Source organism: Triturus cristatus, chromosome 7, assembly GCF_964204655.1.
Source record: "Triturus cristatus chromosome 7, aTriCri1.1, whole genome shotgun sequence".
NCBI lineage: Eukaryota > Metazoa > Chordata > Amphibia > Caudata > Salamandridae > Triturus > Triturus cristatus.
In genome coordinates, this window is record NC_140590.1 from 62,386,849 (window position 1) to 62,531,027 (window position 144,179).

Sequence of the window (144,179 nt, forward strand, 5' to 3'; positions counted from 1 at the left end):
AAGAAAGTCCCTTTGAAGTCAAGGCAGGTGCCTCACCCTTTGAAAGTCAAGGCCTACAGATGAGGTACTTGTTTCCAAACCCAGCAGCAACACTATTCACAAGGACTGTCAAACTGCCCTTGACTCACAGAGGCTCCAGAGCAGAGACACAGGTTCCAGTTCCTTGGGTACATGAACAACAGTCAAGGCATTCCAGACACATGGCTTCATCTCTCTCTGCCTGGAATTCTAAAGGTGAGTTGTAAATCCGTGAAGGTGTGTTAAGCTAACACTCCTCGTCACCACCACAGGGTGTTTAATGTGGTCTCCACCAGGGCACTTCTCTTACCCACATCACCTCATGCTGCTCTGCTGAGTCTTGTTGAGCAGACAATAACAAAGGTCCCTTGTGTGCACACAGGAGAACCCACACTACTGGAAGCCGGAAGTATGCATGAACTTCCTGGACGCGTTCCTATCGTTTGTGAAGGAGGTGGTGACCGAGGACAACGCCGAGTAAGTATAGGGGCGGATCTGGCGCAGACAGCGTACTATCAAGTTTCAAAATTGGGGTGTACCCGATCTAAACTCCCTAGTAAAAGCATGTCAAGTTGACAATTGTGTGTGAGACTTGTGTGAAAATTGTTCAGCTTTTTAAAAGGTCACCTGCACGTGAAAAGATTTGTAAAAAAATCTTTGCCAAACGAAGGGATTTTTTTTCCAGTGAAATCAACACTTGCTGGCAGTACTCTTTCAACGATCAACATTCTTAAATTTAAACTTCAGTTTGCGGAAGTAAATCTTCACAAAGTCACATCCATTCGTTTCTACAGACCACATTCTGTGGGGTGATAATGAGCCAGAAGAATGACCCTTCCAGACTGAGACAGCATCTCTGGCACCAAGAGGTCATCTTTCATCAGACCGTGGTCAGAATTTAACAGGAATAGTTAGTGAGAGCCTCAATGGTAAAAGTACATTTGCATTAATCGATGCTGCATCACACAAATGCCTTACTGGTGTCCCCTAACCTGTTGTTTGAGCCTCAAACAAAGGAGTTACGCCATCATTCATCCAGTTCTCCAGTGATATCTTTTGTAAATAGCCTGAATCCAGAATAAGTTTAAAACCGCAATAAAGTCAAGAGCCCAAAAACAGTCTTAGTTTAGTAGCACATCCACATCATTTGAAACAAACAACTCTTCAGCCAATGAGATGGGTGCACTGAGCTCTCTCCTCCCCCTAGCTGCTACTGTAGGTCAGATTTAATAGCAGTACCATGGAGGATACATGGGACAGGTGGTGAGCTTATACAATATATAGGAAGGAACGAAGATCGCATGTAAGTTTATGAAAGACACCAACCCTGGGGAACTGGGCAAATAGTAACAAGGGTCATTAATGAGCAGGATTGAGTCTGAATACCACTCCCTGGCCAACTGTAGAATCTGCTGCTGTGTCCAAGTCCCATAGTGCCGGGGGGGTGTGGGTCTGCGTTCCAAGCCTCTGCTCCGCATACGTCTAGGAGCAGGACTCTCCACAATATGCTTTGGTGGGATGTGTAGTTACCCTACCTTCCGGGCGGTAGCGTACCTCTCTTTTGACAGTAAGTTATGAAGGCTGAGAGCCAATAAGCAATACCCTGTTTAGACAGGAGTCAGCCTCTGCCCTGGCACTCAAACGAGATAAGGAGGTGGTCAGACAATGTTATATCCTTTGTTTATTGAAGTAAAATTTAAAGCACCCACTGACATCCAGCAAGTGTACTGCAGTCCACAATGACATAAGAGGAACGAGAAGAAAGTACCGCGTTCCTTCTTCCCACATTCTGAAACGAGTCTAACTGAACCAGTGAGTTCAAATGGAAACCCGAGGTTACCTTGAACATGAACCGCAGCCTGCTGAGAAAAGCGACAGTCCTCAGTGAAATGCATGAACTGTTCTTATATTGATGAAGGGAATGCAAGGGAATGGGCTGTTTCATGAAAGAGACATTTGAGATCCCCCTAATGACAGGCGTGAAGGTTGGAAGCATCAGTTAACATCCAATGGCGCCGTCAGACCGGGGAACAGGTCCTGAAGGATCCTTTCATGAACTATTTAATGATCCTTTAAGAAAAGGACGAGGGGGCATTGCTCGACCTTCGAAACTTTGAACGTTGCTGCGAATCGCTCTGACGCTGGTGCATGCTTCAGATCATTCATGGTAAGGTGGAGCAGCCAAGTGGGATCCGGTGAGGCGGCATGAAGAATGGATTTAGACCCTAAGACTTGCACCACACACAATAATGCTTTCACTTTGTATAGGTTTACGTCTTGGCAGGGCTCAAGCTTGCACCACTAGCCACCTTTAATCTGTGGAGATATCCATATTTTAGTTGTGCAGGTACCAAGCTGCCATGCTGAGTGACTTCATGTCATGGTGGAGAACTCCACCGGTGTGTCTGGAAAGAAACTTCGGGTGGATTTTCAGCGAACTTTTGGGATTTCAGAAAGCCCAGCAGGTCAGTGTAACAGAATTAGCACGGCCAACAGATTCTTTTCCCTCTTGTTCCCCAACTATGGTCTAGGAAAGGCCATTTGTGAGACTAGACGCAATGCTGGGATACTGGAGGAAGTAATCAATGCCCCAGCCTTGGGTTCGATATCCGATCAATAAGAAGCCCAGAAGACTATGATCCTAGAGCTTAGAATGACTTTAGATTACGGGCGTGCTTCCAAAGGGGGGGTGGGGGTTGTACTATAGTAGGGTCCGAATGTTGCACTCACTTCTAACACCTCACTAGGCCTCCACACACAGAGAGGACACATTAGATATAGCATGCAGACATTACATGAGATTCAGTGGATTAGACTTCATCTGGTTTTGGCTGTTACAGATGTTTGGATTTGGGGAATGAACAGGTCGATTTACAGTTGTATACATATTCCAGCTCCCGATGCGCTCATTTCCCCGCCTTTTATGACGGCGAGCCCGCAGGGGGTGGTAGCGAACCCCTAACTCTACACCACTACAATCCACTGTTCCGATATCCTCAGCTCAATGCTTGTTTATTTCATTGAAGGCAGCACGTGAGCCCGTCACGTTTCAGAGCTTGTAGCTCCTTGGCCAATGATCACATTACGTTTGCTCCCCTGTGCTTACATCAACAATAGAAGTAGGACTTTCAATATGCTTTGAGTCACCTCCATATTAAATATGGGTTTAAAATGATTTTCACAATGAGGTTTAACGCAAATGTTCCACAGGTTAATTATGCATGATTAATGTTATAAGATGGCCGCCGCGATATCACTCATTAGGTGTGAGCCCCACGCCTTGGTTCACGTCTCACTCTTGTCTTGGCCCTTGATAGTCATTTCTCAATTGAAACATTAACTTTTGGTACAATATTCTAACATCTGACCACGTTGGACTCCTTGTCTTGAGCTTTTTGTAGATTTTCTGTTTGATGCATGCCTATTATGGCTACATTAAAATGAAATAGGCTTGTCGATCAATCACCCACAAAAGTAATCAACTGCTGAACACGTTTGAAGTCTACTCAAAGACACAGCTGTATGAGGGTAGAAAAGGGAATACCTGGTGGGTTGGATAATCCAGGTCCTTTTGCATGCATTCTTTCCTGCTCTTTTTGTCCTTAATTTGTCAAAAATGAATATCCATGATCTATACAAAACTTATATTTTGGGACGTGATCCCACATCTCCTGGCAAACCTCGTTTCCAGACCTGAGCTTTGTAAAACTCAGTGCAACCTAGTGCACAAGGCCAATGGATATGACAAGACTACAACTCCCAGCATGCATTCTTCTGAGACTAGATTTTGGGTGTCTCAAGTGACATGGAATAATCAAGTAGCTGGAAACAAGCATCCTAGGACCGGTTTCGGGGTTTCACCCCTCTTCAGCCAGGATAGCTTGATTCCAGTGGCATGGAGAGCACGGCACTCACGTCTGAGCATACCCGTCCCACTCGGGGTGACAAATGCAAAAACAACAGTTGATGGACAGAATGCAGAACAATGTCATACATTCACCCCAGTACAGAGATCTGGGCCTAAATCCATCGTTTTTTTGCTTACCAAGTCATTCCAGTTTGAACCCAGCCATATGCAAATCAGTCTTGACCCTGTGCCTCATGGGAACAGTCCAGCCCGAACTGCCAAGCCAGGTCCTCCCTGGACTGGAAACAAGCATCCTAGGACCGGTTACGGGGTTTCACCCCTCTTCAGCCAGGATAGCTTGATTCCAGTGGCATGGAGAGCACGCGACTCACGTCTGAGCATACCCGTCCCACTCGGGGTGACAAATGCAAAAACAACAATTGATGGACAGAATGCAGAACAATGTCATACATTCACCCCAGTACAGAGATCTGGGCCTAAATCCATCGTTTTTTGCTCACCATGCCATTCCAGTTTGAACCCAGCCATATGCAAATCAGTCTTGACCCTGTGCCTCATGGGAACAGTCCAGCCCGAACTGCCAAGCCAGGTCCTCCCTGGACTGGAAACAAGCATCCTAGAACCGGTTTCGGGGTTTCACCCCTCTTCAGCCAGGATAGCTTGATTCCAGTGGCATGGAGAGCACGGGACTCACGTCTGAGCATACCCGTCCCACTCGGGGTGACAAATGCAAAAACAACAATTGATGGACAGAATGCAGAACAATGTCATACATTCACCCCTGTACAGAGATCTGGGCCTAAATCCATCGTTTTTTTGCTCACCATGCCATTCCAGTTTGAACCCAGCCATATGCAAATCAGTCTTGACCCTGTGCCTCATGGGAACAGTCCAGCCCGAACTGCCAAGCCAGGTCCTCCCTGGACTGGAAACAAGCATCCTAGGACCGGTTTCAGGGTTTCACCCCTCTTCAGCCAGGATAGCTTGATTCCAGTGGCATGGAGAGCACTGGACTCACGTCTGAGCATACCCGTCCCGCTCGGGGTGACAAATGCAAAAACAACAATTGATGGACAGAATGCAGAACAATGTCATACATTCACCCCAGTACAGAGGTCTGGGCCTAAATCCATCGTTTTTTTGCTCACCATGCCATTCCAGTTTGAACCCAGCCATATGCAAATCAGTCTTGACCCTGTGCCTCATGGGAACAGTTCAGCCCGCACTGCCAAGCCAGGTCCTCCCTGGACTGGAAACAAGCATCCTAGGACCGGTTTCGGGGTTTCACCCCTCTTCAGCCAGGATAGCTTGATTCCAGTGGCATGGAGAGCACGGGACTCACGTCTGAGCATACCCGTCCCACTCGGGGTGACAAATGCAAAAACAACAATTGATGGGCAGAATGCAGAACAATGTCATACATTCACCCCAGTACAGAGATCTGGGCCTAAATCCATCGTTTTTTTGCTCACCATGCCATTCCAGTTTGAACCCAGCCATATGCAAATCAGTCTTGACCCTGTGCCTCATGGGAACAGTTCAGCCCGAACTGCCAAGGCAGGTCCTCCCTGGACTGGAAACAAGCATCCTAGGACCGGTTTCGGGATTTCACCCCTCTTCAGCCAGGATAGCTTGATTCCAGTGGCATGGAGAGCACGGTCCAGGGAAGGCATGGCTTGGCAGTTCGGGCTGGACTGTTCCCATGAAGCACAGGGTCAGACTGATTTGCATATGGCCATGTCTGAACTGGGGTGGCAGAGTGGGCTAAAGAACGGTGATGGATCAAACCCGGATCTGTTGACTGGGTGTGAGTGTTTGATTGGTTCTGATGCTCCGTCAATCACCACCCCCCTTTTGTACCTCAGAACTATACAGGCTGTTGTTAAACATATTAGTTGTTTTGTTTCTTTTCATTAAACAGGTAAGCATATTTCTATTTTTACAAGTATGTAAGTGAAATGCTTGTTGCACCTCATGTTGAGTGACATGGCATCTCATCACTGCGGCTCCATTCACGGGAGTAAGCAGGGTGAGTACCACTTTCTCGATTCTTGCCATCCAAGGGTTCCACCACGAGGGGGCGCCTCATAGCTGACAGGAGTGAGACAGTGCAGAACGCGGTCTGACTTCAGAACGATCCGACCAGCTCACGATGAATGAAGCAGAGCGCGTGCCCATCGATTTTCATTCAATCCAAGTCACCCATAGGTCTGAGGGCAGAGGCGTGGCCTGCCAGGATACACGATGCTGCCTGCTTAAAAGAGGCAGAGTGGAGGGCACGCACTTGAATGGATTCGTGCTTATGATGGAAATTGTGTATTTAAGTGTCATTGAATAGTGTTTCTATTTTTACTGGTTTTCCAAGAACGTCTGCGTGGGAACGCTTTGTTCCAGAGGCTGCTCGGGAAGGCTCGCACTCCTGAGGTGTAAAGATAAATGAGGGGGGCCCCCTGCAAGGTACGTGGAGGGGCCCCCTCTGGACTCTAGGAGCTCCCCGGCCGAAGTGCAGTGCTCAGGGAGCCCCCCACACTGCAGGGGATGAGGGGGCCTGTGTTACGCCCCTGCCCGCATTCCTGAGGTGTAACGATAATTGAGGGGGGCCCCTGCAAGGTACGTGGAGGGGCCCCCTCTGGACTCTAGGAGCTCCCCGGCCTTAGTGCAATGTTCAGGGGGCCTCCTGGAGCTTGGGGCCCCCCGCACTGCGGGGGGATGCGGGGCCTGTGTTACGCCCCTGCTCGCATTCCTGAGGTGTATGTAGCATCAGACACAGGAGGTTTGCAGGATTGTAAAAACAATGCTGTGCACTGTGCCCCCTTGCCACCGGAGGGCACTCCACTCCTGTGCTTTGAAGATGTACAGTGATGCACCATGACACTGATCTACGCCATGCTGTCAGCAAGGCACTTGAAACAAGTTTACCTTTTTTTCCAAAAATTATTTTCCCAGTGTCACAAAACTGTTAAAATATGCTGCTTGAAGCAGTTCAGTTCCTCATGCGGTCTGTTTACTCACTACTGGTTTATTAGGTCTCGCCTGAGACAGCGCTTTAGCGCTGCTCTGGCGAGACTTATAGGTAGCGAGTTTTGGAAGTGGAAACGAGTGCATTTCAGGCCGCCAACTACAGTGCATGTGCTCCGGGCGCGCGCACCATTTGGCAGCCTGAAAGCACTCGTTTTCTTTCACTTTCGCGATCGCTATCACTTTCACATTCGGGGCCGCACGGCCGCCTCCCTTCCTCCCTCCATGAATGCCAGCGAAAAAAACACAGGACCTGATAAGCTTTGATTTGCGTATCTACAAGAGGAAACAGAAGACAGTGAAAAGATGCCCATAATCACATGTATTCCGAACTGGAACTCAAATAGAAAACATTCATATCGTGCAAACCTACGTTGAATGAAACCAGTCAGATTAATACTCCTTCCCCCGATGCCTCGATCATTCACAGGGACATGCTAATGGGCTCAGAGGAAGGAGACTGGTCCCACATTAAAACCAGCTGTGCTGAGTGAAGGAGACAAGGCTGCTCTAGAAACTATTGAACTTCAGGACACAGTGCGGTGAAAGGGCCAGTAGAAGCGTAATCACTCACAACACTGTAAAGGAAGCACCAAAAACCGGGACGTGCATTTATTTCTGCATCTATAGGGGCACCAGGATTGCACATGCTTACCTTCAGAATTATTCATGTGATGCGGAGCTGCTTTGTCTAATTTGTAACCATCATTTTGTAATTCTGGCTCCATGAATAACGAACGTCTCCCCGTTATAGAAGTGAAACTTACTTCCCGATGCTGTGATGCGTCGAAGCTTCCCATTGGTCATTGAGCGTAGCTGTTCAATTGGCTGTTAACTTCTTGCTCCTAAAGCTTCTGCATGATCGTTTGTATTGGAGCAAGCCTGCATTTTAGTAGCTGCCCGTAAATTCGTAAAATCGCAATCTCTTGATAATACACCTACGAATGTATTTTCCCTGTTATTTTAACGCTTAGTGTATTTGAATGGTGAAAATTGTGAAAACCAAGCCCTAAACTTTTACGCTTTGATTGTTACATATTTTGCTGCTGCCAAACCCTTAGTTCAGATTGTGTGATTTGGTCTCATGCGTTTTTAGGTCTCTTGACGATCGTTACTATGTCCTGCTTATCTTGTCTGAAAACCACAGACTGCGACATGTGATGCTTCCGGGGTACGGTGGTTGCCAAGGGACAACAAGCATTTGCAATGCAATAGGTCTCGCATTTATACGAGTTTGAGCTATTGGCATTGTAAATGACAGTGCCTTTTATTTATGTTTTAAAAAAACCAAACTTAAATAAAAAGCATTGTCATTTACAATGCCAATAGCTCAAACTCGTATAAATGCGATACCTATTGCATTGCAAATACTTGTTTGTTGAGTGTTTGATAAAGCACTTAAAAGGCAACACAGGCGCTTTGGACAGAACAACGATAGAGCACAGCAGAGCACAACACACAATAACTTAAAAGATAAGCTGAGTTCTAATTACAAAGCAAGGATAACAAATCGAGATGAACGTCACAAGGATGGTTTAGATGACATCAAGCAGAGAGGGACCACCGAGTGCAAACAACATGCATAGGGGCAGATTTACAAGCCCCTTGCGTCACTTTCCCATGTTAAAAGTGACGCAAAAGTGGCGTAAGGGGCTTGTAAATCTGCCCCATAGAACGCTAAAGACAAGCAGTGGTGCAAGTATGTAAGCTTCCAAAGTGAAAGAAAAGCAAATCAAAACGATTGACACGTTTGATGAAAATACGACCAGAAGCAGTACCGCAAAAAACATAAAGAAGACGCTGAGATCCAGTGTCTTTACATGAGCCAATCAAAAGTAAGATTCGGGGTTTCAGCAAGCACAACGTCCACCTACAGGCTTCAGAGTGGAAACAAGTAATAAAAGGCAGCGGAGGAGGAAGTGATAGCAGCAGGGGAGGGGTTTAACCTCTTTTGAACGGAGAGTAGGAGGTATGGTGCTGATGGGATTACAGACTGGCTTGGAGAGGCCAGAAAATGACTACTACTGGTATGAATTGTTGGAAAAAGAGATTTCCAGTATGAGAATTTTGGAACTATCCATTTAGCGAGACCCCCTGAGATCATCAGCTTCCTGCCTCGGAGACTGATCAGACTAAGCATGCCTGTGTGTGCACATCTGGCCTGAGGAGGCAGTACCCAGCATGTGTGTGATGTGCTTGAAGCGTATGATCCCTGTCATAAGACACATTGCTGTGTGCAAAGTAGCCTTAGTGGGGGCCTGGTGAATTTTTTGAATGTATGAGAGGGTTTTGCTCCCATAGTCTAATCCGAAAAGTCCTAGTGATTGGACAACTTTTTTAAGGTCTTGGTGAAGTAGGGAACGTTTGATGTTCCGCTGATAAACCGAGATTCATGCTTGACATTTCTGGCTAAGTTATTAATATGTTTTTGAAGATTAGCCCGTTGGCACGCATAAAGCACATTGATTTAGAGCTTTTGATGACGTTGGGACAAAATTCTAAGTTATTGCAGAACATTGCAATTTGGTTTATGGTATAAGTGATATGACCACCAAAGGCCTTGATTTTAAATCAAAAACAGAGCTTTGGACTATACAATTTCCAGCTGAAAGGCAATATTTCTCTTCATGTGTTGCCACACCTGGCGTGTCACGCGGTTTCATGCCTACTTTCCCTCCATGTTAAAGAACAGTAGACGTTTCAGCACCCAGACTAATGTGCTGCATAAAAGGTACCAAAGACGAGACCGAATGCATTGTAAATGTATTTGTACTTATATAGCGCACTTCTACCCAGAGGTCTCGTAGCGCTGTATTCATACCGCTGTGGAACCCTTCCTGGTTTTCCTGTGAGATGTCCACTCCTGGGCACCCCCCCCCCAAGGTGAAGCCAGGCATCCTAGCGCTGTGGGGGCCGTTGTGGAGATTAAGCAAGCTATTGCCCAGAGTTGCACAGTGGGACCCATGATTAGAATAGGCACCGAGGCGAGAATTATCAGGTCCCGGGAAATTGAATCCAAGAGCCGCCGAGGCGGGAATTGAACCCTGGTCCCGAGCCAGACCTCTGCATGAGGGTCTGGCACTCTAACCATTGAGCCACACTTCTCAACAAATGCTTGTTTGTATTTGCCAGGCATCAGACTGGATCCGTAAACTTTTCAGCAGTACCTCTCTGCACCGCTAGGTGGCATGGTTCGAGCCTGAAAATTATGTGCAGAGCCTATAAAGGTGCCACACATCCGTTCGTGCATGTAGTGCCTCTACAGGCTCGGCACACCATTTCGAAAGCAGGGCAACGCCACCTACAGGCACACAGTGGTACTGCTGAAAAGGTTCAGGATCCTGTCTGATGCCTGGAGAATATTCAAAAGGTGAGGAACCTATGGCTAGAAGTCTCTATCAGAAACACCATTCAGCTTGTAGTCCACAGGGCTTTCAGAGTCCGCGCTCCAAATCTCTGCCCATCACATGGAAATGCTAGCTGGTAGTAGTTAACACATTTATAACTTCTAATCCCAACAACTTAGAATTTGGAATTTGAAAAATTGGTAGGAATGAGCCCGTTCACAGGTCAGTGTATGTGATGAGAAGTTGCAATGCGGTATAAGAGTGTCCATTCCATTTGATGCTATTAGAAATGGTGCACTCCTGCCACTACTAAGACCTAGTAGTGTTTTGTTATCATAGAAAGAATGGAGTTAAAATCTGTTGACTTGTGCGACTCTTAGCCGCAAACTGAGAGTTTGGAGATCTGAAGTCTCACCACGTGAATGTTTTAATGGTGTCGTTTTTTATCCCAGTGAGTTTCCAGGTTCATGTAGCAGGAGATATCAGTGATACGTGTAATCGTGTAAAATATGTAGTCTTGCTTTGGACTCAATAAGGTTGTGCAACAGGATAAGGTCCTCTCATGCTGGCAGTGGTGTAAATGTAACAAAGGAAGCCCCCAGAGCAATAAGACCCTATGAATGATATACATGTGGTAATTAATGAAGATAATGAAACACACGAAGAATGATTTCACACTAATGATAGTTCATTTGTAAATGATGCTGTTGTCCTCTAATAAAACTGTTTCTCACAACTCACAACTGATAAATTATCAAATCATTTGTTTCCTCAGGGTGGTGTACACCTTCAGATGGAACCCTCACAAGGATGTGCACTATTCAGTCAAGAGAGGCCCGGAGCACTGCTTTCTGTTACCAGAGTACCTGCAGTCTGCGACGTCGCGAGGACACTGGTAGACGGAGCCCTCTCATCTTGATAGCCACAGACAAAGCCACACTCATGAAAGCCAATATTGCTATTTTTTTTACAGATGTTACTAGCCTTAAAGCAAATGTGTGCCTGTATTCTAGATGTATACGACTCCACAGCGCAAAGCTCAATAACTGGAAAGATAAACTTAGATACTGCATACAACAAGAAGCTATACCTTCTTCAAAGAATCAGTACCACTATACCTTCTTCAAAGAATCAGTACCCCTATACCTTCTTAAAAGAATCAGTACCACTATACCTTCTTCAAAGAATCAGAATCAGTACCCCTATACCTTCTTCAAAGAATCAGTACCACTATACCTTCTTCAAAGAATCAGTACCCCTATATCTTTCCACTATACCTTCTTCAAAGAATCAGTACCCCTATACCTTCTTCAAAGAATCAGAATCAGTACCACTATACCTTCTTCAAAGAATCAGTACCACTATACCTTCTTCAAAGAATCAGTACCACTATACCTTCTTCAAAGAATCAGTACCCCTATACCTTCTTCAAAGAATCAGTACCACTATACCTTCTTCAAAGAATCAGTACCCCTATATCTTTCCACTATACCTTCTTCAAAGAATCAGTACCCCTATACCTTCTTCAAAGAATCAGAATCAGTACCACTATACCTTCTTCAAAGAATCAGTACCACTATACCTTCTTCAAAGAATCAGTAGCCCTATACCTTCTTCAAAGAATCAGTATCCCTATAACTTCTTCAAAGAATCAGTGCCACTATACCTTCTTCAAAGAATCAGTACCACTATACCTTCTTCAAAGAATCAGTACCATGATTTCATCAATGGGGCAACATAACATGGACCTTTGGTGCTTTACCAAAACAAAGGTGGTAAAGACTTTAGGCGTCCAGTCCATAGCTGGCCGGTCTTGTTTTTAGCATCACACTTTACAACAAAGTATTGCCTCTTCCTCTGCACAACAGGCATCATCCAGTGACTCCTTGAATAATGTACAGCAACAAGGCTTTGTATTGTGTACTGTTCAAACGCTGTCCATGAGGAGGGTATGCAGCTAGAATGTAGCGGCATACCCCCCGCATGGCGCTCACAAGCTTGGTTCGGTTTCTTTCATTTACATCAATTGCACTGGCAGCGCAGTGCTTGCATGCTTCAAAGGGCTTGCTACGGATCACCTTTCAATCAAGAGCACATCACCCCTTCTTTAAAATAACACAAAACAAACCTTTACTCCACTCATCCAGGCACCTTTGTGAAATGCATCAGTGCAAAGTCCCTTGCATCCATAAAGAAGGGAAAGGCAGATGCTTTATACAAGTATGTTATGGGACCCATCTACTCTTGGCTCTTGATTTCAAACACAATTTTCTTTTTCTCTCCCTATGGATCAAGTCGCAGGTTAATACAGAGGCAGAGCCCCTTGCTCACTACCAAACGCGGTGAGAAAGATTTTGGCTAAATATTGTAATTATATTGTGCAGCGCTTACTATCCCTGACGAGGCGTCGATGCGCTTTTTCGGCGAGTAGCACGCTACTCCAGAACCCATAAGGATTAGTGGTGAATTAGTATAGTGAAATATGAAAGTAATTTGTGTGGCGGCTATTAGTCAGTTATTAGGATTGACATGGATAGCAGAGGGATAGAACATGGGGGAAAAGGTTAGCATTTAAAATATGCATTTCATGTGTCCGTTTTCTACAGTTGTGTGTGCAACCTGCCTTATGAAGTGCAGACTCAGAAAGAGTGACTTATGTATGCCCACCATGGCTGGTTTGGATCATGGCTCTCCATCACTGATGTCTCATTGAACATTCTAGAGAGAAGGCGGTCCCTTAATGATCACAACAGCCCAGGAAACATGCTCCTGCAATAAGCATTTCTTTCACACAACTCCGGGTCCCCTTATTGCCCACTGTGAAACATTTGGCACAAGAAGTGGCAAGTAAAAAAAGCACACAACTAGACGCCAAGCGTTCAGGCAGTTTCAGGTCATTAGGACAGCACTTCATGTTTGTGGGTCCACTTACATAGTGTGAACCTAGCTGGGACTCAATAGAACATTGAGCAGAAGGGCAGGAACCCTTTATAATGATCGACAGTGAGATGGAGGAGTGGGCTTCAAGGTTAATGTTCTGTGAACAAATGGTTCCATTCCTCTCTGAAATGCAGTAGGTTATGAGCTGCTACGTTGGGGTTGAACCGGAGAACCTTGTAGGTGAAGCCGATGGTCTTTAAGATGAAGGAAGCTTGGACTGATACAGAGAGAGGAGCACCGCAGACTCTAAAAGGTCCATCGCTTCAACATGGGATGACTTTGTAGTATCATTCAAATCCCAGACCGCAGACAACTAGAGACCCATCTATGCGATATATAGTCCTCCCCGGTTGTAAACTCAGAGTCCCTCCTCAGCATTCCAAATAACAAACCTTCAACAACCATGGCTGATGACACGCTCCAGTTAGAGACACACCTGCTGATGGTCGTAACCATAAGTTGCACGCCATACCCAACCTCCTCCTCCCAAAACATGATCGGGTCATTGCTTCCTGCTCAATTACACAAGACAGACAACAAGTTGGGCTTAGGGTGGGCATCGGGATGTTTATGTGTGCTAATTTCATAACTTAATTTCTTTTGGGCACAAGATTAGACTTACTTTGATACATTATTCTAGACGTTTTGTCAACTGCAACTATATGCAAAATATACTGATTGGTATGTATTCTCTTTAGCTTATACACTTTGATGTGTACACAACATATGCAGAATGACATCGATTGGATGAGCCATGTCCTTGTTATTTGTATGCCGTAAGAAACAAAACCTAATAAAGTTTGGTTAAAAAAAAAAATAAGCTTGAGTTGAATCAAGGGGTGTTTGGTACTACTGAAGAACAGAAAGTGAACGATTAAGATAGGATAATTGGGACCTGGATACCAAACACTTAAGGTAAGCTTTACCTCACTGATCGTCATTCAATGTAGGGAATCTGAGGGACAGTTGTGCATCAGCCTACTCACGGTGCTCGATGTGGTCTGTGAGTAGAGACGCCACAATCTCTCAATAGAGGCTGAAGATGAGAGGGTAGAGAATGGCAGTGCAGCCCCCAGTGTGAGCAACCGATTCACCTAGTACAACAAGATCTCTTCCCTCTGGCAGCCAAAGTCGTCTTTGTCTACAGCAAGCATGGGGGGTCTTTAGGGACATGGGGAGCCTTAAAGTTCCTTTAAGCCAACATTTAAAGCCCCACAGAAGCATTAGAAACATTTTGAAACTCTTGATTTGCTAGCAGGATGATGGCCTCTCCTTTTCTTCTTTTATTTTGTTTCGCCTGTCTTTTCATGATGCAGTTTACTTTAGCAAAACGTTTGTGGTATAAAAGCCCTTACAGAAATCAGTCAAATGGGAGAATTATGGCTGGCTCATGGTGCCGTAAACTCATAAGACCCCAGCAGGGGTTTCCTGTAAGCCGTTCAGGTTGAGAGGTGTCTCACTGACCAATTCCATGGTTTCTCAAACTGGGCTCAGAACGAGGATTTTAAAGGACAGTATTTAGTGTACCTTGGAAAAGGAGTGGGTGTCCTAGAGGGGAACAACTGAAACTACAACTGGTTAGTCACAAATAAGCCGGCCCTGCAGGTCAGGGCAATGTAACTCATAGTATGCGCACAACGCGAAATTGCCTCCTCCCAAATTCCGTCATCTTACCACCCGCTATGCCCAAGAACTCTCAGAATCAGGGTATGTTGTCCACGGTGTAGCCTTTTATTTACATCAAACCAAGTAATTTACCACAGACCATGACCAAAGCAAAGTATCCTTCTTGGATATATAAGAATTATTCACAGCATCACACTTCAGCTGCATCAACATGTCAATGGCAGTAAGGGAACTAAGCACGACATTACACTTTAATTTTAACTCGCCCATACACTAGAACAACTTGGCCGTACATTTGAAATGTATACTTTAACTTTTTTAACTCGGCTGTACACTAGAACTTGGCCGTACTTTTGAACTTGGCCGTCTCGACCACCAATGTTCCACTCCGCTGCGCACATTGTGCCGGCAGGCCCCAACACGCTACAGCCAACAGTTGCACTACTTGACATCCATGGCACCGCATACCGCACCGGCCCACTGAGGTACCTGAACACAGGCAGACACTCCTGTGGCCAGGCTGGGGTCGGAGGGGACAAAGAGAATGAAACCCCCCAGGGCACGGCCTTAAATACCCGCTAAGTTTCGTTTCTGCTAAGTTTCATTTCTCCGTGCCACACGATGACATCACCTCAGACAGCCAACCCCTTCCTTGCCCAGGGGCCCCGGAGGAGGCTCAGCCCCGTGGTGCTACTAAGGGTGCCCCTCCCCTAGGTGTGGGGTGCACCTGTTGAGTCATGCCGCAGTTTGGTGCATAAGTTAGACTGTGACATTACAGTGCCAAGTGTGGCTCTGGTACCAAAGAAGAATCCAAAGTAATGGATCACGGCACTAGTGTCACCTACTCACCTGAAGAAAGCATGCACCCAAGCTCCTACCAACAAAGGTTACTGGCCATCATAGTTCCCTCTAAGCTGCGCCCATGAGCGGGCGTGCACAATAGTATTTTCCTCTACGCTTTGTGCCTGAAGCAGCACGCACTTTGACTCCTCCTTTCTCTCAGCTTAGAAGAGAGGAGGGCATGCAGAGTCGAATAGAAGTGCGGTTTTTACTGATAGTCTTGGTGTCACTTTGTTTGCAGTTTTGCATAGCCACCAGTTGTGCTCCGTTCTATTTATTAGCAGTCACAGCCGGGGGTCAGGGGGGTATAGGGAGGACAAGGGGTGATGGTTTAATGGCAACATTTTGATTGGCTGAGACGCCAACCGCACAGGTGTCTATGGGGAGGCCGTTTTCTCCATGAAGGTTGCATGCAGCCTACATGGAGAAAATAAAAAGACACACAATTGATGGATGCAGAACAAATGAAAACATTCACCCCCAGTCAAGAGATCTGGGTTCAATCAATCATTCTTTTGCTCACCATGCCATGGACCCGTTTTGGCAGTTCTGACTGGACAGTTCCCATGAGGTACAGGGTCAAAACTGATTTGCATATGGCCAGGTCTAAACTGAGGTGGCATAGTGAGCAAAAGAATGATGGATTTAACCCAGATCTCCTGACTGGGGGTGAATGTTTTGATTTGTTCTGCATTCTGTCTATCAATTGTGTGCGTTTTACATGGAAAAATGGCAGTGGGCACATGACTGGTTTGGTCGGCCCCAAAGGGCCAACCAGTCAGGGTCCGCAACATTGGGCTAGCCACTCCTCCCCTGCCCTTTTGCAGGACCGCCCATCCGCCCCGCCCCCAAACAAACCCTTCTGCTTTCTCGCAGTGTGAGAAGCAGTACCATAAAATGGTGTACCATTTTATGGTACTGTTTCGCACACTGTAAAAGAGAATGCCTTTTATTTATGTTTTGGTTTTAAAACATAAATAAAAGGCATTGTCATTTACAATGCCAATAGTTTAAATTCGCACAAGTGCAATACCTATTGCATTGCAGATGCTTGTTTGCTTGCAGTGACCTGGCAGCAGCACCTCCAGGCCTAATCTCCTTACACGCACAAATTGATGACTAGTGGGTGGAATAGATAAAGATTAGCTGAGTCCCCAGGCAGGGGAGGAAATGTGGTGTTACGGGCAAAACTGTACTGAGTTTCAGTCTCGACGTCTGCGCAACATCTTGTGATTGTCTTCAAATCGCTTATTCCGCCTGTGCCTAATAAACAGGGGCGGCTCCTCCATGTGGGCGGAGGAGCGTCGCCCCACTTGCTTTCTCGCAGTGTGGGAAACAGTACCATAAAATGGTACACCATTTTATGGTACTGCTTCTCGCACTGCGAGAAAGCAGAAGGGTTTGTTTGGGGGCGGGCGGATGGGCGGTCCTGCAAAAGGGCAGGGGAGGAGTTGCCCCCTTCTGTCTCCCATGGCCACTGAAGAGCTCCCCGTCTGCTACGAGTTAAATAAACAAGCAGGTGGTCACAACTGCGCATGAGGGACTCTACTGCAGTAAGAGAAACTCATTCAAGAAAATAATGCTTACAGACAAAAGTTGACGTACCGTGTAACAACCGAAGTAAAAGGACCAGTCCTCATGGGAGGTTACAAATGAAGACAAGGCGGTACTAAGGAGGGGCTAATAACAAATCAGAAGCCAGCATTTACGAAGGACAATGACACAAGCCAATGACAAGTATGGGTGGAGGGTGGGACAGACTTCAAGCACATACTCCAACACAGCAGTCTCGCTGTGCAGCACATGCACTGCCCAGGCTCCACCTAAAAAGGTTTCTGCGAGTAGCCTGAGCTGGTAAGGGGATATTGGCCATGACAAGCTGCAACACAGATAATGTGCTGTTAAAACACAGATTTTTAAACATTTTTATTTCGAGACCTTTAGAATTAATGGGAACACCAGCATTAGAGCGCGGCCCTAAAAATCCAGGGGAGGGCAAACAGCCCCAAAGTCGGAAGGGCAGGTTTGCCGTTCATTTCTTGAAGAGTCCACATTTAACCCATTGCCATCACGAAAATGTGCTTTAAAATGCTCGATTTAGAAAACTTGGGTTGATGGGAAAGGGAGGGTTTGAAGGGGGGCTCCCTCCTTCTATAGAGACTCTTAAGCGGCAGCTGGTTCCTCTGCATAGCTGCACATCCCTCGGTTGCGCACTCCGCTACCAAAAGTGAGCATGCCAACATTCCGCGGCTGCACATGGGAAGGAATAATGAGAGGGAACATTGCTGCCAATGCTTGGTTTTAAACAGATGCCCGCCTACAGGCTACCATTAAAGCTCACCATGGTTTATAAGAGCGTAGCTCTCACTAATAGAAAACAAACAAGCTTTGGCAAAGCCAACATCGTTAGCCTTTGGGATCTATTGGCTTTGTTAATGGCTTTTAGCGATACTGTATAGCATACCAGACCCAAAAAATAAAAAATAGGAGCCATGACATGTCTGCCGCTCTTGTTTTCTAGGTGCACACAACAAGCATCTGTAAAATTGCCAGTGCTTTTCCCCCCTTTTTATTAACCAAACATAGTTGGATTGGAAAAAAATTGTTTTTTTAGAGCAGCAGGAAACTTTTTTTCTTTCTTTTGTTGTTGTAGTAGAAGCACCGTTCTTAGAACCGTCAACCAATCAAATTAGCATTCTGAACAGTTAAACATGGGATTCCAAGGAAAAGTTAAAGCACTGGAAACATATTTACAAGCAAAAGATTTGCACCGCTTACTTAATTCAAAGACTTCAATATTAATCACCATTTACCAACGGCTACACACTTTCGACATTTATAAATTCTGAAATCTGCTCCCAAAGATGCTACTGTTATGCTGAACGACAAGCACGCATAGTACAGTATTCAGCAGACTTTTGCTGTAGAAAATATTGGAACTGTGAGTCAAACTTACTTGCCCATCAGGTGCACACCACTGTGTGCACAATCTGGAGATGACACTGTCCAAAGCACCTTACTGCGGAGGAGCCGATGGCATGGCAGGTGCCACCTCGTGATGCTTATTACCATCTGTGCACAAATGTAGGTTGTTCATATTTAGCGCAAATCTGGCCGAAAAATGTTTGAGTGGTGTACAGGGTGAACTTTAAAAACCGTCAGCGTTGGTTAGGAAGATAAGCTGGTCTCGTGAAGAGCAGCTGGGGTAGGGACTTCAGGGGTTCAAGGTGTACAACAAGGGAACACATGCGAGTAATCAAGCGGCCGCCTTACACCTTAGTGGTAATGATGCTTTTGGCCGACTCAGCAATTAATTGTTTCTAGACAAGGACAACATGGCAAGTTGCTCTACTACACTCTGGAGTCTCGAGATACTGTGTGTGTTTTTTTGAATAACTGATGCAAACCAAAGAAGTGAGAGCATTTACTGAGTTGTTCTACTGAAGGGATTTGTGCAATAATAAACAGTCCCCCCAGAACATGATTCGCAAAGAGATTTTTGGCTGACACCCTCAATTTAGGTAAAAAGTTCCCACCAGCCTAGGCAGACCTCATAAGTGCTTGAGAATGCGCAGGCTCAGAACATAATGTCATAAGGATCTGAAACATGGACAGACTAATCTCCTCCCTCGCTTTGGCTCCTGATAAGCAACCAATTTATGCGCTTAGATTGTTTCAGCTAAAAGGTAGGAGGGGCATTCTTGGACATCGATAAGAAAAAGCCAAAAAATTAATTATGAAAACTAATCTGGTGCACTGCAATGTCGTGGTTCAATTTCGTGCTATTTAGAAAAGAGCAACTTGGGAAGATGTATGGTCCGATGAGGGAGACAAGACATAAGCCACACACGTGTGCGGATGTTGTGATGGTTGGAGTTAAGATGGTATTCACTTCTAGAACCTTTCCACCCTTTCCCTCCCAGGCTCCTGCACCCTCCTCGCGCACTCACCTCTATTGTCATGTAATCAGCTGGCGTTCTACAGGGCCAGCTGAACGCGGTCATTTAGAAGAATGTCGTTGGGGAGTTGCCACATGTTTTACTGCGGTGCCCTTCCATCTGGTGTGCTACCTTTCCTGCAATGAATATGATTCAGTATACTGGTGTCCTCGTCTTTACAGTTTTGGTGACAAGGATGGGGTACAACTGGAACCTTTACACAACGCAGGGGTCATCAACCTACGGAGTGGGTTGCACCCTTGGTCGTAGCTAGAAAATATAATGGTAAGTTGCGTCTGTGCATTGACATATGTGACTTAAATCAGCGCATCCTGGTTGACCAGTATCCGTTGCCCAAGTTTGACGAAATGCTGGCTCACACTAAAAACTTGAGGTGGTTTTCAGCCATTGACCTCGCTGCAGCCTACCACCAGGTATTCCTGCATCCAGACAGTAGAAAGTTTACAATGTTTATTTCAGCGTTTGGATGCCTCTGATTAAAAGAGTCCCTTTCCGATTAGCATCTGCTGTAGCGATCTTTCAAAGACTAATGCATGTGATATTCAAAGGATTTGATAACTTGCTCATCTTTCAAGATGATCTCTTGGTGACAGGGAGAAATAAAGATGTATACGACTGGAATTAGTTTAAAGTGTGGAGCACATTACACGATAAAGGTACGACTGCCTAATACAAAAAATGCAAATTTGCTATGAAACAGGTGACTTATTTGGGTCACCAAATAACACAGGAAGTCACTACGTCCAAAAAAATGGTTGATGACCATAAGGGATGCGCCTGTGCCCAAAAACAAAGATGAAGTGCGAGCATTCTTGGAGTTGGTGGAATTCTATTCTAAATTTGTGAAGGATTTCTCATCCAAAACCTACAACATCAGACAACTGTTAAAACTTAAAAATAAGTTTGAATGGACTCCTTTCCAAAAGCTTGTGTTTCTTTTAAAGAGAACATTTGTAATGCCCCATCTTTACAAGGTTGTGAGCCCAATTTAGCAAGTGTTGTCATGACTGATGCCAGTGGGAGGGGCATTGGTGCTGTTCTCAAAAGAACAAATTTGGTACACAGGATACCATTGATATTGCCTCGCACTCCTTAACGCCTATGGAGGAGAAATATTTTGTAATAGAGCGCAAAGCATTAGCGCGCGTGTGTGTGGGGACTGGAGCATTTCCAACAGTTTGTGCAGGGTAAGAAAGTGTTGCTACGTAGTGATCATAAACCACTCGGAAGATTGTTAACCACTAAAGGAGAGTACACGAGTCACCCAGGTCAGCTTGCATGTCAATGAGACGGTTAGATTTTGACTACCTAGTGCAGTACTTAACAGGTGTTAAGAATGTTGTGGCTGACTTCCTAAGTCGGTTTACTCTTCCTATGAGTGATATTGTTGAGGACATGGGAGAGGAGTTTTCAGTCGCTAATATCATTGAGGAATCCCCCGGCATTACAAAGGAGCAGTGGAAAAGGGGACTTGACAGTCTGCAAGAGGTGAACAAAATGATACTGGAAAGAAGGACATACGTAAGGAACTAAGAATTGGGAATTGAGACACAAATTGTCCTTTGAAGGTAGTCTAGTGTTGAGACAGGGGAAAGTGGTACCCCTGGAAGTATTGAGCAGAAAATCTTAGAGATTTGTCATGAGGGGCACTTACCTATCAATAAAACGTAGGCCAGAGTTAAGTATTGGTGGCCTGGTTGCGATTAGCCATTAAAAAGAAAGTAAGAAATTGTGTACAGTGCGAAAATTCAGACAAATCAAAAGTTACGTTCAGGCCAATGTTACACCCCTTGCCTAGTCCAGGTATATCCAGGGAGAGAGTAGGGTTTGATTTGATAGAACCTATTTGGGGAAGAGTGAACAGGTGTACATAGTTGTACTTATTGATCATTTCTCTAATTGGCCTGAAATAGACCTACTCCACAAGACAGATTCAGGGAATATTATCAAGTTCCTTGACAAGGTCTTTACTAGAGAAGGTTTACCAAAGTACATTTTCAGTGACAACGGTCCACAGCTTACCTCAGATAATTTCAAAATTACCTTGAAAGGAATGATATTGTACATGAAAGGAATGATATTGTACATAAAACGACTTCTGTGTAACATCCTGCTGGTAATGGGGCAGTGGAACGTTTTAACTGGGTGATTAAAGGTATTGTTCAGTTAACTAACAATAATGGATTGGCTTGGAGAATCGAATTGGATAAAATGGTACGGGCTTATAGAGTAACTCCAGTGACAGCACATCTTCAATCAATCGGGGATTTATAGAGCACACTACCCACCTGTGGGGGTCTCAAGGTTCTGGTGGGTATTCGTGCAGCTCGGGTCATCCGAAAAGCCAGGTCCTGAGGCTCTTCCTGAATGCTTGCAGTGTGGGGCTTTATCTGATGCTGCAGGGAGGGTGGGGGGGTTTTGTGGACGGCTTTGTAGGCGTGTGTGAGCGGCTTGAAGGACACTCTTTCCGACGGGGAGCCAGTGGAGGTCTCGAAGGTGCTGGGTGATGTGATGTCGCGGGATGCGGAAGACGAGTCTGGCTGCGGGATTCTGACAGTGTGGTCTTTATGGAGTAGAGAGTTGTTGATTCCGGCCTAGAGGGCATTCCCGTAGTCCAGCCTGCCGGTGATGAGTGTGTGGGTGACAGTCATCAGGGGGATCCATTGGAAGGTCTTGCAGAGTATGCAGAGGGTGTTGAAGCATGTGGAGGATACAGCATTGATCTGTCGGTTCATGGTGAGGGAGGTTAGATTATGTCATCGAGGTAACTGGTATGGTCTGTGGGAGTGGGAGGGTTGCAGAGGGCGGGGTACCACCAGGTGTCATCACACACGGAGGGGATGGATCAGATTTCTCTGAGTTGTACTTCAGGCAGCTGCTGCTCATCCAGGTTGTGAAGTCCTTCATTCCTTCCTGGAAGTTGTGCCTGGTGATGTCAGGTTCCTTGGTGAGGTAGAGGATGAGCTGGGTGTCATCGGCATAAGATACCATGCTGAGTCTGTGTTCTGACGATGGTTGTGAGGGGGGGGGGGGGGGGCATATAGATGTTGAAGAGCATGGTGCAGAGGGAGAATGCTTGGGGTACTCCATATCTGATCTTTGTGGGATCGGAGAGGAAGGGCAGGCGTTTGATTCTTTGAGGTCGGCCAGCGAGGACGGAGAAGATCCTGTCTAGGGCAGTTCCCTGCATGTTAGGGTCATGGAGTCTGGCAGCTAGTGTGCAGTGGGAGACTGTGTCGAAGGCTGCTGAAATGTCTAGTAGAATGAGGACTGCAGTGTGGCCTTTGTTCGAGGAGTGTGCGGATGTCGTCTATGGCAGCTAGGAGGGCGGTCTCGGTGCTGTGGTTGCTGTGGAAGCCAGATTGAGATGTGTTGAGGATGTTGTTGGATTCTATGAAGTTCGTTAGCTGGATGTTAACAAACTTGGTGACTATGGTGGCGAAGGGGAGGAGGGAGATGGGCCTGTAATTCTTGAGGTCCGTTGGGTCTGCCGAGGGCTTCTTGAGGAGGGGTTTAACTTCTGCGCGTTTCCCGTCATCGAGGAACATGCCTATTTCTAGGGTGCAGTTGATAGTCTGTTGTCGTTCTGGCGCGATGGCGAAGGCAGCCCTGTGGCAAATGTGTTGCAGAATAAGGGTCAGTGGGTGCTCTGGAGTGTATGCTCCTCATGGCCTTTACAGTGGCTTCTGTGGTGACCGGGGTCCAGGCGAGTATGGTCGGCTGGGTGGAGTTGCTGGTGGGAGGTGTTGGGTCAGTGACTTTGGTTTGTTTGTCGAAGTGGTCATAGAGAGTCCTGATCTTGTGATTGAAAAAAGAGCTGAGTTTGTTGCAGAGGTCCTGGGACGGAGGGACGGCAGATTTCGCAGGGGGGCGGGGAAGGGGGGGGGTCGTCTGGTGAATTCTCGTATGATGTTGAAGATTTCCATGGAGTTGGAGAGGATCCTGTCCTGGATGGAGTTCCTCTTTGTAGATCTGATGAGTTGGTGGTGTGCTGTAGTGGCAGTCCTGTATGTGGTGCATGCTTCCGGGGTTTTGCTGTTCCTCCACGCTCTTGAGTCGTTGGCTTTCGGTCCACTTGAATTAATGAGAGAAAGAACTCAGATGTCGAAAGACCATATTGGATGGATGGAATCAGCTAAGAATTGAGTGGTTTCCTGAAAGGGTGAAGGAGAAATTATTGCATGCCTAGAGTATGATCAAGGAACCTCAGGATCTGAAATAAGAGTGTAAACCAATCACCCTCACTGTTGGTGATTTGTTAAAAGTTAAGCGTAGCGGGTTCATTGAGAAAGGGCAGAGACGTTATACCCAACCTTTGGTTGTGAAGAAAATTCTGTACAATTCAGCTTTTGCTGTGTAGGAAAAAGGATTGTGAAGCAAATGACAAAGATGAGTTATGCACCTCTCATGGACAAGATCAGTGTGTACCAGATGAAGGAGTAAACAGTGTAGTGAATGGATGTATGAAGAAGAGTGTGACAGACAAGGTGGGTGAAGACATACAGTCACATGACTGTGATATATCATTACCCAAACTCTAGAGGTTGAGCAACAAGATAGTTCAGCAACCGAGCCAGAAGTTGTACAGGTTGATGGTTCCTCAAATCAACCTGTAAGATGGGAAGAGTCCGTCTACGGGTAATGTCACAGAATAAAACAGTATGAGCAGACTAGGTCGCATTGTAGTTAAACCAACATGGTTTAAGGATTTTGAGTGCTACTAAATGTGTTTCATGGAGTCATTTGTTCTTCCGATTATTCATATTGTGGTGGCCAAGGTAGCTTGTAAGCATTTTCACTCATTTGTTGTAATCTCTTCTCCTTCTTCCCTTTCCCCTCCTGCCCTCACCTTCCTCCTTCTATTCCTTCCTCCCTTTTTCTTTCCTTGAGGGAGGAGATGGGTTAAGATGGCATTCACTTCTAGAACCTTCCCACCTTTTCTAGAACGCCAGCTGAACGCTGTCAGTGGGAAGAATGTCGTTGGGGAGCTTACATGTGTTTTACTGTGGTGTCCTCCCATCTGGTGTGCTGCTTTTCCTGCAATACACCTTCTTCTATATACTGATGTCCTCGTCTTTACAGCTGGCAGGGAAGGGCCCATGGAAGAGAGACTCCGGATCGAGGCTCTAAGTGTGCAAACTGACTAGATTTACTACAGACTCTGGGATGATATTAAATGAAGCAGTATTTATGAAGTTAGTACCTTATTGATACACTATGTATTTAGGGCAGCTCTCTCCCCACTTTGGGGCATTGAAATGGAGTGAACCGCTATCCACATCGCCAGCGCCCACCTCCTAACAGTACACTTCTGTGTAATCAAGGGAACTCCATTTTAATTCATTCACGGCGGTGCTCAAGGAAACAAAAGAGAGCAAGGAGTTAAGGGTGGGTGCATGGTGGGAGGGTAACTGTGAGGAAAACAGATAACCCCCCCGAAAAAATTGGAGAGGTTGTGGTATAACATCCAGAGCTGCAGACTTTGGAACTGGGAAACCGGGTTCCAGTCTCAGCGTCGGCTCTCCCCGTGCCTCGATGAAGTCATGCCGATCTGAAAAATGACAATAAAATGTTGCCATTTATCGGTGCCTTTGTGCGATTTCAAAGGGGATGGCAGGCAGATGCAGTGCAGAGCAAGAATGCTGTTGCCAAAATAATATTACATTTTATATATATATTCACTGAACAAACCATAGGTTTCAAGGTTGTTATAGTTAGCTGGACATTTCACTCGCACAAAACCATTGAAATTCCTCCGTTATAGTTAGTTGTACTCACTATAACTCGCGCACCCGCAATCCACTGCTGATGTCACATATTACATCATTCATGACATGGCCAGTGACATCACTGATGACATCTGAAATGACATCACTGATGACATCATCCACGTGACAATCAGATACACCTCATCATAAACTAGTATAACCTTTCATCACACACTGTAAAATACAGAGTACCATATTTGAATCCATTGACACACCAATACAAGTTTCTAAAAGCACACTCAGTGATTCCTAGATCTACACACACATCTGATCACTTACCTATAGTTTCACTCATACATGCTGTCAATGATCAATAGAACACTATCAAATATACTTAAACACCTATACAGACATTACACACCAGCACACATCCTATGCACTTATGCAGTCATCCTACTCATTTATGCTAACAACGAATCCTACTTACATTTACTCAGCTACACATTCTACAAACACCACTTCATTTATTCATATAGATAGTAACTCATACTTAGTGTGTTATATAATCACCTTTACAAGTATACAGTCACTCATACAATCACTGAGTCTTATGTATACTTATTTAAATACAACTGTCATATACACTGCCTTTTATTGTTCTAGTTTGTTGGACATGTAACATTAAGAGATATATTTGCTCAACAGCACTCCCATAAAGAAATTCACTCACCCAAACAACTGTTATAACATGTAGTCTTAACCTCATATACCTACTGAATCAACTATTCACTCATCTTTCGGCAGTCACACACCCCCCCACCGAACCACACACACATTCACTCTCCCATACAAATACTCAGTTAACTAATCAACAACTAATATAGACTTTCACATAGCTAGTAACCAACTGGCACAGCAGTTCACACAACAACTGACAAAGCGATACAGATATTCACACAGTTTAGTCACTATCCACTATATTTAGTGGGACACTATAAAATAGTCAGGTAAACAGTCAATCACACTACTACTAAATCCTCCATCCAGATATTTATATATCCACTCATTCTTCAATGCAGATTACTATATACATCATACATTTTTAAGTAACGAACCAAACCACATTCACTTGATGATGTCATCAGTGAGGTCACTGACAATGTCATGAATGATGTAATATGTGACATCATCAGCAGTGGACTGCGGGCGCGCGAGTTATAGTGAGTACAACTAACTATAACGGAGGAATTTTAATGGTTTTTTACGAGTGAGTGAAATGTCCAGCTAACTATAACAGCCCAGAAACCTATGATTTCTTCAGTGTGTATATATATATATATATATATATATATACACATACATAAACATACACACATACATATATATATAACCTATTTGCAGTTATACAAAGATTTTAACCCAAGTTATCAATGTAAAATCCATTGGAAATGCAAGCACTTAGAAATAAGTAACATATTGAAAACTGAGTGGGGGACTCACCCAAAGGTAAAACCCTATAGAATGTAGCAAACTGCTTCGAACCTGATTGTATGTATTTATACAGGGTGAAACACTGATTATGTTACTATTTTAAAAACAATGACAATGTTTGAAAGTTCATATATTGTGTTTAAATCTCAGATCGACCGCACGATACGCAAACAAGTAGTCTTCTGTTTATCTTTATGACTGCCAAATTTATGCACTTTAAGAAAAATGGTAGAAAAGGGGTAGTGAAGATGTGGAGCGCATCATGTGATCAAGGCCCTCTGGGGCTGAAACAGGTAATGGCTGACTGCTGCTAAAGGAAAATAAATAAGAACTTTCAGCACTCATCTCATGTCCGTGCTCCAATCTTAGCGACCAACTTGCAGAAACGTGGTGGAGAAATCCAGGATATATATATGTATATAAAAATAAAAAAATTGCAGGAAATGCACAGATAAAGATTACAGTGGAACAGTACTAGTAGTTAGTTAGTTCCTGCTCCATGGGAGAACACAAATGAGCACAAGGAGGGACAAAGAAGAACGATTACCCACTAGCAAGCAAGGCTTATTTAAGGACAGTCAAAGTAACAAATAAAATGGCAATGTGCTGCCTAGGCTCGACCTAAAAATGACTGCAACAGGCAAGAAAGATTTCATTCACATTTATAGTATGGAAAAACAATTGCATTTACAGGATGGAGGGAGGGATTGCATTCTCTCAGCTCCTCAGTTCAACATGAACTCTGCAATGGGATTATGGATTCATTAGACATCTGCTGTTCACTTGCATACACTCCAGAAGTCCATGCTTGAATGGAATACCTAGTCCTCCAACAGTCTCCCTGCTACTTCCCAGGATTCCTTAGGATTCCAATCACTGCTTTTCCTTCAGAAAGAGGTTTTGCAAGTGATTTCCCCTATAACGGATTAATGACCTAATGTAAATAAGCTTGCAGTAAATTGAATATAAATGTTATTTTCATACTCCAACAGTAACTATTAATAAATAACCTAAAGAGAGTCATGTTTAATGTGCTATTGCACTTCATTGTTGTTACACAACCACAAGGGCAGATTTGCAGAATGAGGCTTCATATCAAAAGCTACAAGATAAATAAATAAATAAATAATTACCAATTTCAAATGCCCAAAGAGGAACTACATCACCAACACTATTGCCAAACAGGAAATCACTCATCTCTCCAATGGATGTCAGCCATCAATATTTGATGTTCTGACCTTGACAAGGTGATCGCTCTTGTTTCCTCTTTCTTTTTGAAAATCAATAAAGTATTTGAAATAAAAATTTCCCATGGCAATCAAGTCATTACTTTCATCCCACCCCATTCCTACCCTAGGGACTCGTACGCTGTGCAGTTTGGAAACCACATCAACATGTGAAAAATAAGATGACGAGTTCAAATTTCCAATAAGAAGAGAGTAGAATGATTTCACAACACAGTAACATGTACACCTTGTTTTATATAATTTCAATGGCTGAAGGAAAATTAAAATCTTGTTTATTTTAAAAAGGTAGAACCTCTGAGCTCAGCAAAAAGTATATACACACAAGTCCGCTCATTTGAGTAGAAATTAAAATGTTTTATTGTTGAACAATAAAAAAAAAATTAGGGAATCCTTTTTCTTTCTGCTTAAAGCACAAAATAAGGAACACGATTAAACTATAACAAAGACGTTGGCTTCAAATAGTGGTCCAAAGCCTCAGCTAAATAAACAGGAATTAACATAAGCCTTGAAATACAAGGAAGAGGAGATTCAAGGACAGCAATAGTAAAACAAAGACTTCCCAAAATCTAAGAGCATTTATTGTCAAGACTTCCAGAAAAAGCATAACTCTGTATAGGAGCATTCTTTCTGCACTGGTCGAGATAACCTAGTAATAGGCTAGGGGTCAGCTCTAGGTACTGGCAAGGTTATTCCATCAATCAGAGGTGGCTATAAAAGTTTAAAAACATACCAAAGCCTCAGTTAGAAATCCTCCGCCCAGAACTCATGCCACCGTCTCTCACTACTCCAAAGAAACTACTGTCTTTCACAGAACAGTGCTGAAGAAGCATGAAGTGTCCCTTTCAGACAAGGTCTGGGAGGTCGCCACACTAACTCAGACTTTGTGATCAGAACAATCACACATTGGAGACACAATGCTCTATAAACTTTGTTTCAAAAGCTGCGAGGACTTCCAAAAATGCCTAAAGCAGTTCTGCTCAAAACGGAAGGAAATGGGCTCCTGAATACATAAATTGTAAAGAGAGAAAAAAAAAAAAACATTATGCAGAGAAAGGACCAAACTCCTGCTGCACACAGATACCCCTATTGCTCAGCAACAAATTACAGAATCCTGTATTCCTTAACAGGGCCCAACACTCTTTGATGCCAACTCAGTGACTGAGTCACACACAGACAGACACACACACACTCCAAAACCTATTTTTATAATCGCCATCTTAAACACATTTACTACGGATACCTGTACAAACAAAAATAAACAAGGGGAGCATTTTCCTGCTTTTGAATGACAAACTAATTGGAAAAAAAGCCCTTTTCTGGGCGATTCTGTAGTTTGATAGCTTTGCATTGTTTTGCCAGTTCACCACACTTTCTTCAACAACCGATCCACTCTTCCCCTTCCACTCTTCAAGTACAGTCCATGTTGCAGTTTTCACTGCTTCTGCTGCATGGCCTCCTTGCGGGCTGCGTCTTGCAGGAGCTGCGTATCCACCTCATCGGCCGGGAGCTGCACATATCGGACGACAGAGCCACGTATGAAGCAGTTCTTCACAGACAGCTGAAGGGAAAGGGTGCAGGGAAAGATGAATTAAGATCGGAAGAAGGGCTCTTTCACATGCATAAGTTCACTGCCTTCCCTTCACTTTGTTCTTTGGGTGTCCAATAATACATAATCTTTAGAAAACACGTACGACAACAATGAGCAAAGTAATGGAGCAGAGTGCTTAAGAAATAGGTTATCCATGATGCTGTTACAAAGATGCCTACACTTAATCTCTTTTGAAAAGGTCAACATACCACAGGTGTTATTCTACACAGGGTGTGCAATTTTTAGATTTCTCTGAGGAGTTATGGGAAAAGGGGTAGGGTGGCTGTCCTGCACACGAAGGAATGACATGAGGGAGATACTCCGAGACAAGGCAATAAGAAATGAACTTCAATCTAGTGCTCATGGAAGCACTAGATTGAAGTAACTAAACGCAACATAGGCAAAGGGGGACGACGATTGTTGTGCCACAGCAAAGGGCACAACAATCGGTGTAGTACCTTCAGGTGGAAAGTGAACAGACTCTATGGGGTCAGCAGCCATGCACCAACATCTATGCAGTGATGCTCAGACTGGCTAGTTAATGGATCACCCTTTCATACAAAATACAACGTGAGCCAGGGAGAGTCATGCAAGCTACCATGTGTGGGTACTTCTCTGGATCTGTGACACTGATGTCAGTCAGCTTGATGTTGAGGTACTGCAAAGAGAAACAAAAAGGCAATTACCCACTTGATGGGGAAAACGTTGAAAAGACTTGGACAATGCTGGTTGGGTCGAATTTGACAGCACACAAGACAGTTGATACATTTCACTCATGTTCGGGGATCCTTATGTGCACACCCAATGCAATCCTGCAGATGTCCCTGACCAATGAGAAAGAAGGCAAGTGAGGAAAAAAGGAAAACACGAAAGAGGAAATATACACAAGTGAAAAGAACGGAAAAGTCAGTGAGGTCTTTCCATTGCAAGCTCCATGAAACAAACATCTTTAGAATGACTCACTTTATGCCTAGTCAATGCTGCCTGCTGTTGCCAACCTTTGAGTATCCAGCCACTTGGTGGGGGCACAACAAAAAACAATTTTTCAAAGCTGATAATTCAACATCTAGCAGTAATACAAATGTAACTTGCATTCAGTATGTTGCACGACTACATTCCATAAGAAAGAAAATCATCCTTAGATTTTCTCATTGAATTAAAGTATGGGTAAAGTCAGTCAAGAGACATGGCTTTAAAGTACTAATTCATGCACACAAAGGAAGGCACAAATGTGAAGCCTACCCTGCAGCGCCTTCGTGAAATCAAATTGGTCCTTTCTGAGTCATAATATTTATTCCCCAAACGTGCATTGCTGTGTGGCACCAGCACTGCATACTTACGGACTAAATACAGAAGTAACATGATCCGTAAACAAAAAACGAATGCTGACCAAACGTCTTGCTATGGTTTGATCTATACAGCTACTGTCTAACAGACTGCTTACGGTGTGGACAAGAGGCTATTAGTACAAGCCTCTGCCACCTCAAAATCAGTACAGACAAATTATATCACATTTAGGTCTCAATTACCAGACAGCACAAGCGAAAAACCTTCTGTGAGTGTACCAAAAACTTACAGCCTGACCACTGTTCAACATTGGTTGGCTTTATAGTCACTCATTTGCTTGTTTCTTATTCATTGGCTTGCCTTTCACCTCCTCCCCTTAGAGCATAGCTTCCCTAACATTTTTTGATTGGATGGCTTGCATCCTTCCACAGTTCACAATTTGAAAGCCTATTTTCTTTTCTTGTCAGCACTTCTTAAAAGTGCATGCTTTTTTTTTTTTTAAAACTCTCTCCCTTGGGTCCTGCTTTTCTGCCCCAAACACCTGCCGCCCGAGTGTGTGGCATATATTGCTCTCTCCCCGTTGTGCTTTTCCACCTGGGCTTGTGGCAACCATATCCCTCATGTGCTGCTTTGTCCCACTCGACTACTAGCAGGCTTTATTTTTATTTCCACCCCACCTCCATGTTTTCTCGTTGCTTCCTCCCACCTCTCGGGAATTTCACATTGTATGCTTTTTTTTAAAATAAACTTTAGTTTGGAGGGCAGGCCATCTGCCATTTGCAAACTGCTGCTCCGCTACATTAAAAGCGCTTTAATTTACTGATTTAAGTGGCAACCACTATGTTAGAGAACTGATTTATTTGATATGTTTTCAAGATATGCCCCAGACTTTTAATCCTACTGTATTAGTTTGTTCATGAGTATTTAGTTTTTAAGTGTTTACCCTGTTAAGGGACAAGTCAAGAACAACATTTTATTGGTTCTGTGTAGATTTTTTACTTGGTTATTCAGATCCTATTACTGAACATTGTTACTTATTTTAGGTTGGTTTACGTTCAATAAAAGGTCTTTAAAAATTCTGCAGCATCAAAACAATCTTCTCAAAATGCTGTAAAAACCTTTCTAGCAATTATTCAAATAGTAGATAGTACATATCTATCTTTATTATAGTGCTAGTCGGGGTATTAATTGAAATGATTAAGAACTTAAAAGATTAAAGTATCGAAAAAATGTAAATAAGATATTTGGGAGTAAAGGGTGAGGCGCATAGACTTTTTCCCAACAGGTCAGTCAGGCAAACCAATTGAGATCTCAGTCCTCAAATTGGAACATCGGATGCCTTCTGAGCTAAGATGGGTCACAGATCTTTGTGTCAAGTCAACCTCAGTCCTCAAAGACTGTCTACAGTTGTCTGGCAGAGGTGTTATTTTTAGACTAAGTTTGAACATCAGCTCAGTGTGGCCACTCTCAGGAAAAGCAACCCAGCAATGTGGGAAACCAGAAGGAATGTGTCCAGGTAAACAGAACTGAATAAGAAGTTTCCGTGTTGGGCATGAGGAGAAAGAAAGACTACCCTAGGCCGAGTGCTTGTTTTCAGACACTTGAAGGAATGTAGACACCATACATTGGTCTGTGCAGGAAATGATCCAGAGACTAATAACTGTCTCGCAGAACTTGATCAAAGTACTTTGGATTGGGGGGGCAGTTAATTTATCATACACTCAGTCTGGGGTGGAGACTGCCCCCCTTTCTGAGAAAAGTAGCAGCTGGAGCTTTTAGCCTAGTTCATTAAAATACCCATAAAAATGAGAACACACTGAACCGTCACTTTAGCAAATCTGCTTTTTCTGCCTGGCCACCCCAGATTTTTTGCCTTTATCTGGATCCTATTTGTTGCAGATTTGTTTTTTAACTCTGTGCACTTTACACTTACTAAACAGGAGTAATGTGTGTAAATGTGTAAATGTGCAGATATTTATATAGCGCAAATCACCAACCGGTCTCTAAGCGCTTGCTTAGGGAACCCGTCCTGGTATTCCCCTGTGAGATAACCCAGCAGGGCATCCACAAGGTGAAAGCCAGGCATCCCGCCGCGAGGGGCCATTGTGGAGATTAAGCAAGCTATTGCCCAGAGTCGCAGAGTGTGAACCCATGAATCGAGTATGCACTGGAACGAGAATTATCGAGTCCATGGACAATTTATGGACTCAAGACACAGCCGAGCCGGGAATTGAACCCTGGTCCCGGGCTGACCTCTGCTTCCAGGTCTGCCTACTCTAACCAGTGAGCCACACTTCTCCACAGAAGAGTAGAGTGCGATGTGTCCCTTCAAACAAGGTTACATCGGCGTGTTCCTAATTGACCTATTTCACTTTCTCTAAGCCCCTGATGTATGGTATTGAAAACGTACCCAGGGCCTTTACTTAAATGCCACCTGTGGGCTGCAGCACCTATTGTGCCCATTCACAGACTGGGCCTTGAAAGGAATATGCTACTTACCAGTATGCATCTGTTCTTGGCATGTAGAGCTGCAGATCTACACACTTGTGCATAGATCGCCATCTGGTGTTGGGCCCGGATGTTTGCAGTTGTTTTTCCTTTTGGAAAGTCTTTGGAAGTCACGAGGTCGGTGACTCCTCCGTTGGATCGTATTGCGCATGGGCTTCGGCTCCATCCTCAGATTGTTTTTCGCCAGCAGGGAAAGATGGAGCATAGTAATAACAGTGGCCCATGTGTGTAGTATCTAAATAAGATATACAGGAACAGATAAAGGTAGCCGGGGAGGCGGGTGGGCGTGTGTAGATCTGCAGCGCTACATGCCAAGAACAGATGCATACTGGTAAGTAGCATATTCCGTTCGAGGCATATGAGCTACAGATTACACACTTGTGCATAGATTATATAGCAGTACCCATCCTTAGCGACGACCACCCGTATCTGTTGCAGAGGTTTGAAATAATGTTTTGAGTACAGCCTGGCCCACACTAGCCTGTTGCTTAGTTTGCACATCTACACAATAGTGTTTAGTGAAAGTGTGCGGTGTTGACCATGTAGCTGCTTTGCAGATATCATCTAATGGGATGTGTCCCAGAAAAGAAATTGAAGCCCCTATTTTACGTGTAGAATGGGCTTTAGGGGGAACGGATAGCGTTCGTTTTGCTTTGTGGTAGCAAATCTGAATGCATTTGATAATCCACCTAGCTATCCCCAACTTGGAGATGGGGTTGCCCTTGTATGGTGGAGAGAACGAGACAAACAGTTGTGTGGTCTTTCGGAAAGGTTGTGTTCTCTCGATGTAGTAGAGTAAGGCTCGTTTGACATCTAGTGTGTGGAGAGCTCTTTCTGCAACGGTCTGTGGTTGCGAGAAGAATACTGGTAGTTCTACAGATTAGTTTAGGTGAAAGAGAGAAATGATTTTAGGGAGGAATTTTGGGTTGGTACGGAGAACAACCTTGTTATGGTGCATTTGTAGAAAAGGTTCTTGAATGGTAAGTGCTTGTATCTCACTGACCCTTCTGAGGGAAGTGAAGGCTACAAGAAAGGCGGTTTTCCATGTAAAGAATTGAAGTTCACATTTGTGTAGTGGTTCGAAGGGAGGCCACATTAGTCTGGTGAGAACGATATCTAGGTTCCACACAGGTGAGGGTGGCACTCTGGGGGGAATTATTCTTTTAAGGCCTTCCATGAAAGCTTTAATGGCAGGTACTCTAAAGAGTGATAGATGTTGCCTGTTTTGTAGGTAAGCTGCTATGGCTGCGAGGTGCAGTCGAATGGTCGTATAGGCTAGATTGCACCTTTGTAGGTGGAGTAAGTAGCCTATGATGTGTTGAATGGACGCATCTAGGGGATTGATGGTGGTGTTGTGATAATAGACAACAAAACGTTTCCACTTGGTGGCGTAGCACGCCCTAGTGGTGGGTCACCTAGCTTCTTTGATGACGTTTATACAGTCAGGGGGAAGATTTAGGTAGCCGAATTCTAGGATTTCAGGAGCCAGATCGCAAGGTAGAGCTGAGCTGGGTCCGAGTGTCTGATCTCTCCATGGTTCTGGGTTAAGCGGTGTGGAGAGAGGTATAATTTTCGGTGCGGTACTTCAGATAGTTCCAGCAGTGTGGTGTACCACGGTTGTCTGGCCCAAGTTGGAGCTACTGGGATTAGTGTGAGGGAGTGTTGTTGCGCACTACTAGGGGAATGAGTGGGAGAGGCGGAAAAGCGTACGCAAATCTGCCTGACCAGTTCATCCATATCACATTTCCTTTGGACAATGGGTGTGGATATCTGGCGGCGAAGCTTGGGCATTTGGTGTTTTCGTGGGTGGCGAAGAGGTCTATCTGTGGATACCCCACATTTGAAAGTACGGGTGAAGAACTTGCGGGTGGAGTTCCCACTCGTGGATTTGTTGCGTTTGTCTGCTGAGCAGATCTGCCATAGTGTTTTGGACTCCTGGGACATGCTGAGCTAGGATAAAGATTTTCTGGGGTATGGCCCATCTCCATATGCTCTGTGCTAGCTGAGAGAGCTGTGGAGAGTGTGTGCCGCCTTGTTTTTGAATATAGTACATGGCTGTATGTTGTCTGTTCGGATTAGGACTGCCTTGCCTGAAATCTGTGTTTGAAAAGATTTTAGGGCTAAGAAGATTGCTAGTAACTCCAGATGGTTGATATGGACTAACTTCTGTTGAGGTGTCCATGTGCCCTGCATGGTGAGATATAATAGATGAGCTCCCCAGCCAGAGAGTGATGCGTCTGTTAGTACTATTTGGGGAACCGGGTCCAGGAACGGTCTACCTTTGGAAAAGTTTGTGGTGGTCCACCACTGCAGAGAGCGATGGGTACGACCGTCTACCAACACCAGATCTGTTAATTCACCTTGGGCCTGGTTCCATTGGCGCGCTAAGCACTCTTGGAGAGTACGCATCTGGAGTCTTGCGTGAGGTACAATGAAGATGCAAGAGGCCATCATCGCTATTAGTTGCATAAACACTCGAGCTGGAAGGGAGTGCTGTGCCATGAATTTTGCACACAGAGCCTGAATGCTTGTAATCCTGGCAGGATTGGGGTAGGCTAGCGCTTTTGAGGGGGTCTATGGTGGCACCGAGTTATTGTTTTAAGATGGGATGGTTGTAGATGGGACTTTTCGTGGTTTACCGTGAAGCCTAGTTGGTGAAGTAGCTGGATAGTGGTTTGCGTGTGTTGTACACACTGGTTGTGTGAACTGGCTTTCATCAACCAGTCGTCTAGGTATGGGAAGACATGAATGTGTTGTCTCCGCAGATGTGCTGCCACCACTGCTAGGCACTTGGTGAATACTCGTGGTGCTGTTGTGACTCCGAACGGGAGTACTTTGAATTGGTAGTGTTGGCCGTCCACTACAAATCTGCGGAACTTCCTGTGAGCGTTGGGCACTGGAATGTGGAAATAAGCGTCTTTTAGGTCTAAAGTGGTCAGGAAGTAGTTTTGGGAAAGCCGTGGAAGTACCTGCGGAAGCGTTACCATGTGAAAATGGTCTGAGTATATGTATCTGTTTAGGGGCCGGAGGTCTAGGAAGGGCCGTAGAGTCTCGTTCCTTTTTGGTATGAGAAAATATAGGGAATAGACCCCCATATTTTGTTAGTTGGTAGGAACGTGTTCTATCGCCCTTTTCTGTAGGAGGGAGATTACCTCCCGCTTTAGTAGTGTTAGATGTTCTTGTGACATTGGGCGTTGTCTGGGTGGAATGTTTGGGGGGTTAGATATTAGTTCTAGGCAGTAGCCTGACCGAATTATTTGTGTTACCCATTTGTCTGAGGTGATGGTAGCCCAGACAGGAAGGACATTTTGGAGTCTGCCCCCGACCGGAGTGGGATGGTCTGGGGGGAGTGGAGGGAAGTCATTGGGTAGGTGCGGTGGCAGAGCGGGCGGTGTTTGTTTTTCCTCTGCCTTTGCTATTGTTGCCCCTGTAGCCGCCTCTTTGGTAACCCCTTGTAAAGGTGGACTGGGTAGGAGCCTTATATGAAGTGGAAGCGGTGTCTGAGGCGTAGCCTCTGGATGTGCTCCAAAAGGAAGAGCGGCAAAAGGAGCGTCTGGGAGGGAGTGATTGTAAGGCTCCCATAGATTTTGCCGTGTCTGTGTCCTTTTTCATCTTTTCTAGGGCCTCATCCACTTTTGGCCCAAACAGATGTTCCTGGTCAAAGGGATGGTTGAGGATGGAGGCTTGTACCTCCGGTTTAAAACCGGAGATCCTTCGACAGGCATGGCGACGGAGGAGGACACTAGTATTGATGGCCCTGGAGGCTGTGTCTGCTGCATCTAGGGCACAACGTATGGAGGTATTAGTAATGGTTTTGCCCTCCTGGATTAGCTCGTTGGCCCTAGGTTTGTATTCATCAGGGAGATGTTGCATTATGGCTTCTAATTCGTCATAATGGGCCCTGTCATACCTGGCTAGTAGCGCTTGTGTATTAGCGATACGCCATATGTTGGCAGCTTGGGATGCAGTACGTTTGCCTGATGCGTCCAAGAGTTTAGACTCTTTGTCAGGTGGTGGTGCTTCGCCTGAGAGTTGGTCCTTTTACGTGCTGTGGACACTACCAGAGAATCTAGCGGTGCTGGCCCTCTGATGTAGGAGGGATCTGTAGGGGCGGATTTATATTTCTTTTCAATGCGCAGGTTGATGACCCTGGCTCTGACTGGGTTTTTAAAGACCTCCGGGACATGTTTCATAACTCCTTTCAGCATAGACAATATGGAGGTGGTCCTAAGTGTGGTGTCAAACGTATGGAGGAGGGAATCCTCCTCCACGGGGTCGGTATGGAGATCTACCCCGTGATAGTGTGCCGCCTTTTGTAGTAGATGGTTGAACCCCAATGAGTCTTCTGGTGGGGAAGGTCTGGAAGGCTAAAGATCATCCTGTGGGACGTTAGGGATATTATAATCGTCCCATGGGTCTGGGGTCCCCTGTAGGTAAGTCTTGGGGCACGTCTCCTATGTCATATGGATCCCCCTGATCATCATCATCCGGAGTGGGTGTTGGGGAATGATGAGGTGGGGTGGAGAAGGTGGGGGTGGAGAAGGTGGGGGTGGAGAAGGTGGAGGAGGGGAAGGTGGAGGGGGCGGTGGAGGTGGGGGAAGGTATTCTGAAAGGGGAGGTGGCAGAGTCCTTCCTCTTTGGAGGTGGAGGCGGAGCAGGTTTTTCCAGTTGTCTGCTTTTGATGCAGAGCATCAAACGTCCGGTTTTGGGATCCTTGGTTAGTGTTTTTTGTAATGGATCCGGTGTAAAGAGTTCTGGTGAGGTTGGTTGGTCCGTCGGCTTTATCTGTGCTGGTTCGTTGTTTGGAACTATGCTTGGAAAGGTCTGATTGTTTAGTAGGCGCCGAGATGGATTTCGGCTTCGAAGTGTCGGTGGCCTAGTGTGCTTTTGTCGGTCCCGAAGATGGTGTCGGTACTGAGGAGCTGGAGCTGGGTTTCGACACAGAGTGTTTCGGTGCAGGGCTCGGTGTCGAAGTGGAGGCCATTTTCTTTCTTCGGTGCCGAAGAGTGTTTATCGGGACCGACGGTGGGCGAAGGTGTGACCAAAGCCTTTTTCGGTGCCAGCGAGGGTGTGTGTGTGTGGGGGGGGGGGGGGGGGGGGGGGAGGGGGGGGTGGTGGTAGATTAGTACTCACAACCCTCTGTGCCAGAGTGATGTCCTCCACATCTGAATCGTCGGCTTCGGCGGCGCTGACGAGTCCGTCGGTGTGGTGTTGTTCCGGAGCGTCGACGCCTTCCCCAAAGATGTCGTCCGAAATTGCCGTTGACGAGTGCCATGGTTCTTCTGGCTCTTTGGTCTCGAATAGTTTTCTTGGACCGGAAGGACTTGCACGCCGGACAGTCTCGAGCCTCGTGTTCAGGGGAAGAGGCAGAGATTACATACTTCGTGGAGATCGGTGTGGGGGAATTTGGACCCCATCGAGGGCACTTCTTAGGGAGTTCTTTCCATTAGCCAGGACCAGAGCTTGGGTAGGCCCGAAGGCCGTCGTCGACGACTGGAATCGAAGGTCTTACCGATGAGAGCGGCGCCGAGTGGGGAGATCGCAATCGAATACAATACCGCGAATTGGGGTGAGGATTGCGAGTCAATAGTCGAACTGGAAGCTGTTCGGAACCGGAGCGCGAAGATTACATCCGAGCCCGATGGCGAAAAAAAACAATCTGAGGATGGAGCCGAAGCCCATGCACAATACGATCCAAAGGAGGAGTCACCGACCTCGTGACTTCCAAAGACTTTCCAAAAGGAAAAACAACTGCAAACATCCGGGCCCAACACCAGATGGCGATCTATGCACAAGTGTGTAATCTGCAGCTCATATGCCTCGAACACATGGCTTCAGGTCTGGTCCATGCGTAGCCTCACTACAGCAGTCTCAAAACCTGCTGTTACACCTGTTAAAATTAACCTTTTTCATAGGAGGGAATTAATAAAAGTCATCCCAAAGAACACCTTGTTGGCTGCAACGTAGGATACCTGATATTTTTTATAAGTGAAACATGTGCAAGATGTAAAACTTAGATCAAACGTTTGACATGAAGCAGCTAACACTCATTCAAATACTAATTTTTATATTTATTGAAAGTCCAATTGGCTAGTTAAGTATTTAATAAATATTTAGGAAACTTTTATGAAGTTACCTTTTCCCTTCCTGAAGCTCATGGGGGCTAATTTGCATTAGCCTGCCAGCAACTACCCATGCAGCGGTTGACCTTAATAAGGTCTGGAAATTGCTCCCAGAGGTGAACAATGGCATAGGCATGGTAAAAGGATAGACTGGGTGCGGGACATTCGATCCCTATCAGTTCAGTAAAGACAGTGGAGTGGGAACTTTAACTTGAAGGGAGGCCCTTTGTCCCCAAAGCCCACAGTAAATAGGTTGGCTATGAACCCATTGAGAGGGAAGATACCCCAGGACTGTCTGAAGTAGACACAGAAGGAGACTGCTCATTTCCCAAGTCATAAACCTGGGTGAACACAAGTGCTCTGCACAAGGGAGAAAGCGTTTCTCCATCTTGTAGGGTTTTAGGAGTTAGGGGCTCGGTAGGACTGTTTGCAGTAGGCCAAATAGGAACTGCTGAAAATTGAGTAGGGTTGATCATGGGAACTTCTACCCCATTGGGTAGGGAGGAGCAAGTGCCAACCATAAATGTGGCATCTCAAGTAACCTTCCTCAGAACACTTTCTGGACCTGTGAAAGATCAGAAGAGGACTGGACCTGATGTCTTTGGCCTCAACGGAGCCCTAAAAGTCTGGACCTGCCCTCTTGGACTCCAAGAGTCGGATGGCGGACCGCCAGTGTGGCTACATGGATACAACAAGTTGAAAGAGGCCTTTCCCTGGAAGAGACCAGTACCAACTGGACCTGAAATAGACCTTGCTGGGGAGCAATGTTCCATCTAATTATGTGTTTCTGTGTGCAGCATTGAAGGGTCTCTGGGCACTGCAGCCAAGACTTGCAACACCTCGCTGTGCAAGCAAATGCATAGCGTGACCTTACAAGATCAAAGATATGTTTAAAAAGCACTGGCTGACTAATATGGTAAAACAGCGCTACTCCAGCTCTTAAAATATGGAAGAACACCAGCCAGCCAAAACTGTGGAAGAGAATTTAGCATTCACAGTTAGAGGTGGGTGAGCCACTGAAGCCATCACTGGTTTCAGCTCAAGGTCCTCTTGGACATTTGGGCACAAATTAAATCAAGACTTCTTGTGGCCACTAACTGCCTTCCATACTATTACCTCATGCTCCCAGACCACCTCCATCTCTACTCCAGCAGCAGAGGTTTAGCCCTTTGCTATGCTTTACAGAGGCGCAGTAGTGAACACCTATGGAAGTGCTATGAAAGTACTTGGAGAGGGATGTTATCTTAATGATTTTGCAAACAATTCCTCTCTGAGCACGTTCATAGTACTCTACAGAATCTTGGCATTCAGCCCACCTGTACTGATGTCCCCAGTCTCCAGAGGGTAATAAACATGCAAAAAGCCTGTGATGGGATCTCTTTATCAAAGGCTGTTGCATCCCCAGCTCTGCAATTCGCTTGTGTGGATGAGAAAACGACTAACCATTAAATGATTGGAACCTACAGATCTTTGCTTTGCTAATACATGTAATTGTTCTTACTCTGGTGACAAGTCTCTTAAAATCAGTGACTTGGGTTTCCATCTTCTGGCATGTGGGCACATTCTTGAGGCCATGTCTGATCTCAATCACGTCCTCACAACAAGTGTGATAAGTTCACATGAAGTTGGGTTGTAGGTGCATTTGTGTACCACCTGGTATGTGCACAGTTCGTGTGGAAAATGTATTCAGAGATAACTTCAGAGAGCAAGCACTGGATGAAGGTACGTGCCTGTAACGTTCTGGTTTTTGCGGTCTTAAAGTAACCCTAACAGATAACGCCACAAGGGCTGCTAGTGACACATGCCTTCCTGAATGGTGATGCAACAAAAAGGCACTGCAGGTTTCCTTCAGTCTTCGCTTGTCCTGTGCTGCTGCTTTCACCGACATAGGTTCTGTGCATGAGGAATGTAGTATGTGTTCTGGTGTTTGAGTGTGTGCTCATAGCCAGTGTGTTTCATCTTAAAACAAAAATAAATGAAGTAAAATGAGAGAGAGAAATAATTGCTATCTAGTGCTTGAATTGGGTAATATGAAACCAAGAAACCTTTGATTTTCCCAGCTTCCCCTCTGGACCAAGCTATGCAATTACTTTTGAATTGTGCCTCACTTTTCGTCATCACATTTAAGATCAACTTAAAATGCAAAATTTCAGGATGTGTCCCGTATAAAATGTCAGTCTTATATTGACATTTTAAATTGTACCCATGGTGACAGCAAGATATGATGGAGGGCCTGGTTGTCACTGTCAAGGTCAGAGTTCATGTTTTCAAACCTGCTTCATAAGATTAAGAACAGTCTTCACAGACCTGCTCTGCAAAGGAAAGAGACCAAACTACTGTCTTTCGTTCAGAGGCTGCACAAAGAACATAAAGCACTCTGCTGCAAAGCAGTGTCTTTTTAAACAAGCTGGTTTTAAAAAAATGCTGTTCAGTAAAGTGAGGCGGTGATCCCTCATTTTGTGGAAGTCTGTACACTTCTATAGGGAGCCTGGGTGCTGGGGAAAAGCACTGGCTTTTGATGGGCAAGATGGGCGGTGTATTAGCAGATTACTGGAAAAAGAGCTCTTCGAAGGCGTTTGAGGTCAGCTATGGAAGGAAAATGGGATGGAAGCTTATTCCAAAGCTTGGGGGCCAAATAAGAAAACGATCGGCCTCCATTTCGGGCTGTCCGGATGCGTGGTAGAACAAGGTGGAATTTGGTGCTGGATCTTAGGGGTCTGCCAGGTTTGTACCAACGGAGTTTCTTGGCTAGGTATCTAGAGCCAGTATCATACAGAATCTTGTGTGTAAGGCACAGGATTTTGAAGTGGCCTCTCTATCACACCGGAAGCCAATGGAGAATGTTAAGGTTGGGAGCTGAAGGCGATCTGGGTGGGAGACCAGAATGAGTCTGGCAGCAGTGTTCTGAAGAATCTGGAGCTTGGAGAGCAGATCTTCATTTAGTGCAACCAGAAGTGCGTTCCCATAATCCAGGCGGCTGATAAGACCTTGCATCAGAGGTTTCCTGGCTTCTATTGGTAACCATTTCAAAATTCTGCAGAGATTCCTCATGATCCCAATGAGCTGAGTACCGTGTTAATGTGGGTTTTCATGGACAGTGTGTTATCAATAGTTACTCCGAGGTTGCGCACTGCTTGCTTGGGAGATGGACATAGACCCAGTTCTGAGGGCCACCAGTCATATGACCAGTGTTCCTCCCCTCTACCAAACAAAATAATCTCTGTCTTGCTGCCATCAAGTTGTAGTTTGTGCCTGCCCATCCACTCATTAACATGGACTATACAGTTTTTAAAACGGGATTTTGTATCCACATAATCTGGACCAAAGGTGATAAGTATCTGAGTGTCATCAGCGTATGACACTGTTTCAAAACCATATGATCTGATGATACCTGCCAGTGGTGTTAAGTAGAGATTAAACAGCATTGGGCTAAGGATGGAACCCTGTGGGACACCCACGCTTACTAGTTGGCTGCAAGAAGATAGAGAGTCTATATGGACGCTTGTTGTACGGTCCATTAGATAGTTCTCAAGCCATTCCAGACCCTTCCCCCTGATTCCCACCTCCCAGAGTCGATGTTTCAAGATGCTATGGGAGATGGTATCAAAGGCCGCGGCTAGGTCCAAGAGGACCACATTGCTGATTCTCTTTTATCCAGTGCAAGCCTGATGTTATCAGTAATCCCTACAACCGCAGTTTCCGTGCTATGAGCTGCACGGAACCCGGATTGAGAAGGGTCCAAGAGACCATGACTCTCAAGGTGGACAGTAAGACGTTTATTGACTAAATATTCTAGTACCTTCCCAAAATAAGGTAACAATGAGATGGGATGATAGTTAGCTGGAAGCTATACAGTTATACAGTACAAGCTGATAAATGACAATATATTATATCACAAGTCGGTTCTCAGTGTGTCCCCCGCCCACATCCCTCCCCCAGTGTGCTTCAAAAGAGTGGTCGTTAAGCAATTAAGGTGCATCAGAATCCAATACAATAGCAATCATGAACAACAGTAATACAGTACAGGGCTTACATATATCTTAAAGATCACCATTTGTCCCATTGATCGCACCCTGGGTCATTCTCCTTGTGCTAACATGCCAGCTGAATCCTGTCGATCCTCCAAGTCCCAACTCTCCTCCGAACCTGGCTCTGGATCCTGTAATATTGCAAGGCCTCCCACGCCCTTGCCGCCTCCTGTGCCTGGTCATTATTAGTACGTAGGGCCTGCTGTAGCTGAAGCACACCTTCGCTCCACGCCCACTTTAGTAGTTCCGCCCGCCATCTCCCCACACCTGGCCCCCTCGCTGACTTCCAATGCACGGTGATTTCCCTCTTGGCTAATACGAAGCCCAGATTAATAAATGTACTTGTCACTTTCGTTTTTGCTGTATGCGGGAACCAATGCAACAAACAAACGCCCAGGTCCAGTTCTATTATACAGTAGTTCCAGCACCTCTTTTCAGTATGTTCACAAACTCGTACATCCCCACATCATATGCAGGAAGTCGGCTCCCTCCAAACTACATCTCGAACATTGAGCAGATGCCGCACTAAAATATTGATTAAGCTTGGCTGGTGTCAAATACGCCCTGTGCAGGATATACAACTGTACCAATTGAAATCTAGCATTCCTCGTGCTCTTCCAAGTTCTGGCCAACTGGGCCCACATTTTTTCTGGGATTTCCCCGCCAAGGACCGCTTTCCACTTCTCCTGCAACGCCCTCAATGGCTCCAGAGCCTCCGTCATCATGCGCCTGTAAAGGCACGTAATAGCCTTGACAGTTCCCACCTCTATTACCACATATTAGCACACCGTTGAGGCCCGCGGTTCCGACAGACCCGTCCCCCAATAGAGCTGTATTTCCAAAATAAGCGCTGAATGCAGTAGATAATGTCAACAGGGTTTCATTCTCATAGAGGTCTCCTAGCATTTGTTTTCCCATGTCTTCCCAGTTAGCCAATGCCGTCCAATCCCCACCATGTGGAAAGGCCGTGCACATACCCAGTGGTATTTCCGGAGCATACGGGTAAGTGAATCCGGCCGGATGTTGGCTCCGATTCCAGCACAGACGCAGCCTCCTCTCTTCCGCAGTGAGCGGTTCGAGATGCATCTTCTGCTGAAGCACTTTAAAGGACAATATGTAGCGTGGGATCCATCGCCCCTCAGGACCATCCTGGCCCCAGAACTGGTAAGCCACTGCAATTACGCTGCTAAATAGTACCATTCGAAGTCTGGCACTGCCAGCCCCCCCATCAGCTCTCGGGCGTTATCATTGTAGCCAATGCAACCCACTGTCTGCCCAACCCCCAGATAAATCCTACAGCCAAGATGGAGCCCGGCACCCAGAGCGGTAACGTACGAAAATAATACAATAAGCGGGGGTGCGCCACCATCTTCAGGAGCGCCACCCGACCCGCTACCGATAGTGGCAACGTGCTACAAAACCACCCCTAAGTCCGCGCATGGCCAGGCCAAATTACCCTCCAACAAATCCTCAGAGGTATGATAAACGTTGGTGCCTAAATAAGGTAAACAGTGGGGCTCCCACCGGATGCCCGCCACCTGCGACGGATTCAGCACTGCCGGCGCCACTGGGAACAAGCAGGTCTTTGCCCAGTTGACCCTCAGTCCGAATACCACCCAAACACCTGTAGCAAGTGTCGCGCGCCCTCCAAAGCCGTAGCCGTGTCTGCGAGAAAAATCAATAAGTCATCCGCATAAAGGGAGATAAACTGCATGTCCCCACGGAGGCACAAACCTGGATAATGCATCCCCAATCGGGCATGTGAAACCAGAGACTCAATGGCTAGGGCAAATAACAATGGAGAGAGTGGACATCCCGGTCGCGTGCCCCGTCCCACTTGGCAGGCTGATGAGATCGTCCCACCCGTCCGCACCCAACCCATAGAGAAGGTCCGTCCACCCTACAAAGGTTCCTATACAATATGGCCACTCTAGGCTGTCGAACGCCTTCTCGATGTCAACTGAGAGAACCGTCGCAGCAGGGGTCACACTACGGTCCTCGCCCCAAAATCTGCAAAAGGTGTCGCACATTAGTCGCAGTATTGCGCTTTGAAATAAAACCCACCTGGGGATCGAGGGGCAAGATGCTTAGAGGCCGATCGCAGCACTAGCGAAGCCGCTCTGGGTCATGTTATGAAGTGAAGTCCCCTACATGCTCACAGAATACGGTCAACCCCCATACCTTACATACTACTGTATGGGGCCTCGGAACTCCCGCAAAAGACTCTGGGCACTTGTTACAAAATTCGGGCTTCGGATAGTCAGGCGCTCCATCTCTAAGTTTCTGCCTCACCTGGCGAGTCTGTATGTGGAGCGGCAGAGGTATGGCTCCGAAAATGGCCCCGAAAGTGGTGGTGAACGCCGCGGGCTCCAAAGCAACTACGGCGACGCGAAAGCTGCGTGGTGAGCCTGCCACGGGTGCAGCAGTGCTGGAGCGGAGTGTCCTGGAGAACGCGCTGAGCGACCGGCAGCGGACACGCACGCCGGATCAACCGAGGAGGGGGGAGAGGTGGGGCCTCTGGGAAGAACCATCCAGAGGGCTCCCCAGTAGTCTATATGCTGATGCGTGGCAGGGAACAACAAGCGGAGGCGGCAGGGGGTCTGAATATGGAGAAGAATATAAGAAGGAAGCGGAATGATGAGGTGAGCCTGGGCAGTGAAGTTTCTCAAGGTACCCAAGGCATTAAATCCAACTCCACTAGGGAATTCTAGGGAGGCAGCTAGTGAGGCTGCTACACCCACTACAGAAGCCGCCCCCAGTGACAATGGCATCGGTCATGAGGGGGTCTCCCCACCAGTAGAGAATGCGGGAGAGGACGGCATAGTAGCTCTTTCTATGGTATCTTTGGCCCCTTTGGGGGCGTTACAATACTTTGATACCAATAGTAATAATGTAGATACGACCTCTATTTTTGAAGGAGCGACAGTTGAGAGGGCGTTACAGCAATCTGCCTCAATGCAGGGGGCTGGTGATGTGATGTGGAGGACGGATCCTCCAGGAGGGGATAAGGACAGATTAGATCCGGATAAAGATAAGGAGCCCAGTGATTTTTTTTTCTGTCTCCGAAGGGGCTGAGTGGTCTGATGATGATGATTGAAGCTCATCATTAGGGGGGAGTAACTTTGATTCAGACCATGAGGACACTGATCTAGACCTCCCTACAATAACTAAGAAACTTAAGGCGCAGTGAGATGTACAAGACCGAGGAGGGAAAGACTTAAGATGGGACTATTCATCCGCTACCCCACTTTCCGGCAAACTCCCCCCGGTAACTGATACCAAAAATAGTCGCGACTGAGGCAGAAGCAGCCAGTGCTCAACCCAAGTGGAGGCTCAAAGCTTGAAGATTAAGGACATCCAGTGGAAGCTCGAGGAATTTGAGGACAGGCAGAGGAAAAATAACCTTAGGGTATTGGGGGTGCCAGAGGGAGTGGAAGGGTCGGACGTTAGGGTATACATAATTGAACTGTTTAAGTCCGTCTTTCCTGAGCTGCTGGAATGGAACTGGACTGCCGAAAACCAAAGAGCACACCGTACCCCGTATAAACGACGAGTCACAGCGAGAGAGGGGGATAAACCACAAGCAATTTTGGTGTTCCTAGGGAATTTTCTACTGCGACAGGCTATTTCAGAGAAGGCCAGACCAGAAGCTAAGAGATCTAGTGAGGGGGGGGGGGGGTGTCTCATTTTTCGTCCGTCCTGACTTCTGCCATTCAACGGTAGATAGACGTTGGAGGCGGAGACAGTTAATAAAACTGTTCCAGGAGAAGAATATCCAGATATATCTTATTAACCCGGCACAACTTAAGGTGATCCATGAGAGACGTACATGCTACTTTACCTCCGAGATAAAAGCTAGAGAGTATCTGGATGCAGTCGACAAATAAAAAGTCTGGTTAAAGGGAGGCTGTAAGGAGAATAAAAGAGCCTGGTCCTGGTGATTCCACGGTTTAGCGGGAGGATGGGTGGAGGGGGGTGTTTGTTTGCGGTGTTTGATAGAATTCTGTGTGTAAGATTTATCTCTTGGTAGGATTAAGGGGGTAAGAGGAAGCTATGGTGACTAGCCTAGGAAGACCCAGGCGGCTAATGCTGCAGACATCACATGCACAGACCTAGGTCTGAGCGCTTCTTGAGGGTGGAGAGAGTGGTGGGAAGCACGGGGGAGGGTATGATGGGGGCTGGAGGGGGTGAGAAGCAGGGGGGAAAAGTGGAAAAAAGAAAAAATGCTTGGTTCTATTTTTTTGATGGGTTAGGGCTTCCTGTTTTTATTCAGCTGTATGGGCTGGTCCAAAAGAAATGTGGTATCTCAATAGGGTTAAATGGGGAAACTTAATATTGGGGGCCTAAATAACTGGAGGAAGAGGCAAATGATGGGGTGTTTTGTAAGGTCGAATCATGTTGATGTGCTATGTGTACAGGAGACCATCTACCATGGGCAAAAAAACACCTGTTAAGAATAAGGGGTTTTGAGTTATTGGTCTGCTCCTCACAGACATCTACAGTTAGAGGGATGGCAATACTGGCCAGATCTACTTTGGGAGGGGATAAGCACCATTTGGCAGATTCCCGTGGGAGGTGGGCACTGGTGGAACATGATCTAGGATTTACAATATGTACGATATATGGTTCTAATCAGGATGACCCGGAGATATTTGAATATCTTGAAGTTGAATTACTGAATTGGCCGAGACCCATTATAGAATGTGGAGACCTGAATATCTCTGCTGACTTTACAGATAATGTTTATGTAGGCCGCAAGCCCAGGGTATTTCGAGCATTGACTTCATTACTGGAATCGCACGGTTTAGTAGACATCTGGGGATACAAGGAACCTACCGATCCGGGTTTCACATATTATTCGTGCCCTTTCAGGAAATATACTAAGCTGGATTTTCTGATTTCATCATCAGAAATGGAGAAAGTTAGTATTAAAAAATTGCCTAAAGTACTGTCCGACCATAGCTCAGTTATTTTGCAGTATGATTTAGATACTTTAAATAAAAATTACTCAAAGTGGACTTTCGAGAGGAAGCTATTAGCTGATCCCAGATTTGTAGAGCATCTGAGAAAATGGGCACAGGATTATTTTGATTTGAATCGCTATAGCTCATCCAGAAATAATGTTTGGGACGCATTTAAGGCAGCCTTGAGAGGCGAGACGATCAGCTTCTCGGCTATATTAAAACAAGAGGCTCGGTTAGAGAAAGAGATTGGTCTGCCAGCTAGCAGCGGCAGAAGAACAGCATATAAAGGATATCGGGCAAGGGTGCGAGTCCGTTGGGAGTCAGCAGAAGATACTTACTATTAAAGCAGAGCTACATAAGTGGCTAGCCCAGAAAGCTGCAGATGAGTATCAGACATATAGGGGCAAGATGTACGAGACAGGTGAGCAGGCGGGCAGGCTATCAGCACTCCGGATCAGGCAAGAAAGTAACAGAAATATAATTTTAAAAATACAACAGGGGGATCGGGACTATATGGAGCCAGACGATATATTGAAAGTTTTTAAAAACTTCTATCAAACATTGTATAAAGAAGAGGGTGGTTCCGAGGCTGCTAGCCTGGGGTTTGAAGACATAGGCCCCCAGTTGGGTAATATGGATAAAGAAATGTTGGAGAATGACCTGGCAATAGGTGAAGTGGTGGAATCACTAAAGGAGTTAGCAGCAGGAAAGGCTGCGGGCTGGATGGTATACCGCTCGAAGTATATAAAAGCATCCAGAATGAGATCGCCCCTATGCTATTGGATTTATTTAACGGCATAATATGCTCCGGTTTAATTCCAGAATCCTGGAAAGAAACAAATATCATTGTGTTCCATAAGAAAGGGAAGCCCAAGGAGAATCCCGGATCATATCCTCCAATATCCCTTATCAATACGGATACTAAGATCTACGCCAAGGTTCTATCTAGACGGCTGGGAAGGGTCGTCGGCAGTCTGGTCTCCCCGTGGCAGCATGGGTTTACCAGGGCGAGGAACAACGGACCACATCATGCGGGCCATTACACCGTTTGATGTGTAAGCTGTCACGGGGGGGCGGATGGCCAGGATCCTCCTGGACGCGGAAAAGGCCTTTGATCGCGTAACGTGAAAGTATTTATGGGGGATACTGGAACAAAGGGGCTTCGGACCAAAAATATTGGGGGCTATTAAAAGCTAAGTATTCCGATCCTAGGGCTAGAATTCAGATAATGGGAGCCAGCTCAGAAAAAATTATATTTCTAGAGGGACACGTCAGGGATGTCCCTGTTCACCAATTCTTTTTGCCCTGTACATAGATCCGCTGATACGGAGATTATTAGACTGTAATAGTATCTAGCCGGTAGTCTTTAATCGGATTGAGACTAAACTGCTGGCATATGCGGACGATCTGGCCATAATCACACCGGAACCAGATATGGCATTGACAGCTATTACAGGGATCACTAGGGAATTTGGACATTGTACGGGGTATCTGCTGAACGAAAGTAAGTCTCAGATAATTTGCACTAATAATATCAGAAGGTGTGACGCAAGGTATTCTGATTCAGCGGTCTACTTGGGAGTTAGAATAGGCTCTGCAACAGATACAACAAAAGATAATTTTACCCCGCTCCTTAAATCAATGACAACAGACCTTAAAAGAATAGATGCCCTGCATCTATCTGTAACAGAGAGCGAATGTACTTAAAATGACCATGCTCCCCCAAGGTATTATATCTCTTTCAGTCTATCCAGTTTATGATCGAGGAAGGCCTAATAAAATCAATAGAGGCAATTTTTATGAATTTTATCTGGCAATATTGTAAAATCAGGCGCTCTTTGAGATATTTGTCTCTTCCACAAGAAAAGGGAGGGCTGGCAATCCCTAATATTAGATTTTATCATTGGGCTTGTCTGTTAAGCCAGATGGCGATTTTATTTGACCCGGCCTCAAATTTAGAGGATACTCCATTTGGCAATAATAATCCACCCTCCCTTTTTGAATTATTGCTGGGCAGAGAAGCTCTGGGGCTTCTTCTCCGGAAAACTGATAGGCGTTATTATAAGAATATGCGGTATAAGGTTCTAGATGGTGTTTGGGAGATTTGGAAACTAGTGCAAAAATCTATAACAATCCCCAAAATTAGCTACTATACACCGCTATGGAATTCCAGTATGTTCCCTCAATTTAGTTTCGACAGAAAGGGGAGGCTCTGGGTGCAGCATGGAATTAAAAGAATAGGTGATATCTTTGAGGGGGGCAGCCTGATGAGATTTGAAGATATTCAGCAGAGATTTGGCATCCCGGATAGCCAAAGCTTTAAGTTTTTTCAGATTCGTGCGACTCTGGTCGGTATCAGACCACGGATCATCCCTGGGGGCAGAATTAATATATTGGATTATTTATTAGGTGGCGGAACTAGGATCAAATTGATATATGGTGCCCTGTTATCGGGGACTCAGGATGATTTGGAAAAATTTGAAAGCGCCTGGGCAGAGAAACTTGGGGACCCGGATGTGGATATAGATAAAGCACTGCAACTAGCAGGGAAACTCTTTCGCCCCACGAATCTAAGAGCTCAATATTCTAAGACTTTTTTTAGCCTATACTTTACACCAGCTAAATTATTTGTGTGGGGCAAAAAGGAGGACGACAGATGCCCGCGGTGTATGTTAGGGCCTGCTGATTTACTACATATGTTCCATCACTGTGATAAATTAAATGCAATTCGTGGAGAAATTGAGAAATTTTGGGAGGGGCTGCCATCAACCTATCCCCTACCCTAATGATAATAGGAACAGATAGTAATCTAGGGCTCAACAAGGAGGAGGAAGCCTTTGTATTTATATCTGTGGCGGTCCGAAGGATATTACTCGCGGCAGGATGGAAGGATACTTTAGTACCATCCTTTCAGATGTGGTTGGCTAGACTCCTCGGAATACAGAATATTGCATAGGGGCAGGAAAATGAGGGAATTTGAATTAAATATCTGGGCTCCTATTAAGGGATGGATGGATTCCCGTTTGTAAGAAGCTTTTGGGATAGCTTATGAAGGGTGTCGGATATGTATCTCTATTTCCAATATGGAGATACCAGCCCAGGTCTATTTTGTAATAATGAAATATTCTCCAATTTGTAAATTGTTTAAGAAAGCCATGCCCTAGCCTATTTATTGTATAATGTATTGTATGATTGTATATGTAATGGAAATTGCATGCATTATCGAATATACCAGGTATTTTTTCATAATAAATTTTAAAAAAAAGAAACGCCTGGTCAGAATGGACAAGCTGCGTCATAAGGAAGAAGCCGGGTCGCCAGAATCCTACTCAAAATCTTGCAGTCGGTTGTTAACATCGATAGTGGACGGTAGACTGACCTAGATAACGAGTCCTTACCCGGTTTCAGCAAGAGGATAATGATGGCCTCGCGAGTGGAATCTGGCAATCTCCCCAAGTCCCAGGCTTCCATATAGACCGCCAGCATTTTGGGGGCAAGGATATCGGCATATGTCGAATAAAATTCAATCGGTAGACCATCTGCTCCCGGGGTTTTCTTACGCGCCATATGTTTTATTGCACTACGTATTTCACCCACTGAAATTTCCGGTCCCAACGTATCTCTCTGATCGTCTGAGACGTGGCAGTCGTAGCTCAGCTAAGAACTCATCTAATCCATCACATACACCCCGCAACCTACTCTCGAAGAGGTTAGCATAGAACCTCAAGAACATCTCGTTAATCCCTTGTTGGGTATATTCCAGTACGCCTGCTGGAGTGGGTAAAGCCAGAATGGGCGTGCCCCTCGGGCCAAGCACGACAAGAGGGAACCCACCTGGTCTCTCTCTCTCTCTCTGCGTGTGCCCGCACTAAATACTCCTTGTGGTCAAAGCAGCGCAACCTTTCTACCTGCGTCGCCACTCCCTCTCTTGCAGTTAGGACTTTGGCCTGTGCCCCCGGGTCCTCAGAGCGGGCCCTCTCTGCTCGACGCAGCCGCTGTTCCTCCCTCTCTATGTCCTGCAAAAGCGCCCTCCGCACTCCTGCCGTTTTAGCAATACATAAGCACCGCACCACCACCTTAAAGGCATCTCACTCTAGGGCTGACGCGGTCCCTTCATTCTCGAGGAAATAATGCTCAATTCCCTCTTGTACCTCAGTGCGAAACACTGGGTCTTCCAAAGCCTCTGGGCGCAATCGCCAGGAAGGGATTGCAGGCCGTTCCCGAGACCACCTCAGCGCCAAAAGTAGTGGATTATGAACAGATTGTCCTTGCCGGGTACTCACTATGGCGGACCAGCGCGTGGACGTCCGGGAAGCACAACACCGCATCCAGCCGCACATGCAAGGCATGTAGAGCAGAATAATAAGAATAATCCCGCTCGCCCATATGGGGTAGCGGTGGATGTGACCTATCCATCTCAGTATCTATGACTGAGTTGAAGTTGCCCCCCAGGATCACAGAACCGGTCAGGAATGAAGCCAGTCTCCCTGATAGTCGAGCAAAAAAAGCCATCTGTTCCACATTAGGGGCATACACACTGCACAATACCACATCTCTCCCATCCAACCTGCCCTGAACAGCCACAAACCTACCTTCAGGATCCACCATCTGCTGGGTCGGCTGGAAGGGAACCCCCGATCTCACCCAAATCAGTGCTTCCCTAGCAAAAGCAGAATACGCTGTGTAAAATAGCTGCACCCTCCACCGGCGCAGCAAAGACTGGCCTTCAATCGATCCATATGGGTTTCCTGGAGGAAAGCTATCTGTACCCCTCACGCACCAAAGAAGCATGAACCCTGTGGCGTTTCAACATCGTATGCATTCCACGTAATACATTTGAATTCAGGTGATGTCCCCATAATGCGGAGTATATCTGTTCCTCAACTGCACTTCCTGCATTAACACACTGGTGGCTCTAACAATCCCAAAAACAACCCCAAAATGTCCCCCCCTCCCCACCCCAGAACAGGCTCTAAACAGCTAGTACCCATCCAAACTAACCACAAACAGGCCCTCTGGTAACTATCAGGGATTCACTCTAAGAATGAAACCGGGGGGAGGGGGGGGGGACGGCTTTAACGCCAAGAAGATCTGGCCCGCTGCTTCACTGCATCCCAACGCCAACCCCACTATAACAATAAAGACAGACGGCCAACTGCACAGGGCGTATATCACCTCACCCAAGCCCACCGAACCTCTGAACCGCACCCAATCACCCCTTCCCAAAAGCAACAGTGCCTGGACCATTGAACCTCTCTTACTAGCCACTTGAGACAGTGCATAAAGTCAGGCATCAGTGATCTAGTCCGACGTCCCTGGAGTGACATGCGGTAGAGTGACACTCCCTGCGTCTGTCCCATCAGAATCGGTCACCGCCGACCCCTTTTCCGAGTCGGTCACTCTAAGCAGCGTTGTGCCGCTCGCCTGCGAGATCTGTCACGGCTTGCCGGGCCGACGACCTTTCTTTCTCAGTTTGTGTTGTGAAAGGTTTCTGTGTCCCAGGATGTCGTCATCTGCTACACCTTGTGCGGCGCGGTCGCGGTGCCTCCGCTGTCTGAGCCCCTGCCCCTTCTGCTCCATTCGTCCCTGCCCGGTAGGTTTCCAACCAGCTCCATGCTTCATCGGGGTCATTATGGAAGAACATTTTGCCATCCAAAGTCACTCGCAGGCACGCCGGTACCATCAGGGAGTATTGAATGCCTTCGACTCGGAGGGTATACTTGACCGCCAGAAACGAGGCTCAAGGTCACTGTACATCAAAAGTATAATCCAGGAACAGTGACACATTATTATTGTCCACTCTGTACGGGCCTACGGTGCGTGCTTTATGAAGCAGTAGATCCCTGTCCTTATAATGAAGCAAGCGGGCCACCACAGGTCTAGGCGGTCTCCCAGGCGCCAATGGACGAGCAGGCACCCTGTGCGCCTTCTCCAAGGTGTAAAATGGTGTCAGGCCCTCAGGGGGCAACCTCAGTGTGCAGCCACTGTTCCAGGTAGTCTATCGTGCTGTCCCCTTCCACTCCTTCTGGAAGGCCCACTACCCTGATGTTGTTCCGTCTATTACGCCCTTCAACATCTTTGGCCACTTTTCTAGCACTTGGTGCCTGCGAGTGACTTCTCCCATTTTAGCATCCATTGCCTTCTGAGCCGGTTCTAAGACCTCCAAGGTAGCCTCAGCTTGCTTCACTCGGTCAACTTCACATGATCTGCCCGTAGGAGTCCCAGTGATACTTGAGCAATGTCTTGTTAGAGTGCCTCCTTTGTATCTGTAATTGCTCGGAGGATCTGATCCACCTACTGTTGCATCAGCCCTTCCGGGGGCGGCTCAACCACATCTCGCTTCCGCTGCTCCACTGCCCCCTCTTCCGACTCCGGGGGAGCCCCCAGTCGGCCCTGTGGCTTGCCCATGGGTGTTAGAGGACTTGGCTCCCAGTCCTGGCCTCACCATCCAGTGCCTCCTATAATCTGGTGACATGGGTCCCCCCTGTTAGTCGTGAGCATGGGGTCTCCGATTCGTCAGCCCCCTCTGTCCACAACGCTCCCGGTGTCCCCACCAGTCTCCACTTCTTGCAAGCATCCCGACTGGACAATCCACTCTCAGGGGAAACCCCTAGCCGCCAGGCAAGGGTGCATCAGATCCAGCAGGACCACCGCGGGCTCATAAGGATCCCCCCGCGCTTGAGATAATCCAGCGGGGTTCCCTGGCCTACAGAGCCAGCCTCCACAGGAGGGAGATCCAACAGTCCGCCACCAAACAAGTTACCCAATCCAGGGGCCCATGCCGCTGCAAGCTGCAGGGGACAATCACTTCTGCCCACTAGCGTCGTTACTCCCGCTATCACCACGCAATAACCACGGAGCACCCTGCCAGTCACTCCTCCAGTCCGGGGTGCCACAGCTCTCTTCAATCCACTCATACACCACCAGCGAGTGTCCCACCACATCCAGCCCCCGCCGCTGGCTCCGGAGTTCCACCCGCAGCCTCCAAACAGCTCTATCGCAACGATCCGGAAACACTGGAATGACCAGCAAGCTCACTCCTCTGCCCGCCCGCCAAATTATGGGCAGCTCCACTTCGCCCTAATGTCACAGGGTTAGGGCCCCCCCAGTGTCACGTTACAGCTTCCTCTGCTTGCCCCAGTTCGCGAAGTAGAGCGGGCCCCCCCACAGCAGGCAGGGCTGAACCCCCACTCGCGGTCCAGTAAGTAGACCGCAGCCAACTCCGCCCGCGACAGTCAAGCGCGGGAGCCCATCTCGCCCCCACCGCTAGTGCAGGAGTTGCTCGCGTGCCACTGGAGCCACGGTCTCCACACGTCCTCTCTGGTAACTCCCCTGGCACTGTATAGTCCTCCCCGTCTCTCTGCCGCCGGCACTGCTCTCTGCTTTGTCCGCTAGGTGTCTCCAATATTCCCCTCCGGGGCCGCACCGTCAGCCACCGCTCCCTCCTCGTAACACTCAGGGGGCCAGGATCCCACTACAGGCACCCGCAGCAGATCGCGGGGTAGAACAGGGCCTCGCCGCAGGCAGGGCCGGGTTCCCTCTCACGGCCCAACAAACAGACAGCGGCTGAGTCCGCCCGCTACTGCCGAGCACAGAGGCCAGTCTCACCCCCGACTCGAGCGCAGCCACCGCTCACAGGCCAACAGTGTCGGGACCCCCGCCCGTCTTTTCCGATACACCAGGCAAGGCGCAGTCCTCCCCGCTCCTCTTCTGCCAGTAACTTACTGCGACATTGCAGGCAGACACTCCGACGACCCCCCATGGGCCGTGCTGCCAGTAATCACCTCACTCTCCTCACGGTGCACGGGGGGTGGGAGTGTGCCCCAGATTCCGCTGCAGGTTTCCGGAACTCGCCACTCATAAGGGTGGGGGAGAGCCCTCATCCCTCTAGTGCTCCAAACTACGCCTCCCCTCCAGCGCTCCCTGGTATTCGAGCCCTTGAGTCGGGCGCTATTTTCTTTCTATGCCGGATGTGTATTCCTCCTCTTCGTTTCGCCCCTCGGCTCGCTCTCCGGCAGAATTAAAGCACCCAAGTCCATGCTGTGCAGGCTCCCGCAGCTGGAGGAGCCCTTACAGGGTCACAGAAGAGCCATCTCGGCTCTTCGTGCAGGATAAGCGGTGAGGTCGGCGCGGAGCTCTCGGCTCACGCGACCAACCTCATCGGCATCCAAGCCACGTCCCCCTGGTAGACTGAGGTCTGATGTGGGTCTTTTGAGACTAGGCTGGACTTGGGCAGTTTTCCATCGAGTGGGGACCCTGGCTTGTTCCAATGACATGTTAAAAATCTCGGTGAGTGTAGTTACAATTTGGGGCCTGATTTTCATGCCGGGGCGAGCCTGATTTTATCTTGATTATGCCGCCTAACACTTCGACAGTTACTGGTTCAAATTCCAACAGCAGGGGCACACTGTTTAATTCCAGCTGTGAAGGTGGCTTGAACAGGCTTGTATTATGTTGATGAAAGTCTGTCATCTTGGGGAAAAGATGAATAAATGTTTCTAACTTTACCGTCAAAAAAGGAGGATATAGAATCTACCCATTCTTGCATAGGGATGATTGGAGACTGCTCTACATGGGGAGAGGTAAACTCTTTCAATATTATGTAGAGCTCTTTACTGGAGTGGGCTGCATGGTTTATCTACTCGGTCAGATACAACTTTTTTGCTAGTTTAATATTCTTTTTAAGTATGATGAAACTGTTTATATTTTATTCGATCTGCGTCAGTTTTAATTTTCCTCCACTGGCGTTCGGCTGTTCTGCAAGATTGTTTGTCAGTTTTTAATGTTGCCGTAAACCATGGCAAAGCTGTCCCTTTAATTTTAACCCTAGCTAAAGGGACGACCACATGCAATGTGGATGAAATGGCTTCTTCAAAGGCAGTTGCTGCCTAACCTAGTAACCTAGAAGAGCCGTTCCAGAAACTCTGCAAGGTTGGGACTTGGAAAACGCTTGCATTTCCAAGACCTCTAGAGGTGTCAGGGTAACTTCGTGGCAAAGGTATCGGATTTTGATTTACCTTACTCGGATGCGTCAGGATTGTTCCGCTGAAGGATTTGGAGAGAAATAAAAAATAAAAAAAATTGTCAGACGGTAAAAATCTTTAACCGGGACAAACACGCTTGGTGCATCTCCCCCACGATCCATCAAGGTTGGCCTGAAATTGCAACTACATCAAAGTTTATATCTTCCAAAGACCTTTGGCACTTGGTGCTTTTTGGCACCATTTTTACTTATGTTAAAAATGCCATCTCCCTGGGTTCCCCCTTTTGGATTTTTGTTGTTTGGGTGTCATTTTATTTATTGCGTTTTACTTTAATTTTCGGTCTGGTGATAGCCAAGACCTTTTGATTTTATTATAATTATATGTGTAATAAATGCACTTACTTAAAGAGGCTTTCAGCCCGCTTCCTTCAATCATCGGTTTGTTGTGTCATTCATGTGGTGCTTCTGTCCATTGCAGCATACAGCATGGGTAATGGGTCAGTCTACTTTGCCCACTGGCTAACGTAACTGAGTGACTGCATTTTGTCCTTTCACAAGGAGCAAGTCTGCACACACAGCTTCAGTGGCCAAATAATCATTTGCATACTTCACTGGTGCCTCTGCCGCTCACACTCACCACCTCCGCCTCATCCTCATCCTCAGCTCCTGCGCGCTATTAAAGGTGTCAGCTGATTGTGTTAATGTTTGGCTGGTATTAAGCAGTTTCCTACTGATACTTACAGTTCACACAAGTGTAATGCTCTGCAGGTCTGTGGCTTTCCTCCTGCAGTCACAGACAGTACAATATGAAGAAATATATTGGAATTATTTTCAGTACTTGTATAGGTTTCCCTCTAGCAGTGCACTTACGGAAGTTTATCTTCCTGCCTAGTTGCTTGTGGTATTTTATAGGTATGCACTTTTTAGAGCTTTGTACCCCAATGAGCAGCTGCTAAAGTTCTTTGTTAGTTGTAGGGAAAGCGATCGACAAGGTACAAAAACAGAAGAAAGACATGAATGTGTAGCCGGTTGTTTGACCTTTCTTTTCTCTATCCAGCCTGCAAACAACGCTGTGGGCCAACTCTTTTCTGTATTTTGCTCATTCGTGGTAACTTTGTACCATGTGGGTAGTGTGACTACCGGCACAGTGTTAAAGCTGCAGCATGACTCGGACCTCTGAGGAACAGTGTTAAAGCTGCAGCCGGACTCGGTTCTCTGAAGCACAGTGTTAAAGCTGCAGTCCACTCTATGGCCTTGCTTCGAATACCAGAATTTTTTCCGAAACCAGAAATGTTTTTAAGAACAAACACAAAGTAGAGGAGTGTTGTAACTCATGCATGGGGAACTCACACCAGTAGGTGGAAGCTGCCAAGTGTGTTTTCATTTTTAAATACGAGGTCCTCAAAGTACCGTTCATGAAACTGACTCCTAGACGGTTCGATCCTGAAAATGGACCTGAACATTAGGGCTGAAAAACACTATTATTCAGGATTAAAAGGCTCCCACACACAAAGGCTACAGATATGGGTAAATGCATCATGAATTTTAGCAGAGCTTTACTTTCCAAAAATACATTGTAATTTTTCCAGCATATTTTGTGTATCTTGAATGTTAAATGTAAAGTTGGGCTCTTCATCCATTGAAAGTATTGGATTGCTCAATAACTCTGAGCTTGTATTTAATGGCAAGTGTTTTAAAATTGTTTAAGTGATGGCATATGTTTGACTTTCAATTTCTCAGCTGTTGTGATACAGTACATAAATTAAGAGACTGCCACCAATATGAGTTATGAAACATTTCAAATGTGTAATCTGTGACAGTATACCAAGCGACACAATCTACATGTTACATGTCACTATGATGTGTAGATCTCAGTGTAGCATGGCAATGTTTGTTTTGTCACTCACAGACCTTGTGTCACCTCCAGGAAGACTTTTAAGAGATTCTGGGCATTTTACTAGAAATTGCATTAAAAATTAGCTTTAATAAGGACGGAGGATCATTTGCCTAGTGCTGAAGGTGGTTGTGCTGAGCATCGACTGTTGGCACCTTAAAAGTTTCTTGCAGTGCTCCCACCACTGTACAGAAAATATTGTCTCTTTGGACAAAGTACACAACATTTGAGGCATCATCACACAAAACAATGAACCTTTTTCTGTCATTCGAGACAGGTTTAGCAGTGTTACTTGACTATTGTTTTTTTCAAAAAAAATATATAACACCACATGTGGTGCTTTAAATCAGCAAGATTCACCCATTGGTTGGGTGAAGGTCATGCACATTTTGCTTCAACCCACCACAGCATACGTCATGGGGCAGCCCAGTTTACCCATTGACACACTTCAGAGTGACTGCACAAAGCTATTCACAAGGTGCTTTTCATTTATTTTTAGATTTTATAAAATGCCGGCTATTCATTTCAACTGCTCAGATCAGGATTTATTTTATATCTGCTTTTTAGGTCAAGCCTAGCGCAGCGCTCGTGCACTGCCCTAGAAAACTACCTCTTGGAATCGCTTTAGCATTTCAGCAAACTTGTGCATGTGGCTAAAAAAAGCCACACGCATGGGTTAGCTGAAAAGCTGAAGTGATTGGCCATTGCGTGTGGCTTTCAAAAATGGAAAGCCCGCAATTGGCCAAAGGCAGGTGCATGTATCCGCCCACGGCCTACAGCTTGTGGTAACAAGCAGCGGCGCCATCTGTTTCCAATTAGTGCTGTTGTCGCGCTGCCCTGCTTGTTTTTTTTAGGCAGGCTGAATGTATGTCCCACTTGGGCCCTGTTTAATACTCTCCTTTGTGCCACAAAGATTTATCTAGGAATATTAGCCGCTGCAGAGACTTGGCTTATAGCAAAATATTATACAGTCTAACTCGGTCATTGGCAAATGTCCAAGTAATATAGAAAAGCAGTTACAAATTTGACGTCACATCCTCCGTCCAACGCAATAGTCATCTTTTGTCGAGTAAATTTAAGTGTTTATGGTGAACTATGCAGATGAATATGAGCCTGTTGGCCAGCTTTGGCGAAGTGAATCAAGGCATTATGGGGCATTTCAACGCAAAGGGTCAGTTAAGCGACCGGCATGCCCTTCCTTGCCACAGAGACAGATAATGTAAAGATTGTGCTGAGTCCTGCAATTATTAAGATGCACAGGGCAGCACGCACTTGCACTGCTGCTGCCTGGGAAGTCAGCGAAATATGGGCCCATCCCTTGAAAACGCACAGGTTTTCCTCTCCTATTTTTCACACAACTGCACTTAAGGTTTCATTCACAATAATTTCAACTTTTTTTTTATATATAAAGAGCAGAAGGGTTTAAATTACACGTAGGTCTAACAGGGCTTTCCGTGTCTGGTGCCAGTTTTGGAGAACTGTGCGAACAGCGAGTTTCTGCGTCAGTCGGAGATGCTCTTTGAAACTCTGGTGACACGACTGGCTGCGGTATTTCAGCAGCAGCGGCTGCCCTCGTCTCTTAAATAAAATAAGATGGCGTCTGCCTCCTATTGTCGGGCTGCAGGCCCCTGTGCTTCGGCTGACTAAGGCTAAATTCGATCCCTCTCATTCCAAATAGGTCAATAACAGAGGAAAAGTCTGTAATTGGGGTATAGGACATTGTTTCCTCTCGGAAGCGTGCTGGAAATTCCATCATTTTCAGGCGCTGAAGCAGCAATACCACACACCTAACATAAATCAAATCCTACAACCTTCTACTGCCAGGGCAACTCTACTAGGCCTAACGGCCCGAGCTTCATAATTTGGGAACCAGGTTAGAGTCTTGGTGTAGGCTCAACATCCTAGGATTCTGGGCAAATCACTTAACCTCCCTGTGCCTACCAAAACAAGCATTTGCAATGCAATAGGTCTCGCATTTACACGAATTTGAGCTATTGACATTGCAAATAACAATGCCTTTTATCTTAGCTTTCATTTCAAAAACAAATAAAAAGAGTCATTACAATGTCAATAGCTTTAACTCGTGTAACTGCGAGACCTATTGTATTGCAAATGCTTGTTTAACTTGCTGCTATAAAGTGTTTCAGTGACATTATAAGACCGTAGCTGCCTGCAATTTGAGTGCTTGGATAGGTTGTGATATATTCTTGTGTGCGTCACAAACATCATAATTTAAAAAAAAAAAAAAATGCTCTGTACACACAGCAGGCTTGTTATTTAAAAATCACTAGCCGAACAGCCACAAGATTGAATGTTTTCTAAATTTATTATTGAAAGCATGTGGCGGCCATGTTTAGATGTCAGTATATTTTCTCACTCCCCCTTTTATTTTTTTAGTGCATGCTTGAAATACAAAAATTAAATGTACCGTCCACCTCAGCCGGACCTGTTGCCTTTGCCAATGCTTGTTCTAAATTGGATTTTTTTTTTTTTACCAGATTGCCTGTATGTTCTGTGCCATATTTACCGCAGTGTTGAGTACAGGTTAATTCAGTGAGTTTGGGGCTCGCTCTGACAAGTTAGTGGAGACTGCCCACCCCAAATAATTCTCTCTTACAGTCATGAGACGTTTCAAAAGGTCATATAATGTTTTTATGCTAGTGGCTGTCAAGAGCACCCAGGTCTGTGAGATCCGAATTCTATCATGGTATAGTGAGAGCCTTTCCGCACTAGAGTAGCATGCATCTACTAACGTGGAACACTAAAGGCTGACTAGACTGCAAAAATACATTGGTTTTTTTCTCTATCTACTTGAAGATGCCCTTGTGACTTGCTTGTTCTTTCGCCGAATATTTTTGGATTATAGGAGGCACAGCTACTTACATGTCAACATTTTAGAGCAGGCAAGTGGGAGATTTAGAAAACAGACTGGAGGATGTATTTTCCCCACTGACTTAGATTAAGTAGAGGCCTGAATGGTATCTAATGGCATGTATGGTGACAGACAATCAGCATTTCATTTCTGGCAGTTTAATAACATAGCACAAAACAAAAACTAAGTTCTAAACTCTGATTTTGTATGCCCATGTATAAGAAAAAACAACATGCAGCAGCGTGTCACGCACTCTAATTAATTACAAAGCGCTAACCTTTAATGTCGGGGGCAATTCTTAGAGAGGGAGATGGGAGCATGCACGACTTGCATTAACATTTCTCTTTTGCTTTGTTTCCAGCAGATCATGATTCAGCAATCTGAATAGGGTTTCGGAATGCAGGAATCGGGAAACTAGCTTTGAAAGTTGGTAGTGTCCCGCTTGAACCAGGAGGGTTGGCATGAATACAGCTATGGCCACCACTACAGAGAAACACTATCAAGTATCTGCAATGCAACAGGTCTCGCATTACTGAAAGTTTGAGCTATTGGCATTGCATTATTATTTACAACACCATTAGGTTAAACTTTCAGCAATGCAAGACCTATTGCATTGCAAATGCCGGTTTTCTTTTTGCTGAGAGTCTGAGATTCCAGAACATTCTGAATAGCTTATGTATCAACCTCCCAGCTAGTGCAGATGAATACATCACTCCAGCATGAAGAAAATGCTATTCGTCCAGGCACTACAATCAGGAAATACCTCTAGGCCTCGTGGAAGAAGCTTCGATTTCAGGGACTGCCGGTCACCTGGATTAACCTCATAACTCAACGAGCTGTAACACTCTGCACACCGTACAAATTTGTCACATCTTCCATTGACAACAGATTTGTTTTAAAACATATTTTTAGCATGATAGGATTCTTGTGTAAGACCCACAGGTCTTACGAAAGATTTGTGAGCAATCAGAAAATAAAACAGAGACACTCCTATGCATGCAAACGTGACGTTACAAAGGAACAGAGCAAGTGAAGGCACGTGCGCTGGGGTTACGCCCGGAAACCAATGCAAAGAAAATAGTGCCTGAACGTAAATGTCCAGACGCAAAATTAGCTATGTAAGTGGGCCAGTAGCATGGGACAGAACAATTGAGCAGGAGGGGGGACAAATGGTAAGGATTGATCTCTGAAAAACAAGGCATTTTGAAAGGCACAGGAAGGAACCAATGAGAAGTAAGGGGCATGCTGCAAGACGCCCCCTCCCCCCGAGCAGATACTTCATGCCTACGCTCGGCCTAACAATTGAGTGGTGGCATTGATGGGGCCTTTGTAAATCTGTGTTTATCAGATGTCAGGATGATCTTGTGGCTAGACATAGACAAACAGCCTCTGTGGCTTAAATGTCCAGATCGACTGTGGCTGGCAGCGGGGTTTAAAGACAGCACCTACAAGAGGACCACAAACAGCACAAAGCATATCTATGCCACAGAGCATGCAGCAGGAGTTTCCTGGAACCCACAATGCCACAGCTGATTAGAATATATGTTTTTAGATTGTAGAATCACTCCATTACGGAACAGCATCTCCAGATTAGATGAAAGATGGCTTGAGCGCCAGGACACCTATTTGGTAATCGTGCCCTTTAAAAATCGCCTTAATAATAATAAAATGCGACTACTTACCCGTAAGGGCGTCAAGGCGCTGGTCTTCATCGGAGGAAGCACTGAATACTTTTTGAATGGATCTTTGTAGTGCTTAATTTGTAAAGTAATAAGTGCCAGGACACTCGTCATGAGGCCCCCGTAGCTCGCACCACGCGCTGTCATTCCAGCGCTGCTAATGACAATATCAACACGAATGCTAACCATCACTCTTCCAACAGGTGACACAATTCGGTCTGGCTCAGGCGCCCAACAATAAAAGAATGGCCTAGGCGGCAGGTACGAGTCCCTTTTAATGAATATTCAATTTCGGGTGGGAGGTGCTCCGAGACAGTTGCCCTTCTCGATAGACTCTTGGATAGCAGGAGAGAAGGTTGGAACATGATCATAGCAGGCGACTTTAACGGTTCTTTTGAACCCCTTGACCAAGAGGATGGTAATCTAACCTCTGATGAGGACTTACAATGAATATTCCCCCCTTAGACCTTAGCCTACTTAATAAATGGAGAGAAGCAGCATTACAGCTCAAGGGGCTGTGCTTGGAGAAGGGAGTGAGGGCTGCAAATGGGAGGACAGAGTCGGACCGGAAGGGTGCGTATACTTTTAATAATGGTGTGAGAAGCAGCAGGATAGATTATATCCTTCTCAATGTGGAATTCTGGGCTCAATTACATGATATGAAGTGATCATGACCCATTGTTATGATCACTCAAGGCTATGAGCTCACTAGACAAAAAGGATGTTGCACACACCCAATTGGAAGCAGTAGTTTCAAATGATGATAGGAGAGTCAGATGGGCAAGGCTCGTTAAAAGAGAAGGGGACTTGGAGCAGATTAAATCTATGGTTGCCCATTCATTTGCTATTCTCAACAACAGCTCCACCCAAGAGGATATTAACCGCACTGTCCCAAATGTCCATAGTGATCTATTCTCTAGTTTAAACCCTTTATCAAGCCTATTTCAAGGAGGAAAAAGCCAGGTGTAAAAATGGCGTTCCTGGTACAATAAGTCATGTAGAATGGCATACCGGGTACTAATAAACGCCCTTAGATCCAAAAAATATAGGTGCGGTTAGAACGGCCTGGGCCAGGTATAAAGCAACTAAATCGACAGAAGAGAAGGAATGGGACGACAAACACTGGCTTGACTTGCATGAAGCTAGTAATGAGGGATATGGTCAAATTCTGGCAGGTAGTTAAGTGGGGTAGCAATGGAACACCACACATACCAGTCAATCATGTAGCACCAGAATCGTGGGTTGCGTACTTTGAAGCACAATTTTCTAATTCAAATAATATCTCGACTCACCCCCAACTTGGTTTCACCCCTACCACTTTACCGTTTGACAGCTATGAGGTAGAGAAGGTTCTCTCATTGATACCGAAAGGAAGGGCACCAGATCCGGATTGCATACCGGCGGACTTGCTTCAGCATGATAAAGAGAACTGGGTCACCTACTTCCCTTTTTTAGCCAACGCCATAGCTAGTGGTGCACCCATCCCTGATACTGCTGGAGCAGGTATAATATTATAAAATGAAACACCTGTTCCATTTTCGTATGTTTATATTAAAATTACTAGTGACAAATTATAATAATTAATTATTGTGAGGTATTAAGACTAATCAACACTTTTAACTGAAAGAATATACGTGGGGATGCATTTGCATGGCTGAAATAATAAGTAAACTAAGTTTGTACGCATATTGATGAAATATATGTTGCTTATGTGAAGTTATTGTGTTTTGCGCTTAAAATAACATGCATTAATGGCTTTAGATGTTGCATATGGCTAGATAAATGCACACACATATGGGTATTAGCAGGGGAATAACACTGTTTTAATTATTTCCATGTATTAATTACGATTTTATGTTTCTTTGCTTAAGTTGACCATTGTGGCCTGTCGCAAGATGGCCGCGGACTGAAGCCTAGCAGTCCCGAATAAATCTCCAGAATTAAATAAAGGAGAAAGGCTTGGTAATGACAGCGACCCTGTCCTTTGGCCGACCCAAGATGACATGTCCAGGACGACTTTCTGGGAAAGGAGCAAGATGCCCCTGAACGTGAAAAAGATTGATCCCTTATCAAGCTTTGTAATGCTGAACAGGACGATCTCGCAACATTTTACCAGGGTCATGTCCTGTTTGCAACAAATTTTGCTACTATGAACTTTGCTGAAAGAGAACTTTGCAAATTTGGAATGTATGGGAGAATACGTGAATGTTGCCGCAAAATCCGGACTTCCATTTTAATTTGACCAATCAGAGGCACGAGAATAAAGAAATGCAACAATGTAAATGTACCAATTGGTATAAATATTGGTAGACTAGAGAGGTTTAGCGCCACTTCTTGAATCAATGATCAGAGGTCCCAACGCTGACGGAGAGGACGGTGACTCTACATGACAGCACAGAAAACTCTGACAGATTTTCCCGAGGACCAGTTCTGACTTAGAAAACGATTATTAGCCAGAATAGGTAAATATGACAAAGATGAAATTGAATTTACTAAGCTTTTAACATGCATTTATTTAGATAAAAGAAAATACTGCTTGAATTACTGTATCGGGTGATTATTTTATTGAAATGTTTATGCATATTTAGAGTGTTAAGGTTTTCATTAAATCATATAGACAACTAGATGATCCGATTGACCTATTTGATGGAAGGACTGTTAGGGTGATTCTAGGGACAGTGGTTCTTCTATCAAAGTAATGCAGATTGGTCAGTAACAGATGGTTTCCCCTTTCAAGGCACGGATAGAGAGGTAGAATGAATGTTGGTGTTATGGGCCCCACCAGCGTATGATGTGTGTGTGTGCGTGTGACTGTGAAATCACTCCGTCTGTGGAAGTAGACTTGGACCCTCCTGAGGCTCAGCCGGGAGTAGGATAACTGTCTCTTTGCTCTGATTTTAACCTGCTGTGTATTACTTTTTAAAAAGCACCTACCCTGCTCTCTGACGCTGTTCATCGCATGCAGGCATCCCCTCTCAGCGGAGTTCAGCGCTGGAGAGGGTGAACCCTTGGAGTCTCGTCGGCCGCCATTCCCCGCGACGAGCAGAGGGACACGCCCCCTTTTAGGCCACGCCCCTTTTTACTCGTACAAAGCGCGCTGATCTGACAAGCGCCCCAGTTAAACTTGGACCCTCCTGAGGCTCAGCCGGGAGTAGGATAACTGTCTCTTTGCTCTGATTTTAACCTGCTGTGTATTACTTTTTAAAAAGCACCTACCCTGCTCTCTGACGCTGTTCATCGCATGCAGGCATCCCCTCTCAGCGGAGTTCAGCGCTGGAGAGGGTGAACCCTTGAGTCTCGTCGGCCGCCATTCCCCGCGACAAGCAGAGGGACACGCCCCCTTTTAGGCCACGCCCCTTTTTACTCGTACAAAGCGCGCTGATCTGACAAGCGCCCCAGTTAAACTTGGACCCTCCTGAGGCTCAGCCGGGAGTAGGATAACTGTCTCTTTGCTCTGATTTTAACCTGCTGTGTATTACTTTTTAAAAAGCACCTACCCTGCTCTCTGACGCTGTTCATCGCATGTAGGCATCCCCTCTCAGCGGAGTTCAGCGCTGGAGAGGGTGAACCCTTGGAGTCTCGTCGGCCGCCATTCCCCGTGACGAGCAGAGGGCCACGCCCCCTTTTAGGCCACGCCCCTTTTTACTCGTACAAAGCGCGCTGATCTGACAAGCGCCCCAGTTAAACTTGGACCCTCCTGAGGCTCAGCCGGGAGTAGGATAACTGTCTCTTTGCTCTGATTTTAACCTGCTGTGTATTACTTTTTAAAAAGCACCTACCCTGCTCTCTGACGCTGTTCATCGCATGCAGGCATCCCCTCTCAGCGGAGTTCAGCGCTGGAGAGGGTGAACCCTTGGAGTCTCGTCGGCCGCCATTCCCCGCGACGAGCAGAGGGACACGCCCCCTTTTAGGCCACGCCCCTTAAACATGTGTATGTGCCGGAAGCGCAGCGGGCGCGCCGATTGCGCGCCGAAGGCGCGCTTAAGGCAAGCTCGTCTGCGCTCGTCCGCGATCACGACGCGGCCGGGGCCGGTCCCCCTGCCCGATCCACCAGTGATATCACCATAACATACACTCGGACTGAGTTGATGTCCCTGAGACCTCCCACTTGTCTGACCTGCCGCTGGCCCATCCCTGACGCTCGGAGCCCTGCCTTTGTTTGTAAAGTCTGCCACTTTTCCCTTCCTCCCCTCGATGAGACATACAGTACAGCTCGCGCTCTGATTTCCACCCCTACTCGTGGAGCCTGCCCTTCTTTCACTCTCAGAGCTGCGCTGATTAACTGCAGATCATTGAGTAAATATGCCATCGACATCTGGCAGTCCCTTCGAGACAACAATTGGGATCTGCTTTTTTTAACAGAAACTTGGCTGAATGACACTACGAACCCCACCATCACCCTCGCCCTTCCGGAGGGTTACTGCATTGTCTGTGCCAATAGACCTAATGGTAAACAGGGAGGTGGCGTCGCATTAATCCATAAATCCAAATGGACGGCTACCTTCCCTCTATATGACCCTCTCGATTGCATAGAAGGCCTTCCTTTCAGTGTCCAAATCTCTCCGTCCATTTCCAGCTCGGGAATACTTGTCTACCGCCCTCCCCATTCTAATATCTTCCATCTGCCGGCCTTGGCAGACTATATCATTCAGCTTAGCACTCGCTATGCCAATTTCACTGCTCTAGGGGACTTCAATCTCCACGCAAATGAGGATTCCTGCCTGCACAGCCAAAATTTTATCTCTACGCTGGCGGCCTGTAATCTAGTGCAAATATTAGCCTTACCCACGCACAAAGCGGGACATACACTAGATATGATCTGTTCCAACCTTCCAAGTATTCGGGCAGCCTCCCCAATCCCGGTCGTTTGGTCGGATCATTTCCTCATCCCTTTTGAGATAGATATTTTTTGTTCCACTAGACCCATTATCCCCCCTAAAGCATCAGGTAGAAACTGGAGTCGTATCACCTCTGAAACGCTCCAGGAATACTTAAAAAATTCCCAACCTATCCCGTCGTCTGATCCAGACTTTGGTATTGACCATCTAGATGCCTGGATTAGTCAAGCCCTAGAGGCTCTGGCTCCACTTAAATCTATTAAAACCTACAGGGCTACACCTTCTGCTGCACCATGGTACTCCAACGAGCTTCGTCAGAAAAAGGCCGCGTGCAAATCTTTCGAACGCTTATGGAGGCAGAACTATTCCCTGGATAGTAAAACCATCTATAAGACAGCCCTCAAAGAATACCGCAGAATGATCGAGGAGCACAAAAGGGACTACCTGGCTTCCAGAATTAAACACGCAAATAACGGTGCCAGGGAGATCTTCAGCATAGTTAGGTCCTTTACGGACCCCAACGCGCTGACTCGGATTCAGCCTGCCTCCCAGTCTTTGTGCGATAAACTTTCACTATTCTTTGAGGAAAAAATAGAGACCATCTATTCCACTGTCCCAATTTCCACCAGTGAAGAACCGAAAGAGGAATCCACTTCTCACATGCCCCAGTCCCCCTCGCCGATTGACTTTTCAGTCATCTCCGAAGCCGACTCTATGGCAGAACTACTCAAATGTAAATCTGGCTCGCCCAATGACCCTTGGCCAGCCAAACAATACAAGAAATTGGCTCCCCTGCTCAATCCCTACTTGAACCTTATCTGGAACGAATCCCTAAGAATGGGCTGCTTTCCCGCCAAATGGAAACATGCCTCCCTGATTCCCATTTTGAAAAAAACAAATTTGGACCCTGACAACCCCAGTAACTACAGGCCGATCTCTCTTCTGCCTGCCCCAGCTAAGATCCTAGAAAAACTGGTACATTCCCAGCTGGCGAATTACATCGAAACCAATGGGCTCCTACATGACTCTCAGCACGGCTTTCGGTCGGGCCACAGCACGGAGTCAGCCCTTGTTGAAATGGCTGACTCGGTGAGATGGTCGCTGGACCGGGGGTCGAGGGCGGTGTTAGTGCTGCTAGATCTTTCAGCGGCATTTGACACCGTCTCTCATAAGATCCTGCTGAGAAGACTGGGAGACCTAGGCATTGGCGGCACGGTTCTTAAGTGGCTCGCTTCTTACCTATGTGACCGCACACAGCAGGTATATACCTCTCCTTACACCTCCTCAGCTAGACCACTCAAATGGAGAGTTCCCCAGGGCTCATCCCTGAGCCCGCTTTTGTTTAATGTCTATTTTACCCCCTAGCTAAATTGATTGCGCGAACTGGGATTAAATCCACCTCCTATGCTGATGATATTCAGTTACTTTTTACCTCTGAGACTCCCTCCGCTTTTGCCTTTGATCTGCTGAAATCCTGTCTCAGAGACATCTCTAGTTGGATGGACTCTAATTCCCTCCGACTCAATGCTGGAAAGACAGAGATCCTGTTTTTTAACTCACCATCCCCTTTGGATTCCAATCTGTGGTGGCCAGCTGACCTGAGCCAAGCCCCCACGCCCAAAGACTCGGTGAGAAACTTGGGAGTGCGCTGGGACAATCAGCTTAGTTTTAACGCTCAGGTCCAAACAGTAGCAGCATCCTGTTTCGCAAAGATCAAGACGATTAACCGGCTTATCAACTATCTGCCGGCAGGCTGCCGTAAGACTGTGGTACATGCACTTATAACATCTCACCTTGATTACGCCAACGCACTATATCTTGGTATCACAGCAGGCCTTTGCCACAAATTACAGACTGTCCAAAATGCTGCCGCCCGGCTGGTCGAGAGAATCCCAGCCAGACAACACATCTCTCCCCTCCTCCGCAAACTACATTGGCTACCGATAGCCAAGAGAGGTGTATTCAAGGCCATGACGCTGGCCTTTCGTGCTTCCAAGGGCAATGGCTCAGCCCACTTGAAAAGCACTCTGAAGCCGTACGTCAAGGCCAGGACATTACGTTCTAACTCTCTTCTTCTCCTGGAAACCCCAAGATTCAAACGTTCTCGTACTGGAGGGAAAACCTTCGAGGTCTGTGCCACTCAGTGCTGGAACAAGCTTCCGATTACTTTACGCGCTTGTCAAACTGAAGTGGCATTCCGAAGGTCACTAAAGACCCACCTTTTTTCCTCATAAGGTTATCCTCTTTTTTCCTACTCTCACTGTCTCCAAGTTTTACCAGCGCCGGGACGCCCCGTTGGGGCAGCTGTGCGCTTTATAAAACACACAAATAATAAATAAATAAGTAGAGGGAATTTGGAAGTTCCGATCTGCACCAATACATGGCCTGGAGCAGTCATAATTCCGATATTTAAAAAGGGCGATCGCTCGCTACCTGGCAATTACAGGCCTATCAGCCTTATTGATTCAATGCAGAAACTAACTGCCAGGTTGTTCCTCAGTAGAATCCAAGTGTGGATTGAGGAGTATGAGATTTTATCACCTCTGCAGGCCGGCTTTCGCCCATTTACTAGCACCATCGACCAAGTTTTTACATTTGTTATGATTTACTGGAAAGTAGTTAATATAGGGGGAAGATCCCTTTATGCAGGTTTTATCGACCTTAAGTCTGCATTCAACTTGGTCCCACGCAATAAAATGTGGAGCGCCCTCTTGGACGCGGGGATGCCACAGGAGCTACTAGCCATATTAATCAAATTGTACACATCGAACTATGCACATGTTAGGTGGGGCTCAAAGGGGGAGGTCACCGATGAAAGGGAGCCTTCCAGAGGTGGACACTGATGTGAAGAGCCCTCTGCTCGCCTCTGTCGGTAGGCTGCCCACCGTTAACAGACTGGCAGGGAGGAAACAAGGCGGACTCCACCACCTGCTCCATCACATCCACTCTCCGCTCCTGGGAGGTACAGGAGAGAGTGGGGTAAATTAGATCTCTGCTGTTTAAGCATACTCTTGTCTTGCCGCCCATGTCCCCAAATCAAGTTGGTGCCCTCTCAGTACAGTGCAGGCCTGATGTGGGCGGGACGTGTATTAATAGCAAACAAAGTAGAGCACCAAGCTCTCCGATAGGGTATTTATTATATTGCGATGGCTTCTGCTGGCAGATATCAGGGTGTCAATTCTATACTCTTCGGATGGTATATAGTAAACAGGCACTTTTAGCTAAAGTAGGGTAACAGAGCAACATGAGCTGAAGAAATCCTTGTGGGACAAAGAGCGCATTCCTCTACTTAAGCACGGAAGCAACCACTGCTGTGCTGCTGTGAGAGCAGACATCAGCGTACAAAACATGAGCCAACTGAGAGAAACCTTCGCCTCACTTGTGCCTGGACATGGACAGGCGCCGGCTCGTCTTCAAACTGTGCTTCCTACAAGCGACCACCTAGCATGATGGACCAGCACAGTGAATCTCAAGGGGAATGAACAACCACCGAAACCACCACAATGCCCTACAGATCTCGAATGCGACCGTTGTAGGTGCAGTTGTACACAAACCCGTAAATCAGTTCCTTGTTAGCATTAATTGAACTTCTGAGTCCAACAGGAGCATAAAACTGTTGCCATATTAGCCCCTAAAGATTAGTACCCCTGTAGGAGGGCTTTAAGCGGGATGAAAAAACTGGGGGTCTCTCAAAGGGGCGTGGCCAATGTAATTAAGGGCGTAGCTTAAAGTACATAAGCTAAAAATCTGTGCTTAGCATAGTGTGCCGCTGGACTTTGCTGCTTCTTTCATTGCATCCAGATGTATGCTATAACAAGTAACAGCATACCTACAACAAGTCAGGACTGTTGGCTTTGTCAATGGTTGTTAGTTGCGCAAGATAAATACGCAGTAACTATGGCTTGTATATAATATTGTAAAAGGTTTCAAAAAGAAAAGGGAAATCCAGAGAGAAAATGACTCTCTAAAGGATTTCCCTACCCCTACAACGCTCACCTGGCATGACATCATGCCGTAACTTCTCCACTTATGAGAAGTGAGCACGTGGACATCGAGGTGCCTGCTCTCACTGCAGTCTGAAACAAACAGACCACCTGTACCAGGGCACAAAACAGAGCTCGATAGAGACCAGTTTCGAGGCCCCTTTAAAAAAAACTGCCGGTTACAAGCACCAGTGTGACCCAGCCCACTTAAAGCCCTGGCTGTAGGCAACTACAGCTGCTATTCTCCACTGAAAGATGCAGAGCCCAAAAGGGCTTCGATCACACCCCGAGCAGTGCACTGGAACCCCAACTCCTAGAAAGCACCAACAGTTCAGTTAACTGGACATTCTACATGGCCTGGGCAATCTGTATTGACACCGCTCACCCCTGTATCCTCTTACAGCGAGGCTGGACTGCTTAACTTCTGCATCACTGTAGACACAGTATACGATCAAATCATCAGTAATGTGGCCAGGATACCGGAAGTAAACAGTATTGCTTCTGATCAGTCCTAGAAGCCTCTGAGTGCCATGAGCCAAGAAAAGACATCACAAAAAGAAATCACATTTTCAGGCCACTTTTAAAATAGCAGGAAATGATAGGCAGATATTGTCTTTAATTGCAAGGAGCAGAGCAAGGGAAGCAAAACACGAAAAACAGGGATATTATGAACAAAGGTTGATCTCTTTGAAAGGGATTCTGAATGCGAGTTTGTAAAGCAATGCAAGTGAGTGTGAGTGTGTGTTCTAACTCTCCCCCTCCCCAAGTTTGGGTGAAGCTGTTCTACATCACCTTTTTTGCATAATTTATGCAGCACTCAAAGCTGGAAAGGGTATTGTGTACACATACGATTGAACCCCAGCAGAACAAGGACATCTCTGGACTTTAAGTCCTCCATGCAAAGCTTCCATCAGCTGTGCAAAAACATTAGTACATACAAAAATAAAAATGAAACTATTCGAAACTCTTTGCAGGCGTGCAGTTTGCAGATAAAAGGGAAGTTACCTGATCAACTGAGTGCAGGGTGCCGCAGATACTGAAAGACAGTAAGGAAGGGTTAATATTCATCCTTCTTTCACAAGGAAGTATAAGCAGTTTACAATGTAAAGATAACTTCAGATTCTCGGATAACACTACATTGTCCAACCAAAATATGCTAAAAAGTTTCCCAGATAAGATTAATTACACGCCACAAACTTTGGCTGGAAATGGAAAGTGAGAAAGAGCCACTGCCAACAGAACACAAAGTACTGGAGGATGGATGGGCCTTCCAAATGTAACTCCCTTCAACAATTAGCACTCATGTAATTCAGATGAGGACCAGGTGCAGTCCTGGTAACCTCCAGTGTTGCGTTCGTCTTAGGTTCTTGGTGGCATCACTTGTTTTCAACAATGGACAACTCAACCCCTACTCAGGGGAGGTCGCCTGATCAGCATTTTGTGGTTTCTTACCCAAATACAACATCCAATCTTTCCCGCTTGCTGAACCTACATGGACCCACCAGCGAGTCTCTCTCTCTGGGTCAAAGCCTCAACTGTGTCCTATTACCACAACCCTTCCTCAGCAATAGATGGTTTAAACTATACGAGCTGATGAAAAGAATATTTATTACCAATGATGACTGAGGGACACATGAGCCACTCGCGGCTTCAACGCGCCCAAGTCACAGCCCAAATCCACACTAAACACTAGTATTGAATTCCATATTACATTCTGCACATCAAGGTGATAGAGCTTCACTAGTGGCGACAGCACAAAGCCTAAAGATATGAACTTCACAAATTAAGATACAACTGTGACCGTATCTTCCAATCCCGTTGTACCACCTTAAATTCCACTGGCATTATCCTTGTGAAAGGAGAAATTACAGGATACTGCACTCACATGTTGACTGTGTGTAGATAAGTGGTGAAAGTAAGAATTTTACAACACTGGAAAAATACAGCACTGTTATGGGACCTGGTTAGAGGTCATGCAAAATAAGGCCCTGTAATTCATTTACAAGCTTAAAAAAAGAAGACCCAATTTGCAAAAATACATTTCTCAGACCAGATAAAAAGGGGGCGGCATGGTCATACCATGGGATTGTTCTTACATGAAAGTAAACGTATCTTCCCCCTACTTTGTTACCCTGCAGGCAAGGCTTACTTAATTACATGGACAAACGGACCTTGGGCGATGTAGAGAACTAATAATTAAATTGCAGAAGCCTGCAAATGACATCGGTACCCAATGAGAATGTGGGAGGAATTGCAAGAAGCAAAAACCAGGACAGAGATAAGAGTGGAATCTAAACAGAGAGGAACTGAGAGACAAAAAGCACATCTCGGCCGTAAACCACAGTAAAATCCCTTATAGTCATTGGTGGAGGGGGACAGGCGTGTGAATGGCATGAAGGTAACAGTCAAGTTAAGGTGAACTGGTCAGGCTGGGATGGAACAAAACAAAAAAGGCATTAGGTTGACGCCTTCAACGCTTGGAAGTGCTAGGGCAGTCAACCATCTGTCCCAACACTGATCACTGGACGCGATTCAAGTTGAGGTGGGGTTATTCCCCTATGAACGCTACATGTGGAGCAGAAAGGCGAGCGTTGGGGGGAGGGGGGGGGGAAATTGTACAGTTATCCACGTTTGGCAAACGTCTGGCTAACCACAAGGTTAGAGTACAGTTAGATGTAAGTTTAAGTTAGCAAGCCTGGTAAAAAGATGGGGCTTGGGAGTAAACAGTCTCACGCCATATTGATTCCTCTGTTCTACGAGATGAGGCCACCCACGTCAAACTCACAGTGCCTGCTGTAATGATCATGCACTGTATTAAACACAAGTATTCACAAGTTCTTCTACCGTTCCATCTCGCACTGACCTCTGAATACTGCAATCTTTTCATATCGGAATTTGTTGCTAGGTTCCCAAAAATGTTCGCACATGGCGCTTTCCTGGTCTGGTTTGTTGGGGCTCCATGACTGGCAAGTTTGTACAACGTAAGAGTTCCTACCAGAGCACCACACAAGATTAGATACCTAACCACGTAAAAAGCGTGAACCATGCTCTCATTGGAAGTCACGCCCCTCTGCGGGACCCTCTGTGTACCCAAAGGGTGGATGTGCTGGCACCAAATAAACCTCATTGCTGCTTGGAGTAGTCATAGTGCCAGTCACGAAGAGAGTACATTGATTCATGCTGCAGTCCCTACCACTTCTGAAGCATTCTTTACCAGCATCACACCAGGCAGACCAATTGATGGCTCTTAACCTCTGTATTAAGATATTCCGGCTATCCCAAAGCGCTTAGAACACCCTTGGGCCCAAGGTAGAGGTCTGTCAATAAGACCTCTTTTTAACCACACCAGCACTGCTCGCAAGACCAAGAGGCCAGTTATCCTGAAATCCCCAAGCTCTCCCATCTAACTAAACGCCAGCTCTCGCTCCTCTGGCCATACATGCAATACCTTTAAAAAGGGCACAGAATACCCCACTATAAACTACGTAAGACAGTAACAGCCCAGACAACTATCCAGGAACTTGAGGTGCACTACTATAAAGTCACTTTATCCAAAGTGTACATTTAAATAATAAAGCAAACTTCAGAATGAAACTTATTAGAACAAGTAATCCACGAATCAGAACTTGCAACAAGCGTTCTCAGAAACACTTCACAATGATACAAGATGTGCTCTGAAATCTGCTTTTAATTCAATCCATGGCAGAATTTCTTCAATGTAAAACGTGTGATGCTTTCCGCCGCATGACAATTCAGTTGTACAAATGAATATTCACTTCTCCCAATGCATTTCGGGCGTGAATCTGCCCTTCGTCAGGGGAATCTAGAATATTAATAATCACAATCAGTGTTTCAAGAAAACCGTGCTCACGGCTATATACAGTTGCTTATAAGTTTTTAGAACTCATACAGACAAATAACATAGGGCTCTGACAGGGAAACGTGTGAAGAAAATGATTGAGAATGGTGTTAGACGGTTAACGAAAAGTGCAAAATAACCTGGATTAAGAAGGGAAACGTGAAATAAAAGACGTGAAAAAAGCATCATGTGAAAAGACGATGAAAGTAGAAAGCGTTATACCCAAATCGTGATTATATGCACTCAATGTGCAATGCTGAACATGCTGGAGAGCAGATGAATCTAAAAGAAATACCTTAAAAGTGTGCCAAGAACACAACGTCATTGCGTATTAATGTGGAACTGAATCGGCCTGAAAAAAGGTGGAAATAATACGGTGAAATATCTGAAGTTAGGATACCATAATATTATGTGGTTACCGAGGAAGAAGAAAACAAGCTACTTACCTGTAACTTTGGTTCTCCAGTATTGGTAACTTTAATAGATTCCCATAGCTTGCATCATTCCCCGTCGTCGGAATGGGAGTCTCTGTAAAATCAAAACAACATAGCAGTAGGTACAAAAAAGAAGAAAAGGCCTAGGTCTCATCTCATTTTGTAGCATATCCACATCTTTTTGTAAAAGAGACCGAAGTAATGCAACAACCAATCAGAATAGCCTCACCCCACAGAACCTTCCTGAGAGAACCTCAGAGCCTCATATTTTCATAGCCGTTGTGTAACAGTATAACATGCTGAAGACTGAGCTTTCCCAGGGGAGGAGGGTGGGCGCATGGGAATCTATGAAAGTTACCAATACTGGAGAACCAAAGTTACACGTAAGTAACTTGTTTTCTTACTCCAGTATTGGAACTTTCATAGATTCCCATAGCTTGCATCAGAGTAGCTAGCAGTCAGAAGCACATTTTGCTCTTTCCTCGTGTTTCCCTCTTCTCTCTCGCTTTTTTTTTTTTAAATGCTTCATGCAAAAGAACGTTAAAAACAGTGCAATAACATTTAAGAATAAAGGTAAATATACATACAATTCCAAAACCAAAATGCGCCAATAACAAGAAACAAAGTAAGGAGGGAAGAAAGGAAAGCTCACCACTCAATGGAAGAGGTTCCTCAGGACTGCCTGGCCTACAGCTGTGTCTTTCTGTGTCGAGGCCTCCAGGCAGTAATGTCTTGTGAAGGTGTGAGAGCTGTTCCAAGTTGCAGCCCTGCAGATATCTTTGATCTGCACCCCAGCAAAGAGGGCCATAGAGGAAGCAATGGACCTTGTAGAATGTGCTCGGACTCTACCCTCTAGGGGTTTGCCTGCTGCTGAATGACAAAAACTTATGGCACTGGCCACCCACCGAGCAATCCCCTGCTTGGACAGGGGCAAGCCCTTGCAGGGAGCGCTAAACGAAAAACAGTTGAGAAGATTTTCGGAATTCTTTAGTACGGTCCAGATAGAATTTCAAACATCTCTGCACATCCAGAGAGTGGAGTGCTCTTTCTGCCGGCGTAGAGGGCTGAGGAAAGAAAGCCTTAAGGATCACCAGCTCATTTAAATGAAAGTACGAAGGCACCTTCGGTATGAACCTTGGGTTAGTCCTTAGGATCACTGTATTTTTCTTGAATTGTAGGAAGGGTTCCTGGATTGTCAGAGCCTGTAATTCACCCATTCTTGCAGAAGTGAGAGCTAGGAGAAGCGCCACCTTCCAAGAAAGGAATTTCAAATCTGCTTGATTAATCGGCTCAAAGGGGTGCTTCATCAGCTGGGTGAGAACCAAATTCAAATGCCACATAGGAGGCGGAGGCCTCACTGGAGGAAAGACTCTAAAGTGGCCCTTGAGGAACTACTGGACAATCCTGGCGGCTTACCAAATAGAAGGTCCAGATGCAGTGAGTCTATGGCGAGAAACTGCCACTAAATGAACCTTTATGGATGAATGAGTCAGCCCCGCTTTAGCCAGAGACATGAAATGTGGAAGAACTTGGTGAGGTTGAAATGAAAAAAAGGGTCGAAACCCTCCTGCTGACACCAGATGCAGAATCTCTTCCATTTTAAATGGTATGTCTTATTAGTAGAAGGAGCTCTGGCCTGAGAGAGCACGTCCTTAATCTCCTCAGAGATCTAGCCCAAGAAACTCTCGCTGCTCAGGAGCCATGCTGTTAGGTGTAAGGAGGGAGGGTCTGGATGCCAGATCTGGCCCTGGGACATCGTGAGAAGGTCTGGGACCATCCGTAGCAGCCGTGGAGGGACCAGGGAGAGGAGATGAAGTTCCGTGAGCCGGAACTGCCTCGGTCAAGCTGGAGCTATTAATACCATCTTGCACGGTTCCGTTTTGATCTTCCCCGAGTACTCTGGATATCAACGGAATGAGGCGGGGGGGAAGCAAACAAATGCGCCTGACCAGGCTATCGAAAGCGCATTCCACAGCAATCCGTGATGGTGTAGCTTGCTGGCATAATACTGGAATTGTTTGTTCTCTGGGTTGGCAAAGAGGTCTATTGAAGGTCTGCCCCACCGGTGAAAAGTTTCCCACAAAACAGTCCGGTTCAGTTCCCATTCGTGGCTGACTGACGACAGCCTGCTGAGCATGTGCGCCTTTTCTTTTAGTATTCCTGGAAGATATTTTGCATTCAGAGATATCCTGTGAAGGATAGCCCACTTCCAAATCTTTTGGGCTTCCTGTGACAACAGAAGAGATCTGGTAGCCCCTTCTTGGTTTATGTAGTGCATGGCTGTGGTGTTGTCCGTGCAGACGAGAACCGTCGATCCTTGCAGCCGTGGAAGAAAAGCCCGTAGAGCCAGACAAATTGCCCTGAGTTCCAGGAGATGGATATGAAGAAGGCGGTGCTGAGGCAACCAATGTCCACTTGCATGTAAATCGTGTTGCACCGCACCCCATCCTTCCAGCGAGGCATCTGTAGTCACAACCTGAGGAGCTGGATTGATTACGAAGGATAGACCTTCGTCCACCACAAGGCGGCCTTTTTCATAGCTGGAGTGATTAGCACCTTGTCATCGAAGGATCCGTCCACTTGTCGCCATTGTAGGTCGAGCTGTTCCTGAAGTGAACGCATCCATAACCTGCAGTGAGGTATTAAAGAAATGCAAGAGGAAATTGTTCATAGCAGGGATTTGTAATGGCGAACTAAAAGATACTGTCTTCTTCACAACAGCTGAGCCATAGACATCAGTTTCTCTTGCCTTTCAAGGGATGGAGAAGCCTTGTTGAGAGACGTGTCCAGAATGGCTCCTAGGAATCGTGCTTCCTTGGACGGACAGAGAGATGACTTCTTCCTGTTGAGAATCAGGCCCAGATTGCTGAACAGACGCGTACATGCATCAACTGTTTCTTCCGCTGTCTTTCTGGACGGGGCCGTCAGCAACCAATCGTCAAGGTAGGGAAAGATTTGAAAATGCTGCTTCCGGAGGAAGGCTGCCACCGGCGCTAGCACCTTGGTAAAGATCCTCGGAGCAGACCGAAGTCCAAAACGTAGAACCTTGAACTGAAAGTGGATCTTGCCTACTGTAAACTGTAGAAACCTCCTGTGGGCTGGATGAATGGGTATGTGAAAATAGGCATCCTCGAGATCGAGAGTGGCCATAAAATCCCCACGTTTGAGTAGACGTAAAATGTCCTGGAGAGACACCGTCCGAAAGGATTGTTTTATAAGACAGGTGTTTAGCTCCCTGAGATCTAAAATGGGGCGCCACTTCTCCGGCGTCTTGATCAGAAAAAATCTGGAGTGGAAACCCTCTCCCTTCTGAGACAAATGGACCGGCTCTACAGCCCCTTTGAGGAGCACCTGATGAACTTAGAGCCGTAGAAGACACAGATGTTTTGAAGGCATGGCGGCTTGGAAGGTGGAAGATGTACAAATTCCAGCGTAAGGCCACATTGAATGATGTTGAGTACCCAACGGTCTGATGTTATCCGTCGCCAGTTGTGGAGGTTTTGAAATACCCTGCCCCCCACAGATGTGGTCGTGGAGGGGGGACAGCAGGAAGAGCCAGTACTCCGCTATTGTCGCTTAGAGGTGTCACGCCCCTGGCGATTCGGTTTCCCTCTAGAGTTAGACCTAGAGAAAGAAGAGGTCTGGCCTTGCCTTTGATAGTAAGATGGCCGATAAGACTGAGGCGCTGAATTATAAGAAGGATACCGTTGCTGTTGGTATGAACACCTGTAGGTCGCAGTGCTCCTTCCTCTGGCTCCACGGAAAGGAACCTTCGGATATTGTAGGGTTCCTAAGGATCTTGCTGTCTCCATATCCTTTTTGAAGTTTTGGAGGGCATCATCAATGTTTACCAAATAATGCCTCCCCATCAAACGGAAGGTCCAGGATCTTGTTCTGGACCACCGGCCGGAACCATGTCGCCGTCAGCCAGCCTTGGAGACGAAGAACAGCTGCGCCTGCAAGCGAACAGAAAGCCGCCGTGGCAATGTACATTGCGCAATCAATAATCTCAGCTGATGTGACCTCTCCCTCCTGCAAGATTTTCTTTGCTTCCACTTCGTTTTCCTGAGGCAGCTGGTTTAGATATGGTGAGAGGTCACACCAAATCTGACGATCATATCTGCCAAGTATTGCCAACGCATTCGCCGCTCTAATCAAAAGACTTGCCATCGAGGAAAATCTTTTCCCAGCATTATCTAGGCGTCTGCCTTCCTTATCCGGAGGAGTAGTAAGAGGCGCAGAAGGATTACGTGATTTTTTCTGAGCCGCCCGAGATATCACTGGATCCGGCTTCGGTAGACCTGTTAAGGATGCTGGACTGTCTTCAGGGGTCTTGTATTTGTTCTCCAGATGCGGCAAGACTGGAATGACAGTAGCTGGATTCTTCATTGCCTTAACACCTTCATCCCAGACATGGCTGACAATAGGAATGGAACGGACTTCCTATAAGGTTCTTTGAAATCATAAAGAAAACATTCAGTTTGAACTGAAGGCATGGGAAGTTTAAATCTGCTTGGAGCGCTTTCCATCAATTCATGAAACTCTGCAATGTCTGCCGGGGGAGAATCAGCTGTATCCGGTGTTGGAGAAGCTGGGTCCGGTTTATCAATCATCCAACTCAGTACCCTGGTCTGGCGATATCGCACTGATCCTCGTCCGAGGAATCAATCTGCAACTCTGGAACCACCGGAGGTATGACTGGACTGGATAATTGAGGCTGTGAAACCATCTTAGACCATGGTGTTGGCGAAGACACAGAACGAGCTGGCGGAGCAGAAACAGTCTGCGTCAAAGGAAGTGAAGGAGAAGTTGGCTGGGAGAATCTCCTCCTATAGTCCTGCAACAGGTCTTGAAGATCCGTCAAGAGGGAAGAAGGTACAGAAACCATCTCCTGCCTAGTGTCTTCCGGACGTTGAAAAGGGTGATATGAGTGCCCATGAAGGTATTCACCTTCAGAACCAGTGTCCTGGCACTTGACTAGAAGAAGTGAGGGGCTATTGGCATAGCCAAAATAATCATCCTCACCCTCAATAGTCTTCCTCCTCCAGCAACTGCGCGGGAGGCAGAGGGGCAACTCTTCTTGGAGAAGTCATTTCCGGCGTGATTCTCGTCAAAGAAATGGTGATTTTCCCCTTCGGCGAAGAAGTCGTCGGCGGTACAGTCGAGGGTGGAGAAGAGAAGAAATAGTCGATTAGGTAGTCGACGGAAGACCCACCGACGACGAGCAGTTAGTCGACGAGGAGATGGGCGTCGTCGACACTGTCGTCGACTAGACCGTTGACACTCCAGCTATCGTCTTAGTCACCGTCGTCGTTGCAGCTATCGTCGTTGACCCCTTCGTCGACGTTGAATGGTCATAGTCGTCGACGAGCCCGTCGACACCAGCGTCGACGGATGGAGACTTGAAGAGCCCGTCGACGGTGGCACTGTTATAACTTGTACCTTTGAAACCTTCGTCGACGGAGTCTTTCGCAGCGTCGTCGACTGACTATTCTTGTCAGACTGCTCAGATAAAAGAGAAGGAGGATTTTTAAAAAGGTTTAATCAGACTTTGCCACTGCTCCTGCTGAAGGTAGTCCTTCCCTCACCTTTGCACCATGGTGAGGAGATTTGCTAGGAATCCGGGTCTCAGACTCACGGGGGATCTTTTTTTTAGGCCTTTGCGTGACGGTCTGTAGATGGTGAAGGGGAAGCCCTACCCCTCTTCACTGACCTTCTGGACGAAGTGGCAGATGACGAATCTTCGTTGTCGCTTGACAGGGTTTCCTTTCTCGACTTCAGCTTGTGGAGCCAGGTACGAAGGAGACCCTCACTGTCCCCGAGAGTCTTTGAGGAAAAGGTGCGGCAGATCTTGCAGTCCGGTGCCTTGTGGTCCGGATACAGGCAGTAGATGCAGCCTTTATGCCTGTCCTCCACATACAACCTTTCCTTGCCACAGGTGGAACAAGCCTTAACAAGCATTTGCAATGCAATAGGTCTCGCATTTGCAAAAGTTTGAGCTATTGGCACTGTAAGTGACAAACCTTTTATCTGTGTTGGTTTTGAAAACAGATAAATAAAGAGCATTGTCATGGTCATTGGGATTAGCCCTTTCACTAGTACTGAGCAGCAAATGAAGCTGGTAACAATTACGTGGACACTGAAAGGGGGTTGGGTGATCATGTGCCCTCACACTTGTACCAATCCCCAGTGACAATGGAACCAGAAATTCTTTTAACACGTGGTAGTAAATCAGGGAGGGCAAGGAGTAGCGGCTGCTACCTCTGCTTGCCTCTCGGCACCCCTGACCCTACAGTGGCTGGTTCCAATTTCGAATGTCATTAAGGCATTGCATCAAAGCCTGTTGTGCCTTCTTCATGTTCCACTTCTTGCCCAACAATTAGCAACAAAGAGGAGGATGCTGAAAGTCATAGCATTAATTCTGGGATTTCATGTGGATCTTGTGAAGTTCACAAATCTTGACATTTGATGGCCTTGCACGGGTACTCTTGTTACACACAATGAAGGAGCTCGCTCTGCTGTACCATAAGGGAGAAGAACATGACTGATTCCGCTGGTACGGCCCAGAAAACCGGGGGGAAAAAAGATGCTGAAGGACACCACTAGCAATGAAGCCTATTTTATGACAGAATTCCATGCAATAGCCCATGTGTAGACCCGCTGGGCACTTCAGGCAAACAGGAGCCCAAGACCGAACCTTCGCACCACAACAAAGTGGCTTTCCGAAGATTGAAGCTGCAAGGATATAGAGTCGGAAAAAGAGCTCAGACTCAGGTCTTGAGTGTAGACAAAGAAATGCTGCAGCGGCCTGTAAAACTTCTCTGACCACTCACACAACAGTGCATGGAAAGTCCTGCTATGTGCTAAGCAGACATTACATTTCCATGTCTAGTAAGAGCACTCTGCATTTAAATTAACAAGCGCTCGCCAGGCAGCCGCAGCACCCGCGTTTTAATTCTAAAATTAAAAGTAAAGCGCGGGTACCGCGATTATACCAAAAGTAAAGAAATAGACGGTTTTTCTATTTTTTTACTATTGGTATAATCGCGGCACCCGCGCTTTACTTTTAATGTTAAAAGTAAAGCGTGGGTGCCGTGATTATACCCAAAGTTAAGGAAAAACGAGCATTGGCCTCGCGCGCAGCGTGAGTTGTGTGCGCCCACGGCCATGTGAAAGCGATGACGCGCTAAAGGCGTTCCTGAGTGCTGCTGGCTGGACTAGCGCAAGGCGGAAGCGCGCGTGCACACTCACGTGCACGCAAGCGCTAGGCCAGCCAGCAGCACTTAAAAAACTCATACAAAATGTCTCCGAGCCAGCGCATGCGCTGGGCTCAGCGAGACTTAAGGGCTTTTTCTCCTCGTCAGACATTCCAAAAGAAATATCAAACAATTTTGAAGAAAACACTGCTGAAAAAACAGTAGAATAGAGTTGAAATGAGCACAGCTCAAAGGAGACTCCCTAAGCACAACGTGCAGTAGAAAATCTGAGGTTCTCTCAGGAAGGTTCTGTGGGGTGAGGCTATTCTGATAGGTTGTTGCATTATTTGTCTCTTTTACAAAAAGAGGTGGATATGCTACAAAATGAGATGAGGCCTAGGCCTTTTTTTCTTTTTTGTACCTACTACTATGTTATTTTTTTTTTACCGATACTCCCATTCCGATGACGGGGAATGATACAAACTATGGGAATCTATGAAAGTTCCAATACTGGAGTAGAAAGAAATTACCTCTAATGGCAGCACTTATTCGCAGTGAAGCTGTGTAAGGAATCTAAAGAGGGGGTTAAAAACTAAACATTTGATGACAAATGATGTGAGTACTATTGCAGTTAGCGTTTAAATTTAACTTAATGTTCCTACAGGATCTGGGGTGAGTGATCGAGTGACCGATTAGTACATTGTTACAATGAGAACAATGTTGACATTTCATCATACCTTTATGTGCATTAGTAGTAGTCGATAAAGAAGATGCCAATATCTCCTTTAAATTGCGTGACCGTTTGTATGCAAACAATGGAGGATTTTCAAATAGCCCATGAAAATCAGATTCAGTTGGAACAATTCCCATCATTTTAATATGGTCTTTTTTTAATCAGATGAGACGGATGAAAAGGTGGACACAAACACTTCGAGTAGCAGGTTGCTTAGGCTTTTTGTTTGTAAGTAGAACATTTCTGGCCACTTGTGTGGACTTCTTTTCAGCCTGGTCTACTATGTCACGAGGGTAACTTCTAGCCATAGTTTCTTGTATTGTTTGAAGACTTAAAGCAGGGTCAGAGGAGATACGTATAATCCTGGTAAATTGAGTGTAAGAGAGAGGACGTTTAATGGACCAAGGGTGAAAGCTCTGACACAGAAGAGGAACAATTGTTACTTACCTGTAAACAGGTGGTTCTCCAGTATTGGTGTCTTTCATAGATTCACATGCTTGAATATTCCCCGTCGTCGGAGTGGGAGTCCCACGGTAAATAATATAGCAATATATACAGTCATAATATACAAGTAATCATATAAAACAGATCTAAATAAGTGATAAGCATCAAGAATTTCCCTATATGAAATCTCCATAGAGATACATAGAGAGAGGAAAAAAAAAAAAGACATTCGCAGTCTATCTCTGTCATTATGTTGGTCCAAACTACGGCCAATCAGGCGCCAGCTCCTCTCTAGAACCTTCTCCTCAGAGCTTCTCACCTCAGATTTTCGTAGCACCAGAGTGACTTTAGAGTTTATGAGGAGAAGAGAGCCTCTGAAGGGAGGAGGGAGGGTCGCATGTGAATCTATGAAAGACACCAATACTGGAGAACCACCTGTTTACAGGTAAGTAACAATTGTTCTTCTCCAGTATTGGGGTGTCTTTCATAGATTCACATGCTTGAATATAGAATAGATAGAAGTAACAATTAGCATTGTTTCCATAATCATATAAAACTGAAATCGTAATGACAATCAACATCCTTGTATACATGATATCATTCAATATCTATATAAGTGCAAATGAGCCACTATTCAACGGTAAATGGAAACAATATGGAGGAGGGAAGGAAGAGGCTCACCTTATTTAAAAAGATTGCGAAGCACTGCCTGCCCAACTGCAGCATCCTCTTCGTTTAAAGCCGCCAAACAGTAGTGTCTTTTAAAAGTATGTCTGCTCGACAATGTAGCTGCTCTGAAGATTTGATGTAAAGGCACTCCAGCAAATAAGGCGGTTGAGGATGACATTGCTCTAGTGGAGTGAGCCCTCACTGGTGACTGCAAAGGCTTGTTTGCCTTTTGATGGCAGAAGACGATGGCTGCTGAAACCCAACGTGCAATTGTTGGTTTTGTAACTGGACGTCCTTGTGAAAACGCCCATAAGCTATGAAGAGCTGATTCGATCTTCGAAAAGAAGCTGTTTTGCTGATGTAGAACTTTAAACATCGTTTCACATCCAGGGAATGTAATTGTTGCTCCGCAGGAGTTTGAGGTTTAGCAAAGAAAGTCTTTAAGATCACTGGTTCGTTAATATGGAAGTCTGAAGGCACTTTAGGCAAGAATGTTGGATTAGTGCGCAGTACTACAGAATCTGGTTTGAACTGTAGGAAAGGAGGATTTATTGTAAAAGCGTGAATGTCACTGACGCGACGTGAAGACGTTAGTGCTAGAAGAAGAGCCACCTTCCATGTCAGATACTTCAAATCGACCTTGTGTATTGGTTCGAACGGTGGTCTCATTAATTGTGCCAACACGATGTTAAGGTGCCACAATGGAGGAGGGCGTCTAACAGGTGGGAATTTACGAAACAACCCTTTGAAGAATTGATGCATTCTCCTCGAAGAGCAAAGGGAAGTTGAACCATCCTGACGGAAACGAGAAATTGCCGCCAGAAAAACTCAAGGTTGCAAGAGAAAGTCCGGATTTAGCCAATTGTAAGAAGAACGGTAGCAGTTGTTCTGGTGTAGAGTGAATTGGATGAACCCCAGTAGATGCACACCAATGGCAGAATCTCCTCCACTTTAATTTGTACGTTTTTACCGTAGAAGGAGCCCTCGCCTGGACCAAGATGTCTCTTCAGTCCTGTGGAATATCTAGATGGGCAAATTCACAGTGCTCAGGTTCCAAGCTGATAAGCTCAGTGATGAGGGATTCGGATGACAAACTTGCCCCTTGCTCATTGTAAGTAGATCTGCACGAGGATGTAGAAGGATGGGTTCGCATTGGGAAAGTAGGAGTAATTCCGAGAACCATGCCTGTCGAGGCCATCTTGGGGCTATGAGAAGTAGATGGCAGGGCTGCCTCCGCATCTTCCATAGGACACGAGGTACGGGAGGGATTGGGGGAAAAGCGTAGGCAAACAGATTGTACCAGTTCATCAAAAGGGCATTGCCCCGTGACCCTTGATGGGGATGCCAGCTTGCATAATCTTGGCATTTCCGGTTCTCTGGTGTGGCAAAGAGATCCAGCTGTGGACGACCCCATCGTCGAAATATCATCTCTAGAGTTGGTTGATGTAGCTCCCATTCGTGGGTCGATGAGGAGGACCTGCTCAGGGAATCCGCCAGAATATTGGATACCCCCGGTAGATGAACTGCTGCAATCGTGATGCGATGGTCGAGAGACCAGTCCCAGATCGACTGAGCTAGTCGAGACAGTTTCGGAGATTTTGTTCCGCCCTGCTTGTTTATGTAGTGAATGCAGGTTGTATTGTCCGTCTGTATTAGGACTGTTTCTCCTTGGATTAAAGGAAGGAACGACTTGAGAGCTAGAAATATAGCCATGAGCTCCAACCTGTTGATGTGCCAGGTTTTCTGACATATCGTCCACTTCCCCTTTATTGACAAATCCTCCAGATGAGCACCCCATCCTTCCAGAGAGGCGTCTGTTATTGTCATGTCTGGTACTACCGACAGAAATGAAATTCCTTTTGTTAGATTTGATGGCTGTGTCCACCATTTGAGTGCCAAATTCACACGGTCTGTGACGTTTACAACGTCGTTGAACGAGCCAGTAACTTGACGCCATTGGATGTCTAGTTCTTCTTGGATGGGCGTGTCTTTAATCTGCAATGAGGGATCAAAGCAATACACGATGACGCCATCCCTATAAATGACTAATAGTCTTACAGAAACTGACCTTTTTGATCGTATGAGGGACACCAAATCGAAGAATCCTTTGTAGACGGTCTTGGGAGAGAAACGCCTTTGTTGACACTGTATCCAATGTTGCTCCTAGAAATTCTTTGCGATGAGATGGGAGTAGTTGGGACTTTATGGATAGTCCTAAGGAGCGAAACACCTCCTGACAAAGACGTGTGTCCCGTAGAAGTTGAGTTTCCGATTGCGATTTTAGGAGACATTCGTCCAGGTATGGGAAGATTTGAACACCCTGGAGATGTAAGAAAGCTACCACAGGAGCGAGCACTTTCGTAAACACTCGAGGGGCTGATCGTAGACCGAAAGGTAATACCTTGAACTGGAAATCCTTTTGACCGACTCGAAAGCGTAGAAATTTCCGATGTCGATGTAGTATGGGGATATGAAAATATGCGTCTTGGAGGTCGATCGTTGCCATGAAATCTCCCTTTGAGAGTAATCGCAAGATCTCTACAAGCGTTAACATACGAAAGGATTGTGTCTTTAAATATTTGTTGAGAGCCCTTAAATCTAGTATTGGCCTCCATTCCCCGTTCTTCTTGATGATAAGGAAGAATCGGGAATAAAATCCTTTCCCTCGTTGAGATCTTGGTACTACCTCTTTGGCTCCTTTGCGTATTAAAAGTTGAACTTGATGAAAAAGTTCTTTGATATGAGCCGGCGGTGGTCCGGTAGGTGGCGTGGGTGGGGGAAATTCGATGAACTCTAACGTGTGACCTTTTTCTACAATGTCCAGAACCCAACGGTCCTTTGTTATGGAGGACCATTGAGAACAGCACAGTGAGATTCGACCTCCAATTTTCTGGGACTGATGTAAGTCATTGTCTTTTAGAAGTGGAACCTCTGTACGAGGATTTCCCTCTGAAAGTCTTGGAAGACTGCTGCCGAGAGGATTGCTGTTGATTGTAGGTATAACGATTGGAACCCTGGTTGTATGGTCGATATTGATTGCTTCCTCTCCGAAAATTAGAGGAGGTGCAGCGTCCGCGTGCACCCCGAAAGGGCTGTTTCCTAAATTGCAACGTACCTAGAGAGCGAGCAGTTTCTGTATCTTTTTTGATCGATTGGAGAGCTTCATCCACATGATCTCCGAATAAAGATTCTCCGTCGTATGCCATATCCAATATTTTCGCCTGTACCTCCTGGCGAAAAGATGTCGAGCGCAACCAAACTTGCCTGCGCAATACCGCTGCTCCAGCGAGTTGACGGAAACCTGTACAAGCGATGTCAACTGCACAGTCAATTATTTATTCAGATGTTCTCTCTCCCTCTTGAAGTAGCTTCACAGCTTCAGTCTTGGATGCATCAGGTAGCATTTCAACTAAAGCCGATATATCCGCCCATAGTTGACGGTCGTAACGACCTAAAATGGCTAAGGCATTGGCCGCTCTTACAGTGGTGGAAGCAATCGATGACAATTTTCGCCCTATGGCATCCAAGCGACGTCCCATCACGATCAGGTGGTGCAGTGATTGTAGATACAGGGTTTCTAGCCCGACGTTGCGCTGCTTGTGTGATTACCGAATCTGGTTTTGACTGACCAGTGAGCTGGAGCTCCTACCGGCGGCTTGTAATTCTTCTCCAACCTAGGTAACTGTGCCGGAAGGCTATTTGGTGTTTTCATTATCTTTTTACCTTCATCCCAAATAAACTCAATAATAGGGATTGTATGAGTCTGCTTGAAAGGTTGATTTTTAAAATCATACAGAAAACAATCCTCTTCTTTATGTTCCGTAGTTAATTTAAACCGTTGGGCCGCTCTATCCATCAACTGGTGAAAACTTGCAATGTCAACTGGTGGAGAGTCTCCTGCTACCCCTGGAGAGGGAGATGGTGTTTGGGCATGGTAGTCATCCCACTCCGCCATATCATCATCATCATCATCGCCACCATCATCCAGGATCTCACCATCTTCCTTGTCTTGAGGAACATGGTCTTCATTGTCAAGTAGAGTCAATGTCCGAGCTGATGATTGTATCAGCGGAACTGAAGGCGTTATAACTGGCACTGGCGCCGACACAGGTGTTGGAACCACTGGAACAGCAGGAACTACAGACTCTTGTGGTGATAAAGGAAAACGCCGATTATAATCATCCAACATGTGTAGAAGATTTGTAATCAGCGACAAGGGTAACGCCGCAGTCTGTTCTTCCATAGGAATATCTTCCTGATAAAACTGTTCATCCTCATCATCATCACTTTCCTCCTGGCATTTTATTATCAAATCCGATGGACTGTGTGCTGTACCGAAAGATTCAGGTAGACCTTCCCCTAAATTTTGATCGGAATCAGTTGCGAACAAAGGTGAAGGAAGTTGAGAATCATCCAAGGGTATGACCTCATTTAACATATCCTGTTGGCTACTTGGTGGCAATGGCAACAGAAGGTACAGAGGCAAAGGACGAAGTAGTCGAAGGCGCGGAAGAACTTTGTGTATCTATTGACCTCTGCGCAGAAATTGTCGTTGCTGGTGTCAAAGACGATTTTGAAACCTTCTTAATCTTTATCTCCATCGACGAGACTGCCGTCGACGGGATCGAAGTACAGGAGCCACTGTCGACATCTTCGCAGACGGAATCGTCGACGGAACCAACGTCGACGGAACCAGCGTCAATGGGGACATCGTCGTCGACGTCTTCTTTTTCTTCGTCGACGGAGCACTCGTCGACGAATCAATCGACGACGTAAGCGTCGACGAGGCAGATTTTGCAGTTTGACGACGATGATGTTAGCGTCGACGAGATCTTTTCCTTCTTCGTCAACGACGATGTAATAGGCAACACTGATGACACAGTCTTTATTGTACTGATAATCATCGTCGACGACGATAACGTCGATGACTTTGATGCTGACGTCGTCGTCAGAGTCACCGTCGACGAGGAGGAAACGGCGGATTTCGTCAGAGGTCTCGTCGACGATGAAGCCAATTTCTTGCCAGAAATCAGGGAAGTCGATGCCTCAGCAGCCTGAGAACTAGGTCTCGTGGGCGATAACGCAGTAGCCATGGATGAAGACATGGCAGATGTCATAGAAAGAGACATTTTCTTCTTCTTAATGAAAGGAGAAGGTAGATCTTGAACACTACTGCATTTGGAGGCTGTGAGGGAACGGCCAAAAGTAAGGCTTTCTACTTCAGAAACCACCTCATCCTTATCTTTCAGTCTCTGGAGCCACAACAAGAGACGACCTTCCCTGTCTTTAAGAGTCTTCGTAGAAAAAGTTCTACAGAATATACATTTACCCACTTCGTGGTCAGGGTAAAGACAGTAAATACACTTACTGTGTGGATCTTCTGAATATAAGCGCAGCTTTCCACAAGAAAACAAGCTCTAAACAGAGACTTCTTACTTGAAGACATGCTGAAGAGAAAACTGAGCAGAGCTCAGGGAGACTCCCTTTCACACGACGTGCGGTAGAAAATCTGAGGTGAGAAGCTCTGAGGAGAAGGTTCTAGAGAGGAGCTGGCACCCGATTGACCGTAGTTTGGACCAACATAATGACAGAGATAGACTGCGAATGTCTTTTTTTCTCTCTCCATGTATCTCTATGGAGATTTCATATAGGGACATTCTTGATGCTTATCACCTATTTATATCTCTGTTTTATATGATTACTTATATATTATGACTGTATATATTGCTATATTATTTACCTTGGGACGACGGGGAATATTCAGGCATGTGAATCTATGAAAGACACCCCAATACTGGAGAACATTATTCCGGTCTGTGCTTTTTTTCAACACCTTAGTGTTGGTCTGAGACCCATTCAGTTCTATAGAAACGTCCAAGTAGGAAATCATCGGAGAGTCAATGAGGGAAGTGAATTGAATTCTAGGATTCTTGACATTGAAATGACTGATCATATCTTCCAGGTCGGCACGTTTACCATGCTATATGAGTATATCATCGATGTAACGACGGTATAAAATTAAGTTACTCTTCCAGTTCGTATTGGACAAAATATGTTCAGATTCATATTTGGACATGAAAATATTGGCATAGCTGGGAGCTCCTGAAAAAAACCCATGGAGGTACCATTGGATTGGAGATAAAAAAAATAAAAAAAACTTTCCACCTGAAGTAACTGCGGAATAAACAAAAATGTAAAAGTTCGAACAGAAAGATTTGGTTAGCGCCAGGTACCTCATGGCACAATAGGGCCCACTCTATGGCTTCTATACCTTCTGTGTGCGGGATAGAGGTGTAGAACGCCACCACATCTACTGTGCATAGCCAAATTACCCTGGATTCTGGGATATGGACCTCATTTAAAATTTGAAGTAAATGCTTAGTATCTTCTAGATAGGTACTTTCTTTCCAGCTTGAATAAATCGGCTGCAAAAATGTGTCCAAGTATTGACCAAGTGGTCCGTGTTGGGAGACCCACATCCAGACACAATGGGTCTGAGAGGTGGGTTCCTAAGATTCTTGCGAATCTTGGGTAGCATGTATAACCCTGGCCTACGTGGGAACCTGGTGGTCAAAAAAATCTTTGGTTTTTCCCATGATCCATCTCATCTCCTCAGCGTGAGACAATATGTTAACAAGTAGAGTGAAAAAGAATCTGTAGGGTCATTCAACAAAGGAATGTATGTGGAATCATCCGACATAATCAACTCAATTTTTTCTGCGTAAAATTGTTTGTCTATGACTACTAGTGCACACCTTTATCTGCTCTAGTAAACTACATCATTCCATTTGAATTGGAATGAAAAATTTCCTAGCTAACGTAACGGAAAGTTTCAATTCTATTAAGGACTCGGAGGCGAGGATTATACCTTCTTTATTCACTTTAATCAATAGCAGCGAATATATAACAGAAGACAACATTTCCCATGAACCAAAGGGAAAGGGTAGTCAAAAAACAAACACATGGTAACAATTAATCATTGTACAGGAGCAGTGTCCAATCAGGGGTCAGGCAGCCCAACATAGCCCATCAACAGTGTCCTCTCTTCCTCTTTCTGAACGCGTAGCCAGCAACCATCGGCCCTTCAGGGATCTGGTTTGTGTGAATCCGAGCCTGAGGACAAGAATATATTACCGCAGGAAGAAATTGCAAACATACATACATTGCAGGTTACCTTTTCGTAACATGTCTAAGAAAAAAGTCCACATCAACTATTTACAACAGTGACTTATATCATAAAATGCCCAAAACCAATTACTTACAGTAGTACGTAGAGGGGTCTCCTCTAGGAAGACAGGGCGGGATAATCCTCACCTTCCAGTCCTTAATGGAATTGAAACTTTCCGTTAGCTAAGAAATTTTTCATTCTATGTCAGGACTGGAGGCGAGGATTATGCTTGTTTAAAGCTTGCCCACAACCAAATGAGCCATATTCAAAAATCGGTTTGAAATAGAACCGTTTGAAAATAGAGTCCGAAGACCAATCCGCTGCGTTGAGGATATCCTCCAAACGCGCCCCTAAGCTAAAGGGTTTTGAAGCCATCGCACCTCTTTTGGAATGCGCTCCAAATTTGCTAAGGCTAATGCCTGCTTCCTGTATCACCCAGCGGACCCACCTGGCGATGGTGGGTGAGGAAACCACTTTAAAAGATTTCCGAAGCGAAATGAGGAGTTGCCTCTCTCCTGGAGGACGAAACTCTGTCATTTCCTTGTACACTTTGAGGTAGCGAACCACACAGTTTCGGGGAATCAGGAAACTGAGGATAGGAAATCATCCTAGAATGGCACTTCATGCATCTCAGTGTGAACGTGATCCCATCCGGAGTAAAGACTCTGCACGAAAGGTCTAAAGCCCGTACATCCGACACCCGTCTGCAAGAAAATCAGACACAGAAGCATGGCTAATTTTCCCGAGAGTTCTTTTCGTGAAAGAAACCTATTTGGTTGCCAGGATAAAAAGAGGTTTAGAACCTGATTCACATCCCAGAGCTCGGAATAACAAGGCTCCGGAGGCAGTGAAAGGCAGATGCCCCGCATCAGTCGACAAATCAGGGGGTGTTAACCCACAGTCGCTCCATCCACCGGGACATGGCCAGAGGAAACGGCCGATCTAAAGGTATTCACCGACCGATAAGCCAGACCCTCAGAAGCCAGCTGAGCCAAAAAAATTCACCACATGGATGACATCCGTGACCAAGGGATCGAAACCCTGTTGCAGACACCAACGGGTCCATCTGCCCCATGCTGACCTGTACTTTTTGACAGTACTGTCCGCCCATGCTATAGAGATGAAAGCCTCAGCTTCTCGCGAAAGGCCAGGGGCTTCCCATCTACTCCGGAAATCCGCCACGCCATGAGCCACAGCGAGTTCGTGGACACCAGAGGGTGCGGATTCCCGTCCGGACTCAGGAGAAGAGTGGGAAACTGGGGGAGTAGGATTGGAAAATCCTAGGAAAGTTCCAGAAGAACCGGAAACCACACTTGAGACTTCCACAGCGGAGTGATCATGACCAGATCTGCCGCTTGCCGGCCAACTTGTGCCGTTGACCTCGTGATCATTGCAAAGGGAGGGAATGCGGCTGCCAGAGGATCCGGCCACCAACTGAAAAATCGCGGAATCTGGTGATCCAGCCGGGATGCATAAAGATCCACCGAGAAGGGGTCCCAAAGGTCCTTCAGCGTCGCGAAAACGGACTGATCCAAGCACCAAAGGCTGGAATTCCGGAAGTGGCGCGACTGAAAGTCTGCTTCCAAATTGTCTCGGCCGGGAAGGTATTTCGCCGTGACGGAGACCTGACTGTCTAGGCAATACTGCCAGAAACTCGCCGCCAGATCCGAGAGAGCTTTCGATCTGGTGCCCCCTCAGATGATTCACATAACGGACCGCCGACACATTGTCCATTTTCAGGAGGACACAAGACTGCACTGTATCCTTCGTCCTCCAACGTACTGCGAAGGATCCCGCCAGAAGTTCCAAGCAATTGATGTGTAACTTCTGTTCTTGGGGTGACCACAACCCTCCTGTAGAGAGGTCCCTGCACCGTGCACCCCAACCGAGCCTGCTGGCGTCCAATTCTATAACCAAGTCTGGGGTGGAACCGAAGATTGCTCTCCCGTTCCACGCCTCCATATGATCTAACCACCACAGAATCTCGGCTCTTGCCTCGATGGACAACGCGACCTTGTGAGAATATGGGTACCCTTTGTGTAGGAAGAATCCCTTAAGACGCTGAAGCGCTCTGTAATGGAGAGGGCCGGGAAGATTGCTTGGATCGACGCCGACAGAAGACCCACCACCCGAGCCAACTGGTGGAGGGAAATCCGTTGTTTGGTTAGCACGCGGCGTAGCTCGTGACGGATCTTGGAGACCTTCCTGGTCGGAAGAATGTGGAAGACGTGGAGTCTGTGACGGACCCCAAGAATGTAAGGCTCTGTGTAGGTTGAAGGAGGAACTTTGTCTCGTTTATGACAAACCCGAGATCCTGAAGAAGCGAAACTGCCATCTGAAGCGGTCGTGTCAGTCGATGGGGACAGGATGCCATCAAAAACAGATCGTCATGGTAAACAATCATTCTGACCCCCCTGGACTGCAGGTACTCCACCACCGGTCTGCGAATCTTGATGAAACACCAAGGGGCGACGAGCGGCCGAAAGGGAGGGACGTGAACTCGCACGTGCGATGACCCCAGAAAAATTGGGAGGAACCGAAGGTGTGGTCGGAATATCGGGACTACCAAATAGGCATCCTTGAGGTCCAAACAGACCATCCAGTCGAGGGGCCACAGAACGTCGAGAAAGAAGATGGATTCCCTCCATCTTGAAATGTCGGTAAACCAAACCATTGATTGAACTCGCTCAAGTTTATCACAGGTCTCTTGCCGCCATCGGTCTGGTCTACCAGAAAAATGTTGCTCAAAAACCCTTGAGGGCGAGGAGTAGAAAGGGTGATAGCGCCTTTCGCGAGGAGAGAAGCGACCTCTGCGTCTACCAGAAGCGCGTCCTGTGCAGTAAACGGAATAGGACGGGGAAGGGCTGACTGTACTGGGGTCCCTTGGAACTCTACGTGGAAACCCCTCAGTCTGCAAAACCCAGGCATCATGCGTTTGTCAACCAAACGTGAAAGCAGCCTGCCAACTGCCCCCCTATGCCTTGTGGGGAAGAAGGGAGAACTCTCACCTGGGCTAGAGGCTGCTCCTCTCCCTGGAATCCTTTGCCTTTACCCTGCCGTCCACGTGTGGGGTACACATTTCAGAACCTAGATTGGTCCTTGTACTGTCCGGAGCCTCTTTGAGCGGTTTGGCGTTGCTGACGACCGGCCGAGCAGCCCCTGCCTCGGCCGGCCCCACGAAAAACACGGGGGGGAGGGGAAACACCTTCTTGATGGTGGACTGTGCTCGATCTAAAGAGGTGAAGGTATTCAAACATTACAGAGCTCCTTGACGAAGGGCTTGCTAAATAAGCCACCCTGGGCAACAGCGCCCGCCTCAGAGTCCGCCAGGTCCCCTAGCTTCAGGTCAATCTTTATAAGGAGGGACTGGCGGCGCTCGGTGGAAAGGGCAGTTAGCGTTTCCCATGAAGATCACCACTCGTTGTGCCCATCCGGATAAGGTCTCTGGAGAAATTATGGAGCCTGATGCCTTTGCCTCCTCTGCTATATCTAGAATTTGTGTGATGGGACCGAGAGCGTCCAGGAGCTTATCTTGGCAGGCTCTCCAGGATCTGTCAATCCCCTTTATGGGATCTCTAATGAATTTTTGAAGAAAAGTACCCATTCGAGGGTCAATTTTAGGTGTGAGGGACACTTTACCCTCCAGAGTGGGGCGAGGACACTCCGCCCGGAGGCAGTTGCGTGCCTCCTTCTCAAGGGGGCGCCCGATGTGGGCGGCAACGTATGCCGCTACCTTGTCCGCTGGTGCTCAGTCCGAGGACCGTGGGTGGACTATATCGTTAGGGTTCAGCATATCCGAGGTACTCGGAGGGTTTTGAGAGGTGCTAGGGAGAGATGGAGGGACTGGGTCAATAGGAGGCAGCACCGGGGCTGCAGGAAAGGGAGCGCTGGCAGAACTGACCGGTGGCTATCAAGGAAAGCCTGCCTAAGGCGATCAAAAGCACCCCCGTCCACACCTGCGTCACGGGAGCGCTTAGGCGGTGGGGACCCAAGGGGATCAAGGGTAATAGTGCTTGGGGTGCCATCTGCTTGGAAAGCTGGGCAAAAGCTTGCTGAATTTGAAGGGAAAGCCTGGTCTCCAGGGGAGAAATGGCTTGGTCCACTGCCCGATAAATTGAAGTGTCCATTGCCTCATAAAGGGCATATCAGCGAGGGGATCCTCCTCCTCCTCCTCCGCGGGGAAATCATCGTAATACTCCATGGGGCAATACAACACTCACGTGAAGTGAGACAAGAAATAACCTGGCCTGGAAAGGTTTTATCAGGGATGAGTGTCAGCCTGCAGGTCGTTTCTATGTGGCAAAACCACGCAATGTACCGGGTTCTAGCCCTAGGGACTGACTGCTGGCTAAGAAATTTTAAACACACCTGGGTGAACTGATCTGGGCAAAGTCCCTTAAACACAATTTGCCACAATACAGGACCTCCAAGAGGCGTTCTCAGTAAAAATTGTAAAGTACAGAGACTTTGCCCTTGAAGAACTGGGCCTGGGCACAAAGCGTTTTGCCAACTGGAGCAGCGTGACCTTCAGAACAGCCACTGCCGCCTACAACCGTTCACCGGCGTTTGCCTCAGATCAGGGGCTTCAGTGCACCTCGCGCGTGACGTTTGAAAAACTCTCTGAAGAAAGATCAAACGACGCGGCACACAGCCTCCCACGCCCTCTGGCGGCAGGAGGACCCTGGAGCGGAGCCAGCCAAAGCCACGTATGGACGGAAGAGCACAGCCCACACGTTGAGGGGAAAAGAAACAGGAAACAAACGTGCCCTGCAAATAAAACCTGGGAACAAAGAAATTTAACGCACAGCGCGATCGAGGCAAAACCGCATAACAGCACAATAAAAGAGAGCGGAAACCCGCAATCGCGTAACAGAATAAAGCGCTGCAGCGCCATCAATCATTACAACCAATTCAAAGCACAAACAATAATATCCAAGCACTAAACAGTCACAACAACACTGACGAGTACTTAACTTGCTGCGTAGCAGCGAAGAAAGAGGGAGAGAGGACACTGTTGGACTATATTGGGCTGCCTGACCCCTGATTGGACACTGCTCATGTATAATGATTGGTTGTTACCATGTGTTTGTTTTTTGACTACCCTTTCCCTTTGGTTCATGGGAAATGTAGTCTTCTATTGTATATTCGATGCTATTGATTAAAGTGAAGAAAGAAGGCATAATCCTCGCCTCCAGTCCGGACATAGAATTCACAATTCCATAAATGTTTAGTTCACCAAAGCATAGTCAGAATGTTACTCCGCCAGTAAACAGACATGAAGTTTCCTAGCTGTATAGTAACAATAGCCAAGTCCTGGAATCCGGTAAGAAGAATTTAATATGCATCTCACAGGACACATGCACTTATTGTGAAATGTTCTTTGTAGTGGTAATGAGCAGAAGATCACCAGAGGAGTGTGGTGCTTCTTGGCCCTGAAAATCTTTAGTTCCAAACTAATCAACACTGTCAACAATACTGTTTGAGTAAGCATGGGAAGATCATTCAGACTGCGGCTATAAAGTCACTGGATACACAGCACCTCTGCACTCACTTACCTGAGGTCGTTCTTCAGCTCCACCACCACATCTTTACCCACCAGGGACTTGAAGAAGGAATAGAACAACTGCAGACAGGAATGAAATGGGGAGAGCCATGAAGTTACACTCCAGACGACAAACAACCTCCAAACTACACTGCAATTCATGGCATCTGGGGTTGCTATTCAGTGTACAGAAATAAAAGCCTCACACAAAGCATTCCACTCACCTTTCTAAGACCCTCACTAGATTATTCTGCTAATCGAAGGCACAACATGTCTACGCCTCTAGGTGGGTCTCCCTTAATCTTAGCAACACATTATTTTAAGATGTACAAGCGAAGCCACTAATGGCCAGCTCCATACTCTCAGGCCAAGGCATATCAAGATGACTTTGAAGGAACATTTGTTTACCCCATCTCCTTCCAAACTTTTGTCCATTATCATCGCTCATCTCAATAAAAACTACATTAAATTACTTCATGTATCATTCCAACTCACTGGAAGCTAACAACATTTATCTCATTCCACAGCAGGTTAGGTCAATCCAAAATATAACAATTTACATCTTTACTCAGTCACACTACAGAAGCAGAATACTCTTCATAAGAGTACAAATGTCCTGAGGCCGATGACCACTTTCTCTTCATCAAGTGTCAGTAGATTAATGTGTGCTTTAGGGTTCGAATTCCTGCTACGTGGGGATTCGTTGGCAGAGAGTACATTATTTAAGGGTAAAACCTGCTGACGTGAAAGGGGCATTCTTTGCCCGCTATGGATAAACAAGTGACCATGGTTGGCCAATGAGCAGAAAGACAGGGCCATAGAGCAGTAAGGAAGAGATGCATAAGCAACGCAGGCAGGGATGTGGTGTGCATCACCACAGTGGTAAACATTGAATAATAGACAAATGCTATCGAGGCACTGGTTTCTTGGCTCCTATATACTGGATGAGAGCAAATCTGATCCTTTCCTGCATCGTAATAGCTGTAGGAACTGAAGATGGGCTCTACAGAAGGCCTTCCACATTTATAGAAACTTCCTCTTCAACCTGTACTGAATTAAGAGGACACTCCATCTGAGTAGAAACTAAAGGAACTTCATTCTGTACTAGATTTTCTTCCTGCAGTGAATTGGACAATGTGCCAGATTCCACACTGCTATAATCAAGACAATGAAAACTTCTTGACCCTTGTCCGACTTCTTGGATATCCATGCACTTATCAGACTTTTCATTGAATTTCACAATACTGCTCATATGCCAAACTTTTCCATCAGACAATTTAACTGAATTTTTGAATATTTCAGTTACACTAAAAGGTTTCGAAAATTTACTTTGCCCCTTCCTTACTCCGAAAGGTAACTTAACTCGTACCAAATCCCCAGCTGATAGGTGGACTTCTTTAGTGTTATACTTGGAGTCATGGTACAATTTATATTTCCCTTGGTGAGATTTAATGTTGTACTTGACATGTTCTGGAGACCACTCAAGTGCCCTAGTGTTTCAACCAACATTGGTTGTCTTTAGTAAATGGTACACGCCCTTTCATGATAGTAAATGGACTATACCCAGTAACAGTAGGCGTAATCCGATACATCCAAACCATTTTCTTAATTCCAACTACCCAATCTTGATTTTTGAGATTGGCTAGTTGGATAGAGTCTTTGATAACCCTATTAAACCTTTCTACTTCGCCATTTCCGCTGGGATGATAAAGTGAGGTGACTTTATGTAGTATACCATTACATTCAAGGAAGTCCTCAATAAGTCGACACTTGAATTGTACACCATTATCTGTTATGATTACTTTTGGAAGCCCCTCTCTTTGAAACAAATCATCCATAAATTCTAGCACACTAGCGGAATCCGCTTTTTCCACAACTTTGATCTCAGGCCATTTCGAAAAATAGTCTAATGCAGCTAAAATATACAGATTACCATCATCTTTTATAATTTGCCCAGTAATATCTAACCCAAGGATTTTCCCAAGGCATCTCAGGACATGCTATTGGACACAAAGGAGGAATGGTAATTCTCTGAGATTTATTTGAGTTCATACATGGACACTCTCTCACAACTCTCTCCACTTCAGTGTCCACTCCTGGTCACCAGTATAGTTCCCTAATAAATTTTTTTGTTTTAACAATACCAAGATGGCCTTCATGACACAACTTAATAACCTTCATCCTTAATACTTAACGTGGAATTATCTTTTCACTGCGCAGTATGTTGTAATCCTTAATTGATAGCTCATCACGAACCTCCCAGTATGGTTTCAACTCATCACCCAGCAATCTTTTAATAGGCCAACCACTAACAATGTATTCCCTTACTTTAGAAAGCGTTTCATCCTTCACCATAGATTCTTCCCTTTCTTTGGGACTTAATGTAACATTGTCCTTATCCATATTTATTCCAGCAACTTTGAAATCGTCCATATTCTCTGTGGAAGACTCCAAGGGTAATGGTAATCTACTCAGACAATCAGCAACTTGGTTCTTGACCCCTGGAATATAATTTACAGAGCATCTGTAATCCAACAGTCGTACAGACATTCTTGCTATTCTGGGCGTAGCATTCAGTAACCCTTCTGGGGAAAGTACCTTCACTAGGGGTTTGACCTCCACAGGATAACCCCAAACAAACTTCCGAAAATGCTCAATGCCCAAACAACTGCTAACGCTTCTCTTTCGATAAAAGAGTATCGTTCCTCCGCTGGAGACAGTGCCCTGGATGCATAAGCAACAGCCTTTTCCTCACCATTAGTTTCTTTTGGGGATAGAACGGCACCCAATCCTCTTTGACTAGCATCAGTAGTAATGATGCAAGGCAAAGAAGGATCAAATCCCACTAATTTCTTTGCATCACACAGTTCATTTTTGAGTTTAATAAAATCTTGAAGTAAATCAGACCATATAAAACTAGATTTGCTCTTCAGCAACCGACGCATGTTAAATGTTCTCTCAAACATTTCTCACAAATTTACTATAAAACTCCATGAGCCCTAAGAAGGACCTTAGTTCATCTTTACTCTCAGGAGGTGGAGCATTCTTGATGGCATTCATCAGTTTAGACTTTGGTTTTATACCCTGAGCAGAAATGTCATGACCCAAATAGTCTAAAGAATCTACTCCAAATTTGCACTAGCTCTGCAGTAGGGCCTTTTTTCTTTCAACACATTCATAACTGAATTAATTCTCTCATCATGTATGCACTTATTTTCACCCATGATAAGGATATCATCCTAAAAAAATAAGATGCGAGGTAAATCATGAAATAACTTACCATGAGCTTTTGAAACACCCTTGAGGGGTCATAAATGTGGTCAAGCTCTAACTATCATCATGTAGTTGAATTTGATGGTATGCTGACGTCAAGTCAATAACTGAGAACCATTGCATGCCTTTGGTAAGAGAAATCAATTTGTTAATTTTTGTCAAGGGGAATCTCTCAACTACAATATTCTTATCAAGGGACCTCAAATCAATGCATAGGCGGACCTTGCCATTAGCCTTTCGGGCCACGACTAAGGGTGCAACCCAATCTGAAGCTTCTACCTCTTCGATGATGCCATCATCTAAAAGGCGTATTCATTCTTTTGTGACCTCACCTCTAGCAGACCATGAAATATGTCTAGATTTTTAAACTGTAGGTACAGCGTCGTTTTTCAGTATAATTTTGTTAACATAACCCTTTAACTGTCCTACTTTGTTAGAAAAAACCTGAGGAAATTTCTTTTTAAGTTCACTGTGGTAATCATTGTTCGTATCTAGGATCATTACTTGTTCAGGACTATTGGGATTAAGGATGATGTTCAAGCTTCTTTGATCTATCCATCCTAACACAGGGGGGCCATCTAAAGCCACATATAATTTGCCACTACAAGATCTTCCCTTGAATTCAAAAATAAGTTCCCTGTAACCCACTAAATCTATTTTTTCTCCTGTAAAGCTCTCAGGTGAAATATCAGGAGGTAATAAGGTAGACCCTAATACATCAACAAAATCTTTCTCCCATAATGCTTTGTCAATGATAGTGTACGGAGAATCCGAATCCGTCACGATAAGTATTCCTACACCACACCAATGGACATGGCACATACAGGTTTGGATTTGCAATTAACATTCAAAGAGTTTACAGTATAGTATCGGATAGACTTAAAACACAATCTATATTCTTAGATGAAACATAATCACACGATGATGTAGATGAAGAGTCAATACAATCATCCTTAAGTAAATTAACTTTTTTTCTTATTTATGTTCCGTCGACACGCCTTCTTGAAATGGCCCATAACTCCACATTGAAGGCATTTGTTTCCTCGCTGGACAGTTTTTAAAGTTGGCTAAATGGCTTTTACTGCCACATCTGTAACACCTTAATGTTGATGAACCAGATTTATTGTTGGTGTTGTCTGTTAGGTGTTGGAAAATTTACAGACTTAGTTTTTTGCTTTGAATTAATTTTGTTGACGATAAGTTTGTTAACCTCTTTGGGTGACTCAGAAATGGCTTTAGCACATTTGTTAGTGATTTCCGCCTTTCTTGACTAAAGCAACGACAAACAATGAAGCTTCACCATGTAGCCAAAGACGCTCTTGAACATGCTCATTATTTACATACATTATGATTTGATCTCTAATTAATTCTTCCTCTAATGGACCAAATCTACATGTCAAAGCTAATTTGTTTAGATCTGAAACAAAATCTTCTACAGATTTTTGCTTCTCTTGTTTTATGCCACAAAAATGTATGTCTGTCAATGGCTATGCAAACTGACGTTGAATAATAAGTGTCAAGATCTTCTATTGCATGATGAAAAACAATTGAATCATCAGGATGACTTTTCTTATTCATTGAATTATACGCTTTTAAACCTTGAGGGCCAAGGGAATTAAAATCTTCTTCTTCCTTACTTGTGTCAAATCATCACCATCTTCTAATGCATCAATATAATTTTAAAAATATTCACTCCATTCAAGCCATTTAATCAGAGGATCTCCTTTCTTGGTGAGAAAGGATTGAGGAGGAGTTAGAGAAAAAGTTTGAGCTGCACACATTTTGTATTACTTATGTTATAATGGTAAAATTGTGTAGTATAACAATGGAGGTGAACCAGTGATGATCACTTGTGAGACGTGAGGGTTTGATAATTGACAGGCAGAGGCAAGTACTTGTAATGGTGTGCCTGTCACCGTAATTAATATGAAGGCAGACTCCTTGTACGAACGTTGTAAATATTAAAATTAAGATAACACTTGGTTGTGGTAGCAGTCATTATAAATGAGTCTGTAAATATAGTCCTGAAGAATAAAACAATAACTTCACAATACCTTGTGTATTTGATATACTCTGCTTAAATTCGTTGCATTCAGAATTCGTGAAAGTGGTTATAAATTGAAGACTGTGTGCGCGTCACCGGAGCGCACACGCAATGTTTCCGATTTGAAGTTATTTGCGTTTCCAAAATGGCCGCACGCACTACGTGGAGCGTAGTGCGTAATGCGCACGCTTAGCACGTAAGATCGATGACACTATTTGTGGATGACGAGTGCATAATGCAGAGTGTTTGCTGGTAAGAGTGTTCTAAATCAAACACAAATCTACTGCATTGAAACGAATGTCAGGCAATTTTTTAAATATAACAGCTAATTCGATCCAACGTCTTCTGTAGATGTGCTGGCTTCTTATTAATGAATAAATTGACTCACCGAATTCACGGACTCACTAATTCACACTGGACTCTCCTCTTCCCGATCGAGCATTCTTATCAATACAATGCTTCATCAGATCGATTTTTTTTAAATGTAGTAGGAGTTTCTTCTGTGATCCGAGTTCCTTTCTTTTCCAAGTCGTCGCCAAATTTCTTGAGATTAATACTCCGTGAATCGTGTAGGTCAAGATATTTTATTTAGCTCTGAATAACTAAGCCAGCACAGCAACGCAGCTCCGCACAGCGCTTTTCGACGAGTAGAAGAACGCCATTTCGGAAACCAAAAAGGATTAGTGATGGGTTAGTATAAAGGAACTAAGTGTTAGTTGTAAATTTACAACAAATATTTGTAAAGTTCAAAAGTAGCGTAAAATGCTGAAATAAAGAATTCGGCTACAAGACATCGCCTCTCGCCCCCTCTGCCTGGAATTGAACCCTGGAATCGAGGTTTCTGTGAGTCAGGCGCCTCTCTGGTTGCCCTTCCAATGAAAGCATCTGCTGAGCCCGGCCACAGCAGCAATAAGCCATTTTTGCCGCCTGCCGTTCAACTGAGAGCAGATTACCAGCTCTTACCGGCTGAGAGGTGACCTGGCAGGAACAGGATGGGGCGACAACAGATGGCGCCTGGATCAAAGATGTTATAGAGCCGTATCCAAAATAAAGTCAATGTGGGGACTGCGTGAAGGGGCCTCCAGAGGGCTGACTAATGGAGGATTCTTTACATGACATCATGTACCCCAGCCAGACCCATCATCACATTTATGCTTCTGGTGCACGTGTGAGCCACGAAAATCCAACCACAACTCATTGACTCGGCACCCGAATGACACAGGGCATATTTGTTTAGGTGACTGTTCTAAGTAGACTGAGGCAAAGAGCGGGATGGGTCGTCTGTACCTCCCCCATGTCACGATGTGACCCCTGGCGCTGCTGTAAAGGCTGCAGCTGTGGGTGTTCTGGCGCAGCGCGCTTCACTCCTGCTCTGCTGGGTGGCTGCCTGGGTCCTGGTAAACACCTTCCTCTTTGTGCAAAGCAGCATCTGTATAGCGGCTGCTGGACGCATGCGTAAAATAGCCGTCTGGAGAGGTCAGGCAAAATAAAGTGCGAGACTCAGCTAGCCAATCCCAGGAGAAAACAAGAATTTATAAATGCAATAGGACTCGTATTACGAGTGACCTATTGCATTGTAAACAAACGTGTGGGCGTCCAAAAAGGCATGATCTGGAGTGGGGGTGGAGGGGCGGGAAGAGAAGTTATGGACTGCGGGAGGGAAGTATGGGGGGGGGCAGAGGAACAAAAGAGTTTGTTAAGTAAAGGGGCCGATAGCAATGGAAGGAGAAAAATGACATGGCCGTGAGGAGGCGGGACAAACAAGCTGAAAACAATTCAGAATGCAGCATTTCCGATTTAAGCCAATGAAAAATATGGGCGGAGCTTCCCCCCACTATACTGTATACTGCATGCCTCACAAAGTGAACAGTGTGTTGCGCTGCAACGCTATGCGAGACCTAAAAAGGGAGGGGGCATGGTATGGACACTGTAAGCAAGAATGTGGGAGGAGCAGGTACAAGTAAAAGAAAATAAGGACCCTCCAAAAATGCTACAAGTGGAAGGAAGCAGTACATCAGCCCTGCTCCAAGGGAGGGACAAACTCACGAAGAAGAAATGAAGTCTGCACGCGCTAACCAAAGAGAAGTAAAGTAATGATGACAACCAATGGTAACAATAGGCGCACTTGAAGCTTTCTTTACGTAATCAAAATGTCTTGCAAACAGTGCATGCGCGGTCTCAAGTGAGGCCTAAAAAAAGGGTGGAAAATATAATGCCTGCAACACCAAAGGCAGATTCCAGCTTAGAAAAGGAGATGAGGAAAAAAAGCACCCAAAAATTATAATGACCATTTCGGATTTCTGAAGGCCCTAATTGCTGTCCTGTGCGCCCATAAGGTCTAACCCAAAATCAAAATCCTTGATCACATCAATGAGCAAATCTGATTACCCAATTTCCATGCACCATTTCTGAAATGACTGTCAATAAGGAGAACAAATTCTCAGGACGCCTGAACCGCTGAATGAAAAAATAAATTTCAGATAGTGATTTTGGCAACTCGAATGACATTGCGTTCATCAATCAAACTTTGGGGGAGGGTATAATTGGCAGAATTTGGGTAATAAAGCATTTTTACCAATGCAAAGAGGTCTAGCTGAGTAGACCATACTTCCTCACTAGCTCCCATGATGAATTAACCTCGCAGACAAATTCAGCTATGCCCACTGACAAATTTCCCACACTAACGTATTGATGATTCAAATAAAAGACTGAATAGTGATAATAATAATTTAAAAACCCTGTTGTCCAACCTCACCTACACCTCCTACTAAACCACATGGTTCGCAAAAAGGTTCAAGGGTAAACACCCTGGGAGGCTAAGAAAGACCAAAAGGTAACAACTGGAATCGGTAATGTTATCTCTGTATACAAAAACACACATCTTTGAGTGGCTAGATGAATTGGTACATCTAGTTAAGCACACTTAAATCCAATAATAAAAAAACAAAAACTTCGACAGGAAGGGAAAAAAAGATCCTCTAAAAAGATCCTCTAAGAAGTTATCATCTAGAATTTCTTATACGGTATAGAAGAGTTTACCACGTTCAGGTCTGATCTCTCCGGTCACTTTGTCCTGCCATCAATCAACTATTTTTAAGCTCCACAAACCCTTAAAGAGAATACATTTTGGTGAACAAGGCAGGAATCAATGTTTATGAATATCTTTCCAATCCCCCTCTCTGGCATTCCAGATAGCTTTATGTAATGGCAACGATTCAGGTTGATTTTTTTTTTTTTTTTTTAGAATTAGCTAAATAATCCTCCCTTTATCAACAGTTTAGGTAGCAGGAAAAGCCATATAACTTATGATGTGTTGTCATTTAACTCTGCCCCTTGACTAAATCTCCCCTTGATTTCCTCCTCATCATCATCAGGGTCTGGGGGATCCATCTTTGCTTTTTTGGACGAGAGAAATGACTTCTATTGCTTTAAAAGCAGCAGCCTGAATCATTTGCTCTAGACCAGCCATTGTGGGACTCACTAAAGAAGAACCCCCTCTTCCAGCCCACCAATCCCACTTCTGGTTTAATCTTTTACCATTTTGCTAAGCACTTGCCATCCTCTATAGTTTAACAACACAGAGTACGAGCTGCACGTATTTCTCTAAACACTAAGGGCCAGATTTATGTTTGGCAGGTGGCCAGTTTTTTCATCACAGTATTGGAGTAAATTACTCCATCATCCTGATGGAGGGGACACCTGCCAAATTTAGAAAGGACTGCCAAGCTAGTGGTCATTTTTGAAGCATTTGCAGAAACCACCGTCACACCAGTTCCTGTCAATGCAGATTAGTTTGGTGCACGGCTCAGGCAACATAACTGAGCCTCGCACCATTATTTTTATTTTAATTCTAATGCAAGATTTTCTTTTTGAAAATGAATATATACAAAAGAATCATCTCCTTTGGTGAAGGCAGCATTTAGCAGTTTTCACTGCCCATTACCGCCAGGGTTTTCCGGGCAGTGAAAACTGACCTCTAATTAGGTTGATATAAATAAGGTGGGTGGAATTAGAAGTCTGCCTCTGAAGGCCCTTACTTCATAAAGCCGTCAGAGGGGGTTAATCAAGGAGACACTGATCAATTTGGCAGACGGACCATTATTGTGGTAGAACAGACACTGACACTGTTGTGATTGAGTATTTATACCTCCAAGATATAAATCGATCCCCAAGTTCACAGCAACAACAAACCAATCACCATGCAGGAAAAACAGGCTGGGAAACCATTTACCTCTGCCCTCTACGTTGCCTTGTTCCTTTGTACTAGTCATAGCTGTAAGTAAACCGGTACTTTTTGCAGATGCCCTCCACTTTTTTACTCCATTTGGACTATAAATGCTGTTTGACTGACGATGCACTGTACCCTGCTAACCAGGCCCCAGTGCTCTTCCCCTAAACCGATATGTGTGAATTGGTAACCCCAATTGGCAAGGACTTCCACCCCCTCATAAGTCCATAGTATATGGTATCAGTGGTACCCAGGGCATGGGTGTTAAAGGGATCACTAAGGCCTAAAGCACTGTTTGCGTCATCCTCAATGACCAAGGTAAACTACTGACAGCAAGTGGAAGCCAAGGTACCATCTGCTTGGAAGCATGCAATTGTTCTCCCACTTCAAAAAAAAACCTAACGCTGACCCAGCACAACTGTCTAATTTCCGGCCTATTTCTCTGCTCCCGGCTATTTCTAAAATCTTGGAAAATCATGTCAACATTCAACTGTCATCTTTCGTTGAATCCCACAAATTCTTGCATGGCTCACAGTCTGGCTTTCGCCCAAGTTTTTCTATGGAGACTACGTTGCTTGGAGTAACAGAAATGGTACGTAACCGTATGGATGACGGGAAGACGGTGGATCTTATACTCCTTGATTTAAATGCCGCGTTAGACACGGTATCCCATACTCTGCTCCTGGTCCATGCTCTGGTTACTTCAAGGCTGGATTATGGCAACATTTTGTATCTCGGAGCCAATAAGGATGTGGTACGAAAGTTACAGCTGGTACAAAATGCAGCAGCCAGGTTGCTTTGTAAGGTCCCAAAAACAGCTTCTATTTCAGGCGCCCTCCGTGATTTGCATTGGCTCAGGGTTGAGAAGCGCATTAAGTTCAAAGCCCTGAGCTATATGTTTAAAAAAAATCAAAAGTGGTACAGCGCCTCAATATCTGAATGCTCTGGTTCACCTTTACCTTCCATCACGCTCCTTATGATCCGCTACTCAGGTGAAATTGACGGTGCCTCGATTCAGGCTGTCCCGTATGGGTGGTTGATCCTTTTCTTGTATTGGCCCCTCCCTGTGGAACTCCCTTCCGCTGGCACTTCGGACTGAAACCATTTATGAGAATTATAGCAAGTGCTTAAAAACCTGGCTGTTTAATATGTAGAATCGACTTACCCTTTCCTCTGTTCTACAGGCGGTGCCGGGAAACCCTTGGGTAGCTGAGCGCCTAATAAGATTAAATTAACATAACATAACAGCAGGTCTTCCATTGCAGGCTGCAGGAGTAGTGCAAACTGCTTGAACTTGACTTTGCCCTCAGCATGCGTGGCAAAGTCAATGCACTATTTTCAATATATGCCAATCACACCTAAGGAATACCCATATCTACACCAGTGGCAACCTTCCTGGAACTGTACGAACAAGGCTCGCCCTGGACCAAAGCTTGGGTCCCCCAGATGAATCCCTTTGAGAGCCAAAGGCATCACCAGACTTCCCTGGACTAGTGGCACTAGTCCCCTGAAACAGCAGGTAAAAAAAAACGTTTTGGAACCAACGAATCACTGGCCATCGGGCACTCCAAGGGATTGCCCACAAGTAGATAGTCCAGTGCATTCTGGGAAACGTAGTCCTGACCTCACAAAGTTTCAGGCAGCTACAGTGTTCCCCTGGAGCTCGAATTAACTTTCTGCTGTGCTTACTGTTGCCAGTTTGGCGGCCACCACCTTTACTGGAAGTTGCACCTCGAAGGAACTCTGCAAAACCTTCATCCAACACCAGCAGTGGCTTCATTGTTGACATTTTGGAGCCAGTCCCCCACCAGCACCGTATAAGCGGTAAAACTGGCTCTCCTGCATCAGCACCAAGGACAGCCATGACAACTCTGCACCCCGGCTTCTTGAGCCAGGTAAAAATCAAACTGTTTGTCGTGGCTTTGTCCTGGGACCCACATCACATTTACCCTCCTTGGGTTCCACTCAGAGACTCAACTTGCATGTGACCGATATTCACTAGTGAATTTTACCACGCACTCTAAAAGTTTTACAGTGTTATTTTGCACTGATTAAAGTTTGCTTCTGAAAATCAATAACTTTGGTCATATGCATCTGATCTCGTTCGCTTTGGGGTCTAAATGAATATAAAAATCTGCTTTATTTTCATAAATTGGTGTTGGATTTCTTTTGAACTGTGCCAATTACTTATCGTCCATTTTAGTACTCTGAAGTGCTTAAAATCTTCCGCTAGTGAAGCCAGGCTGCCCTCGCCACTCTACCAGGACTGAGCCAAGGATTTATTATTGTGAATCCAAGGACCATCTTTGGGGATTTATGAGAATTTTGCATGGTGAAGCCTAACCAGTATTACCACATAATACTCCGCCACATGTTTAGGCCAAGCTCAACTACCTAGTCTTCAGCACCCACCATATCAGCATTAGACCCAACTTTTACAAACACCGCCACATGATGTTGAAGAGGGCCAAACATTTAAAATTGAGAATAAAAATAGATCTAAATTATGCCGACCACCTACAATTATGGAATGGTTTTGCTGAAGCTTTTACTTCCTTGTACAGTGCCATAATTGGCTATACTGGAGCAGTACGTATGACAAATGGCTTTGATATATGGAGGACGATACGGCAAACCCTCTATATTACAGTTGTTTCATGAATATAAACCTAATTTTATACTTACCCCTGCCTGGTGATCATATCTGGAGCAGAAAGAATATGGTATACGACGTCAGTGTGCTTACTGTTTATACCCCCACCTTACCCCCACATAAGATGTACACTTGTATAAACATATAAAAATGCCATTGGGTTGGCCTCTTTGCAGCATGATCAACATATGAATCTGAAGCTTATGAAGGAGAAAAATGAACGGGACACTATCAAATTAGTAAAAAAAAAAAAAAAAAATTTTAAAAAAAAGGTAGATGGAAGGTGAAAAAAATATAGTTGATCTAGGTCGAAAGCAATACAAATTAGACTGTTTACTTACTGCATTAAGTTTCAAGTTTATTTTTATTTGATATAGACCTCGACTGAGGTCAGCAAACATACAAACACGATTTTAAAACATTTAGCAGAAAACTCATATCATCAACTTTAAACATTTATGATCCAGAATCCATTCATCATAGCTTTTTTAAATGATTTTAGCTCAAGTCTGTTTAAGAGTTTATGCCACTTTAAAACATATAAAATATTTGTGTTTGTCTAGTGGTTATTTTTCAAAATTTACATATACCTTGAGAAAAAATAAAATTGGATCTGTTATGAATTGGTCATAAAATCGGCTTTTGATGTTTAGGAGTTTAAAAACATTATCATCATCACCTTTAACCCGTTGCCTGCGTGCGTCGGCCAACGCGAGCACTACCTGGCTAGTGCTGTGCATGTCCGTTGGCCAGCGCGGCCCCGCCCACTCATTAAAAGTGAATTTGCGCCACGGTTAACGTGTTAAAACAGCTTTAAGAAAATCTTTAAATGTATACAGTTGGCAACAAACAAATACGCCCGGTGCTAATTTACAGAGTAATTAAGCTTTGTGCAGAAGAACATTGTATTGAATTCTAATAGGCCTTATGTTAGGGGTGGACGGAATTTGCGAAATTCACTTTTGCAAACTATCGCGAAAATGTTAAAAATCTCCGCAAACACGCGGAAATATCACGAAGACGCAGAAGTTTTTTTCCCGCCCGTTCTCAGTATTTTCTGCGTGATCGCGGCTCACCAACTTACCCATGCGGTTGCTCACGGGCACGAGATCTCAATCATCTCATGCTCTCGCGGTGCATGATCGCGAGAAGAAAGACGTGATCGTGTGACAAATGACGATAATGCGGGCGCGAACTGTCGCGAGACAGCGCAAATGGCTACCAACAATCCAACATCTCGTGGAGAACGCGACCGGATCGGGAAAACTTGTCGGCGAACGCGGGGATTCAGGTAAGGCGATCGCGCGCACACGAGAATGTATTTTTTAAACAGCGCAACCATGAAAAAAATTTCCGGTAAGATGAGGATTGCGGAAATTGACATTTTCGCGCTCTCCACGGAACGTGAAAATGTCAAATTATTGCAATTTCCGCGAGCGGAACGGAATTTTAGGCCTACCTTATATACCTCCACCGTGCTTCTACTGGAGTAGGATTTGGGCAGAACACTAAAACATGAGTTAGATCTTGCAATCCTCCTTTACATAAATCACATAGCCCTGTTGCGTTTTTAGTATTCCACTTTGCTGTATGTGCATTCAGGGAGAGGATTTCCAACCTCAGTAAGAGAATACAGCGGCGAATCCTATGATCTAATAAAAAGTATGTTTATTTCTTGGGGGATTTATATGCTATAGTTTTTGCATATTCTGCATAATGTTTTAGTTGGAGACAGAGCTCTACGTCCAGGTCAAAACTTAATTTAGAAGTCATATTCTTTAAGAAGAGCTTCAAGAGTGCCAGAGTCCAAGTTTCTAAAAGGGCTACTGTGCAATGGGATAGGCTAAAGCTGTATTAAGGTTCTTGTTAAAAGTGTAACGCGACGACTTCTCTAAAGGTTTCCAATTTTAAGATGTTTCTTAAAGTACCAGAGTCGGCTGGTAAGCCCATCTTATTAGATTAGAGATGGCCCTTGCATGAATGCTGACTAAGGAAAATTCCAAACGCAATGCTTGGGTTGGTACAGCTTGATTGACTCTTATTAGTCTCCGTAGTAAGTTCCCTTCTCTCGTTTTTGCTGATTTCCAGGTTTTTATGTGCATGTATTCTAAGCCATAGGTTAAAATGGGCGGAATTTTCATCCCATATACCTCCAGCATAGGTTGGAAATGTCTATTTCCAGAGGAGGAGTATAGCCTCAACAATAATCCTACATGTGCGTCCGCCTTTTGACCTATGTGTCGTAGATGAGGAGTTCTGTAGGGTTTGGGTAAAGATCCCACCTAAATACATGTATTCTTTAACAGACTCAAGTGGTTTTCCCCACAATGTCCAATTAAAATGTTGCAATTGCTTTCTCTCCCCCCCCCCCCCCCCCCCAAAAGGTAGAATTTAGGTATTTGGGACTCAAAAAATTATCATCGGCATAGCTACTTAATGCGTTTACATTTATTTGGAGTCCTATTGGCGTAAGATCTAAAATCACAATGTCATCCGCGTACATTAGAATGTGTATGTCACTAAATGCTAATTTCGGCAGGATTTTTTTTTACATATGTGAAGTGTTCTGGCAAATCGCAACGGGGCAAGGAGGCACCCCTGTTTTAGGCCATTTGACGTGGAGATTGGTGTAGTTAGACCCTTCGAGCCCCCCATTTGAACTCGGCACCAAGTTTCTGTGTGGAGAAATATAATTACTGTAAGTAAATTTTGGGGGATTCCCAGCCTCACCAGTTTCTTCCAGAGGGTTGGCCTATCAAAGGCCGTAGTAAAAATCAATAAAAGCACGGTATACAATTTGAGACAACATATTTATCAAGAATCGTTTGTAAGATTGCGATAGTATCTTTCACTGAATGTTTTGGAAGAAATCCTGCCTGAGACATAGGGATTGTGCCACTGGAGAAGGCCCAGTCTTTAAGATGATCTAAGATACAGGCTGCAAAGATCTTTCCAGTTGCATCAAGTAGGGCTATTTGTCGATAGTTTTTTGGGTAAGGTCTGGAGCTTTTTTTTTTTTTTTTTTTTTTTTTTTTAAATGGGGACCACAATGTTCCCCCGCCAGGATTTTGGGATGTCACCAGTTCCATAACAGTGGAAAAATATGGCGGATAGAAATGTTCTCCACTCCCCTATGTTTGATTGTATGACCTTAATTGGAATCCTATCCGGACCCATAGCTGCTGTAGATCTTGCGGCCTTTATGAAATAAGCTATTTGCTTCGTTGTTAGGGCTATCATGTCATCCCTTGACTGATCCTTTTCTGGAGACTGCTGCTTCCCTTTCTTCACCTTCTGTGTATTAAGTTTATATAAGTTTTGGATATAAATTTCCCAGGCCAATGCTGGCACTGGGAGCGCTTGTATTGACTTCCTAATGCCCGTTTGTTTGGCGACTAAGCACCAGACTTAGTGGTCGCCAGAACCATGAGAACCACTTCATGGGGCGAGCAACCAGTAGAAACACTCAATGTTAACACCTCACAGGACCACCAATTGGGTATTCAATGAGTAATCTGCAATGCCACAGGGACTTCTCATCATTGGAGTATCCAAAGTGCTGGCAAATAATGAGGGGAGACTTCCCTTAGCGCTATTCGTATTGCACCCTCGTCGCCTTCTCTTGGTGGTACAACTGGGATCCAAAGACGATGCGAGCCTGTGTACCAAAGTCCTAGTCTCCCGTTGAAACTGCCTGACACCTTCTCCTTTATATTCTCCTATCGAGCATAGATGTAGTCTTCGGGTCATTTGTGTTATCGGTGCTTCACAGGCATGCTGTGAGAAGGTCAGACGGGTATGGTCATTCCTCACCCTTGTGTGCTGTGTTGGATTTTGTGTTTGTGTACCCTTCAATTTTAGTCTCTTGTAAGCTCTATTGTACAGCGCTCTGACACCTTTGGGTAATGTTCACGCTTTATAAAAATGCACTAAATAAAATAAATTAAAAAAAGTATGACGAAGCCCCTTCCCTGCGAGCTGCCCCCTGATCTTAAACGGACCAGAACCTGCCGCCGGGCAGCACCTGTATCATATGCACACGCCACTGGGCCGCCGGGTGGATACAACCTCACAAGCCCCTCCTCCCCTCCACTATAAGAACACTGACCCTCATTCCGTCGTGACCAGTAATCCCCTTCGGCCCCCATCGTAGCTCACCCGAGAGACCCTCTCAAACAACACGACCCCCTCCTGTGCGATACTCTGTGAGGTATCCCCGCCCGAAGGGACGACCTCCGGCCGCCGAGGACGGCCTTCCCCGGAGGTACTCACCATGGCTGTAGATATGGTACCGTGACCCGGCTCTCGCGGTCTCCGCTGAACTCCGTGCGCCGAGTGAGTGACAGGCGTGCAGGATACGCTCAGTTCCCACGAAATGGGCTCCTGCCAAAACAAGACGTCACTGCCGTGGTACACGCTTATCCAAAGAGAGGCTTGCAACGCAAACTAGTCTAAACGGAAGTGAAACCTGGGTCCACAGAGATGCTAATTCCGCCCGCACCAGCAGCGTTATATTTAACACGGGGAGGCAATTGAACACGTGCTTTCACGTCGCTTTAAAGTTATTCATTAGAAGTCTGTTCTTGATGAGATGACGATCTCGTCTCAATTGTAACGAGGACTAAAATTAATTTCAAGCCTGTTCTTGATGAGATGACGATCTCGGCTCAATTAAAACGAGGGCTAAAGCGGCAGACCCCTTCCGTAACAGGCGCCTGGCCTCAGCCTCCACTTCTCCATTGAGCAGTGATAGTGGAGTGTTATCCCATACAGTGTCCTAATAAACCACAATTGGTTTCCCAGATATGACCTTTTGTCAGACTCTGCATCCTGTGACTCATGAAGGGTTATCCCACACTCAAAGAATGGCTTGCTGTGTGTTCAGGTGTCTCCAAAATTAGATCATATTTCTCCCCTACCCTCCACACTGGCATGGCTGGCTTTTGGCATGTGTAATGGGGGCCAGACCCACGGCACCAATCTTCACAGGGGTGCATGGAGCTGTCTGCATTAGGGTCATGCAAATAGCACAGTCCCTCTCACTTGGCTCCAGTGATTCACTTTAAAGTGTGTTAGCTTATTTTTTAATATGCCGCAGGAACTGTTTTTAAAACTCCAGTAGCCCCCGTCTTTACCCTTCCAGTCCCTCTCGCTCTCTGCTGCAACACATCTACAACCACCCCTCACCAACAAGCAACTTGGTACCAGCGTACTGACGACAGCCCTACACAAATATACTACAGTTTAAACTCGTTTTAGTCAAAGAATTAAAATCTCCCGATTTGTTTTCTAATTTTCCCACTTAGCTGTTCTCAAATGTTGGCATGAGTGCAGACGGATCTCTGTTTAATTGGCCATTAAAATGTCTCAGATTGTCCTATCCCCAGGGCGGGTAAGCCAAGCCAGTCATGGGACTAGTTGGCAGCTTTGCACATGCATTTCATTCTCAGAACTGGCCTCGTTTTTTAAAAGCAAAATTGACAGTATACTGGCCTCCCTTCCCCGGCTAGATGAGGTCACATCCTCGGGGGATAATTCTACCTCCCAACTTAGGTTGCAATCGGCGGAGCTGGCCTCCCTGGGTCCGGTCACTAAGGAGGAAGTCTTGATGGCTTTGGGGTCTATGAAGAGCGGCTCCCCGAAAGATCCAGTACCTTTTAAATATCTTAAACTGGTGTCATCTGTAATTGGTGGCCCTGTGACGGACCTGATAAACCTGTCTTTCGCCCAGGGGGTAGTTCCCCCTAGTTGGAAAGGGGCGGTGGTTAAGGCCCTTTTGAAAAAACCTAACCTTGATCCCGCCGACCTCGCCAACTTTCGGCCTATCTCCTTGCTGCCGGGTATCAGTAAGGTGGCTGAGAAGCTGGTGAACAGCCGCCTTTCGGACTTCTTGGAAACCAACTCCCTTCTGGGCGACTCCCAAACGGGTTTCCGCCCCGGTCAGGGGACTGACACCGCCCTGCTGGCCGTTGTGGAGAATGCGAGGAGCATGCTGGATTCGGGAGGCTCAGTGGCAGTGATCCTCCTGGATCTCAGCGCTGCTTTTGACACCGTGGACCATCAGGTGCTTCTCCAACGGCTCTCGGGGGTGGGGATTACGGGTTTGGCCCTCAAGTGGTTCGCCTCCTTTTTGGAAGGTCGCTCATTTGAGGTCTGGGAAGGCCAGGAAAAATCATCTCCATCACCTCTCCAGTGTGGTGTGCCACAGGGCTCCTCATTGAGCCCTACCTTATTTAACGTTTACATGGCCCCCCTGGAGAGTGTGGTACTGCCGCTGGGTATTAAAATCATCAGCTACGCTGATGATACTCAGCTGGTGGTTGGCCTTTCCCAGTCGGCGCACCATCCCGACCGGCTGCACACGTGCCTTGGTAAGATCTACACGTGGATGTGCAGCTCAGCCCTAAAGTTAAATGGTTCCAAGACGGAATTGATGCTGCTGGGGAACTCTTCTCCATCTTTGTCCCCCAGCAGCTGGCCTGACTGTCTTGGACCGGTACCCCCCCCCAAGCAGGAGATCAAGAGCCTGGGGGTATGGCTGGAGCAGGACCTATCGTTTAAAACTCATGCCAAAAAAACTGCTGGTGTGTGCTTCGGCCTGCTCCGCTCAGCCCAGAAGATTCTGCCTTTGCTCCCAGTAGCCACTCGTAGGCTTCTCATCCAGGGACTTATCATCTCGCGACTGGATTTCAGTAATGCGCTCTTCCTGGGCGCTCCCGAGGCTACTCTGAACAAACTTCAGCAAGTGCAGAACGCGGCTGCCAGGCTCCTGACGGGTCTCCCTAGACGTCAATCTGCCCGCCCGGCGTTGAGGGCATTGCACTGGCTCCCGGTGAGGGACAGGGTGAAATTTAAGTCACTCTGTATCGCCCATAAAGTTTTGCATGGGGTAGGTCCACCTATTCTGGAGGAATTGGTCCAGCCCTACAAGGCCTCTCGTTCTCTCCGCTCTGATCATCAACATCTCCTTCAGGTTGGCAGGGTGAAAAAGGCAAGAACCGGTGGCAGAAGATTCTCAATAAATGTGGCCTCTCTGTGGAACTCATTGCCCCTACAGCTGCGCTCCGGAAGCCAGTCTCCTTCGGTTCCGTAAACTCCTAAAAACGTTTTTGTTTGCTGTGTAACCCCCTCATCCTTGCAGTAGCGGTATGTGCCGGCAAGCGCTGGGATGCCTATAGGTAACCAGGCGCTATACAAAACTCAGAATAATAATAATAATAATAATAATAATAACATGATTCGTTGCTGTGTCAGTCCCTTTAAGATTTAATAAATACATCCGGGAAGTGCAGCCAAGCAGGGCTGTAAGTGGGCCGGATCTGACGTTCCTTAGATGTTGCGGTAACTTAAAACTGACTTTAAAATGGGTCCCAGTATGGCCATATATTCATGCCCTTACCTTCATAGGCAAAAACATCGATTTCTCAAAAAGGACTGTAAAAACGAATAAGATAAGCCAGATCTGCGATGCAGTCCCTGTTGACATTTCACGTTATACTTCATCTTACATCCCTGGATGTGTTTGCTTTACCCAAATGTTGACTTTCTGCAATTGTTTTCTGCAATATAGGACTTTTGCATAGTGCATACTATGAACCATGTCACCTCGAAGTGTTGGGAGGAGTTCAGGTTATGGGTAGGTGTGTATGGTGGAGCACAACGCTGTGCAAGTTATTCAGTAGATAATAAATGTGTTTGGTCTACATGCATATGGAATCCTTGGCCTCTCTGCAGAGCTCACAGAGCGATGGGAACATATGTGATAATTGTAATTGTGATTCTGTGGGATAGTGTGTTAAGAAGGGACACAACTGTTGAAATATTGATTGTACTTGCAGGTGAGTGTGTGAGGTGTGGGTGCAAAAGGAAAGAATTAAAAGATCGCGCTAAAGAGGAAACATGGCACTTAACCAACTTCCACAGGATTCACCATTTTCCCTCCAACAATACTTTGTTTACCTTCACATCACTAATTACTTTAGGGCATGCCCATTTGGAATAGCCCATCTTATGACCTTCCACATATGCCCTTGCCCAATATCCCTTATTGTAATCACACATTTTTATTACCCTATCATTATGTCTTTGTACATACTGATCTTGATAATCATTAACCTTCTCTATCAACAATTGCTGATTTATTTTTTCCTTGGACATTCTCTCAATCCACACAGGAATAGCAGTAGTAAATGCTACTCAACCATTTAATTGGAAAATATGGAGATTCCGGCTGTTGTGATAGGGCATTGCGCAGAAAGCAAGATGGCAATTGCGTAGTTCGCCGTAGCAGAGCCTTCACCTCACCCCCTCAAGCACCACAAAAAGCACCCCGCGGCTGGTTGGCTTACCTGCGGAAAGTAGAGGAGGGACTCGGACATGGATGCAGTCGCCCGGTCGGTGGACATCGTAGGTTTGCGCGTCTTCACGATGGCGAGTGGAAGCTGTCATCAGGCCTGGCGTGTCTTGTGCTGAAGTCCTTGGGGGCGCACTCTGTGATCATTGCAGCAAAGCAGCCTCGGTGCAAGACCCGGTGTGATCATCGTCTTGGTAGTGAGACTCGCCCGATCTCTGCACAACACCATGAGGTTGTGGGCGGGTCTCGCTGCCTCTGTCAGTTTCACATTTGCCCGGAGGACCCTGGCTGCCGTAACTGACTCTAGTCTGATATCAGAGGCTAAAGGAATGTCTCCAAAAACATTGAGGCAAGTAAAATAGACCCTGGGGTGGAATCTAGCCCAGCTACAAGGATCAAGACAGGAGTCCCCACCGGTAAATGCAGAGATTAATGCAGGTAAGCCAAGGGAGCCCCTTATTCCTAAAAAAACAGCAGGATAATATGGGGGCTGGGAAGCAGAGGAACATAATGGAGCGAGGGCAACCCGGGGACAAGAAAACAACCGCACCCCAAACTGCAGAGGATTTAGGGGTAATATCGGATGGGGAAAATGCAGCCACCTCACCTGTCCCGCCCCAACTAGCCATCACAGCCCACTTCAAGATTAAGGAGAGACCAGGGGGTCAGATTCCTAACGAATTCTCACATAAAATTGGCTCTGAGACATCGAGCCAAACTCTAGAGAAAACGCGAGCAACACTACTGGGGCACACAGGAAGGACTAAGAAGGAAATGAAATACCATATAATGGGGCAGATAATGAAATATCACTGAATAGTACTTCAAGTCTACCCCCACCAACTGGGCTGAGGGATCAGGGAGTAGCAGCCAACATAGAAGGTACTCCGAGAGGGGTGCCCCAGGGTGGCACCGGGGATGAACTTCGTATAATGGCTGACCCTCAACCCTATGTGCAACCTCTTCAGCCTGAAGGTCCTCACAGCACAGGCCCTGGCGGTTTATTAGTAGCTGATATCATATCCGATGGGACGGATACATTATTTTCTCTTACAGAGGACTCGCATTCAGGAGCTTCCGAGTCCGGGCATAGTGATACAGAGGACAGCGCATCAACCTCTGGCTCGAGCACGCTTGAGGCACCTGAGACTGCCCTTAAACACCAGAAATTTCAAAGGAGCTCCAAAGGATCTAAGGGCCACGCTGAGACATGAAAAAAGAAGGGAAGACACATCTCCGGCACAGGGTTGAAATGGGACTACTCTCACAAAAAGATCATGGGCCCTTTGGACCCAGCTTCTATACAGGCGGGAAGCTCCTTAGCTGAACAACAGGGCGAGAAGGCTACTACTTTAAACCCGGCTCTGAGTATGATTTTGGAGTCAATTAAAGAACATCGGGTGGAGACAAGGGCGGATGGAAAGAAAGCAAGATAGGCCACAAAGAAATTGGAAGGCGCAGTACGAAAAGTGGGGAGAACCTGTGTGGAGATAGGAGAACGGCTGGATGCTATGGAGGAGAGAGCAAAGGTTTGGGCCATTGTAAGAGAGCAGGCAAAGACTCATGAAGCTCAACTTACAGATGTCATGTGGAAACTAGAGGACTTGGAAAACTGTCAGAGAAGAAATAATCTGCGTTTTCTGGAGGTTAAGGAGGGTCTGGAAGGGGATGACATCCATTCTTTCATTTTGGACCTCCTTAAAAGATGCCTTTCCCGAACTCACAGGGTGGGATTGGGAGCGGGACATACAGAGGGTTCACAGGCTTCCATTTGCTCGCAACAAAACCCATAGCCGAGAATCAAATCAGCCAAGGACCATTTTTGATTTTTCTGTACCTTCTCGCTGAGGCAGGAAATATTAGAGAAATCCCGCCCCGAGGCAAGAAGGAAGTATAAGGATTCTTCTTTCTTTGTGCTCCCGGACTTCTGCCACATACCGTTGAGCACAGATGGCATCGACGACAGTTAATTAAAACTTATCAAGATACTGGTTTTGAGGCATTTTTGTTGGCCCCGGCTAGGTTGAAAACTATTGTGAGAGGTTCGGTAAAGTTTTTACTTCTGAGATACAGACCAGAGAGCATCTAGATCAGGCTCAGGCAGAGAAAAGAAATGTATAAACTGTTTTTTAAAGGAGTCTGGGTCAAATCTCACAAGATAGGGTTGTTTATTAGACAGTCGGTATACAGCAATGTTGTCCCTGTCCTATCTGTCTCTTCTCATTTCCTGGTTTTATCTCTCTCCTTTCTTGGCAGCTCCTTCTTTCTGCACTACGGGCCTCTGTAAAAGAGAAAAATCTGCTCCTCGGGGAGCTGTCTTTACGTTATCAATGGATAACTTTGGTTGTAATTATGGCTCGGTGCACAGGGGGTCAGGAGGTGAGGGGCTACAGTGTTTCTCGCTATCTCTATCAAACAGACCTGGTTGTCTGGATGCTTTCAAGGGGAGGGATGAGGGAGGAGGAGGGATGCAAGGGGGGTGGAGGGTTACTTGGTAAAAGCTAGTATGCAATTTGCAGCTAAAGAATGTTTTTTTATTAGAATTTTGGGAAGCAATAAAGTTGATGAACAATGTGTATGTAAGAGTCAATAAGAGAGTTTGTTTCTCAGACAGTTTAATGTTGTTGTTGATAACAGGGGGAAGTGTATTTGTTCGGGCAAGATGATGTATTAGTACTATGGTTAAGGTACGCATAACCACCATAAATATCTATGGCCTAAATGATGGGGCTAAAAGGAGGAGAATTTTTGCATTTTCCCTGGCAGGGCTAAGAAAGGAGCATAAGAGGTGGACCTTTCAGAGAGCACTCCTTTCTGATCAGGAGTGTGTTAATTATATGAAGGGATGGATCGTGGAGTTTTTAGTAACAATAAGGATAACGCCTCCATCTGAATGATTTGGGATGCTTTTAAAGCATCAGTAAGAGGTGAGATGCTTCAATATAGTCTGATTAAACAGAATAAAGGCGCTGCCCAGATTGAAGCGCTCTATCAAAGACTTGCCCTCCTTGAGACAGAACTAATGAACACTGTGAACAACGGAGGCCACGGGGTCTGACTGTATTCCACTAGAATTTTATAAAACGTTTGTCAACGAGATCTCCTAGGAATTACTTGGATTATTCAAAGAGGTAAGGGATGGGGCGGCACCACCAGGTTCATGGGGTAACGCCAACATTGTCATCTTTTTAAAGAAAGGAAAAGATCCCATGAATCTGGGGTCCTATAGGCCTATAAGATTCTTAAATAGCTACACTAAATTATATTCAAAGATTCTTGCTACCCGATTGAATAAGGTAATGCACCACCCAGTATCAGTATGGCATCATGGCTTTATTCAGAGGAGGGGGACCGCTGACCATGTTAGGCTTGTTATCTCACTCTTTGACGCCACTGAGGCCCTCACGAAACTTATGGAGGCGGCCTTCTTGGATCCTGAGAAGGCTTTCGATAGGGTGTCTTGGCGCTATCTATGGAGGATTTTGGAGGCCAATGGCCTAAGGGGGTTCCTTTATTAGAGCAGTACATGTTTTGTACATTAATCCTGCAGCACAAGTGCAGATAATGGGGGAAGAGTCCGAGATTTTTTCAATTGGCAGGGGTACTAGACAGGGGTGTCCCTCATCTCCCCTGCTATTTGCGCTATATATAGATCCTCTTCTCAGACAACTGGAGGCTCTCCAGACATTGTTCCTTTAACTCTACAGAGCTGGGATACGAAATTATTGGCATATGCCGATGATGTGGCAATAATTACCCCCGACCCTGACAGAGCACTGCTCGAGGTTTAAACCATTGCAGAACATTTTGGGACACATTTGGGCTTTTCTTTGAATAAAGGAAAGACTCAGATCTTGATAAATAGATTTATCACTTCCTCTGATAGTAGGATCACGGAGGAAGACGTTTATTTAGGAATACACATCACGGCAAAGGTGGAAGATATTGTAGATATAAACTTGGCTCTTATAATGGGGAAAATTGAGAACAACATGCGGCGATGGCATAATTTAAAGCTGTCTATTATTGGTAGATGCAATTTGAATAAAATGATGATTTTACCTTAATGACTGTATATTTTCCGTACAATCCCTTTGGAAATACATAATGATTGCTTCAGGCTAATTGAGAGAGAGGTGGCTAGATTCATTTTGTCATATAGAAGAACCAGAAGATCCAATGTATTTTTGTCCCTCCCGAGGGACAGAGGCGGGTTGCGGCTTCCTAACTTTAAATTATATTACCTCGCTGCATCTCTGCAATACTATTGGCCTCTCTTTGGAATCAGGCCGAGGGAAGGAAATGTTCCCCGTTTTATCCCATCAATTTACGAGATGTTGATTGGATCATGGGCTAATGGCTGCCTATTAAAGATTTATGAACCAAGTTATTTTAAAAGAACACGGTTTAAGACTATAATTGCCACATTCCGCACATGTTCAGGCGTTCAGAAAAAACTTGGGGTGTGTAGGTTAAGTAGGTACACACCTTCGGTTGCCAATGATCAACTACTAAAGGTTCTACAGGGTGATTGCCTGGCAAGGTGGGAAAAAGGGGGTTCCTACAGGATAGCTGATCTTTTGGCAGAGGATCATATAGCATCTTTTGAAACAGTCAGGGAAAGATTTAACATCAGCCATTGGGATTTCTTCAAATTTTTTAAATTAAGGGACTTTTTTCTTTAAAAAGCGGGGGGTGCTGCTGTCTTTTCACAGGTATCCCTGATCAAATTATTAATAAGGTCCTCTGGCACTTCGATCTCACAACTGTATAGCTGTATGCTGGAAGGGGTGACGAATGATATGGACAAGCATGGGCTGAGATAGAATGATAGGCTAGGGGTCCAGGACTCTCGCTTCTTGGAATCATTGGAGATGGGCAACTCCACAATATGTTCTGCAAACTAGCACGCACAACATTTTAAAACCCTCTTCGACCTGTACATCACGCCCGCAAAAATAGTGAAGTGGGAAGGAGTGGAAGGGGCTCAGTGTTTCAGGTGCAATACACACGGTGCAGATCTGGTTCATATTTTCTCTACATGCCCCAATATTGAGCCTATTGGTCGAGAAATATCTGGCTTTTTGCGGCATGTATTAAAAGAAGATGTCCCACTGTCACCGCATCTCATGCTATTAGGTGTTACTGAACAAGATGAGAAAATTGGAGACGAGCGTACATTTATAGCAATGTCAGTATTTAGACTCTGTGTTGCTTCAGCCTGGCTAGAACCCTCTCCCCCAACTTTTCAGCAGTGGAAAGGTCGTTTTCTGCAAATATTCAATTTGGAAAAAGCAGTCTATGATTGGAGAGGTAGAAAGGGCAGGATTAAACTGAAGAGGATCTAGGGGCCATTAATTGCCTGGATGGCTTAACTGGCCCAGGAAGAATGAACATCGAGGCAATGCCTAATTATGTTTTAGCTTATATAATGAAATCCTGTGATTAATTTTATGATACAGGCGTTTGTATTGTATCATTATCCGTGGATGTACTAACACTCTCTATCTTAGACACTTCCTCGGTATTCTGGGATTTATGATTATCGAAAATCTAAAGATTTTAGCTATCTGTTCTTAAATCTGCATAATCTCATGCCCATATAATCATGGTATGTCTATTTTTCTTATGTGAATGATTTACATTAGCTGCACGGTACTGATTGACGTAAAGGGAATATGGTCTTTTTAAAATGTATTTACAGGTATTCTGTTCTTTGCTGCATTTGCATCTTTTCTGGGTTTTTTTTTTTTTTTTTTTTTTTTTTTGGAAAAACCTTTATTGTGCATAGTAACAGAACAAATACGGGCCTACAACCATCCGGCCGGCCACAATACGGTTAAGCACTGAGTCAAACATTACATCCCTTGTGCATCAATGGTCAAGCTCGGCAACGATTCAGGAGATATACACTGGAGAGATCCTTGACACCAGGGGAAGGAGAGGTGAAGGTTAATTTTAAGGTTTTCAAAATGATTTTATCGAGAAAAAAGTCAATAGAGGATAGAACCAAGGAGATTCGAGTCCGCAAAATGGCTTCACCACACGGGAGAGCAGCAGCATCATTAAAACGACCATAGAAAATCTCAGACAGTGAAGCGGTGCAGTTAGATAACAGGATAGCCACATGAGTAAGTACGCACCCCTCCAAAGCCGCCCCCACTCAGTCCACCCCACACCCGGACCCCGAATCGAAACAAGTATAGCGCAGAAACATAGAAGAAAAAGGCCCATAGAACTAAAAAGAAACAGTGAATTACCCCCCCACCCTACACCAATGCGGAGGCTACGGCCTGCCCCCCCCCAGCATAGTGCCTGTCGCCCAATGAACCCGAAATATAGACAAGAGAGAAAGTAGGAATAGAATAAGGAAAATAAGAAATCAAAGAAGAGAGAAAGCGGGGAGGAGCCCACGGAACCTCAGAGTGCCTGGAACCACCGGCCAGCCACGCCTCCACACACTGAAAACCCACTACACCCAAAAGCGGTCGTGTGAAGATAACGTGTCACCACAATTTAAATGAAGGCAAACAATTCGCGACGAGCGCGCACAACTTAAGCAAACAGTTCCAGTCCCAGTCCAGCCCATCCGTGAAACCATGGTGATATAAATCAGTCTAGCCCTGGCCCGATCGCGGGTGTAAGATTAGACCAGCCCCCACATGAAGGCCCCGCATCCCGTGCAGACAAAGACAAAATGGCCGCTGGGGAGAAGATGGAGAAGTAGAGTCACAAAATGGCCGCCGATCATATATTGAGGTCCCCTTATGCACCATATAAAATCCAGACCTGGCCTGTAAAGTACAGGAGTTCCACATAAAAGAAGCCGTAGACCACCGTGAACGGTTCCTCGAGGACGTCCGGTGTCGCTCAGCTGGATACTCTTGCGGGCGCGGTGGGCCAGGCAACAACAAGGCAGGCAGCGATGAACAGGGAAACAAAGTATCCGCAATTGAGCAGGAGAGCGATTGATCCTGGGTGCCGGGAAAGCCAGATGCAGACACCAGTGTAGCATGGTTATACACAGTCGTTGCGTCCCCGCAAGAGGACAGAAGCACTGGCAGACCCACGTCTTGTTGATAACAAACGGGGCGCTCGCGACCCGCAGCCGACAGTATGGAGTCGAACCGTTCACTCAGCGTTTGCAAGCCAACACACAATTGCAGACGAAAGTCCCGCAGGGCAGCCAGAACGGAGCCGCATGTCAGCGGAAGCTGCGCCCCCACATCGGCAGCAATCCGGGACGGCACTGTGGAGCTAGAGTCCGGGAGAGGGAGGGCGAAGCGGGCGTCGGGCGAGACCGGGGCATCACCCCCCAGCAGCGAGCAGGCAATCAACGCCATGTTTTACCGCTGAACGGTACAGTGGCCAGGGGGGGGTCGTAACAAGGAGGCAATTCCCATCAGGTCTGCGCCGCAACAGGTGAGAGCCAACAATCGCTTCCCCTCCCTCGGGCTCCCTTTGCCGCCGACTAGGCAATAGAAGAAGGGGGTCTGCAGCCTTCCACAGCGCGGTCCACAGAGCGGGGCAGGGGACCCGCCACACCGGGGCCTACCCTATAGCTCCAGCCCGTCAGGTGCAGGGTGCAGGAGGTGTCCGGGCGTCTCTCCCCGGGCTCATCTGGCGACAGTCCGTGGTGCGAGGCAAGATCGGGACCGCGGGGCTCAGGTTTGCGCCAGCGGGTCCGGTGACTGCGGAGCTTCCAGGGGGCCGGTCCAGGCCACCGTAGAGCAGGGGTCCAGTGCGGAGAACAAAGGCACCAAAAACTCCGGCATCCGGGCGGGCTAAGACTCCGGGAAAGCGGCGGCGCGGTCAGCGCGTCGTCGCACACGGTGCACCTCGAAAATCGGCGAGGATAGAAATCAGGATGATAGTCCGAGGCCAAGGGCCGACGGAGCCGGGCGCTCAAGCGTCTGCTCCGGTCGCCATCTTGGCTCCTCCCCCTTTTTCTGGGGTTTTTTAATGGTATATTCTTTATTGTTTGGTTAAAACCATTACAAATTAAAACTTGATCGGTTCATCGTAAAAAGGACCACTGAGTAGAAACCCACTAGAGCATTATAGATAAATGATGGTCAACTTGAAAACAGGTTTAAAAGTAGAATGCAGAATGTATAAATTATTTAAAACCTTCAAATGCATTGTGGGCAGATAATGTTCACCTGGGGGACCGGGAACAGTACGGCTGATATTAGCAGTCTGAGGCTCTATTGTTAATCCAGCAGGCTGACTGCCGCCCTGCTGGGGCAGGGGAGGTTTGGCGGCACTAATTTCTTCCAGCAGCTTTGACGCTTAGTTGACAAGTTTAGTGAGCCCAATGTTCAACTTGGTGTTTTCAGGGTTTAGGGCTGCTATTATGGCCTGGCGGCAGGTTCGAACTCCGAGCCAAATCCATTCGCCCTGCAATAGTAGCCGTCTGTCTGTATGCATAGCGGGGCATGCACAAAGTATGTGTTCCATTGCTTCAGAGGGACAGCCACACATCCTGCAGTCGATGTTTTTACCTGGGCGACGCCAGTCGGGCAAGTTCTTTAGAAATGGCCAGTCACCCATCCTTAGAGCTAAGAACATTTGCTTCAAAAAAGTGCTTGATAAGTGAGTCGACTCAACCCCTGGTTTGAAGTTGGAAATTACTGCCCAGGCATGTTTCTGTTTTGACAGAGTTGCCCTGTCTGAATGAAATGACCACAATCGGACACTCTTCTTAATACCTGCCTTTAGCACCGGCTGGGAGGGGTTTGTTGCCTAGAGTTCTTTGACTCCTAGTAGTTTGAAGCTAGGATCCAGGTGTTGGCGGTGATTCTGGCTGGTCTAGCATTTCGCTATTTCTCGCCAAAGTTTAGCCTCCAGGGAGCCCTCCCTTGAATGGCGCAGTCTGTTGCAGAACTTTATAAACACTCCAGCCGCAATGCCGTGATGATCCAATAGGCCCAGTTCGAGATGAACCTGCGATGGTGAACTTGATTTTGGTAGACGAAAGGCACGTTTAAAGATTTTGGTTGTTAATTTGTTTAATAAAGAGCTAGTTATGCCCTTCATGATCTCGTGGCCATACGACAGAGAGTTGATTATCCTCGCCTTAATCACTTTCAGCATGGGAGTCAGACTTGGGCCAAGTAGCTCTTGTGATAATTTCGCGGTGGGGGCCTCTAGTGTGAGGGCTTTGGTCCTTAGCGTTTCTTGTTGTTGGATGAAAGAACATCTGCGGTCCAAAAAGATACCCAAATATTCATAGTAATATGTTGATTTGATTTTTGTTTTGTGAAAGAACCACCCGCCACGTGGTCTTTTTTGCTTCCCGAAAGATATTGTTTTGGTTTTGGTTTTGGACAGGTTCAGTTCCAAGGAGTTTCATATAGTGTAGGGAAGCAGTTCGTCAAGAAGCCTTTGTAGGCCCACTTTGGTATGACTTAGTAACACCAAGTCGTCGGCATAGAGCAGGTTGCTGATGCGGGTTCCATCTAGTTGAGGAGAATGGCATTTGACACTGTCTAGTGATGGAGATGGGTCTGATATAAACAAGTTAAAAAGAAGTGGAGCTAGCCACAACCACACACACACACACAACCACACACACACACACAACTACTACACACACACACACAACCACACACACACAACCACACACACAACCACACACAACCACACATCCACACACACACACACACAATCACACTCGTACCCACACACAACCACAACCACACACACAACCACACACACACAACCACACACACACAACCACACACACACAACCACACACAACCACACACACAACCACACCAAGCATTGGCATAGCCAATAGGTCTCGCCTTTGGGACCTTATAAGTGTTTAGCCATGCAACAGTTGATGTGGTTGCACCAAGGATATTGTGCTGCAAAACTAAATACTTACAAGGTCCCAAAAGCGAGACCTATTAGCTATGCCAATGCTTGTTATATGCAGCAGCTCACCAGACATTTGGCCATATTGACTATTTCCTGGTGGCTCTTCACGGGTTTGACACTGGCAAAGGACACATTGTACGGTTGGACCATCCCCCATACTTCTGTGTATTGCGCTCTGACAAGCCCCTCACCTGACACTTAGCACCTTTTTTTTTTTTTGTTTAGAGTTTCATATAGCGCAAACTTGACCCGATAGCGGGTATCAGAGCGCTTTACATAGCACTAGTTGCATTACATGAGGACACATTAATTTTTGTTAGGCATGTGGAGATGAAGAGATTTGACCAGAATCACAGGATGGTGAGCATCATTGCCGAGACTCGAACCCGGTTCCCCAGCTTCGAGGTCGACCGCTCTAGCCGAGTTTGGTGGACACGCAGTCAAACGTGGGGGTTATCCTGTCTGCAGTATTACAAGTACATTATACCCTACGGCACTTTTAGTATGGCTGATGGAATATAAGGCATGCTTGTGATGGAGAATCTCGTCCCCCAGACTCTAAATAAGGCCATAAGAGAGTTATGAGAAGTAATCCCGAGAAGGCTCCCATGTTGGGGCCTCAATCTCTCATCCGGGGAGGGGTGAACCACATCCGGGGAGGGGTGAACCTGAGACACAGCAGCAAAACGCCACCTACAAGCGCACAAGGGAACTGCTGAGAAAAGTCTCTGCATCCAGCCTGGTGCCGGCGGGTATTCACAAGGGGAGGAATCTGTGGTGGGAATTTTCTATTTGAAATCATGTTTAGGATGGGTGTGGTTCATTTTGTTAAACGGAAAATATTTGGCTGTGCAGTGTATTTGTGCCTATTCACACAAACACACACACAGACACATACTTGTGCGCTCATATTTCTCATGTTCATTTAACAATAGTCTAGCTGAGGCCTCCTATATTGTGGACAGTAACTGGTTTGAAAGTGTTAGATGGATAGATATAAGCTTTATTCGACAGAAATGTCATAAAAGCTATGTTTAAAATACATTTTTCCTTTAAAAAAAACTGTGCAAATATACAGCATTTCTAATTTACATAAGCAGTTGATACAGCAAAAAGGTCATTTAAGCCCCAAGTTTGATAAAGCATATTTCATCTTCAAAGTATTAAAAACGTGGTAACATTGACAGATGCACATTTCAATTAACCATATATGTATCTACAGTTAGGAAAGTATAAAAATAATCAATTTGTCAATATAAGTGAGGGACCAGTGTGCTAAAGTGTTATTAAAATGTCCCTCACATAACAGCGGAGGTTTGACAAGTGAAGTGCTTGTGCAAGAGAATGCAAATAGTTTTTACGTTAAAACATGTATTTGTATTTATCCTAGTTTCAATTAAAATTGTACCAATCTTACAATGGATTTCCGCCTTATGAGCCATGCTTGTCCCAAGAACTTTGCTACGCAGCATGCAAAGAACGGCCTAGGATCAGATCTGAGGATATGTAGTACTGTGTGGTGGTCCCATGTGCCCAATTGCTGACAAAGTGGTTTCAGCCATTTGGCCCGTGGTGTTTTATATGCCGGGCAGGCAAACATTAGATGGGCAATGCTTTCTATAAGGGTCATACAACATGGACAATTTTTTCCATTGCTGGTGGCCACTTTGTTGTTGCCTCACAAATGGGAAGAGTTCCAAACCTAAAATGTATATACATGGCACAGGGTCAAGACTGATTTGCATATGGCTGGGTTCAAACTGGAACGGCATGGTGAGCAACACAACGACTGATTTAGGCCCAGATCTCTGTACTGGGGTGAATGTATGACATTGTTTTGCATTCTGTCCATCAATTGTTGATTTTGCATTTGTCACCCCGAGTGGGAAGGGTATGCCCAGACGTGGGTCCCTTGCTCTCCATGCCACTGGAAATCAAGCAAGCCTGGCTGACGACGACTGAAATGCCAGAAACCGGTCCTAGGATGATTGTTTCCAGTCCAGGGAGGGCCTGGCTTGGCAGTTCGGGCGGGACTGTTCCCATGAGGCACAGGGTCAAGACTGATTTGCATATGGCTGGGTTCAAACTGGAATGGCATTGGTGAGCAAAAAAACGATGGATTTAGGCCCAGATCTCTGTACTGGGGTGAATGTATGACATTGTTCTGCAATCTGTCCATCAACTGTTGTTTTTGCTAAAATGTATATACAACATTCTATCTCTTGGTGCCTGAATTGTATCAAGGAAGGGCTCAAGGTGTCTTATTTGTTTGTGGGAAAGAAATTCTGCAGCTTATCTGCCCACATTAGGCTTGGACTTCTCCCGTTGTTCCACCCAATCCCAATATAGGCGTTTGAGTTCTTCTCTCCTTGGGGGTTCCTGGCTGACCCAACAGGTTCGAAGGCTTATGGCTGTCAAGGTTTTTTTAATGCCAGCAATCCAGCCTATTTTGCAGCCAGTATCTAAGTAAATGATCTCGGTACGGGCATCAGCATAGGAAAGAAGCTCGGGAGTCCGCCTAATGCGGGCCCAGAAAAGTACAGGGCGTAGGCTAGCTATGTCAGCTATTGACCGCCTGCCAATATCCAACAGTAGAGGAGTGAGGGGAACATATCTAGGTGCCATAACCAGGTCTCTCAGGAATTTATGTTCTGATCTGCTAAGCTCTTCAAGTCTGTCAAAGCCCCAGACCTCTTCTCCGTAAAGAGCTGAGCTAACTACTTTTGTGTCATACACTTGGAGGGCAGGAGCTATGGGTCTAGTGTGTGAGAGGAGGTGTTCCTTCCCTATTAGTCCAGCCACACGCTTGTGTGCCATCAGCATCTTTGCTAAGTGGGGTCTCCAAGATATTTTGTCATTAATTCTTATACCGGGGTAATCAAAGGTGTCCACCTTTTCGAGGGGTACCCCTTCCAGCAAAGGGCCAATCTTATATGACCTGTGGCAGTTAAAGGCAATAAATTTGGTTTTTGAGCTGTTTATGACCAGTCCCCGGGTGTCGCACAAGGTTTGAAATCTATCAATAAGGTGTTGTAGTCCAACTGAGGTCTTTGACATCAACAAGGTGTCATCTGCGAACAACAGGATTGGTATTTTGCAGGCTCCTCTAGGAGAAAATCAACTACCCCATTCACATAGAGGGAGAACAGAGTTGGGGCCAGGACACAGCCCCGTTGAACTCCTCTGTTGACAGGGATGCGCTCTGTTAGTTGTCCTTGCTCCCCCCATCTAACTTGAACAGAAGTCCCCTCGTGGAGCCGAGCTAATATTTTTAGGATGAAAGGGGGGATAGCCATTTCACCAAGCGTCATCCACAGCCTGGATCTGGGAACCAGGTCAAAGGCAGTATTCAAATCGATGAAAGCGAGATAGAGACTGCCCTTGCCTAGCACCACTATCTTCCAATAGATGAGGAGGAGTCTGAACACTTGGTCCATTTTCCCGGTCTTAGATCTAAATCCGGCTACTGGGATAGGATTTCTTCTTTCTCGGACCATGACTGAATCCTATGCAGAAGCATCCGGCCAAAGACCTTCTGCAGAGAATCATTCAGACTAATTGGTCTGTAGTTGGAAGGATCATCTTTGTCTCCCTTCTTGTAGATAGGGACAACTTCGGCCACCTTCCATGACGCTGGGACTGGTGTTCCGTTGACTATTTCATATGCTAATAGTGAAATGTAGCGATCCCAGTGGTAGGGATCGGCGAAGAAGAGGTCCCCAGGCAAGCCATCGGGACCCGCTGGTGTTGATGGGACAATTTTATTTATTGGAGCTTCTGCCTCCTGTAAGGTAAAGTACTTCTCTTTTGTACTGGGCCCATTTGGTGCGTCTAACTCATCTATTTTACTAGCCTCTGCTGATGAGTAAAGCCCTTTAAAGTGGTCATACCAGATCTGGCTAGTAAATATAATTTAGGGGTGGGCGTGTGCCTTGCTTCCCCAGGTGACCAAATTCCAAAAGAAGGTGGTGTCTTTGGAAGAGCATGCGTCCTTGAGTTGTTCCCAGCGTGATTCATCCCATTTCAACTTTGCCTCGCGCTGAGTTACTTTGTAGGATTTTCTGGTCCGATTTTATGAGGGTCTGATCTTTCTCTTTGATGGCTTTGGCCAGGAGCAGTTTTTTTTCTCTACAATCTTTATAATACCATGAATATGGATCCTTGGTAATATGCCTGTTTTTTTAAAATTCTTATTTGGGGCTCCATAGTGATGGCATTAAGTTGGAGTACCTGCTGTGTCCATCTTTTGACTAAGGGGAGGTCAAGTTGGGGGATTGACCACCTGCTGTCTTGTTCTTCTAATACCGTTAGGTCTTCCAGTGCCAGGGGTTTGAAGGTACAATTAAAGTCCCCTGCAACAATCACTCTTGCGTGAGGTGAGCAATTAGCTCGGCATTCGTCTAATGCTATCAGGGGGGCTGAGGGTCTACCTCCCTTCGTCCCTCACGCTTAGACATTAAAGAGTTCAACTGTGGGTCCGCCCCTAGGTCCCCTAATTCTTAGCTATGTGATGTCAGGGCTTGAGCTTGACTGGGGAATGATTCGACAATCAAGGGCGATCCTTATCCAAACAATCAAACCCCCAGATGGGCGCCCTCTTCCCGTCGAAATTGCAGGTGAATGAAAACAGGTATAGCCAACTTTATGTACAGGGACCAGACTCTATGTCTCCTGAAAAATGCATTCATCGAAGCCTTCCACTAGTTGGTTCCAATGAGGCAGTGGGATTTTACTGATTAAGCCCGCCACATTCCATGACACAATCTTCAATTGTTGAGGGCCCGTAATACCAGACGCTGTGCTCTGTGTAGGAATGTTAGTATTGATTGGCGTATAAGGTAGTGTTTGCAAAGCTAGATGCAATTGTTTGCCAGATGTTTGCTCTTCACGTGTAGAAATGGAAGGACTACATGGGCTGGCCCGATATTGGGAACTATCTCTAATGCAAATTGGGAAGTTAGGAGGAGTGAGAATAGCAAGAGATCAAGCTATATGGTTGGAGCTTTGTGCTATACTGGGTAAATTGGAATGGTGGGAGGCCATGTCCTGTAGTCAGTCATTGGTCTCCAAGGAAGAGCTGCCTGCCAAAGATGGTGGTGGCTGTGAGACTAGTGTCCTACCTTGTTCTAATATTGGAAGATGCCTAAATTGAATGGGAGACCCGTCAGGGGCACAGGTATGGAATTCTAGAACAAGGGGGTTTTCCGCCATCTCAGTTTCCCTTAGAGTGATCTCAATATTATCCAGGTGATTGGTTGGAGAGGAACACCTCCGTGCTCTAACAATGTCGTCTCTGATCACTGACCGACAGCCCCTGACATGACCAATCCAGTGGGTCACCTTGTTTATCAAAGAGTCTTCACTCTCATAGACATGCTGGTGTTGATTTTCGGGACATTGGTCATGCAGAATTTTTTGGGTTGCGACAAGCTAGTAATAGCTGGGGCAACTAACACATTCAGCCTATCTCGGCTTCCATGTATAGGAGATTTGGCTTGCCATGGTTGTGCTGCCCTGTGGCTGTTTACAGGATACTGTGGGGAAGCTAGCCTCTTAAGCTTATATTGTATGGGTATGTCAAAACTACTCTTTTTCCCAACTAGCAAATCTTTTGTGCCTTGCTTGTGGGAGGGAAGTGGCAGGAGTGGCCAGATGTTGTGAGATAGGACCCTGAGAAATATGTCCTTTACTAGGAAATGCCGGTTCTTGTGAGGACGAATCATTATGAGTAGGTTGTGGATGATAACTATATACAAGGGGGTCCTGCTGTATGCAAGACGGGTCTGCCTTTAGTAGCGTTTTTACTAAGGTGGTGAGACCTTCTATCATGATTTCCATTGTACCAATCTCTGCTCTAAGTGTGTTTAGAATAAGGTAAGTATCAAACGGTTCTAGTTTGTTTTCTATGCTAGTCGTTGTGGTGTTGCGCGCCAGATCAGGGGATGATGGCACAGGCTCATTATCGTTGGATTATCACTGAGGTCCTGGAGGGGTAAAAATCTATTTGCGCACTGGATAACTGGTTCTAAATGAAGGGTACTTGAACCAGTGCTAACAATGGAGGCAGTGGGAGAGTGGGGTGTGTCCTTAGAAATTGGTGCTTGCTTTTTGGGTTCTATGGGAACCCTCTTTGGGAGTTGTTTTTGGAACATCGTCGGAATAACTGGGGGGCAGTTTGGCCTAGGACTTTGGAGGGGTCCATCAGCTAAATCGGCAGAAGTACTGGGCGCAGTCTGAATACCCTCTAGAATGACCTCAGACTCATTGATTAAGGTGTCTATCCAGTAGAGAACGCAATTGCTGCCCGGATGTTTGAGTGTCTTCCTGGCCCTCTTCCCTTTTGCTACTCGAGTTCCCCCACCTCCTCCCACGTCCTCCATAGCTTTCCTTTCCCCCATAGTGCACCCTCAGGAAACAAAGACGGCTGCTACCAAGATTGGTCAGAATACTATTGAAAAGTGAGCCAGTGTCCTTCGGCAACAGGGCACAAACGTCTTGGCAAGGCAAAATGAGTAGGAATTCCCCAGCAGTCAATTGAGAGCAAAGTCAACAAAGTCTGCAAGGTATACCCACGCAATGGCCCAATGTGTGAGAAGTTGGCCTGGTATATGCTATCCACTAGTTATAGTGGGCACCTTGTATCAGTCCAAACAACCCTTATTGATGATAGGTTAAAGACAACCTTTTCTGAAAGCTAGGCTAGTGGTAGCTATGGAGAGCAGCCTTCAGGCTAAGTCTTGAAGGAATGTGAAGCAGCTTGTTTTACCAGTCTATAATCTCTTGAATGACCAAATGAAAAGAGAACCACACCAGGTATATATGTATAAAATATATGTATTTATTCCTAAACACACCCTACTAGTTTCTTTATGAGGCTAGAGGTCAAAGAACATATGTTACAATCAAAATATCAACTGCAAAGTGCTGCTGTCGGGAAGAAGAAAAGTGTCTGGTGTGATCTAAGCCTGGATCGAAGATCAGAAGAACCTGAATACAGAGGGGACAGAGTTTGGGTCACTTGCCAGTGACCAGGGGCATGATAGACGAATGCCCAACGATGTTGGGCGTTTCAGGTGCAAAGAGGTGAAGCTTGACTCTGCAGCCACGAGGACCAGGAGACATCGACGACGACCAGGAGCTGGATTCGAGCTGTCCCACAAAGGATGTCGAGTGCTGCGGTGTTGGTGCTCGGATTGAACCCAACAAGCCTTGGCAACAGAAATCCACACAGGAAGAGAAAAGATGCTTCGGTGTCAACCAGCAAGGTCCTGGGGACTCTCCAAGCGATGGAGAGTCAGGGCACATCTAGAGCAACTAGGTAAGCCCAATTAAAGTTAGAGTTGCATTCACAGGGACCCACCAGTTGACGGACCAGGGATCGCGAAGGGACCTCTAGAGGAATCACACAATACCAGCCAACGGGACACTCTGTGAGTGTAGGCCAGTAATCTTCGGTGGAGACTCTGCCCGGGGTGTGGACTACAAGTAGCCCAAAGCACAGCCTCAAGGATCGATGAGAAGCATATGCACTTGCAAATGTGCACGGTGTCCAGGGGTTCCGGTTCCACGGTCCCCACAAGGGCTGCGGGTCTCAGCTTTGCTGGGAGCTCGGGTCGGCCTCTGGGAAGTCTGGGAAACCACCTCCTGTGATGCAAATTCTTTGAAGTCCGGCGGGAGCTTCGGAGATGCAAACCGGTCAGATGCGTCTTAGGTGCCTGCCTTGCAGGGGAGTAACTCCTTTACTCCAAGGGAGATTCTTCAGTCATCTAGCGCCTTGTAGATCATCGAAGTTCCAGGATTATGTATCAGAGTTTCGTCCAGGTAAATCTAAAGTCCTGTAACCAGGGGTTCCTATCTTTTACCCAAGGAAGGGGTGGGACAAACATTAGGGTCCCACTTATGGGAGGGTCAGGAAAGAGGGGTGGCTACACCCATTTCCTTTGTCTAGTTTCGCACCAGAGCAGGAGCTGGTAGCCCCTGCAACTGGTTTGAGCTGGACTATGCACAGGGACACCAAATGTGCCCCCAGTGCAGACATCAAAGCACTCTTGGAGTGCACCCACCCAGCCTCAATACACTAAAGCCTGTCTGGGAGGTGGTGACACCTCCCTGTGACAGGAAACCTATTGTCCAGGCCTCCCCTGCCGGAGTTTCGTCCAGCAGCAGGAGGACAGACTTGTGTCTGTGGCTAGCAGCATCCATTCTGTGATGCCAGGGTCTGTTAAGCTGGTACCGGGTATACCGGTGCTGTCATGGTTCTCCCTCTAGAAGGGTGGGATCATAATCCCACACCAGGTACTGGTGTGGGGGTATGATTCCAAGGTGTTTGACACCAAACACAACATGTTTCCATGCAGCCATCCCAAAGTTAGCATTTACCGTTTGGTTATAATGCACTTAAGAGTATATGGTTTGGCTGCATCACAAACAACCCCGGAATAAAGGTTCCGAAGGCTGCAGAGGGGCTCTGCTCATGCATGGGCACCCTCTCCCATAAAACCCAGCACCCTGTCTTCAGGATTGGTAAGGCCTGCCATAGGGATATGTGCAGTGATATCGAGAGATATAGTGAACCTATATCTCAGTAAAGGGTGCATGCACCACCTTACACAGGCTGCTGTAGCAGTCCTGTTGTGTCATTTTGGATGGCTTCCCAGGGGTGGCATAATACATGCTGCAGCCCCTGGTAGGCCTCTGGGGTACCTATGTATACTATATACGAGGGACTTATAAGGGTACCCCAGAATCCAATATGGAGTGTACCTAAAGTACTGGTAATCAATTTAGAGAGGAAGCAGCTAGGCTGGGGTCCTGGTTAGCAGGGCCCCAGCCAAACTAAAGTAAAACATCAGCAAAAAGCCAAACATCAGCAAAAAGTGGGGTAACTATAAGAAGCAGATCCTACTCTCCTACACACCCCCCCCCCCCCCAAATGTAAGGACATTAAACTAACCTTGACCTGTTGAGTTTTCATGTTCTAAGTGGAAACATCTGGTGAGTCCATCTGCATTGGCATGGTTACTCCCAGGTCTATGTTCCCCTGTATAGTCCATCCCCTGTAGGGAAATGGACCACCTCATAAGTTTGGTGTTTTCACCCTTCATCTGTTTTAGCCATAAGAGGGGTTTATGGTCTGTCTGAACAATGAAGTGAGTGCCAAACAAGTATGGCCTCAACTTCTTCAGAGCCTAAACCACAGCAAAGGCCTCCCTCTCAATAGCTGACCAACATTTCTCTCTGGGGGTCAGCCTTCTGCTAATAAAAGCCACAGGCTGATCCTGACCTTCATCATTCAATTGCGATAACACAGCCCCAACCCCCAACTCAGATGCATCTGAACAATGAATTATTTGGAGTAGTTAGGACTTTGCAGAATGGGAGCAGTGCACATGGCCTGCTTTAGGTCATCAAATGCCTTTTGACTGCTGACTGTCCACTGAACTTTTTTGGGCATTTTCTTAGAGGTTAAGTCATTCAGGGGGGTCACTATGGAACCATACCCCTTGACAAATCTTCTGTAATACCCAGTCAGGCCCAAGAAAGCTCTCACCTGAGTCTGGGTAGTTGGAGCAACCCAGTCCATGATGGTCTGGATTTTGCTCTGTAATGGTTGAACCTGGCCTCCACCCACTAGGTGGCCCAGGTACTCAACCTGACTCTGCCCTATCTGGCACTTGGTGGCCTTGATAGTTAGGCCTGCTTTCTGAAGGGCCTCCAAAACATTTGTCAGGTGGACCAGGTGATCCTCTCAGGTGGAGCTAAAGACAGCAATATCATCTAGATATGCTGAACTATAGGCTTCCAGACCTGTAAGGACTTTGTTCACCAACCTTTGAAAAGTGGCAGGTGCATTCTTCAAACCAAAGGGCATTACCCCAAATTGATAGTGCCCACTAGGGGTTGAAAATGCTGTCTTGGGCTTTGCATCATCAGCTAGTCTGATCTACCGGTAGCCAGCTGTCAAGTCAAATGTGCTCAGAAACTAGGCTGAGGCCAAATTATCTATGAGCTCATCTGCCCTGGGTATTGGATGGGCATCAGTCCCAGTGACTGCAATGAGACACCTGTAGTCTACACTAAACCTCATCTCTCTCTTACCACCCTGGGTGTGAGGTTTGGGCACTAATACTACTGGACTAGCCCAAGGGCTATCTGAGGATTCAATAACTCCCAAATTCAACACCTTCTGGACTTCAGTCCTGATACAGTCCCTGACATGGTCAGGTTGCCTGTAAATCTTATTTTTAACAGGCAGACTGTCCCCAGTATCCACTTCATGAGTGCACCAGGTAGTCTGACTTGGAGTCAGAGAAAACATATGCCTATACTGATTCAGCACCTGTCTGCAATCAGCTTGCTGCTGGGCAGTGAGGCTGCCTGCCAAGGCTACACCATCTACTGACCCATCATCAGGGTTCTGTGAGAGCAGGTCAGGGAGTGGATCACTCTCTTCCTCCTGTCCCTCATCAGTAGCCATGAGCAAGCCCATGTCTGCCCTGTCCACATATGATTTCAGTCTGTTGACATGGAGCACCCTATGGGGACTCTTGGGAGTTCCAAGGTTTACCAGATCGGTTACCTCTCCCTTCTGTTCAACAATTGTATGGGGTCCACTCCACTTGTACTGGAGGGCTGCTGGGGAAACAGGCTCCGACACCCACACCTTCTGCCCTGGCTGGTAAACAGTCAGCACAGCCTTTTGGTCATGCCAGGCCTTTTGCAATTCCTGGCTAGCCTCAAGGTTTTTGGTAGCCTTCTTCATGTACTCTGCCATCCTAGAGCGGAGACCAAGTACATAGTCCACAATATCCTGTTTGGGAGGTTTGAGAGGTAACTCCCACCTTCCTTCACTAGACACAATGTACCCCTAACAGGATGTCCAAACAGAAGTTCAAAAGGGCTGTAACCAACCCCCTTCTGAGGAACCTCCCTGTAGGCAAAAGTATGTCCCATCTGCGCCTAAGCTTTTCTGGGAGACCTTTAATCATGCCCTTTAAGGTTTTGTTGAATCTCTCAACTAAACCATTGCATTGTGGGTGATAGGGTGTGGTGAATTTATAATTCACTCCACACTCCTTCCACATAGCAGTCAAGTAACTAAACATGAAGTTTGCATCTCTGTCTGATACTACCTCCTTAGGGAAACCAGCCCTGGAAATTACTCCCAGGAAGGTTCTTGCCACCACAGGAGCTGTGGTGGTCCTATGGGGAATGGCTTCTGGGTACCTAGTGGCATGGTCCACCACCACCAGGATACATTTGTACCCAGGGGCTGTTTGAGGATCCATGGGACCAACTATATCAATCCCAACCCTCTCAAAGGGAATCCCCACCACAGGTAGTGGTATCAGGGGGGCCTTTGATGTACCACCTGCCTTACCACTGGCTTGACAGGTGACACAGGAGCGACAAAACTCCTTGGTGTCTTCAGACATGTGGGGCCAATGAAAATGAGGGAAAAGTCTGTCCCAAGATTTTGTTTTGGCCCAGGTGACCTGCTAATGGAATATCATGGGCTAGTGTTAATAGGAAGTCCCTAAACTTCAGAGGTATAACCAACCTCCTGGTGGCTCCAGGCTTGGGGTCTCTACACTATAGGAGTCCATCATCACAATAGACTCTATGGGTTCCACTAGCATTCCCAGCAGCAGCTTGCTGTCTGAGGGGGTTCAAGAGAGGGGCGCTCAGCTGCTCCTGGCTCAGATCTGCCCTGGAAGGCCCCCCTGTCCCTAAGAACTCGACCTGATCAGGTTCAAGCTCACCTGGGACAGTTCCTTCTTCAGGATTAAGATCATCTCCCTCAAGAGAGCTGCCTTTACCCTACTGCTCCTACTCTTGGGATGCACCTGGTCCATTCTTCCAGGATCTGTTCAGTTTTAGACATTTTGGCCTGTGACCTGGTCACAGCAAACACATGTGCAGGGATTCCTAGCAATTCTGCATGAGTCCTGAGCTCCACTTCTGCCCAAGCTGAAGTTTCTAACTCATTGCCAAGCAAGCATTCAACAGGGAGGTCAGCACTTACCACAACCTTCTTATGGCCAGTAACTCCACCCCAGGAGAAATTAACAACTGCGTAGGAATGGTCTGTCCTGATATTGCTAGCATTGGTCATTTGGTACATTTCACCAAGTATGATCTGCTCAGGAGCCACAAGATCTTTTGTCACCATTGTGAAACTTGCTCCTGTGTCCCTGAATGCCAAAGCCTCTTTTCAATTGATTAAAGGCCGCTGTCTATATTTGCCCAGATTACTGGGACTCACAAAGGAGGACATATCCATGCCTCCATCACAGATCAGTACAGCCTGAGTTGGAACTCTGACTAGGCCAGAGTCCACCTCAGAACCCAGGGTTAACCCTACTACACCCTTATTCCGAGTACCACCACTTGGAGCTGAACTAGGGGGAACAGTTGCCTTAGGGGCAATGGTGGCTGGAGTTGAGTCTTTGAACTTGGTACAATCACTTGTCCAATGGGTTTTCTGTTTACAGATTTTACACCTGGTTTCTTTTGGCCTTTTCCTTTATTAGATTGGGACTCCCCACCAGATGCAGATTTTTGGGGCCCATGAGAAGACTTCTGGTCTTCACCCTTCTCCCCACTCATGTCAGGTCTTAGCATCTTGCTTCTTGGAGTCACCACCTTGGTTCTGAACTTTCTGCCTCACCCTGGTTCTGACCCATTTGTCTGCCTTTCTTTCCTAATTCTTGGGGAGAGGTCAGATCAGAGTCCACCAGGTACTGATGCAACAGCTGATTTTGACAATTATTAAGGATCTGCTCCCTCATAATTAAGTTGTACAATCCTTTAAAATCACACACCTTACTACCAAGTAACCAGCCCTCCAGAACCTTGATAGCACAATCTACAAAGTCCACCCAGTCTTGATTCTGTACCTTTTGGGTATCCCTGGACTTTAACCTGTATTGTTCAGTGGTTAGGCCAAACCCTTCAATCAGTGCACTTTTCAAGACCTTGTAAATCTCAGCAACCTCCTCTCTAACAGTGAGGTGCTTGTCTCTACCTTTATCTGCAAAGGAAAGCCACAAGATTGCTGCCCACTGCTCCTGAGGGATCCTCTATACCTTACAGGTCCTCTCAAGTGGAGTTATCCATTTGTGGATGTCATCCCCACTCTGGTAGGGAGGGACAATCTTGTTCAGGTTCCTATGGTCATGAGTATACTCTCTACCTCTAGGGACACTGTTGCTGCCACCATGGGGCTCTAGCCCCAATCTTTTTGAAGCTTTCTGAAGCTCCAGTGATTCCCTATCCAATGTAAACTGTTTTCTCTTTATCCTAAGCTTAGCTTCCTCAAACTGGATCAGTCTGCATTTTATATCATAGGAGGATTTCCTCCTCTGGGAGGTAGTGCTCCTATGAGAGATAGAGTTCTTTACAGATGTACCAGAATGATTAGATTCCTGAGAAGGAGATCTAGACCTTCTTGGTAAACTGTTAACCCTTCCAGGTGGAGTGCAAGTTGGCCCTCTGGGCTCTTCTTCTTCACCTTCAGGAAATATTGGATTGTCCAGGTTAGAATCATCTTGATCTTCCTGGTCAGCTTCAGATTCTAGGTCATAGGTGTGGTCACCTCTTGGCCTTTCCTCTTCTGCTGCCCCACCCACTCTGCCTACCTCATCAGACCCTGGGGTCTTTCTGAGGTCATCTGCCAGCAACAACTTTATGAGATGTTGTGTGGTTGGGCTTTTCTCTGTCTTCAATTTCCTTGAGGCACACATAGTCCTCAATTCTTGGTATATAACATTGTCCTACTTAGTTGGGAGAGGCCCACTGGTTTCTGCCCTTGAAGACATGACTAGTGTGGTGTGGTGTATGTGCTGGAGCCGGTAAGTATTATTTTTTTTTGAATACCCACTTCATTTTCGTACGTTTATATTAAAATGAATAATAATTATTCATAATATAATTAATGGTTTGATGTATGGTGATTAATCAACCTTATTAACAGGAAGAATATACGTGGGAATGCATTTGCATGGCTAAATAATATGTGAACTAAACCTCTATGCATATTAATATGATAAACGTTGCTTTTGTGATGTTATTGTAATTTGTGCTTAAATAAACAAGTATTAACGGCGTTAAATGTTGCGTTTTGCTAGATAAATGCATACACATTAGGGTATTAGTAAGGGGATAACACTGTTTTAATCATTTCAATGTATTAATTACGTTTTTGTATTTCTTTACTTAAGTTGACCATTTGGGCCTGCCATAAGATGGCTGCCGACTAAATCTGACTGTATTGAATGACATCAGTGATGAACCAGGAGAAGTGCGCCTGTGCAAACTTCAGCAGCTGTGCCCCGAAGGTGACCCGTCGCCACAGTGTTCAACAAGGCCACCCTGGGCGAAGTGCCATTTCTCCAAAACATGATACAAAAGACTATGGACTAATAAATTCCCATACCTTGTCCTATTGAAACTTTTCCCGCATGGGAAATTCATTGAATGTTTCCTGATGCACCAAGACGAACTTCAGTGGTCCAATCAGAGACCCTCAAAATTGTATTTGATACTTTTGGAATGTAAAATTTGGTATAAATAATGGTAGACTAGAGAGGTAAAGTTGTCGTCATTTCCAGTATCCTGATGTTATGCTGACGGAGAGGACGGTGACTCTGCATGAAAGAACAGAACTTTGACGAATTGACTGAGGACCAGATTCTGACTTAGAAAACGACAATTAGCCATAATAGGTAAATATGACAAAAATGAGATTGGATTATTAAGATTTAACTTGCATTTGAATTAGATAAAGAAATATTTGAATTTAATTATGTGTTGGGTTATTATTTCATTGAAATGTATTATTGAATAATTTAGAGTGTTAAGGTATCATTAAACTGAATCCAACTAAATG

The 144,179-nt window shown here is 45.9% G+C and overlaps 1 protein-coding gene across 1 annotated transcript; it reads right to left on the reverse strand.

Annotated features, from left to right (window-relative positions):
- Window positions 1–27,460: 27,460 nt before the first annotated feature.
- On the reverse strand, window positions 27,461–115,469 carry LOC146808812 (U6 snRNA-associated Sm-like protein LSm2). The gene is made up of 5 exons (XM_085615643.1): window positions 115,324–115,469; window positions 98,867–98,934; window positions 73,814–73,844; window positions 30,249–30,308; window positions 27,461–29,620 (listed from the first exon to the last, which is right to left on the reverse strand). The coding sequence occupies exons 1-5, from the start codon at window positions 115,324–115,326 to the stop codon at window positions 29,495–29,497; spliced, it is 288 nt and encodes a 95-aa protein (XP_085471769.1). The 5' UTR covers window positions 115,327–115,469; the 3' UTR covers window positions 27,461–29,494.
- Between the last annotated feature and the right edge of the window lie 28,710 nt (window positions 115,470–144,179).

What these genes read in the sequence shown, in the direction of transcription:
- LOC146808812 (XM_085615643.1), bottom strand. An exon ending in GAGCTGAAGAACGACCTCAG is followed by an intron (nt 73,845 to 98,866) that starts GTAAGTGAGTGC and finishes ACTGTCTTTCAG; the next exon opens with TATCTGCGGCACCCTGCACT. An exon ending in CAGAGAAGTACCCACACATG is followed by an intron (nt 29,621 to 30,248) that starts GTAGCTTGCATG and finishes CTTTCCCTTCAG; the next exon opens with CTGTCTGTGAAGAACTGCTT.